Consider the following 112,988-nt stretch of genomic DNA (forward strand, 5'->3'; position numbering starts at 1 on the left):
AGATTTTTTTTCAGACTTTTGCATTTCTGACAACCAGCTGAGCTGCAACTGCCCACCCAGACCCGCAACTCATGACTCAACTGGTCCTGTGGCCCCTACCCAGAGGTGAACTCAGCGCAGGGGGGCCATTTTTCACGCCCTATAATTTCATCCACAACCAGTCAACACTCCCCATTTCCTACCCCACTGCCTGCCAAATTATCATTGAAAAACCCTAACCTTTGAGTCTTCAGGGAGACTGATTTCAGTGATAACTCTGTCTTCTGCGTGGCTAGCCTTACATTAATTCAACTCTTTATTTACTGAAATACCATGTCTTAGTGAACTGAGTTCTCAGTTAACTGTTTTTTGTTTGTTTTTTGTTTTTTGTTTTTTGAGACGGAGTCTCGTTCTGTCGCCCAGGTTGCAGTGCAGTGACGCGATCTCAGCTCACTGCAAGCTCCGCCTCCCGGGTTCACGCCATTCTCCTGCCTCAGCTTCCCGAGTAGCTGGGACTACAGGCGCCCGCCACTACGCCCGGCTAATTTTTTGTATTTTTAGTAGAGACGGGGTTTCACCCTGTTAGCCAGGATGGTCTCCATCTCCTGACCTCGTGATCCGCCCGCCTCGGCCTCCGATAAGTGCTGGGATTACAGGCGTGAGCCACCGCGTTCAGCCAGTTAACTGTTTTTAATCTGTGCAGTCGGCAAGAAGAACCTGTTGAGCAATTACTCTATTTTTACTGGTGCTGTTAACTTATCACACCATATTTAACTATGATATAATATTATTTAAAACCCTTTATCAATGTTAAAAAGATAAGAATTCTTCTTCATAACTGTCAATGGCTCTATATCATATTAGATTTAATATATCAGCCCTTTCCCTGATAAATTAAATCTAATATAAATCAAATAAATCTAAAATAAATCTAATATCTTTACTAATCCAAAATTGCCCTCATAGTTATTTGCAAGGTTTCTTTCAGCAATAAAATTCAAATATTTCATAAGTACATCCTTACTTAATAGAATTTGCATGGTGACAACTATACCATGGTGTTTTGTTTTGTTTTAGAGATAGGGTCTAGCTCTGTCACCCAGGCTAGAGTACAATGGCACAACCTTGCCTCAATCACTAATTTTGGTTGTCGAACCATAGTTTCAATTTGACAAAAAAAGAATTAGAAACCTTGAATTTAAAAATATGTACAGGCTAGGAGCTATTGCTTATGCCTATAATCGCAGCACTTTGGGAGGCCAAGGAGGAGGGATCACTTGAACCCAGAAGTTGGAAACCAGCCTGGGCATCATAGGGAGACCTTGTCTCTAAAAAAATTTAAAAAATTAGCCAGATGTGGTGAAACCACCTTTGCAAAATTATAACTGAGACAATGAAAGAGATCTGACCTAACCAACTCCATCTTGCTTCTAACCTGTTGACTGTAGTCACCCTGTTGTACTGTCAAATACTAGATCTTATATATTCTTTCTAACTATATTTTCGTACCCATTAACCATCCTCACATCCTCTACTCTCCCACTACACTTCCCAGCCACTGATAGCCATAATTCTACTCTCTATCTCTGTGAGTTCAGTTGTTTTAATTTTTGTAGCTTCCACAAATAAGTGTGAACATGTGAAGTTTATATTTCTGTGCCTGGCTTATTTCACTAAATGACCTCAAGTTCCATCCATGTTGTTGCATATGACAGGATTTCGTTCTTTTGATGGCTGAATAGTACTCCATTGTGTATATGTACCATATTTTCTTTATCCATTCATCTGTTGATGTACACTTAGGTTGCTTCCAAATCTTGGTGATTATGAGTAGTACTGCAACAAACACGGTAATGCAGATATCTCTTCGGTGTACTGATTTCCTATCTTTTGGGTATATACATAGCACTGGGATTGCTGGGTCAGGGGTAGCTGTATTTTTAGTTTACTGAGCAAACTCCAACCTGTTCTCCATGGTGGTTGTACTAATTTACATTCCCATAAACAGTGTATGAGTGTTCCCTTTTCTGCATTATCTTTGCCGGCATTTGTTATTGCCTGTCTTTTGGATAAAAGCCATTTTAACTGGGATGAGATGATATCTCATTGTAGTTTTGATTTGCATCTCTTGGACGATCAATGATGTTGAGCACCCTTTCCTATACCTCTTTGCATTCAATGTTATTATTGATAAGTAAGGACTACTCCTGCCATTTTGTTATTTGTGTCTGCTTGTTTTGAGGTCTTCTTTTCCTTCTTGTATTCATTTTAGTGAAGGTGATTTTCTCTGTTAATATGTTTTAATTTCTTTCTTTTTACTTTTTGTGTATCTGTTGTATGTTTTTTGATTTGAGTTTACCATGAGGCTTGCAAATAATACCTTATAACTCATTATTTTAAACTGATGACAACTTAACATAAACAAACAAACCAACAAGCAAAGAGAAAACTAATAAAAACTCTGCACTTTAACTTCACATTAAGGAGTAATAAGAAATTATATGAAGGTACGAAACTCTTTTGTCTACTCTGACTGTATTTTCAAATAGCTTGTCTTCAAGCTCACTAATTCTTTCTTCTGTTTGATCAATTCTGCTGTTAAGAGACTGATTTATTTTCACTATGTCAATAGCACTTTTCAGCTCCAGATTTTCTGCTTGTTTCTTTTTATTTCAATATCTTTGTTAAATTTATCTCACAGGATTCTGAATTCCTTCTCTGTGTGTTTTCTTGGATTTTACTGAGCTTCCTCAAAACAGTTATCTTGAATTCTCTGTCTGAAAGATCACATATCTTGGCCTCTCCAGGACTGGTCTCCGGTGCCTTATTTAGTTTGTTTGGTGAGGTCATGTTTTCCTGGATGGTCTGGATGCTTGTGGATGTTTGTTGATGTCTGGGCATTAAAGAGTTGCATATTTATTATAGTCGTTGCAGTTTGTGCTTATTTGTATTTGTACCCAACCTTCTTGGGAAGGCTTTCCAGGTATTCAAAGAAACTTTGGTGTTGTAATCTGAGTCTTTGGTCACTGCAGCCATAGCTTCTTTAGGGGTAGCCCCAAGCCCAGTAATGCTGTGGCTCTTTCAGACTTGTGAGGTATCATCTTGCTTCCAACCTATTGTGTTTCAATATGTCCCCAGTAAGCCCCTGAACTAATTCTGTCTTTTTTGGAGGCCTTCTCTGACTGTTTCTCTTCTCTCCATGCTACTAACAAGGTTAAAAACTGGGTCATGCCTAAAGTCCCTTCAACTGAGCCTCTATGAATATTATTCATGCTTGGTTAGTAACTGCCCACAAATTATTAAAGCTTCCATTAGTGCAAGATTTGTGTTGTAATATGTTCAGTCTTCAAGGAAATACATTTTTAAGCAACAATTCAGTCTGCTTTTTAGTTTCCAAATGATTTCTAGGAATCAGAAGCATCATGAGGCTGCTCTAGTAGTTGAAGCTTCAATTACATTATATTCTTTGACTTTATTTCAATGGCTTCCAATCAACCAATAAGTATTTACTAAGTGATGCCATGTTGGGTAGCAAAGGACATGCATTACCCAGCCCTAAAAATAATTGCCTTCTGGTCATGAAAATCAAATTAACAGTGAGAGGCAAAAAAAAAAAAAAATGCAATTTGAGTGATACTGATGAGTTGTGCAGAGCAGCTCAGAAAAGGGACAGATAATGTGATCTGCATGAATCAGCAAGACCTCGTGAAAAGAGCATAGGGTCTTAAGTTAAATCAAAGGGTGAATAGGATTAGGAAGGATAGGGTAGGAGGGAGAGCACTGTAGTCAGTAGGAACAGCATAAGCAAAAGCATGGACATTTTCCTGAGGAATTCTATTCAGAGGACAAAATTCTCCAGCCTTCAGCCTTTTCCTCCTTTCCTCCAAAATGCATGGTTGCCTGGCCCTCATGGGGATCTAAAAGTACCCTAAACCTGAAATTTGAGATAATATGTGGAAGTCTACCCCTGAAATAGTAATGAGCAATCTCTTGGTTTCTCTACTATATTTTGAAGAAAATAAATGAACAAATGTCAGATTCAAATAGATCCCTCAAGAAGGATAATTTTAGTTGACTGGAAGCCTGTCTGGGCACGTACAAGCACACAGATATCAGTTACCTTTGGTTACTGAAGAAGAGCAGGTGTCTAAACAAAGCTGCTGCTAGTCAAACTAAATTAAAATGACATTGCGCTCCTCCACAGCCCTCGGGATTAGTGAGCGTGCAGCAAGCCCAAGAGCGCCTTCCTTACAGATGGCTTTTGAGGACACCTGTACTTAATTAACTGCCACAGTCAATGGCTACATCTGAGCCTGACATTTTGTCTCAAAAGGATCACAAAGCTGTAATGGTACAATACTGTTGAGCTTAGAACCTGTGAAAAGTGACTCCAGGTCATTTGTCCCAGGTTCTGTCGACTTCTGGCACATTGTTAGGTCTCTCTTATCTCCAACTTAATTCTTAGTAAGTTAAATAAAGGTACAACTTACTATTTCTTTGAAATTACTTTTCCAATTTGTCAAAACATGTCTAGTGAGCGCTCACTCTGGGAAAGGCTCTCCGCCAAATGTTTGAGGGAAGAAGGAAAACAAAGAGGAATGAGGCAATTGATGCCCTTAAAGAGTATAAAATCTCTTGTGGCTACATACAAGAAATACAAGCTACATAGGGCAGAGTAAGGCTAAGACTATAAGAGATACAGAATATGCTAAGGGAGACGGGCTGGAAGGATTAACTTTGAGAGGTCTCTAGGATGATTCCTCATAGGTATCTTTTGGCAATATTCTTCTGGATTGGCTGGGAAAAGAAATGTTCTAAGACAACAGAAGACAATAGATAAAAGGAGGCACACGAATATACTGGCCAGGCACAGTGGCTCACACCTGTAATCCCAGCACTTTGGGAGGCTGAGGCGGGCAGATCACTTGAGGTCATGAGTTGGAGACCAGCCTAGCCAACATGGCAAAACCCCATCTCTACTAAAAATACAAAAATTAGCCAGGCATGGTGGTGCACAGTTGTAGTCCCAGCTACTCAGGAGGCTGAGGCAAGAGAATTGTTTGAACCTGAGAAGCAAAAGTTGCAGTGAGTCAAGATCGTGCCACTGCACTCCAGCCTGGTTGACAGGGCAAGACTTCATCTCAAAAAAAAAAAAGAATACACAAATGCATGACGTATTTGGAAAATAAGGAGAAGCCTTGTGTACCTGGGGAGAATATAATGAAAAAAGACATTTAAAATGTAGTTTGAAGCTAGATGATAAGGAAATTAAAAGCCAAACTAAGGAAATATAATTTTTTCTATGCATAAATAATGAGTTATTCAAAGTTTTGAGCCGGAGACTGTAGTATAATCATATGTGGGCATCAGTTTGCTAGCAAGAATGTGAATAATGAAATGGAGACTTTTTAAAAGGCTAGTTAAAACCAGACACCATATTCCTAGAGTAAGATGATAGAGGTCTGACCTCATCCAGAAACATCAAGAATGACCAAAAAGAAGCAGACGCAATCTGTCCGCCAAGGTGCAGAGAGGAGCAGAGGATGGCTCCAACTTTATGGTTTGAGTTGGTGTTTGCATGCCATGCTTCACAACACTTTTCATCTGCATGCCATCCTATGGAATAGGTCTGCAACCTATTTCCATTCACAAATAAAGAAATTTATACTTGCAGACCTTCTGAATCTGCCCAGACCAGAATTAACTATTAATAGATGAAGACCAGTAAAGAATCTGACTTCTTATCCAGTAACTGGGAGGTTAGAGATACTTTCAGGTGAGGAAGAGGAAACAAGCAGGAACAATTCCTAGAAGAAAACACTGGAGGACACATTGGATCTTTTTTTTAATATATATATACTTTAAGTTCTAGGGTACCTGTGCACAATGTGCAGGTTTGTTACATATGTATACATGTGCCATGTTGGTGTGCTGCACCTATTAACTTGTCATTTGCATTAGGTATATCTCCTAATGTTATCACTCCCCCCTCCCCCCACCCCACGACAGGCCCCAGTGTGTGATGTTCCCCTTCCTGTGTCCAAGTGTTCTCATTGTTCGATTCCCACCTATGAGTGAGAACATGCAGTGTTTGGTTTTTTGTCCTTGCAATAGTTTGCTGAGAATGATGGTTTCCAGCTTCATCCATGTCCCTACAAAGGACATAAACTCATCATTTTTTATGGCTGCATAGTATTCCATGGTGTATATGTGCCACATTTTCTTAATCCAGTCTATCATTGATGGACATTTGGGTTGGTTCCAAGTCTTTGCTATTGTGAATAGTGCCACAATAAACATACGTGTGCATGTGTCTTTATAGCAGCATGATTTATATTCCTTTGGGTATATACCCAGTAATGGGATGACTAATGGGATGACTGGGTCAAACGGTATTTCTAGTTCCAGATCCTTGAGGAATCGCCATACTGTCTTCCCCGATGGTTGAACTAGTTTACAGTCCCACCAACAGTGTAAAAGTGCTCCTATTTCTCCACACCCTTTCCAGCACCTGTTCTTTCCTGACTTTTTAATGATTGCCATTCTAACTGGTGTGAGATGGTATTTCATTGTGGTTTTGATTTGCATTTCTCTGATGGCCAGTGATGATGAGCATTTTTTCATGTGTCTTTTGGCTGCATAAATGTCTTCTTTTGAGAAGTGTCTATTCATATCCTTCGCCCACTTTGTGATGGGGTTGTTTTTTTCTTGTAAATTTCTTTGAGTTCTTTGTAGATTCTGGTTATTAGCCCTTTGTCAGATGAGTAGATTGCAAAAATTTTCTCCCATTCTATAGGTTGCCTGTTCACTCTGATGGTAATTTCTTTTTTTTTTTTCTTTTATTATTATTATTATTATTATTATTATTATACTTTAGGTTTTATGGTACATGTGCGCAATGTGCAGGTAAGTTATATATGTATACATGTGCCATGCTGGTGCGCTGCACCCACCAACTTGTCATCTAGCATTAGGTATATCTCCCAATGCTATCCCTCCCCCCTCCCCCCACCCCACAACAGTCCCTGAAGTGTGATGTTCCCCTTCCTGTGTCCATGTGTTCTCATTGTTCAATTCCCACCTATGAGTGAGAATATGCGGTGTTTGGTTTTTTGTTCTTGCGATAGTTTACTGAGAATGATGATTTCTAATTTCATCCATGTCCCTACAAAGGACATGAACTCATCATTTTTTATGGCTGCATAGTATTCCATGGTGTATATGTGCCACATTTTCTTAATCCAGTCTATCATTGTTGGACATTTGGGTTGGTTCCAAGTCTTTGCTATTGTGGATAGTGCCACAATAAATATACGTGTGCATGTGTCTTTATAGCAGCATGATTTATATTCCTTTGGGTATATACCCAGTAATGGGATGGCTGGGTCAAATGGTATTTCTAGTTCTAGATCCCTAAGGGATCGCCACACTGTCTTCCACAACAGTTGAACTAGTTTACAGTCCTACCAACAGTGTGAAAGTGTTCCTATTTCTCCACATCCTCTCCAGCACGTGTTGTTTCCTGACTTTTTAATGATCGCCATTCTAACTGGTGTGAGATGATATCTCATTGTGGTTTTGATTTGCATTTCTCTGATGGCCAGTGATGATGAGCATTTTTTCATGTGTCTGTTGGCTGCATAAATGTCTTCTTTTGAGAAGTGGCTGTTCATATCCTTCACCCACTTTTTGATGGGGTTGTTTGTTTTTTTCCTGTAAATTTGTTTGAGTTCATTGTAGATTCTGGATATTAGCCCTTTGTCAGATGAGTAGATTGCAAAAATTTTCTCCCATTCTGTAGATTGCCTGTTCACTCTGATGGTAGTTTCTTTTGCTGGGAAGAAGCTCTTTAGTTTAATTAGATCCCATTTGTCAATTTTGGCTTTTGTTGCCATTGCTTTTGGTGTTTTAGACATAAAGTCCTTGCCCATGCCTATGTCCTGAACGGTATTGCCTAGGTTTTCTTCTAGGGTTTTTATGGATTTCGTCTAAAATTTAAGTCTTTAATCCATATTGAATTAATTTTTGCATAAGGTGTAAGGAAGGGGTCCAGTTTCAGCTTTCTACATATGGCTAGCCAGTTTTCCCAGCACCATTTGTTAAATAGGGAGTCCTTTCCCCATTGCTTGTTTTTGTCAGGTTTGTCAAAGATCAGATAGTTTTAATGTGTGGTATTATTTCTGAGGGCTCTGTTCTGCTCCATTGGTCTATATCTCTGTTTTGGTACCAGTACCATGCTGTTTTGGTTACTGTAGCTTTGTAGTATAGTTTGAAGTCAGGTAGCATGATGCCTCCAGCTTTGTTCTTTTGGCTTAGGATTGACTTGGCAATGTGGGCCCTTTTCTGGTTCCATATGAACTTTAAAGTAATTTTTTCCAATTCTGTGAAGAAAGTCATTGGTAGCTTGATGGGGATGGCATTGAATCTATAAATTACCTTGGGCAGTATGGCCATTTTCACGATATTGATTCTTCCTATCCATGAACATGGAATATTCTTCCATTTGTTTGTGTCCTCTTTTATTTCGTTGAGCAGTGGTTTGTAGTTCTCCTTGAAGAGGTCTTTCACATCCCTTCTAAGTTGGATTCCTAGGTATTTTATTTTCTTTGAAGCAATTGTGAATGGGAGTTCACTCATGATTTGGCTCTCTGTCTGTTACTGGTGTATAAGAATGCTTGTGATTTTTGCACATTGATTTTGTATCCTGAGACTTTGCTGAAGTTGTTTATCAGCTTAAGGAGATTTGGGGCTGAAATGATGGGGTTTTCTAGATATACAAGCCTGTCATCTGCAAACAGGGACAATTTGACTTCCTTTTTTCCTAATTGAATACCCTTTATTTCTTTCTCCTGCCTGATTGCCGTGGCCAGAACTTCCAACACTATGTTGAATAGGAGTCGTGAGAGAGGGCATCCTGTCTTGTGCCAGTTTTCAAAGGGAATGCTTCCAGTTTTTGCCCATTCAATATGATATTGGCTGTGGGTTTGTCATAGATAGCTCTTATTATTTTGAGATACATCCCATCAATACCTAATTTATTGAGAGTTTTTAGCATGAAGACTTGTTAAATTTTGTCAAAGGCCTTTTCTGCATCTATTGAGATAATCATGTGTTTTTTGTCTTTGGTTCTGTCTATATGCTGGATTCCATTTATTGATTTGCATATGTTAAACCAGCCTTGCATCCCAGGGATGAAGCCCACTTGATCATGGTGGATCAGCTTTTTGATGTGCTGCTGGATTCAGTTTGCCAGTATTTTATTGAGGATTTTTGCACTGATGTTCATCAGGGATATTGGTCTAAAATTCTCTTTTATTGTTGTGTCTCTGCCAGGCTTTGGTATCAGGATGATGCTGGCCTCATAAAATGAGTTAGGGAGGATTCCCTCTTTTTCTATTGATTGGAATAGTTTCAGAAGGAATGGTACCAGCTCCTCCTTGTACCTCTGGTAGAATTCAGCTGTGAATCTGTCTGGTCCTGGACTTTTTTTGGTTGGTAAGCTATTAATTATTGTCTCAATTTCAGAGCCTGTTTTTGGTCTACTCAGAGATTCAACTTCTTCCTGGTTTAGTCTTGGGAGGGTGTATGTGTCAAGGAATTTATCCATTTCTTCTAGATTTTCTAGTTTATTTGCGTAGAGGTGTTTATAGTATTCTCTGATGGTAGTTTGTATTTCTGTGGGATCGGTGGTGATATCCCCATTGTCATTTTTCATTGCGTCTATTTGATTCTTCTCTCTTTTATTCTTTATTAGTCTTGCTAGCGGTCTATCAATTTTGTTGATCTTTTCAAAAAACCAACTCCTGGATTCATTGATTTTTTGAAGGTTTTTTTGTGTCTCTATTTCCTTCAGTTCTGCTCTGATCTTAGTGATTCCTTGCCTTCTGCTAGCTTTTGAATGTGTTTGCTCTTGCTTTTCTAGTTCTTTTCATTGTGATGTTAGGGTGTCAATTTTAGACCTTTCCTGCTTTCTCTTGTGGGCATTTCATGCTATAAATTTCCCTCTACATACTGTTTTGAATGTGTCCCAGCGATTCTGGTATGTTGTGTCTTTGTTCTCATTGGTTTCAAAGAATATCTTTATTTCTGCCTTCATTTTGTTATGTGCCCAGTAGTCATTCAGGAGCAGGTTGTTCAGTTTCCATGTAGTTGAGCGGTTTTGAGTGAGTTTCTTAATCCTGAGTTCTAGTTTGATTGCACTGTGGTCTGAGAGACAGTTTGTTATAATTTCTGTTCTTTTACATTTGCTGAGGAGTGCTTTACTACCAACTATGTGGTCCATTTTTGAATAGGTGTGGTGTGGTGCTGAGAAGAATGTATATTCTATTGATTTGGGGTGGAGAGTTCTCTAGATGTCTATTAGGTTCACTTGGTGCAGAGCTGGATTCAATTCCTGGAAATCTTTGTTAACTTTCTGTCTCATTGATCTGTCTAATGTTCACAGTGGGTTGTTAAAGTCTCTCATTATTATTGTGTGGGAGTCTAAGTCTCTTTGTAGGTCTCTAAGGACTTGCTTTATGAATCTGGGTGCCCCTGTATTGGATGCATATATATTTAGGATAGTTAGCTCTTCTTGTTGAATTGATCCCTTTACCATTAGGTAATGGCCTTCTTTGGCTCTTTTGATTTTTTTTGCTTTAAAGTCTGTTTTATCAGAAACTAGGATTGCAACCCCTTTTTTGTTTTCCATTTGCTTGGTAGATCTTCCTCCATCCCTTTATTTTGAGCCTATGTGTGTCTCTGCATGTGAGATGGGTTTCCTGAATACAGCACACTGATGGATCTTGACTCTTTATCCATTTTGCCAGTCTGTGTCTTTTAACTGGAGGGTTTAGCCCATTTACATTTAAGGTTAATATTATTATGTGTGAATTTGATCCTGTCATTATGATGTTAGCTGGTTGTTTTGCTTGTTAGTTGATGCAGTTTCTTCCTAGCCTCAATTGTCTTTACAATTTGGCATGTTTTTGCAGTGGCTGGTACCAGTTGTTCTTTTCCATGTTTATTGCTTCCTTCAGGAGCTCTTGTAGGGCAAGCCTGGTGGTGACAAAATCTCTCAGCATTTGCTTGTGTGTAAAGGATTTTATTTCTCCTTCACTTATGAAGCTTAGTTTGGCTGGATATGAAATTCTGGGTTGAAAATTCTTTTCTTTAAGAATGTTGAATATTGGCCCCCACTCTCTTCTGGCTTGTGGAGTTTCTGCCGAGAGATCAGCTGTTAGTCTGATGGGCTTCCCTTTGAGGGTAACCCGACCTTTCTCTCTGGCTGCCCTTAACATTTTTTCCTTCATTTCAACTTTGGTGAATCTGACAATTACGTGTCTTGGAGTTGCTCTTCTCAAGGAGTATGTTTGTGGCAATTCTCTGTATTTCCTGAATTTGAATGTTGGCCTGCCTTGCTAGATTGGGGAAGTTCTCCTGGATAATATCCTGCAGAGTGTTTTCCAACTTAGGTCCATTCTCCCCCTCACTTTCAGGTACACCAATCAGATGTAGGTTTGGTCTTTTCACATAGTCCCATATTTCTTGGAGGCTCTGTTCATTTCTTTTTATTCTTTTTCCTCTAAACTTCTCTTCTCACTTCATTTCATTCATTTGATCTTCAATCACTGATACCCTTTCTTCCAGTTGATTGAATCAGCTACTGAAGCTTGTGCATTCGTCATGTAGTTCTCGTGCCATGGTTTTCAGCTCCATCAGGTCCTTTAAAGACTTCTCTGCATTGGTTATTCTAGTTAGCCATTCATGTAATCTTTTTTCAAGGTTTTTAACTTCTTTGTGATGGGTTCAAACTTCCTCCTTTAGCTCAGAGAAGTTTGATCGTCTGAAGCCTTCTTCTCTCAACTCATCAGAGTCATTCTCTGTCCAACTTTGTTCCATTGCTAGTGAGGAGCTGCATTCCTTTGGAGGAGGAGAGGCGCTCTGATTTTTAGAATTTTCAGTTTTTCTGCTCTGTTTTTTCCCCACCTTTGGTCTTTGATGATGGTGACGTACAGATGGGGTTTTGGTGTGGATGTCCTTTCTGTTTGTTAGTTTTCCTTTTAACAGTCAGGACCCTCAGCTGCAGGTCTATTGGAGATTGCTGGAGGTCCACTCCAGACCGTGTTTGCCTGGGTTTCAGCAGCGGAGGCTGCAGGACAGCAAATATTGCTGAACAGCAAATGTTGCTGTCTGATCGTTCCTCTGGAGGTTTCATCTCAGAGGGGTACCCAGCCATGTGAGGTGTCAGTCTGCCCCTACTGGGGGGTGCCTCCCATATAGGCTACTCTGGAGTCAGGGACCCACTTGAGGAGGCAGTCTATCCGTTCTCAGGTCTCAAACTCTGTGCTGGGAGAACCACTACTCTCTTCAAAGCTGTCAGACAGGGACATTTAAGTCTGCAGAGGTTTCTGTTGCCTTTTGTTCAGCTATGCCCTGCCCCCAGAGGTGGAGTCTACAGAGGCAGGCAGGCCTCCTTGCGCTGCGGTGGGCTCCACCCAGTTCGAGCTTCCCAGTGGCTTTGTTTACCTACTCAAGCCTCAGCAATGGCAGGCGCCCTTCCCCCAGGCTTGCTACAGCCTTGCAGTTCGATCTCAGACTGCTGTGCTAGCAATGAGCGAGGCTCCATGGGCGTGGGACCCTCCGAGCCAGGTGCAGTATATAATCTCCTGGTGTGCCGTTTGCTAAGACCATTGGAAAAGCACAGTATTAGGGTGGGAGTGACCCAATTTTCCAGGTGCCGTCTGTCACAGCTTTGCTTGGCTATGAAAGGGAATTCCCTGACCCCTTGCACTTCCTGGGTGAGGTGATGCCTCACCCTGCTTTGGCTCACACTCGGTGTGCCACACCTACTGTCCTGCACCTACTATCCGACAAGCCGCAGTGAGATGAACCCGGTACCTCATTTGGAAATGCAGAAATCACCCATCTTCTGTGTCGCTCATGCTGGGAGCTGTAGACTGGAGCTGTTCCTATTCGGCCATCTTGGAACCACCCCCCTGTTTTACTAAGATCATTGGATCTTAAACTGCATCATGGTCATCAATATAGAGGCCACCCAATAATAATTAGAAATGCTCAGCTGATGTTCACTTATAGCACATGAAAGAAGTTACTGCTGTGTTTCAGAGACTTGCAAACATTGAGTTTTGGGTCATTTGTTTGTTTGGAAAATTAACCACTGGAGAGACCTAAGACTATTTGGTTCTGGTGAATCTTCCAAATTGGAGACAGGACAATAGAAAATATTCTCAGGTATCAGTTATTTTTCTAGAAAACTTCAGCAGCGTATTGAGCCAAATGTTATGTGAAGTCTTGTAACACAGCTATGATGTCCACAATCTTTTGCCTTGTTAGAGGGAAACCAGGAATGGTCTCCTGATGGCACAAAATGAAGTTCACTTATTTTAATTTCAGCTACTAAGGTCCTTATTTATATAAGCAATTGCCTTTGGTATATTATAACAAGTTATGCCTTACCTATATCTAATCTTAAAAATATCCTTTATCCCAAAGATTCTAAGGAGGCAAGGCTTCACCTGTGACCTTGGGGAGCTCCAAACAGGTGGCACACCTCTGCAATGGGCAGCCTGTAAGACCTGCCTTAGGAGCAAAGGCACAGCCAGCCCTCTGACCAAACAGCTTGCTCAAGGGTAACTGGAAGCAAACAGCTAAATGGAAAAATGTAGTGAAGAGTTTTAATCCCTTTTAAAGTAAAGCTAATGCCCTCATGTATTTCCAGAATAATCATTAAAGTATTTATGGGGTGAAAATTTTTAAAGACTCAGATCGTAGGAATTAATATCTTTAAGTGATCTTGCATAGCATCTAATCACCTTAAACAAATTAGGTAATAGCTTTTATTGCTTCCAAAACACTTTTATAACCATCTTTGAATGACAAAAATGAAAGTATAAAGCAGATTTGATACCCCAGATGTGGAGTTTTGATGGTTTCATAGTTATATTTTGGCAGTGTGTTGAACCAATTGACATTTTATAGTGATACTCCTTACCTGCAAAGGAGTATGCATAGCCTATGATTCCCAAGCAATTGTGAGTTTGTGTAAGCATGTGTGTGGATGTGTGTGTGTGTGTTTGATGCTTTCCCCTATTTAAGGCAGAAAACTTGCGTAAGTTTGTCATTTTGAAGATGAACTTTATCCAAAAGAGTTCTTGATTCCTGTGCTATTTCATCATCTCATAGTTTTAGGAAGGTGAAAAAGTCATCTGAAAAGAAAAATACACTTAGAAAATTCACTACTTTCTTTAAGTTTTAGGTAGTTTCCACAAAGCTGACATCAATTTTTATGGTTGTTTCTTTTACAAAATAAATGAGCAAATATATAACAAAGGCAGTATTTTAACAAGACTAAGACGGACCAATGTGTCTTGTCCTAGAACCAAACAATCAGAAGATACAAACTTTCCAAGAAAGGGGAAACCAACAACAGCATTCTTTGTAAAAATCCAATATTCACCTTCTAATCACTAATTTGAATGATTTTAGGTAATTATACCTTCCCATGATGCATGTATCCATGAGGCAGGGTCAATGTGGCATTAGAGAGGGGTGGAAAGAACAGACCCTTTCTGGGAGCCTTGGACACTGTCTCAAATTAAGTCCTTTCTGCCCCAGGCCCTGTCTGGCTCATTCCCAAACCATGGCCTTTTCTGCTGAACCTTGTCTATGTCTGACAGCTCCTCCAAGTCCCACACTTGGTGGAAAAATACCATCTGCACATGTTGCTCCCTTCCTTCTGAGGCTGGAAGACATACATATATTCCAGATTTCCACAGTCATTTCCAGTAATTAGCTATTTTTCATGGCAGTTGTTCATAAATCATTCCATTCTTATAGATGGTCAGGGTGAGTCCCAGGGATTTAATGACTTGGCCTCTGCAAATCTTTGACAGAGCAATGACAGAGCCAGGTTCAGAAGGTAGGGCCCCTCAAGAAATGGGTCACCCCACATGAAAACTCAGGAAATGAAAATGTGGCCATGAGCTCAATTGCATGGGAGAACTTTTAGCTAGGCTAAATATAGTACCCCAATGTGGAAGATAGCCAACGCTCAGGGTGCCAGTTCCCAGGACTCACGCAACAGCACTCTAGGATCCTTAATTGCCACAGGTGGGTCACATAGTTCTTGTAAACCTCTCCTAAAAATAAAACTTCAATGAGTCTAACTCCAAGTGTTGATTGTATTATCATTTTAAAATTCAGGATGAAAAGAGGTAGTGGTGAGGAGGAGGAAGAGGTAGTTATTCTTAGGAAATCAGAGGTACATTCCATGAGTTGCTGGGAAGTGCTTTTGAAAATTGTGGATGAAAAGAGTCAAACCCTGTAAAATATTTGAAGAAATTTATTCTGATTCAAATATGAGTGACTAATGACCTGTGACACAGCTCCAGGAGATCCTGAGAACATGTGACAAGGTGGTTTGGCTGCAGCTTTGTTTTATACATTTTAGGGAGAGAAGACCTCAATCAATACATGTAAGATGTACATTGGTTCTGTCTGGAACAATGTGGGGGCCAAGGGGCTTCCAAGTCATAATCTGTTTGGCAATTAGTTGAAAGATTTATTTTCTAAAAACCTGGAATCAATAGAAAGGAATGTCTGGGTCAAGATAAGGAAGTGTGGAGAACAAGGTCCTTATACTGATGAAGCTTCCAGGTAGCAGGCTTCAGAGAGAGCAGATTGTAAATATTCTTGTTGAACTTGAAGAGTCTGTTCTATCAGTCTTAAGGTCTCTGTTTTAATGTTAGTGCTGGTCAGCTGTGCCTGAATTCCAAAAGGTGGAGGGTATAATGAGGCATGTCCGACCCCCACTTCCCACATGGCCTAAACTAGTTTTTCAAGTTAACTTTGGAATGCCCTTGGCCGAGGGGAAGGTCCATCAGTTGGTCAGTTGGGGGCTTAGAATTTTATTTTTGGTTTTAAAAAAAATTGATTTTCTTTATTCTTTTTATAAATTTCTTACAGACACCTATTTGATTTTGATTTTCTTTTACAGTATTTGCTTTGTTTTATTAAAACCTGAGAAATGTACTTGACGTTCTGTGATCCCTCTTTCCCCCAGGGATGAGGGATGAGGCTACTGTGTCTATCTCAAAATCACAGTTTCCTTCTTGCACCCTGGAGGCACCAGTTCCAGTCAGGGGGAAGTGATTCCACCATGTAGGCCAGCAAGGTCCTTCTCCAATCCCCGGGGAGCTCCTGACCTCCTTGGGGGAATCATGGGTGGGCGAGCAGGTGGGAGTGAGCAAAGGCCATGAGCCAGATAGACCCAAGTTTGAATCAGAATTTCTCTCCTCACTGCCACTTCTGTGTGCAAGTCTCAGGTTATTTGTTTCTACCTCAGAAATAATGATACTGAGCCATCCTCATAAGATGCTGTGATAACCAGATGAGGGAATGGTTCAAAGAGGTTAACTGAGGGTTTGGCACAGGAGCCCCTCTCAGTATACCTGTAAGGAATTTTGGCATCTAAATAATCATCATGAACAGTTTAGGTAATAGCAGTTACTGTTATTGCATCTGAAACACTTCTGTAAAACATAATTTAGTACAGGGTATTAGTTACAGGCTAGCATTAGTTTTATAAATGACAGTAATTTAATGGTAAAACTCATAGAGAATAATTTACAACTATCAGAAACAGAGGGAAGACTCTATTCTTAACTGGCATTTCAAAAGTCCTCCAATTTTTGTTTGTTTGACTCCTAATTTAAAGTCAAATGAATGTTGTTCTTCACTAAAAGGTGAGTGAATTGAGGTGGCATTCCACTATGGGACCCCAGCTATAATGAACTGGCTCTTTGTTTATGTGTTCACTGTAAACAGTGTTCCATATTTTCCTGTGCATTTTTTCCTTTCCTCAAAGCAGAGGCCATATATGCACCTCTCTCATCCCCTGTGTAGGGAAAGGAAAATTTTCCTCCAGGCTTCCAGCATCTCCACCTGGGACTGACATAAAAGAGATTAAAAAAGAGAAAAGCATAAGAATTGCAATCATTTTTTGCATATATATGGAAGACTTTACCAAAAAACTGAAGACCCAAAGAAGCAGTTAGAACCAAAGGCTTATCTACTAGGCTTGACAAAGAGCAGCAAATTAAGGAAATGCAGCAAAGCAAAGGGGCTTGAGCTCGGGCAGTTAACTGTGGAAAAGCATCAAGGAAGATAAGGGTTCCTTTAACAGTGTTTGTTTGCACAGATTTCTCTTAGCCCCAACTCCTCATCTCTAGTGATAAGAATATCTTTCTTTTCTTTCTTTTTCCTGGTACAAGGAGGGTATCTTTCACATGGGAGATTTATTTCCTGCTTTCAGGAAAAAAAAGGAAGATCAGGGATCAGAGTGCCCTTCTGGCATCTGCTGTTTTTCAAACGCCTTTAACTGAAAACAATCAATATCCCAGAGTAGCCTCTTTTGAGGTGGAGTAGCTGAACTCCACCTGCTTCCCAAATCTAGCAACTGACTAGTGTTCAGTGAGCTCTTAGTCAATGAACTGTCAGATCTATATACAACCATTTACTACTAAGGGATTTCTCCAAAGACACACCCTACAAGCTGAGTTTTCCAGCTCATCAAAGTCCTTAAATGAGCTTTTCCAGTCACAAGTTAAAAGAGGTCACAGGAACCAGATAGTTCCCCAGGTTTCAATTCACTCTCTCCAGCTAAATTCCTACCTTTAAACATAATCCTCAATAAACAAATAGCTTTTTTTTTTTTTGCCACTATTTTGCCCTATTTTTGTTTGACCTTTTTGTTTCAATCTAATTCTACTCTTTTGTATTTTTGTCCTAAAAACTTTTAAACAAAGATTTTTCTCTGACACTTTCAAATTTCCTGAAGCTTGGCAGGCAGCCTCATGTGGCTTGTAGTTTGTTTATGTGCTTTTACAATTCTAATTATAACCCTTTGGGGAGCCGTTCTGCAAAGGGCTGTCTCTGTATAAAGGAAGAGCTGGATGTGTGGCCCTCATGTTGGCAAGAATTGATCATACATGTCACTTGGGGCTGGATGCAGCTGCCACAGCTAATGCTCAAATAACCCCGGGACAAAGACTCACACCAGTACATTGTTACATTTTATTGAGTGCTTAGGAGAAGGTCTGATTAAAGCAAGGTGAATGTAGTGCTGTTAGAAATTAGCTGTCTCTCCAAGTTGATTTAGGGACACCAAAGTGTCCCTCAAAATAATCCCCTATCTTGTTCTCTGAAAATGGTCCAAGTCTTTTATTCTATAATTAAAATGTCAAGTTTGGAATCTAAAAATCCCCGCTAACATCATACTGAGCCACCTTTTAAGAAGAGTGTTACTGATGGGTCAGGGAACTGCAATCAGGAGATGGCAAACCGTCAAGCCCCTCAGAAGGAACAGCTTTGCAGTAGGGAATTTATTTGCACATTTTGTTACTGGGCTAGTCCAATGAAGATAAAATGAATTTTCTCATTAAGAGAGCCATGAAGGAGCCTCAGGAATGCTTCTCCTCTCCCATCCCACCACCCCCATTTCACTATAGAGCCTGGAATCTACCATAAACTATCATCCTTTTAGATTACGAAGTACCTTTTGTCCCTCGGTGCCTATTTTTTGTCATTGTTTGCAAATATAGGTGGTGGGGAGAGGGCAAGGAGCACGTCAGGGGTGCTCCCATACCCTTGCTTCTTAAAGTGGCCCAAGCAGAATCAACATCACGTGGACACTTTTGTCAGCAACGCAGGCCTGAGGCCCCACCTCAGACCTATTGAATCAGAATCTGTTTTAACAACATCCCCAGATGATGTATATGCACATTAAAGTTTAAGAAGCACTGGCCACAGCTTTGAGTAGATTTATTTATTTTTTGGTTTGCATGTTGGGAAGACGATGTATCTTTTCTGGATATTGAAAGAGGATGTGAGAACACAAGAAACTGCAGTGGGCCAGGTGCAGTGGCTCATGCCTGCATTCCCAGCACTTTGGGAAGCTAAGGCAGGAGGATTGCTTGAATCCAGCAGTTCGAGACTGGCCTGGGCAGCATAGTGAGACCTTGTCTCTAAAAAATTTGTATGGTTTAATTTTATGAAACAATTAGCCAGGTATGGTGGTGTGCATCTGTATTCCCAGCTAATCAAGAGGCTGAGGTGGGAGGATGCTTGATCCTGGGAGGTTGCTTGATCCTGGGAGGTTGAGGCTGCAGTGAGCTGTGAATGTGCCACTTCACTGAGACCCTATCTCAAGAAGGCGAGGCAAGGCAAGGCACTGCATCCTATTCTACATCTTGGTAGATTTACTTGAATGTTCCCCAAGGCCCATCAGCTTGTCCATCCTAGGCAAAGTTATTATTTGTTCGTATAGTTGCTGGATTAATACCTTCCACCTGCTGGTGGCCGGGTCTCAGTCCTTCCCATTCTTGTGTCTGTCTAAAAGTCCCCAGAAAGAAAGGGGGAGTCTCTCACACACAGTCAGCCTCTGCCTGCAGCTCTGCTCACCTGCTGCTCTAGCTGTTGCTCTGTTCTTGGGGCAGCCTTTGCTTCAGGTCTCTGAGGCTTTAATGCTGCTGCATCACAGTCTCCAAACAACCACCCAAATAGTAAGAGGACACATCCCCGACCTTCATGACCCAGGGCAGTTGCATGGTAAACTGATGTCACCTAGAGTTCTTTGCCATCTGCTTAATGGTCTCCAATGTTCACCTCCCTTTCAGGTGACAGCATTTCTCTTCAAATGACCATCTCTATGCTGGGCAGGAGGCCAGGGAGTGAGAAATTTGAGAGAAGAAAAGGTGCAGATGGTGGGAAGTAGTGGCCAGAAGGCAAAGCTGGTCACCTAGTAGTGAGTGCTCTGTGGCGGAATTGAAGAAATTCAGCTCAGAGTCTGCCATTTATTTATTTATTTTTAGATTTTTTTAGAGACAAGATCTCACTCTGTCATTCAGGCTGGAGTGCAGTGGTGCAACCATAGCTCACTGCAGCCTCAAACTCCTGGCCAACATGATCCTACTGCCTCAGCCACTGAGCAGCAGGAACTATAGGCATGTGCCATCATACCTGGCTAATTTTTTAAAGCTTTTTCTAGAGACAGTCTGTCTTTGCTATTTTGCTCAGGCTGGTCTTGAATTCCTTGCTTCAAGCAATCCTCCCACCTTGGGTTCCCAAATTGCTAGGATTACAGGCATAAGCCACCATGCTTGGCTATGTCTGCTATTTAATGTTAAGTTTTTATGTAAGCTGTGTTATAATGCAAACTTTCCTCCATTTCTCTAAGCAAAACTTTAGTCAAGTCTGCTATCCTTGACTGTTTAACAAGTCAGCTACACTCAGAGGCACCATGTCTACTGTTTGGTCAGGTGGTACAGAGAGAAGAGAACAACCTCAGAAGGCACATTGGCTGACTGGCTCAGTGGCTTAGATGTCAATGGAAGCAGGAAGTAAGAGGAACAGAAACTATGATATTGTAAGCCCCCAGAATTCATGGAAATCTCACTGGATTGTCAGATCACTGGATTGGCCACAGCATGTGAGATAGGGAAGCCTGGAGGGGATATTCTTTTCATTAATTAAAGGAAAGGGTTAGGGGACTTGGATCCCCTCAACCCAACAGGCTGAGGTGACTTGGATCACTTAGGAAGCAATAACACTGCTGACCATCATCATGCCCTTTCCTTCCAGGACACAAAATCTTGCTAGAGAGTAGGTAAGATTAGGTTGAGTTAAGGCCAAGAACAACCACCAAGACCTGCCTGCCCTTGGCTCTGAAGCCATGAATCCTCACCTATAAGGATTCTTCCTCCCAGGGACTCCCTTTTTTACTCCCAGAAGTCAAGCTCCATCCCTTTCCTATTTGCCCTTGTCTGTCAGACTGGTTTGTATCCTAAGCCTGGATCAAGTTAAGTCCCCCACCATGGGACCTCTGGTCATCTGGATCATCAGTGTCATCGAGCAACCTATTCCCCTAAGAAGGCCTTGTCTGCTGAGAGCACTTGGAGGATCTCCACAGGCAGCCACCAACTCCTGATGCCAGCATAGCTGAGTCTCAGCTGAGCTGCAGCCAAGAGATACCGAGACAAAAGAGCTTGAGGTCACTTAGTTGATACCTCCAAGCCCGAAAATACCTCAACCTTTCTTGTTTTTGGAAGTCCTTCTTTCTATCCTTACACAGCCCATTGCTTGTGAGAGCACACAGATGGTCCAAGGAATGACAGGCTTCTTTTGTGACGGGTGTTGACTGACACAAACATGGATAGCTTATTAGGTCATGAGGTACCATCTTTTCTTGGCATAGGCTTATAGCACTCGTTATTGCCCTAGGAGCCCACAGACCCATCACCACATTACTTTTGGTCTGCAGGCTCTTCCACAGACTCGGGTGCTCTTCAACCTTTGCCGGACATCAGAATCGCCTGGGGCAACTGTCCAAGATGCAGGCCCCAGAGCCCTGTGTCATGGGGATTTTGAGGCTGGTGGTGCACAGCCTGTCCTGGGAGAAGCCCTGCTGGAGTCCTTGGCTTTCAGCTTCCAGTGTGTCACCTCCATGCTCCCCACCCTCCAGGGTCTTCTGAAGCCTTCATTTTTGCTCTGATGTGACACCCTTCAGGGCCAGGTTTATCCTTTTTGCTTCAGGTGTATTACTGGTTCAGTCACCTATCACACCATCCTGTCAGTACCCTCTTTTATAGTTTTCCTGCTCTCTTCACATTTTTTTTTAACCACTAATAGTTCCTCATAATTCTGCTCTTCCTCCTGCTTCCATCCCCCACCTAACCTTCTGGGTAAAATTCACTTTATGTCTGGGCACAATGACTGATGCCTGTAATCCCAGCACTTTGAGAGACTGAGGCAGGAGGATCACTTAAGGCCAGGAGTTCAACACCAGCCTGGACAACACAGTGAGACCCCCATCTCAAAAAAAATCATCTCTATAATGTCTCCTTTAGACAGACAAAACAAAAACATTTACATGTTAAGAGAAACTTATCTTTACCACCCTTAAAATATTTAAAATACCAAAGATCTCATATTTATATGATTAACAGAGAAAACTCAGACCCATGGGCCAGCCAGGAACAGTGACGAAATCTACTTCAAAGTTGTTGCTGTGGCTGAGTCATTGTCTCTGTAATCCGGGAGCTGTTCCCAAGCTGCCTTCACTGTAACACTGAGAACCCTGAAGAATTTTCACTATTTCCAGTCACTGTTACTGTGACAGGGCTCTATGTTAGCACTTTTAGAGTCACCTACTTTCCTTATTTTAAATGAAAATTGAAATGCTTTGAAGATTTATATTTACCAAATGAGCTGAGGAAAAAGTAAGTGCTTAAAATATATTGCAATTGCAGGAATGAAAACCATTTTTAGGTATAAAATTGAATTTTTAGATTTCAATCACTTCCTAGTCATTTAAATTCTTTCAGTAAAGGTCCCAAAGCTTTAAAGGGAAAAGAGAGCAGAACTAAGAATTGAACCATTTAAAACTTGGTGAGACAGGTAATAAATTATACCTGAATCATTTAATGGTTTAATAGTCTGGCGTTTAAGCAATCTTCTATAAATGTGGTGTTGGGTAGTATCACGTGAATTCAGCTACTTTAATAAAGAACTATACTTTCACAGGAAGGAAAAAGCGATGGGTCTAATCTTGACTTCAGATAAAACAGCTCCCCCGCGCCCACGAACGCGGTATTACTGCCACCTAGTGGTAGCATATCCTCATCACAGAGGTCCTGCCTGTGGAAGTGGAGGGGAAGAGGTGTAGTAAGCACAGCCCGCAGGGCGAATCCACAAATTAAATACACCCGGGGGTTGGCGGTGGCGAGGGGAGCGCTAGAGTAAGGCTATATTTTCCATAATGTCCATTCTCATTGCTTCCAGGGCTATTTTAAGAAATATTTATTTTGATGGGGTTTCAAAGTAAGTCATATGAGGACCTGTAAGCCACAGTTTTTACTCCCGCGGAGTTTGCTTTACGCAGGCTTCAAATAGACAAATAACATATATCTGAGGTTCAAGTTTTCTATTAATTTAATGCTGGCCTGGAAAACATTTTGTGATTTAAAAGAAAGCACTAAAGTTAGCTGTATTACTGGACTCAGCAAGGAAAGAATTGGGCTCAGTCAGAAGTGCCAGAACCCCTGTAACTAGGGGTGAAATCTCAGGCAAGTATCTTAATAGTTTCCAACCCCACTTGCCCAACCTGTTAAATAGGGGAACTGAAGTAGGTTCCCTCTAAGATGCTCTCCATGAAAAGCTCTAAGACTCCTTTTATTCATTTCTTAAGTCCTACCCCAAGGTAGACCAAACGTTCCGACATTTTGGCTGAGCTGCTCCATTCATGCACATTATCATGAACGATTTCAAATTTTACCCATTTTCAAAAGCTGAATCTACCCTGGTGCTTCGTGGAAGCTAAGAATCTGGGAGATATCTCAGCTGGCGATGATCTTTGTTGTTTGCGATTAGCTCCCGTTAGTTAACACAGCAGTCTTTTCAGATGAAGTGTGGCCAAGAAGACAAAAAGTATTTGGATAAGGCCCACAGGATCCAAAAGTGTGTAACCTTGTTTAATTTCATTTGGTTGAGTTAGCAGCTACTTTTGCAGACTTAAATGCAAAAGCTGGTGTGTTCGAAGTTTCATTTTTGTCCGGGCTTTCATTACTCAGAAATCAGTGCTGACACAATTAAGCATGACCTTTTCATGCAGATGGTGCCTTGCTTCACCAGCGCAAACAGCATCTGCCACACTCACCCGCAAGTGCACATGTTTGCATATTTTTAAGACACTGAGTCTAAAAATGGTAAAGTAAGTGCTGAAGTAAAGGCTTTGCAGAAGGGAGCATAATATCACTTAATCTGTTTGCATTACCTGTTAAGAAAGCCAGAGTGAAGTTCTAGGAAATTAGGAGACATGCAAAACACAGCACTCTTCTTAAACCACACATGTGCTCTCTTAACATTATTGGAATAATGTATTAACACTGCTGTATCTGAAGGCATGTTGATTTGCTCTGATAAGAGGTGTTCGGTTAAATATAAATCATCTCCAGCTTCAGCAAGAAAGCCTAATATATATTATATATGTGTGCAGGATAGCTTCAGCAACCCTGGGTATTTGTTTCTAAAAAGTCACATTATTTCAAAGTTAAAAGGGAACTTAAAAGTGACTTAGAATAACTTTCCTTCTAATATAAGAATCTTTTTTACCAGTGACATACAACGGTGAGGGGGTGCGTGGGAGCACTTTAATCCCTGGTATAGTCAATAAGAATAAAGAAACAGGCTGTGCATTGTGGCTCACGCCTGTAAACCTAACAGTTTGGGAGCCTGAGGCGGGAGGATTGCTTCAGCCCAGGAATTCAAGACCAGCCTGGGGAAAATGGCAAAACCGTGTCTCTACCAAAAAATACAAAAATAAGCCTGGTGTAGTGGCGCATGCTTGTAGTCCCAGCTTTTCAGGAGGCTGAGGTGGGAAGATGGCTTGAGCTGAGGAGGCAGGTGTTGCAGTGAGCTGAGATCATGCCACTGCACTCCAGCCTGGGTGACAGAGCCAGACACTGTCTAAAAAAGAAAGAAAGAAAGGGAATAAAGAAACAATGATAAAACCAATGAGAAGTCATTCTGCTCTTTATTATCACCAGAAACCAGCAATTCTAACCAATGTCAATGATAGAATATACTTCTCAGCAGAGGCAAACCATTCCTCACTCCCTACCAAAAACTGAACATTTGTGTCCCACAAAATTCCTATGTAAAAGCCTAATCCCCAATGTGATGGTATTTGGAGGTGGAGCTTTTGGGAGGTGATTAAGTCATAAGGTCATAATTCTCATTAATGGGATTTGTGTCTTATAAAAGAGGTCCCAGGGAACTTCCCAGCCCCTCCCACCGTGTGAAGACACAGCAAGAAGACAGCCAGCATCTATGAACCATGAATCAGGCATTATCAGACCCCACATCTGCTGGTGCCTTGATCTTGGCCTTCCTAGACTCCAGAAATGTGAGAAATAAATTTCTGTTGTGTGTAAGCTACCCAGTCTGTGGGATGGGGTGGGGAGAGTGACCCAGGACCCCTAGTGATGAAGGTGGGGAGAGTGACCCAGGACCCTTAGAAATGGGGTGAGGGAAGAGTAACCCAGGACCCCTAGGGATGGGGTGGGGAGAGTGACCCAGGACCCCTAGGGATGGGGTGGGGAGAGTGACCCAGGATCCCTAGGGATGGGGTGGGGAGAGTGACCCAGGACCCCTAGAATGGGATGAGGTGAGAGTGACCCAGGACCCCTAGGGATGGGGTGGGGAGAGTGACCCAAGACCCCTAGGGATGGGATGGGGAGAGTGACCCAGGACCCCTAGGGATGGGGTGGGGAGAGTGACCCAGGACCCCTAGGGATGGGGTGGGGAGAGTGACCCAGGACCCCTAGGGATGGGGTGGGGAGAGTGGCCCACGTTGTTCACAGTCATGTGAATAAGAAATTCACTTCTGTGTTGAAGTGTTAAATTTTGGGTCTTTCTGAAGTAGCAATTTAGCATACCCTGATGAACACAGGAGAGAATGAGGCAGAGTGAAAAGAACCTTTAGTGAAAATGTTATGTGCTAGTTATTCATCAATTGGCTTCAGCTCCACTTCTGACCTCCTCTCCTCCCCTGGTATCATAGGGGACTGGAAGCCCACAAACTACATTTCCCTAATTCCCTTGCCAGCTGTCTTCCAGAAAGAATTTGCTAACAGGAAGACTGGAGAAGGGTAGAAATCTGTTGTTGTTTTTTGTTTTTTTGTTTTTCTTCCTTAGGCAGTGCTTTCAGCAGCACGAGCAGCCTTCAGCAATGGTGGGCAGCTGCATGCTCCAAAAGCCTCAGTCCCAGTTTTCAGCTGCATCAACAGAGTTGTGTCCTTCTGGTCCCATAGACCAGCAGTGGCAGCTAAACGTCTACAGTGGCTTCTCTTTTCTTAACTGGATAGTGACTGATGCACATAAATTCTCTTCCTGGTGCTGCTAATTTCTGACAATTTTCTTAACATTTCTGAGCTCCAATTTTCTTATCTATTAAAAAATAACAAGAATAGCGATACCTGCTCTGTGTCAATAGCATAATGTTCATGATATACAAATGAAAATGATTATGAACACTCATAATCTAAAGAAATGTATTTTTATGGATCCTGGTTAAGTTTGCTGTTATTGGTCATGTCTTTCTCTTTCTAGACCTCCAGGAGCCCATTGAATGTTTCTAAATTGTGATCCAGTCAAATATGTTAGTTATTTTTTCATTTGAAAAGATGAATATAGCCTGCACCAACAGGGGGAGCTGTTCTTTTATAACCACTGAGAGTGGCTGTATTTCTTGTTTGAGGGCAAAGCTTTAATTGTTTCAACACTGGCTACTGGGAAATGTCACCAGTGAACCAATTAGCCTGGCTTCCTGAACCATGTAGAACTGATTATCCAAGTCAGGCCATTGATGGGCTTGGCCACAGAGTATATGGTAGATACATATGAAGAGTGACCTCAATGTCCCATTAATGTTACTTGACTTGTGCTCATTTGACCTCAGGTTGCTTGTAAAAAAGGTAGGGTCTTAGCCCTTTCTCCCTGAAATCCTTCCCAGTGATTTCTGGGAAGGGCTGACTTTTTATTTCACTTTAGCTTTCTCGTTAGGTAGGTGACTTTGCATAGTTACCTTCAGTGGATTTACTGTATTATGGTTTTTAGGATGCTCTTAAAGTGAGAAAAAAAATGTGCTTGAGGTAGACCAGGTAGCCCTTTTGATACTTTTAGCCAGGTAATTATTTACTGTGGGGGCTGTACTGCACACTAGGATATTCAGCATCACTGCACACTAGATGCCAGTAGGCTCCCCAAGTTGTGACAACTAACAATGAAATCCACCTCAAAAATGAGGACCCAATTGAGAACCACCGTATTAGGGGCTATGGATACTGTATCAGTGAAGGTTCTCCAGAGAAACAAAACCAATAGTATGTATATATGTGGAGTGTGAGAGTGTGTGTGTGTGTGTGAGAGAGAGAGAGAGTGTGTGTGTGTGTGTGTGTGTGTATAAAATAAGGAATTGCCTCACATAATTATGTAGGCTGGCAAGTCTAAGATCTGCAGGGTGGGCTCACAGGCTGGAGAACTAGTTCAAGTCCAAAGGCTGTCTACTATAGCACCAGGAAGAGTTGATGCTGCAAATGAAGACCAAATGCAGTCTACTGGAAAATTATGTTGCTCGGGGGAGGCTGGTCTTTTGTTTCTGTTCAAATTTTCAACTAGTTGGGTAAGGTCCACCCACATTATAGAGAGCAATCTGCTTTACTCAGAGCCTACCATTTAAATGTTAATTCACTCAAAAACACTCTTATAAAACACCCTGAATAACATCTGACCAACTATCTGGGCAACCTGTGGTCTGGCCGAGTTGATACATAAAAGTAACCATCAAAGATATAAAGTGATCAAGACTCTGGAAGTCCCTGCCTCTGGGAGCTCACATTCTAGGCATTGACCCAGATGATAGGCAAGTGTTTCAGTTATCTATCGCTGGCTGTATTAGTCCATTTTCATGCTGCTGATAAAGACATACCCGAGACTGGGCAATTTACAAAAGAAAGAGGTTTATTGGAATTACAGTTCCACATGGCTGGGGAGGCCTCACAATCATGGCAGAAGGCATGGAGGAGCAAGTCATCTTATGTGGATGGCAGCAGGCAAAGAGAGAGCTTGTGCAGGGAAACTCCCATTTTTAAAACCATCAGATCTCGTGAGACCTATTCACTATCACGAGAACAGCAGGGGAAAGACTCACCCCATGATTCAGTCATTTCCCACTGTGTCCTTCCCACAACATGTGGGAATTATGGGAGCTACAAGATGAGATTTGGGTGGGGACACAGAGCCAAACCATATCACTGCCTAACAAACCATCCCAAACTTCATGGCATCAAATAGCAAACATCTTATTAAGTGCATGTATTCTTTAGATCCAAAATTCAAACAGGGCATGGTTTGTCTCTCCTCTTTGATGTCTGGGGCCTCAGCTGGCAATGTGCAAACCACTAGGAGAGAGTGATTTGAATAGCTGGAGGCTGGAATCATCTGGAGGCTTCTTCAATCAAGTCTGGCAGCTGGACTAGGATGATTCAGGCTGGGCTTATCTGGGACTGTTGACTGGAGCACACACATGAAGCATTCTACATGGCTTGGGCTTCTAGGAATAACAATTATGTTCCTAAGGGGAACCCCTGAAAGTAACATCTGCAGAGTGAGCCTTGCAAGAGACCACGATAGAAACTGCAAGGCTTCTTCTGACCTAGCCTCAGAAGTGACCCAGTGTCACTTCCACCACATTCTATTGGTCACAAGTGAATCACAGAGGCCAGGCCAGATTCAAAGGAGGGGAGTTAGGTGCTGCCTCTTGACAGGGAGCAGCAAGGTCACATTGCAGAAGAGCATGTGGGTTGGGAGATGTATGTATGTATGTATGTATGTATGTATGTATGTATGTATATATGTATGTATGTATCTGTCTATCTATCACCTATCTACTATCTATCCATCAAGAGAATTTGCCACAAGTAAGCAAATATTCTATATAATTTCAGGTACAGCTAAAAACAGAAGTGGTATTTAGACTGTTATAGATACAAAGGATCTTCTGTGGGTGATAAAAAGCATTCTAAAATTGTATTGCAATGATGGTTGCATGACTCTGCAAATTTACTCAAAATTATTGTACACCTAAGGAAAACGAACATTATGATATACAAATTATACCTCAATATACCTGTTAAATATACAACTAGCATGCCACAGGCACTGAAGGATAAGAGCAGATATGATGCTGGCCTTGGTTCCAAAACAAGATTTTTTATTTTTTTTTGAGACGAAGTCTTGCTCTGCTGCCCAGGCTAGAGTGTATGGCATGATCTCGGCTCACTGCAAGCTCCGCCTTCCGGGTTCACGCCATTCTCCTGCCTCAGCCTCCCGAGTAGCTGGGACTATAGGCACCCACCACCATGCTTGGCTAATTTTTTGAATTTTTAGTAGAGACGGGGTTTCACTGTATTAGCCAGGATGGTCTCGATCTCCTGACCTCGTGATCCACCCGCCTCGGCCTCCTAAAGTGCTGGGGTTACAGGCGTGAGCCACCACGCCTGGCCCAGAACAAGATTCTAAATGCCCCTTTCAGTTACACAGCAATAGATGTCCCGGGAGGGATGGGGTGGCCAAGATGACTGAGGGACATTCAGGGTCTCAGGACTTCTACAACCACCACAGGATAGTGACTGTTTACGAATTGGTATGAAAGTATTTTCTACCAATATTAAGAGCTTTGAAAACCAATAAGGCAGGGTAAGGAAATAGAAATAATAGGCTTGAGGCAGAAGGAAAAGCATTTCAGACACGGTAGATAAGGAAGCTCTTTCTGAGAAGGTGACCTTACAACAAAACCCCTGAATGAAGTAAGGGAGCCACAGTGAGATCTGGAGGAAGAGAGACCCAGGAAGAGCGAAAAACAAACGTATAGCCCTGAGCCAAAAGTGAGCCACGCTCAGAGAGGAGAAGGAGGAGGGGAGGTTTGATTGAAGACAGTGAGGAGAACATTAAACATCTACTTGTTTTATCATGAAGACAGTTGTATCACTATTTAAATGGAAGAGTAGCTGGAATATTGGTAGAAACTGAGACAAAATCCACAGAAGCCATGAGCTTGATCCATTTCTGTGGCTCTTGTGCACTTTGATCTACTTTAGACATACAGTGGATGGGGGACACGTATTGCCGTCGGGAAGTCCTGGGAGAATGGAGCTTTTTCTTTGTGACACACTACAAGGAGATTCCCAGGACACTTAGGTGCAGGACAAGGATTCCTCTCTACCCCAGGGAACCCTGTTTTCCATCTTTCCTGAAGTGGGTTTTATGAACTACACAGCAATGCTACTTCTGGAGAACCTTCTCACACTTGAAGTGATATCAAGGGATGAAACCAAGTGACTGAACTGACAAATAGAGCAAATACTTCACATTAGAAAAAGAAAGGTGAGAATGGAGTTCAAGACTGAGTGTTGAAAGTGAAAGGTGGGAAAACAATAGAGAAGAGAAATAAAGAAGAAGAAAAGAGGAAGGTTGGGAAGATTTCCGCTTGGTTTTTTTCTGGCAGATGTCTTAACTGTGGTTGGGAAGATTTCTGCTGGTTTGTTTCTGGCAGATGTCTTTGGTGTGCCTGGAGATGGTGCTTTCTAGTTCTGCTGCCCACACTCCCACCAAAGCATTCCCTGGCTGCTCCCAGACATTGTCTGAGCACGATGGGGCTACTAGATATGGCTCTTTCTGCCCAATGCAAATGCTTGCTCTGGGGCAAATCCTTGCTCTGGGGCTCCCCAGGGGCCTGACTGAAGCTTTCTTAGAACTGCAGTCCAATGTTCTATCTACCCAATTCTTCCCTTCCCTCTCCCCCTTCACAGATGTCAGCTTATCCTGAATTGAATAATGGACCCCTAAAATTCTTGTCCACCTGGAACCTCAGAATGTGACCCTATTTGGAAATAGAGTCTTTGCAGATGGAATCAATTAATATGAGTTCATAATGGATTAGGGTGGGTCCTAAATCCAATGACTGCTGTCCTTATAAGAAATCCAGGTGAAGATGCAGAGAGGAGAAGGTGGTATGAAGATGGAGGCAGAGGTGAAAGTATTGTGTCTACAAGCCAAGGAATGCCAAGAATTGCCGGCGACCACAAGAAGCTGGGAGAGGGGCCTGGAACAGATTCTCCCTCAGAGTCTCCAAAAAAACCCATCCTACCAACACCTTGGTTTAGGACTTCTGACTCCAGAACTGGGAGGCAATACATTTCTGTTGGTTTTAGCCATCCAGTGTGTGGTCCCCTGTTGAGGCAGGCCTAGGACACTAACACACAGCTCCACATTGTGGTCTGAGACTCACTCTCTCTGCTCTTCTCCTTCTCGCCTCTGTCCTTCATAGGGCACATCCACCCGATAAATCCCCTGCACTTGTAATTCCTTGTTGGCGCCTACTTTCCAGAAAACCTACACAGCCATACACCTCAAAATTTAAAAAAAAAAAAATCCGAGTTTTAGGCTTTCAATCAAAAGCTTCAGAAAGAGACTCTACCATTGAGTCAACAAGAATACTGAGCTGCTAGTCCTCCCCACGTACTTTGCTCAGTGGAACGGGTATAAAGATGAACAAGACAGAAACTCTGCCATAAGTGCTCTCTCAGTCCAATTAGAGGAGAGTTTTGTATTGAGGGACACATAATAAATCAAAATAAAATAATCTCAATACAGTGGCAAAAATGTAATCAAGACGTGAAGTACTTTAAGGCAGTGCAGGTGCTTAGCAGCACGGAAGGTCACCTGACCCAGTATATAGAGGGGATAGCCAGGAGACACCTCCCAAGAAGAGATAACGCTTATGCTGAGACTGGAAAATGCACAGGAGTTGGCTGGACAGAACACGGAATAGAAAAGCATTCTAGGCAGACAAAGAGTGTGGACAAAAACATATGAACTCTTTAGGAGACTTAAAAAGTTGATCTTAAGTCTCATCGACTTTGGGAAAAAAGAAAGGAGATAACACGGCCAGATAGCTTTTCAGAAGTGGTCTTAGAATTGTGCTGGAGTTGAGCATACAATGTGGAGTTGCGGACATATTTCTTAAACCTCCCCCCACCCCTGACCCTTTGTCCAATTAGACTTACTCCTTGTTTTGCATGGGATTTTTGAGACTCTGTGTGAAGTTGGGTTTTAGACATAACAGACATGACTGAGGGTCTAAGGCATCCAGCAGAACTCTGCTTAAAATCACCACTGAGAGGAAACCTCCAATATCCATGTGGAAAAAATTCAGTGCTGTGAACCAGCAGCACTGAAAAGACATTGTTGAAATAATAAGTAAATTATGTGATTTTTAAAAACATACCTTGTACTTGCTTGGGAGCAAAAGTTGAGGTCCCTTTAATAAACATACTGGATGCAGTGGCTCACACCTCTAATCTCAATATTTTGGGAGGCCTAAATGGGAGGACGGCTTGAACCCAGGAGTTTGAGACCAGCCTGGGCATCTCTAAAATAAAAAATAAAATAAACAAGTATTTAAGAATTATATCATTTGAATAATCTAATGTAAAACATATATTACCAAATATTTTTATGAAGGTCCAGCATTTTGTTGAAACTATCTAGTAAGCCTCTTGCAGCTGTTACCACTGCAAAACTAAGTGTGTAGTTAGTGGAGCGGGCGAGGTGGTAGGGATACTGTGAAAAATTAAGTAAATGACAAAGTGGAACAATGACATCAAAGGAGAGGGCAACAGACAGGATAGCAACATGAGGAAGGGAGAAAAGCAGGAAGGTTCAGCCAGAAAAGCAGGACGATCTTAGAAAATTCTGCTACTCGTACTTCCAAAAAAGTTAAGAAAAAGAATAACCAGAATTTGCTAAAAATGGGAATGAAATAGATACTAAAACACCAAATAAAGGGCTCTAGAGAGGGAACAGGAACTCTAGTGCCCAGGCTGTTCCCCCGTCGCTGCTGTGTGCATATTCAGTATCTCCCTGGCCTGCACTGGCCTCTCTGTTCAAGTGGGCCCCGTCCTCCTCTGTGAACAAACTGTAGCCAAAAGAATTTTAAGTGCTCATTTAGTCAGTTACATATGTATTATCAGAGCTTAGTCTTCAGCAGACTGCCTGTAGACACTCAGGAACTCCTCACTGGCAACCAGTGTTACCCAGGGTCTCACCGATCCTGGGTGAACAGTGGTAATAGGGAGGAAGATGAAGGATAGAACCATTGCACAGCAGCCTCTTTCAATCATCTAGTCCTTTAGGAACAGCTCTGCTGTGCTGTTAGTCCTCAGGCCACACTGTGAGAACAAGTTACAGAGCACTGTGGTGAGTGCTGAGTGAGTCAGGGAGTAGAGATAGGAAGAGAGAGAGAGAAAGGGAGAGGGAGAGAGAGACCTGTAGGTACATAGAAAAGGCAGGAAGCAACATATGTCCTTGACTCATTTGATACTGCACTTTGTTCCACTTCCCAAGGATTCAGTCACTGCCATTTACCTTTAGCATTCCAGGCAGATAGACTCCTGCTCTACACATGAATCTGGGCACAAAGCCATGCAGGTGTGAGTAAGCCCATGAAGGAAGTGGCTCTCAAAGACTCCAGGAGTTCAGGCCAGGTGCAGTGGCTCATGCCTATAAGCCCAGCACTTTGGGAGGCCGAGGTGGGTGGATCACGTGAGGGTGAAACCCTGGCTCTACAAAAATACAAAAATTAGCCGAGCATGATGGCGGGTGCCTGTAATCCCAGTTACTTGGGAGGCTGAGGCAGAAGAATCACTTGAACCCTGGAAGGTGGAGGTTGCAGTGATCTCAGATCACGCCATTACACTCCAGACTGGGTGACAGAGCGAGACTCTGTCTCAAAAAAAAAAAAAAAGACTCCAGAAGTTCTAATATGCCCCATTAGGTGGGCACCAGAATGGCCCCTTGTAACTTTTTCCTACCTTCTTCTCTCCTAATTCTTTTTCTGTGGAGGAAACAATAATTGTCTCTGAATCATCCCTATTTGGAACATCGAGGATATATTAGAAGGTCTGTGTAAACAAGCAGAAATATTGCAAAAGTGCTAAAACATCCAACTTCAGGGTCGAATTTGTGGTTTGCTTCTGCTTTTTCTATCCACTCTAAAGGTGTTCCTGATATAGCAGCTTCCTCAGTGTTCCCTGTGTTGGTGTGTAAGACAGAAAGAAGATGGGGTAAAAGAGTGCACGCATCCTCCACTACAAACCAGAGGCTGATAGTGTTAGGGAGAAGCTAGGGTTTGGCCTCACACAAGCAGTTTGCGCTGTTGTCCAATCCTAGGTGGGGTGGTTGCCTCTTCATTTCCTTTGATAGCAACCGCCTGTTGCATGATGCACTGTGGGTGTCCTCAGAGGTAACTACCTAAGTTTGCATACTTCCTGACTGACAGAACACTCCTGCCAGTGCCTCCAGGCCTGGGTGGTGGTGTTGGTGGGAGGAGTAAGTAACCAAGTTTCACTTCCTTGCCTTGGAGACTCAGAGCCATAGCAGGCTGCTGTCTCACAGAGCGAGAGGGTGTTAGGAGCAGCCCAGTTGTTTCTCTCTCTCTACCTCTGTGAAGGGCGCGAATGGGCAGAGCAGAACTTCTAGAAGGGAAGATGGGCACCCAGGATCCCTCAGATCTGTGGAGCAGATCCGATGGAGAGGCTGAGCTGCTCCAGGACTTGGGGTAAGGCGGCAGATCTCCTTTCAAAGTACCTAATGGGTGGACATTGACTCCGCACTCCCACCTGCATGCTTTGATTAATGCTATCTTCAGTGCCTTATTGCCATCTGCCACCGCAAACATTTATTTTTTTCCACTTTATTCATTTGTATCTGTTAAGTATCTTCTTGTTTGGGGCTGATTCCATTGGAAACGCAGGCATTATTTTTCTAGATGTGGAAACAAGTAGGTTGAGAAAATAGGAAAAAAAAATCAAATGTTGGACATTCTTTGAGAAGAGGGACGGAATTGGGATATAGAGGTGATGTTGCCTGGTTTCCTTGATGTTGCTCTGGTTTATGAATAAATGTGCTGTTCAAGAGTTTCTAGCACTGACCCAGGGACAGTAAAAGGGCTGTGTTTCTGGTAAGATAAACAGAAAGCCTACTCTACTGTAAGGGAGAGGGACTTTTTCAAAAGACAGAGAATGAGGAAGTTTCTACAACAGTCTCGCTTGTGTGTTTCTTTCTCCTGATACTGCATTTGTGAGCTTTTATGCCGTATGTATGTCCAGAGAGCCAACTTTGAGCCTTTTAATACCAACAGTCCAGGAAGAGGATAAAATTTATGCTTCAAACAGGTAAGTATAGGTAGGTGGAGTCATTGGAGCTCTGTCTTTAAGAAGGGACCCAGATGAAAACTCATCTGGGTATTTAATAAGAAACAAGTATTACACAACAGAAGAATTGGGGAACTGCCTAATGCACTGGGAATATCCCAATGAAGATGGTTTTGACACCTGTGCATGAGGAAAGGCAAAACCTTTACCTTCTGCCTGGATAAATAGCTCTAAATCTTCATAGCAATCCAATGACATAGGAGCTGTTGTCATCTTCATCTTACAAAGGATGAAAACAAGCACCAAACAGGTTTGAATAACTTGCTTGCTAGTCACACATCAATTACATAGCAAAGCTGGGCATCCAACCTGCCACAGGCTATGTCCTAAACCAAAGAAAAACCAAAATAGAGTTGAAATCTCTCTGTGTTAAGGCTGCAGAGATTGTATCTTTTTATGTTGTATTACTGTAAAAGTTTATCAATAATTCCTGTCTTTAGATTATAAAACTGAGGTCTCTGAATTGAACTCTACTGTCATTTGGCAAATCAGATAAAACACCTGGAATTTTCATTAAAGAAAACTCCTCTTATTAGGAAACCAGAGCTCTAGAATCTCTCTATCCCTCTAGATTGAATCCCCAAACAGAAGAGATAAAGGCCCTTCTGTGAGCATCCAGCACAGGTGTCACCAAGTCCAAAAGCTAAAGCTGAACTGTGGCCCCAGTGCCTTATTGAACTATTAAGCTACAATGCTTTACATGTTCTGTTAACTGTATTCCCAGCCCACTGTAACAGAAAACCCCAAAGGAGGAGATAGAGCAATATATTCAATTCTGGCCCTTTAGTTAAACTAACAATCCTAGAACCCAGAGTCTATGGTTGAGTACTGTGGGAACACGCTTAGATGACAAAGATGAATTAGATGCTGTCTCTGTGCCCCACCATGATGTCAACAGCAAGAAGCAACTACAGGTGAACCCCACGGGTGGAATAGGACTGTGTCTTTCCTCCGTGTGCAAAGAATAGACATTGAACACAAAACTGAGTCACACCACTTCCCTGCAAAAAAAGGATACATTCATGTCAAGATTTCCCTATTTGAGAAGGCCTGAACAATTAATAAACATGATGATGATTTCTATAGCAATGGGCAACCTGCAGTTATCTGGGAAAACTGCTCTACAGTCCTGGTTCTTGACCTTGGCTGTGCTCTGGAACAACTTGACACCCAAACCACAGACTTAACAAATGATTTCATTATCTCTGGGGGGTGGGCGTTTTCTTGTCAAACTCTCCAAGTAATTCCAAAGTGAGACCCTAGGTTGATGATCACTGCATAGAATATGTATCTACCAAATGCATTAGGTAAATGTGGTCTTGTTTTTCATTTTAAGTCTGTTGGGTGTGTACTTGAATCTTAAAATTACTAATAAATGTTGATATTTTGTTTGTTGGTTTAGGGGCATTTCGATTAGCAACTTTATTGAGGTTATTTTACATATCATAAAATATACTTGTTCCAAGTGTACAATTCAATACTTTTGACTAACTTTACAGAGTGATACAACCATCACCATAAATCAGTTTTAGGACATTTCCGTTCTCCCAAAAAGAACCCTCAGATGTATGGCTTATTTAAGCATACGCAATAGTGTGCTGGAAAAACACCTGGGAAGAGTTGGGGTGTGGAGAAAGCCCTGATTTCAAGAATTTGCCTAATTCCCTGGTATAAATACTCCCACTATAGACAATTTCAAGCTGCCAACAATTTAACATCATCGAATTGAATGTTTAGTAATCAACTTGTGCCAGTACTTGCTCCTGCAGCACCTCACTGATACATTTTTTATAGATAACAATTTGAGAACTCTTGACAATGACTTGTTGCATCTGCCAGAATACTGAACATAACTCGAACATTATACTGACTTTTTCTTTGAACCTTTAACCACTGGTGAGACAGAATCTCTACCAAACCTTCTGATTAATTTAGTTTCCAAAGACCTCCTTAGAAACAAAATGATTTAATGTAATTGATAGATAAAAGGTGGCTGGTTTTAATGACTTAATTTTTCAATTATTTTTAAGAGGTTATTTGAGTAGTTAGATAAATCCTTACGTTTATATTTTTGATAGACATAAACAGATAAGTTAGTGGTTAAATTACAGAAATAGCAGAAGTCTTTGTTCTTGGGCCTCTGTTTTTTTCAGGCTCTGGAATATGTAAATCCTGTAAATTGAGCCCTGAACTGCAGCAAATCCATCACTTGCCTTTCTAGGACATATACAACTTGCTCAGAGTACAGGTTTATTATTTTCTAAAATACCTAAATCAAGCAACACAGTGCTTTTCCATGTCTCATTTATAGAATGTCAGCCTAAAATCATTAACTTTCTTTCATCTAAAATACATTAATGTGTCCAGAAGCAAAGGAGAAATAAAACCATCTTAAATTGTTGCTCAGCTTCGCTTACACTTCGCAGGGGAGGGTATGGGCTTAGTGGGAAGAGAGGTGTGGGGATGGCAAGAAGTGAGGGTGTGGAGAATCCGGGGAGAGGAAGGAGGTGGACCACGAACGAGGAGATGGGCCAGGCTGTTTGCTGCTTGCAAAATGAAAATATGGCAAAATAAAACAAGTAACAAATACTGGAGATATCACCTAAGTAATAAACTGGTAAAGAATAGCTAGTTAAATTACTGAAAATTCCAGCAATTCTTTGGCTTTAACAAAGGTTACTATACTATTTCTACATATAGCTATATATATGCATAAACACGAAATAACATAAAATGAAAGTGTTTTAGCATACTTTAAAATTAAATATTCAAATGATCTAGTCAGTCGTAACTCCAAGTGAGAAACATAATCAATGTTCTCTTTTTTATATACTTTCTCAAATCGAAAGTTGTATAAGAAAGTGCCAGTGTTTGGCTGGATTGGCCAGTGCCAAAGAACTAGATTCTAAGCTCTGAATATTTAAATAAATTGATAACTAATTCTTCACATATAAGAGGTTAGAGTAGATCATGGAGCAGCAAACCTTTTTTTATAAAGGGCTGGGTAATGAATGTTTTAGGCTTTGCAGGCCTTACAGTCTCTACCTCAACTACTCACATCTGCCGTTGTGCAAAAACTACCAGAGAACACAGAAACAAATGACCCTGATGGTGTTCAAACAAAACGTTATTTATATACTGAAATGTGAATTTCAGATAATTTTTATGAATATTCTTCTATTTCCCCCAAGCATTTCAAAATGTACAGCCATTCTTGGCTCCCAGTCCATACTAAAACAGGTGTCTGACAGGAATTAACCCTCAGCTGGTGGTTTGCTGACCCAAGGAATAAATGATAATAAACAAAATGAGTCCTTATTATAAGGCAGGCATTTTGTAGACACTAGCTCTGGTCTTCAAAAGGCACTGGTATTCCAGCTTTACAGAGGAAGAGACTCGAGCAGAAAAATCAGGTTGCCTACAGTCTCAGAGTGTCTGTGTTCAAAACCCATGCTAACTTCACAAACCAGGTTGTTTCCTTGCTGTGATAGTCCTAATTTACTGACCACCTACTATGCACCAGCACCATACCATTCACGTGCATAATGCCATTTAGCCTTCACAATAACACTTTCAATACGATATCACCATACTCATTTCATAGATGCAAAAGGTGACTTCAATAAGCTAAGTATACAATCCAGGTCACAGACTTTGTAAGTAGTGGAGCTGAGAGACACACCTAGGAACTTACCCCAGAGCTTTCCACTGCATGGTGCTGCTTTGTAGAGCCCACTGGTCAAAGGTATATATTCTAATAATGGCAATTAGTAATTATTGGATGCTTATCATGTGCCAAGCACTAGTTTAAGCCCTTTGCCCATGTGAACTTGTTTAATTTACACATTGCTGTGAGGCGGGTATTAGTACTAATGTTGTCCCCATTTATAGATGAGAAAAGTAAAGAACAGAGTTTTAATCACATGCTCAAGTTTCCATTCTAACATACCTTCAAATCCAAGAGTTTTGCTCCAGAGTCTTCATGCTTGACTGCTAATGTAACCTGGTTTTCATCAAATTTCTCTCATCTTATTATACTAGTACATGTTCATAGTGCTTAATATGAACTGAGAGAAGCAAAGGAAGTTCTGTGATTATAACAAAGTTTACTATAAAAGACATTATTCTTTCTATTCCTCACATAATATACACGCACATGTACACAAAGCCAGGCCAGCATTCTAGTTAATCAGAACGTTATTGAATTTTGTGTAGAATTCATTTTCAGGACTAGAAAAATTTATTCAGCTAAGAAACATAAAGTCAAAATTTCAGTGGAACCTGTTTACAGAGGTGTAACACCAGCTACAGCAATACAGCTTGTTCCTCTTCTGTGCACAACTCTGTAATCTTGGATTCTAAAAACGGAAGGTGGTTCTTCTGTGGTTGTATAATTAGTATGTAACTAGTGTACAGTTCCATCTCTTCTTAACTCAAGTGAATTTCCTCTTCAGTTGTGGTGTTTTTCTGTTCCTCCGAAGGGTGACTTCCTTCTACTTACAAGTGGAAATCTGTCCCACAGATTGTCCATGTTGGGGGGAGTCACTTTGTTTCATTCATTCACTCTTCTACTGGGTTATAGATCTAACTGTTGAATGATGATGCCAGGCAAGGCAGCATAGAGGAGACTACAATAAAGAAGGCATGGCTGTGCAGAGATGGAGGATTCATATTCATGTAGAATTAGAATGCAGTGTTGTGTGGGCTGAGGGCTGTGACAGTGTCTAGATAAAACAACCTCCTATGGAAGGCTATCTTCTCCACAGTGGAAGTGGAGAAGATGGCCTTGGAGCTGATATGATTTTTGTCAGTTGAAGTTAGAAAAGGTGAAATTTTCTACAGAGAAAATGGCATGAATAAAGGAGTGATGGTAGCAAAATATGCAAGGATTCAGAATTGAAAAACTCACATGAACTCAGACCCACCCAGTCCCCAGGACCCATCTGGTTTGTCAGCATTCCAGTGGTCTGGTTCTGGTCTCTACCTCTATCAGTCTTATCCTATGAGAAGCTTGAACTTGACTTTTCTCTTGTACTTCTGCTTTCATGACCATACTCTTTGACATTTTGTTAAAGCCAGCATTAATTTCTGGCTCCTACCAACTCCCGTAGAGGATAAATTCCTATTCTGAGCCCATAGACCTCTGTCTCCTACTCCCTGATAGAGGCCTGCCTCTACCAGGAGCACAGTGCACACTGCTAGGTGGTGTTCCTGGCTGACCACTTGCTTCTCTATGGTCATGCTCCCCCTGACCCTGCCCACTAGCACCTGCCCCCATTATCTGTTGTTAGACCTTCTTTGTTTAAAAAATATTTATAACTTTAAAAAGTGTAAGAGTAATCACTTGTTTTGATGACAGTATGATGATTATGTAAAAGAGTGTCACTTTTGAGAGATGCATGTTGAATTATTTAGGGTTAAAGTGTCAGGATATCTGTAATTTACTTTAAAACTGTTCATTGAAAGAGTCAAAATTAAACGTTGTATTAAAAATGTGGCAAAAGGTTAAAAATTATTCTACCTAAAATATGGGTATTATTTAAATGCAGTAACATTCATGCTATTTTTCTACTTTCCAGTATATCTGAATTTATTTATAATAAATAGTTGAAAATAATATTAATATATATTAATTATTAAAAATCAGAGAGATAAAGAGAAGCATCAAAATATAAAGAAAAGCACTAAAATGTCAGCCATGTACTACCACCTAAAATAACATTGTTCATCTTGATTCCAGTTTTTAAAAAATGTTTTTCTGTACACACACACATACATATATAGAGATTGAATTGTAATCATATTATATGTATAATTTCCCTTTTGCTGTTTGGTAGGCTATTTTTCCATCATCTCTTTCTTGATCTGTCTCAAAGTAGGCTCTTGTTTCCCTCTGAAAGCATGGATATTTAGGTTGATCTAGATTCCGGAGGTCCTAAAACAGATATGGTCAATGAACAACGTGGAGTCACTGAAGGTTCATGGGAATGTGGAATTACATAGTCATCATGTTTTGTTTTTAGGTAGATTAATCTGATAGTTCAGCATGATGGGTGGCAATGGGGCTAGAGCCAAGACAGTGGGTTAGTGAGGGAGTTTTCAGATTGGTGAGTAGGAAACTAGAGTGCTGACCTGGGAATAGTCAGGAAGGAACAAGGGCAGAATCCAGCAATTCCAATGAGCTAAGCAAAATAAGTGACTCATATCCAAACAAAACTAGTTCTACTGCTTTTGTGTACGTTTCCAAAATGGTATCAAAGAAATTTTGAAAACCTTAATGTCTCACAAATATATTATAACTCATTGTTTGCTTTATCACTATAAATTTCTAAATATTCCTGGGTTTCATGTTACTGCTCCTAGAGTTCTGACTTATACAAGTTGATTGCATGTTTGGGTTGATTCACCAGATAATCTTGAAACCATTTTGCAGATGTCAGTCCTGAGGTACTAAGAGGTTTAGCCACCTGCTTTAGGCTAGAGCACAGTAAACTCCTTTTAATGGTGAACTCCTTAGGAGCAGGACAGTGGGTTATTCATCTTTGCTTTCTCCATCTGAGCACACCACTTGATAAAGAGCAGATGTTTAAATGTTTGTTGAATTGCCCCAAGTTGAGTCAAGGCCAAGACCAGAACTCAAGCCTCCTGACTTAAGCCAGTGAGCTTTCCACTGCACCAACGCTGATGATGTACTTGCATTCATCACTTTCAGACTCACTCAGTCCCCTTATGCCCAGTGGTTTTTACTGGTGGAATAAACTGACGTTGGTTAGAGGTATCGCCTGAACCATGGAAGAGAGAAGAGATAACTAATGAAACGAGAATCTGCCTGTATTTTTTTTACAGACCCCAATGTTCTTGTAGCTCTTTCTTGTAGCTGAAGCTTCCTGAAAGTGACCCTCTCTGTCTCCTATACTAGCCCACAATGGTAGGTTGTCAATGGCAACCACAGTTCGAAGACAATTACCCTGAACCAGCACTTTGTGAGGGATAAGTTACAAGAGTAACCATAGTAAGCCCAGAGTCAAGCTTGATTTTACTTGAAGATGAGCCCTCTTAAGAGAACCTCTGATTTTCATTCCCTGCCTAGTCATTCTAGGCCTTTTCAAGGTTTCTTCCAATCCAAATAAAATGTTCCCTGAGCCTCAGTTACTGGAGAGCAGTGGTGCTCTTTTGGTCTCGCAGCCATTCCTGTACTGTGAAGGCTTCCCTGGGGACCGAACAGAAGGATCTCAGCACAGTGAGATGCAGTTTTCACCCCTCCCGCAAGTAGTGGCTGTCCCTCAGGTCTGCCCAAGTCTGACTTCCCTGGGTATGTTGGTCCATCTCTGAGTCAAGCTCTGTGGATTTTTCTTTATCTTTAAAGACACATCTTTATCTTTCATTGTTTTCTCTGCCCTTGTCTCCCGGATCACTCTTTGGGTCTGCATGTGCATTCCCTAAGTCTCTGTCCCCATGTGCTTCTGGCTATCTGTGTGAGCTGGTGAGTCTATCTTGGTCTCTTGAGTTTTGTGTCTCTATCTTTCTATCTGTCTGTCTGCAGCTGTTTGACTTTTGTGTCTCTGAGACTTTGTGCCACTCTGTCTCTGAATCTCTGAGTCTCCATCTCTGTCTGTCTCTGTGTTTTCATCTTCCAGAGCTTCTAGCCTCATTTCTCAGACTTCTTCAAGAACAGGTTCATCCTGATCTCAAACTCCTACAGAATTCTCTCCTCCCTTTCAGTTTTGATTTCCATTAGCTGAGCCTTGACTCCCACCAAAAAACTTGGGACCTGCCTTTAACTCACAGATCAATGAGATATTTGCATGCTCCACCTCTGTCATCACTCAGGTCTGTTTTCTAAAGCCTGGGGCAGCTGGTCTCACCATTTAGCTCTGCTCTTAGCTCATGTAAACATGGGCATTTAGAAAAGTAATTTTGAAAGATACAGCCCTGCTGGGTCCATCACAGAAACCTCTCTATTGGAGAGACTCTGGAGAATCTTCCTTTGGCCTCCCCTGTATATCACACTACAACTGTCTGAGACCATGTAAGAACTTCCAAAATCCTTTATAAGGCTTCAGCTTGATTCTCTCTATTTGAAAAGGGTCCATTGCTATTATCAATGGAAAAATAAGCCCACACTTGTGAACATGTGACTTAACGGGCTTGTGTGGGCAACACCATCTTTCTTAGATATGTCACAACCTGATTCTAATATAAATTACAGCACTGGTAGCTCTGGAGTTACATAAGACACCCTAAAGCCATGATTTCTAATGGCATAGAGGGCCAAACACTTTACCTTTCACAAAATCAAAGTATCTAGCACCGACCCTGTGAACAAATGAGCATGAATGAAATCAGCAGCCAAGCAATCCCATGGAATAGTTCAAGTGGTAAGAACAGATTAACCCTTAGAGTGTGAACGCCTAACAGATTCATCTTTGTTCTATCACCATTGTGTTCAGAAAGATTGTGAGGCTAAGTATAGGCTCAGCAAGAAAGACACATCAATTAGCTGTGCCATGTATGACCTTAGAGAAGGGGTGTGGCATATATGTTATGCATTTGTTATCTTTGGTCTAGATAGTTCAGAGGGGTGTCAGTGTCATATAAAAGTGAGAACAACTTTGAAAATGAAGAAATAAGAGAAAATTTTCTAAAGAAGAATGCTTTTGTTGGCTGTTCAACTCCAGGGCATTTTGGCTGTTTTAACACAATCAGGAATTTTTTTTCCCACTTTGCGTTGAAATATATGTCCTCTTTATAACTCTGATGAAACAGAATTGAGGTTCTATTTCATGTGTCTTTTCCAGGCAGAGAAAAATATATCATTAAATATGTGAATAATCTGTAGACATGAGTTACTAAGAAATTTTGTCATCAAGAAATATACTATCTAAATGTTTGTGTGGCATGTGTTTTAAAGTACAAGATTGCTTTCTGTGTCCACCAGTTCTTCCAGAGTTATTTTGCATCACCTCCCAACAGGGACCCTGTGCTACAGCTAGGCATTTGGTTGCCCATACACACCAAGCACATGTCCACTCCAGTGCCTTTGCTTATGTCTTTTCTCCTCTCAGAATGCCTCTCACTGCCTAATGAATCCTATATTCATTCTTCAAACTGCAGTTTATCATCTTCCCGCTCCATGAAGTTTTCCCTGATCATTCCAGCCCACTGTGAGCTCCCCTTCCTATGCTATAATATTTACTGTCCATATCACTAAGATAGCAGCTATTTGGTGATTCTTCTATGTTAACCTTCAGATCCTTCTCTTTTCCATTCTGTTGATACTGAAAAGTCACTTAGTACTTTGCTTTGCCCTTCTCTTCAGATGCCAAATTCTGTGAACTCAAACTGTTCACATTATTGAAGTGAATTAAAGTTTTCAGGCCCAAAAATCCTTCCCATGCATGCTCCTCAAACTCTAAACTGCATAACAATCACGTGAGACTTAGCAGGTTGAGGGAGGGGCCTGAGGTTGTATGTGGTCCATGTTGGCTGCTCATTAGCAACTCTTTTCACTTGGCGTTTCCCAGTAGTAAAAAGTTTCTTATTGCACTTGATTTTAAAACTATCACTCTTGGCCGGGCACGGTCTATAATCTCAGCACTTTGGGAGGCTGAGGTGGGCGGATCACGAGGTCAGGAGATCAAGACTACCCTGGCTAACAAGGTAAAACCCCATCTCTACTAAAAATACAAAAATTAGCCAGGCGTGGTGGCAGGCGCCTGTAGTCCCAGCTACTTGAGAGGCTGAGGCAGGAGAATGGCGTGAACCCAGGAGGCAGAGCTTGCAGTGAGCCGAGATTGAACCACTGCACTCCAGCCTGGGCAACAGAGTGAGACTCCATCTCAAAAAAAACAAAACAAAACAAAACTATCACTCTTATAAGTGCAGATGAAGGAAGTGACCTAATTGGAAGTTTTAATCATCAGTAAGTCCAATGTGAATCAGCTGTGTGATGCAATTGTGAAGAAACTAATGCATTCTCAGGCTGCCTTATGTGTGCCCAGCAGCCAGAATAAGGGAGCTCCTGTGCTGCTTTGTTTTGCAGGTCAGAGCTTAAAGTTAAGATAGATTTTTTAAGCTTGAAAGGTTTTCAGAGGAGATGAGTTCTCTGGGTGATAAGGTCCCTGGATGATAAAGGAACTGAAAGCCTGTCATAAAAGGAAAAGTTGAAGATGATGGAAAGAAAAGAAGGTGCGTTCTAAATGCTTTCAACTCTTTCTATAAGTATCATCTATGTAACTCCAAGAAGTAGCTCTGAAACCATCTGCTGAAAGCCATCTACACAGCAAAAAATGGCAATTCATTGTAGCCCAAGAGTTTTCTAACCATGAATCACGAACATATGGATTGAGCTTGCCTATACAAGTACTGAGTTCCCCATCATTAGCAATATGTAGGCAAAGATTGGATAAGAGTACTATAGAGTTTAGAAATTATTCAAACACTGCTATTGTGCATTTCTGACAATATCCCAGGTGATGCTGATGCTGTTGGTCCATACTTTGAATAGCAAAGCTTTGCACTTTGGTTTAAACACCAGGTACAACCCGTTAGTAGGCTTAAAGTGAATATAATGGGTCACATCCATATTCGTTCAAAATAAAGATTAAAGAATATATTCAAGTTAATAGCCTATAGAAAGATAGGTGTTATGTCCTGTAACTTTTTGTTTTTTGTGTGTGTTTGTGACATATGTATGTTTATATATACACAGAGTGATATAAAATGTATTTTGAACCTTGAGTCAATTCAAAAAATTTAAAAGCCTGTCCTTTAAAGAACAGAACAAATGAGGTATAAAGTTAGATTAGTAAATTAAAACAGTAAAACCCAATGGGATAAGAAACTATGAAGGTTCCACTATTCTGGAGCAATTTTCCAGAAGATTCTAGCTCAAAGAGGCCCCAGAATGAAAGGAAAGGAAGCTGAACTGAGGACCAGCTTTCTGGATCCAGCCTGTCTGCATTCTCTGTAGCTGAGTTTATTTTTTGTATCTTACTAAGAGGCAGCTATGAAAATTCTTTAGTGGGTGGGTGTTTCCTAGTTTTTTACTGTATCATGGAAAGGATAATATCACTGTTTCCTTCAAGTTGAATTGCTGGTTTTCATAATCTTATAAACCCAGTACAAATATTCTTTTGGAGCTTGATTAGTCTTTTCTCTGTTGACTCTATCAGACTTGAGACATAATTATGGCAATGTGTGGGCCTTGGGGAAAATGGAGGCTATTAACACTATTTCTAATAGGAATTTCTTGCTCTTTTTTGCTTCTTCAGGGAAAATGAGACTAGAAGAATTTTTTTTTTCAGTTTCAAAAAATGAACCTATTCCCAACTGCATAACAGTGTGTTCCTACCACTTTGCAAATGTCTAGCATATTCATAATACATTGTTTAATTTAGCAAATCTAATTTGTTTTTTTCTGTAAAAGTTAAAGAATTGCATAAAAAATTTATAAAAGAAGAAAATTTTTCTAATACATGAAAATAAGAAGGTTTTCTGGCCAGGCGCAGTGACTCATGCCTGCAGTCCCAGCACTTTGGGAGGCTGAGGTTGGCAGATCACCTGAGGTCAGGAGTTTGAGACCAGCCTGGCCAATATGGTGAAACCTTGTCTCTATTAAAAATACAAAAAATTGCCAGGTGTAGTGGTGCACACCTGTAGTCCCACCTACTCAGAAGGCTGAGGCAGGAGAATTGCTTGAACCTGGGAGGTGGAGGTTGCAGTGAGCCAAGATCACACCATTGCACTCCAGCCTGGGTGACAAGAGCAAAACTCTGTCTCAAAAAAAAAAAAAAGAGAAAGTTTTTTTCCTAGGCATTCTTACTAGTCACCTTGATGGATGAGAAAACTGAGGTTGCTACTTGCCAGGGGGTCACATAGTGAATAAGGTAAAAATTGTTGGAGCAGATGGACTACCTGAGGGAACGACCAGAGACAAACGCATGGCCTTTCCTCACCGACAATTATAAAAACTTCATTACTAATCACATTGAGAAGCTGAAAATAGCTTTTCTATACTATCAAGAATTTTTTTTAAGTGTTCTAGATGAAAGACTGAATTATCATTCCATTCCTCCATAGAAAATTTTATTATCGAATTATTACATGAAGAGACAATCAAATACCAGACAGCAAAAATATAGAGAAATAAATTATAAGGTTTGATTCAACAATTAATTAATACAAATAAGTTATTTTCTCTGTGTTGTGATGTTTGTGATATTTTTCAGTTTTTAAAATTTGTAATTTGTGATTTCTCATTTTAAATAAATATTCCTTTCTTTTTTGTAATTTCGTATAATTTGTCTTAAAGAGACCTCCAGATTTTATAAGCTTCAAGACCATTGAAATCTGCCTCTTATCCCTAATAACTGGAATATTCAAATTTTTTAAAATTGAATATAGTCCTGGCCCAGCACAGTGGCTCACGCCTATAATCCTAGCACTTTGGGAGGCCAAGGCAGGGAGATGACCTGAGGTCGGGAGCTCAAGACCAGTCTGGTCAATATGGTGAAACCTCATCTCTACTAAAAATACAAAAATTACCCAGGCGTGGTGGCACATGCCTGTAGTCTCAGCTATTAGGAAGGCTGAGGCATGAGAATTGCTTGAACCCAGGAGGCAGAGGTTGCAGTGAGCTAAGATCATACCACTGCACTCCAGTCTGGGCGACAGAGCAAGTCTCCATCTAGGAAAAAAAAAAAAATTGAATATAGATCTAATTATAGAAACTGTAAGGTCCATGGAATTAGATTTTATGTAATGAGCTATTGGACATGCATATTAAGCCACAGGCAGCTCTATAAACATCAGACAAGGAACTGTCAGTATCCAGTGCCACATATACAGCCTCAATATCCTCTACCTTCATCTCTCACCATTTCCGACTGCTGTCCTTCATCACTCACTTTGAATTCTCACATGACTGCATGATATTCTGATTCTCATACACGCCTGGCTTTCTCTCACTTCTAGGCCTTTGCTGCTGCTATTCCTTCCCATGTTATATCTCCCTGAACAACTGCCGATCCAAACCCCACCAGACTTTTAATGGGAAAAAGCCAAACTCTCTCTTTCTCTCTCTCTCTCTTTCTCTTTCTCTCTCTCTCTCAATCTTCACCTAAGTGCCTAGGCCAGTCCAAGTACTCAATAAGCAGTAGTTGAATAAATGAAAGAATATGGCAAATTATTAATAAGTTTATCTCTGGAAGTTGGATTAAGGGAGAAATTAGCTATTTTCTTTTTTTCTAATTAAATTTGTAGTTAACTAATATAGAAATCTATTTTTTTCATTAGAATAAGCTAAATTAGAAAAATGTGATCAAGAAAGTATCCTTTGAACAAATTCTGGTTCCTTCTACAAAGAAAATCATACTTACGAATTTGGTATATATTTTTTTAAACTCTTATTTTATGTTTTTATATATCTTAATATGTAAGCGTATTTTTGCTGTTGATTTTTTATAGGGGAATGTGTTAAAACCAAGTGGTAACATTTGGTGCCTGCAACTAGTTCTTCTAACTTTACAATATATGTTGGGATCTATCAACTTTGATGTGTGTGTGTGTATACACACACATCTTCAGTGATTCTCAGTGGTGGAGTGTAATTGACATCATGAACAAGACAATTCTTGGTTCTTCAAGACTGTATCATTTGTAGGATGTTAAGCATGCCTGGCACCCTCTCACAAAATAACAATAGCATCCCACCTCCCTGCCCTCATTATCTGGCAACCAAAAATATGCTCACACCTTTTCAAACACTTTTGGTTAACTTTTTATATAATCTCATCCTTTTAGCACTCCGCTTTATTTATCATCTCCATGTCGGTGGACATTTAGGATGGCTCTAGATTTCTCACTCTTACAAACAATTCTGCGGTGAACACCCTTGTTCATATTTTCTTCTGCTCATGTATGGGTGTTTCACTAGGTGGAAACTAGAAGAGGAATCACTGGTCATATGTGCAGGTTCAGTTACACCCTATGTGCTAAATTCCCCTCCAACTTAGACCCTTCTCAACAATGGACAGTAATAGCCATTGCCCAAATTCTCCAATACTTAATACTATCCAACCCTTTCATTATAACCGATCTGGTGGATAAAGAAAAATATCACATTATTATTTTAATCTGCATTTCTCTGATTAATAGTGAGATTATTTATTTGAAACACATCTTTCCTCTTCTGAAAAACACATACTTTCTCTTCTTTACATGTATATATTTTAACTTTTAATATATATGCTTTATAATCAGAATAAAAGGTAACACACCCTTAAAAAAACAAACAAACAGCTTATCTTTCAAGGCCTATACAGATGTTGGCTCATTCATGGAACCTGATTTCAGTCTTTCTTTTTAGAACATCCCTTGGGTACTTTATTCTCTCTTAGATATAGTTTGCAATATGCTTGTCTTATTCTCCCGACTAGATTAATGGTTACTTGTCACCCAGTCTGAGGCTTTTCCATTTTTGTTCCCTTTGACCTGCCTAGCACAATGCCTTGCACAGATTTGAAGCAATGATTGAAGGCAGAAAAGGTTGATCATGGGAAAACTACCAACTTAACTCTATTTTTAACCTTTATGGACACAGTCTTGAATCATCCTTATCAAAGGTGGACATATTTCTACAAAGAATACAGAATGTCATTAGGATATATATTCACTCCCCTGGAAGAAATGCTCATCAGAATGTTCCAGGAAAGGAATGCTTAACTCAATTAAAAGGGGAAGTTTAGGTTTTTGCGGAAAAGCTATCTGGGGAATGAGGATCCTTATTGCACCACTGACTTCATGGAATGTAGGTGGCTGCCTGGAAAGCTCTATACTGGGCTTGCCCAGGCCCTGGAGTCTGTAAACTCCTGAAAAGGCAATATTGACTCAAGCAAAGCTGCCACCAAAGAATTGCAGTCTCCAAGAATTTTCCAGACTGCAGCATAGTGTGATTCTTCTTGCATTATACTCAAGTATTTCTTATGTATTTATGGTATATAGTTATTGTTTTTTAAATTATCATTAAAACGTTATTAGTAAAAACTGTTATCAGGCTATAATTAGATGTCAAAAGAATTCTATAAATGCTTTAAACACAAACTTCCAATTCTACTGAAAAGAATCCAAAGGAATGTCCAAATCCTTTAAACGTTTTGGAATTTTGCGAATCAAATATTGCTTTACGTAAACAACTGTTATCAGGCTATATAATTAGATGTCAGAAGAATTCTATAAATGCTTTAAACACAAACTTCCAATTCTATTGAAAAGAATCCAAAGGAATGTCCAAATCCTTTAAATGTTTTGGAATTTCGCGAATCAAGTATTGCTTTAAATAAACAATCTGCTGGCTCAAACTGAAACTTATGCTGAAATGTTTATTATAAAGTTAATTATTGGCAAAATATATCTAAGTTTTTATAACCTTGTGGAAATTTCACCTATCAAAAAGAATTAGAATTTTGGCTTCAGTTGAACTTGAAGTTTATTGTTGCTTCACTTATAATTCTTCCAATTATTCTTTGAAAGCATTTTGTAGTGAACAGATTTGAACTTGTCTGGGAATCAGTTCAGTGAATGGAGCTGCTTTGGGTAAATGGCTCTGTGATTATTCTTATAAAATGTGTTTTGTGCCATTGCTTTTCAGCTAGCAAATATATTTCTAATATAGGTTGAAAGCATCTCTGCCCCAAAGATAAAATATGCTAAGAAACATGCATTAGGAAATGCAGATTTAGACAATAGGTATCTTGGAGATCTATGTAAAAACTTCCTTGCACAAGTGCACTTACGTTTACTCTTTATTACTCAGGCTAAAATTTTATGCCACAGGGATGTCTCAGTGGATACCAGTGCGGTTCGTGACAACAAGATCCCTTAATGCCAGAACAGGGCTCTTCCTCAAAGCTTTTTTACACTATACACACCTCTTTAATAGCATTTAGTTCATCACACTGACATTATTTGTATAATTGCCTGTCTCTCTTTCATCTTCACTGACCTAAACTGTGGTCCCTAGCAGTCAGCAACTGCCTCTGCTATCTAGCTTTCTGTTATCTGATCTAAATAAAAAGTAACAAAAATTATATTTGAGCAATAAGAAAATCATGCCACAGAGGGTAAATTGAAAGTTACGGCTTTGTGGATCTCAATGGCTTTCTGGTAGCAATTAACGCATACTAAGCGCTGCTTTAGTTGCCAGGCTTTATGGAGCACATCGCACCCATGCTACTGTGTGCAGGACTCACAACTGGCCTATGCCGTATGCCTATTAGTCATACTATTTTAAATATGAGGATCCAAAGCTCAGATTGGTTAAGTAACATGTCTAAGGCCATGCAGCTAGTAAGAGGTACCACCTGGATTGGGACCCAGGCAAAGCAACCCCCAGGGCCACAATCCTAATCATCACATCCCATGCCTCTATGACATCGTGTAAAAGAATGTGAATGACCTGTTATTGGAGAAAAGAAAGATGGTGCAGAGCAATATGCCTAGAAAATAAAAATAATAAATAATGCTCGTATGTTTGTGGAATCAGTAGTGCAGGTACCCATCCAATGCCTCTAAATGTGTAGACTATCTCTTAAAAGGAAGCACAGGTAAATGGTTACCATGGTGTCCTCTAGGAAAGGAACAGGGAGCCTGAGGGCCAAGGGTGAAGAAAACATGTTTTGCTATGTCTCCTTTTGGACAATTTGAATTATTTTTTTTACCATAGATATATATTACCTTTTCTAAAACACAAAGATCAGTTTGAATCTCCTTGAGCATTCCCTAGCTCTTCAGATACTTGTCAGGCTGAAACAGTACTTGGTGGCGTTTACTTCATACAATAATACCTTCCATCCAGCTTCGTTTCACTCATGACAATAGACTTTAGTATTATAGCTCAGAGGTTTCGCCGTGAAAAGGTACCACACTTGAAAAAGAGTGTGAGAGACCAAAAAAAGGAGAAGGAAATTGGTCAAAGCCTATTCTTATGGTATTTTGACTTGGACTTTAAAAACCAATTCTGATTACAAAGCAATACTGTATTAGTTTGCTAGGGCTGCTATAACAAAGAACCACAGCCTGGGCAATTTCTTATAGAAATTGATTGCCTCACAGTTCTGAAGGCTCAAAGTCAGAAATCAAGGTGTCAACAGGATTGGTTCCTTCCGAGGGCCGTGAGGGAGAATCTGTTCCAGGCCTCTTCCTGTGGCTTGGAAGTGACTGTCATGTTCATGTGCTGTTCTCCCTGTAAGCAACTCTATCTCCTGATTTTCCCTTTTTACAAGATGACACCAGTCATATTGAATTAGGGCCCACCGTAATGACCTCATTTTTTTTTTTTTTTTTTTGAGATGGAATTGCACTCTGTTACCCAGGCTGGAGTGCAATGGCAAGATCTTGGCTCACTGCAACCTCCGTCCCCCAGGTTCAAGTGATTCTCCTGCCTCAGCCTCCCGAGTAGCTGGGATTATAGGTGCCTGCCACCATGCCAAGCTAATTTTTGTGTTTTTAATGGAGACGGGGTGTCACCATGTTGGCCAGGCCGGTCTCGAACCCCTGACCTCAAGTGGTCCGCCTGTCTCCGCCTCCCAAAGTGCTGGGATTACAGGTGTGAGTCACCACACCCAGCCATGACCTCATTTTAACTTGGTAAAGACCCTGTCTCCAAACAAGTTCACATTTTGAGGTACTGGGAGGTTAGCACTTCAACATAAGAACTTTCAGGACACAATTCAACCCATGTCACACTACTATTAGTCAACTCTGTGCTCTCCTTTCAGCCCCACCCAGGGATTTCCTTGTCCTGATGTTGGGGCTGAGAGCTGGGTCTCTGGGCTACTTATCTTGAAGAATGTTGCTAGGTAATCTTTGCAAGGAAAAGCCAGTTCAGGGGGAGTCATGCCATGGTTTGGCCTGAGTGAAAGCACTGTTCCCTCCTTTCTAGGTGGTATCACGGCAACCTCACGCGCCATGCTGCCGAAGCTCTTCTTCTCTCAAATGGGTGTGACGGCAGCTACCTTCTGAGGGACAGCAATGAGACCACTGGGCTGTACTCTCTCTCTGTGAGGTAAGGTGCTTCAGGGCTCTATGGCTTCAGCGTGGGCTCCTCTGTCACTTACTGACTTTATCATCACTCAAATTGCCAGAGAGCAAAACCCGATTCCTGTTGGATCACCAGGTTAAAAGATTCCAAACTCTAAATGATGAGGGTGTAAAAAACATTCCTGCTCCATTCATTAGCAGGAAAAAAATTGTTAGAGCTGGAGGAGACATGAGGAATTATTTGATAGAAACCTTTCATGGAGCTGTTGAAGAATCTGAAACCCAAAGCGGTGGAATGTCTGGTACCTCAAAAATCAACAATAGAAACAGTGCCAGAATCCAAATTGCTGACACTTGGCTCAGTGGCCTCTTCACTATTCTTTGATTTCTCTGTAAATGCAGAATGATTTATGACTATACGGCTTTCATAGTCACAACCTCAAGGAGGCAATATACAACTTTAAAATTTTTCCTATAGTGGGCTAGCTTTTCTTATTGAGTCTCCATTTCTCCCAAATGGTAAGAAAGTTAATCCAGTCCCCACCAGGTTCATACAGCCAAATGCAGTCATTGTCCAGATCTTTCAGGTCCTCCCCACCTCACACCGCCTTCTTTCTGGCTGGTGCCCCAGATCAGAGAGGCTGACCAAGCTTCTGGTAGTCAGGGGAGGCAGCTGGTTCTCAGTCAGGATCTGACACTCTGGCTTCCACTGACATGTAGCAAGTATTCTTGGGTTTTTTGGCACTTCTCCATGGATTAGGCAGGGGATGTAAGGACTCCATGAAATTTCCCTCAGCCACCCACCCATTAAGCTCAAACTGTTATTGTGTTACTGTTCTGATGGCACCTCCATATACCCTGGAGAGTCACTCTTCCCTTCATAGTGCAGTCCCTCAAGCTAATCTGGCCTCAGAGGCTCTCTCACTTATTTCCCAGTCTACACGGTCACTACTGGTCACTAACTCAGTAGCAGCATTCACACTGTCTCTTTGGGCTCTGGGCCTTGCTTCTATATTCATTTTCTATGCTACATAACAAATTATCAAAAACTTAGGGACTTAAAGCAACACAACTTGATTATCTCACAGTTTCTGGATGGATTCTCTGTCCAGGGTCCTACCAGGCTGAAATAAAGGTGTTGGAGAAGCTTGTGGCTCTGATCTGGCATTTAGTGTCTTCCTCCTTCATTTTCTCCTTTCCTCTTCATTCTTTTTCATCCATTCCCTTGCTGCTGTAGAACTGAGGTCCTCCTTTTCCTTTTAGCTGTCAGCCAGGGGCCATTCTCAACTCCTAGAGGCCACCCACAGTTCTTTGCCACATGGCACCCATGGCTGTTTACCACATGGGTGTTTGCTTTCTTGCATGCCAGCCAGAACACATCTCCCTGACTTTTTCTTCTGTGAGCAGCCAGAGAAAACTCTCTGTTTTACAGGGCTCACGTGATTAGCTCAGGCCCACTCAGATAATGTCCATATCTTAACATCAACTGACTTGGGACTTTACGACCTGCAAAATCCCTTCCCAGTAGCATGTAGACTAGTTTTTGATTGAATAATTGGGATAAAGTGTGTATACTCCAGGGGCTGGGATTTGGGATCATCTTAGAATGCTGCCTGCCACAGCTCCCATTCCTGGAACAGTGAAAATCTACAGGCCTACTTGAAGTGGGTGTGCGAAACAGGTAGAGGGTGATGGGGTAAGCAGGGGTCACAGAGGAAAAAAAAGCATATTCATTAACATTTCTCATGTCACCCTGTTATATTTTATTTATAAATTTTCTGAATAACATAGATGAAAAAATTATTAATCCAAGATGGAATTCTGTTTGAGTGGCAACAAGAATTGTGCATTCTCTGCTCAACAGCAAATGTTAAAAGTTCATCTAATGGTTAAGTTGTAGATGATTTATTGCACACATCAGAGGTCCTCAACCTTTTTGGCACCAGGGACAATTTTGCCACAGACTGGAGCAGCGGCAGATGGTTTTGGGATGATTCAAGTGCATTACATTTATTGTGTGTTTTATTTTTGTTATTATTACACTGTAATGTATAATGAAATAATTATACAACTCACGATCATTCAGAATCAGTGGGAGCCCTGAACTTGTTTTCCTGCAACTAGATGGTCCCATCTGGGGGTGACGGGAGACAGTGACAGTTCGTCAGGCATTAGATTAACATCAGAGGCACACAGCCTAGATCCCTTGCATGTGCAGTTCACAATAGGATTTGCGCTCCTATGAGAATCTATTGCCTCTACTGATCTGATAGGAGGTGGAGCTCATTGAGAATGCAAACAATGGGGAGCAACTATAAATAAAAATGAGCTTCGCTAGCTCACCCATCACTCATTTTCTTGCTACGTGGCTGGCAGGGGGGATGGATGGGGACCCCTGGCATGAATCTTCCAAAAATGAAAAGTTAATTAACTTTTCACCTATGTATGTTTCATCTGAGCAATTAGATCATAAGCTTTTTATAAATCAATGACATATATATTTCATATACATAAAAAATAAAGAATAAATTATTGATTTTCATTGCAAGCACTAGAGAATGCTTATTAAAAAAATGACCAGCAGAGGTGACAAAAACCACAGACTAATTCAGGAGAATGACTATTTTTGTTTTATGAACAAATATTCACTTATTTGTTCATTCTTTTAATGATGAATATTTGAAAGCATTTATTCTGCACCAGCCACTTTGGTAAGTGCTGTAGAACAGTGGTCCCCAAACTTTTTGGCACCAGGGGCTGGTTTTGTGGAAAATGGGGGTTCAGGATGAAACTGTTCCACCTCAGATCATCAGGCATTAGATTCTCGTGAGGAGTGTGCAACCTAGATCCTTCACATGTGCAGTTCCCAACAGGGTTCAGGCTCCTGAGACTCTAATGCCGTCACTGATCTGACAGGAGGCAGAACTCAGGCAGTAATGCTTGCTCACCCACTGCTCACCTCCTGCTGTGCAGCCTGGTTCCTAACAGGTACCCAGTCTGCAGCCCCAGGATAGGGGACCCCTGCTGTAGAAGATTGAAATACCTTATTTGGGGGAATTACAGCCTCACAGAGCCAAAAAGACCACATACAAGTAACATACTACAAAGTAGAGGCTGATAAATAACATAAAAGAAAGCAAGATAAGTGTTTAGGTGGTTCAGAAGGGAAAAAGCAATTAACTTAAGCTGGAATTATCATGTAATACTTGACAAAGGAGGTGATACTTGAACTGCAACTTAATGAGTGGCTGGGATTTCTACCAGCAGAGACAAAGAGAAAGACCGTTTCAGGAAAAAGGAACAGTATGAACTAAGGGACAGAAGTGGAAACTCCTTGAAGAGCAGTAGGTCCAGTTGGACTAGGGCAGCTGTTCTAAAGGTGTGGTCCCCAGACCAGGTGTGTCACCTAAGAACATGCTAGGAATGCACAGTCTCAGGCCCCACCTTGGATAGACCGAATCTGAATCTGCAGGGGTGGAGGTGGAGGTGGCCGCAAGCTGAGTTCTCACGAGCCTGTCAGATGATTCTGATGCATGCTAACATGGTAGCATGGGCTGCACTGAGAGGAATAGCAGGAAGTGGGGCTAGAAAAATAGAATGGGGTCAAATAAAGTGGAGAGGCAGATATATATGTATATATTGTTTAATACTCTGCCTCATTTCAAAAATGAAGTGGAAAATGACAATGTAGGAAATTTGATATTTTATTCAGTAGGCAGTGGAACGTGCACGGGAGGAAAAGGGCTGGGCTCACACAGCTAATCAAGCGACAGAGCTGAATTCTGACTGACTCCCAAACAAGCAAGGGAGAAAAGCCCAAGGCAGAGGAGAGAGTGTGGTGAGGGTGTCATATGTCATTTCTATCATTCCTATTCTCTGCCCTTCTTAAACTCATGTCCCTTAGCAGCGTAACGTTCAAGGATTCTTTTGGTAAGTCTAGGAGTAGATAGGGAGAACAGTCTCTTGTCTTCCATTAGAGTGAAAAGTTGAGGCTGGGCGTGGTGGTTAACGCCTGTAATCTCAGCACTTTGGGAAGCCGAGGCGGGAGGATCACCTGAGGTCAGGAGTTCAAGACAAGCCTGGCCAACATGGCAAAACCTAGTCTTTACCAAATATACAAAAATTAGCCAGGCATCGTGGCAGACACCTATAATCCCAGCTACTCAGGAGGCTGAAGCCAGAGAATCACTTGAATCCAGGAGGCGGAGGTTGCAGTGAGCCGAGATCGTGCCACTGCATTCCAGCCTGGGCGACAGAGCAAGACTCTGTCTCAAAATAATAAATAAATAAATAAATTAATTAATTAATAAAAGTTGAAAAGAGCACACTCTGCCAAAAGAAACTAGTGATGCTCTTTAAAATTGTCAGTGGTTTCAATGATTGCCTAATTCTCAGCTCTTAGAAAGGGTTAATAGTGATGCTAACATCTAAGATCATATTTCCCTTCAAGAAGATATTTATTTGTTAAATAATATTAAATACTTCTTTTTCCCTTTTAGGGCCAAAGATTCTGTTAAACACTTTCATGTTGAATATACTGGATATTCATTTAAATTTGGCTTTAATGAATTCTCATCTTTGAAGGATTTTGTCAAGCATTTTGCAAATCAGCCTTTGATTGGAAGCGAGACAGGTAAGCTATGAGCAGACACTTGACTTATGAAATATTGTTTCAGGATGGAGGAGAGACAAGGCAGATTTCAATTAAAGAATGTCATAGTTGTCATTTATATTTCAGCATTATCTTGAGGAGAAAACAATGTACTTTGTATAAAGTAGATATTTTCTCAGAATGTGTTACTTAATGGATTGATTAAAAGCACACAATTTCTTTAAAATGGGCTCACCATTTTGAAATAACATATACAATACACACAAAAAGAACAAAGGTAAAAATGACTTTTTGATTACTCATAATTTCAGATACAGGCAGTTTGCATATGAGTGAGACCCACAGAAGTAAATTTTGAGCATTTTAAAAACTAAAATTCCATGTGTTTTTTGGCTGCATAAATGGCACATGTACCATAAAACCTAAAGTATAATAATAATAATAATAATAAAAACTAAATGATATAGCCAAAAAAAAAAAACTAAAATTCCCACTTAAATATTCACAGAAATCACTGAATATTGAAAATATTAACTAGGAAGTACTCTCCTAAGTTATAAAATTCTGTTTCTATTGTCATGGTTTTTTAAATAAGATTTTAAGCTAGACTTAACTATGGCTGGAAAAGTTTGAATTTTCCTGTTTGAATGGTTAGAGAATTAAACCAGAAAAAAATTCATGTGTAAAGAAAAAAAAACACAAAGAACAGTCTATCTTGGCACTTGAATTATCTAAGATTGAACATCTTGTTTATTTACATTATTTTAATGAAGTAAAATATCATCCCTGTATTTGTGATATAGAATCACAACACTTTTGTCCTAAATAATGATAAATCTTAGTTAATCAAAGACCAGGAAATTCCAAGAACCTGTGGCACAAGAGGAACCCAAGACTTAATAACACAACCAGTTACCATGAGTTTGTACATACGTGTTTTCTTGGCAAACTTGCCAGTGGGCTTTCTGTTAACTTCAGTGTGGTGGGAAGAGATGGCATCATTGGCTTCTGTCTTTTCTGCTATTTATGTGGCGTGGATAGTCCCTGATGTGACTCATAAAGTGTCTAGTATACATGAAGTGCACAGCGGAAACTAGAAAATAGTTGCTCTGCTTTATACTGACCACACCAAGCCCAAGATAGAATAATCCAAACTACAAAATGAAGCTATAACCTTTCTTTCCTTCTTTCTCCTGGTATCAATTCTCCCAATCAACCCTGAAAATTACTTCACCATTTAACAAGCAGTTGTTCTCATGAACAAATGGCCAGTGGAGGTGTTTTTATTTCCACTGCCACCTTGGCCTTGGCAAGCATTTCAGTTTCTCAAATCCCTTCACTTCAGTCTTCTTTCCTGCTTGCATCCAGTTCCACACTTGATTTTGTTCAGTTATTGGTCACTGGCCATGGAGAGGAGATTTTTAAAGCCAGGGTTTTGTTTTGTGTACCTCTAATTTTGTCTTTCATATCCACCAGGTCCTGGCCCACTGCAGGGCATTTTGGGTGAATAAATAAATGAATAAATGGATAACTATGAGTAAGAATTCTTTGTAGTTTTCAAAGCCACTAGAGTTGTCATTTTTCTACTTTCTCTTTTTCCTCCAACCAAAGACAGCTCCCTTCTTTTAAACTCTTCTCCTAGACTCTATTTTCAACTTCTTTGATAATTCCCTGTGCTCCTTCCTGGGCCTTCTCCAAGTTAGGGAAAAGATACATATTCTGCCTACTGGCAGATTTCAAAACATTTAAGATCAAAGTGAAGGCAGTGCTTTCTGGTTGAACTTTTCTGGCACTGATCCAATCATCAGGCAAGAGGATCACCTAAGGATGCTCCAAAATAAAGATGTTTTGATACTGCATTTGGGACAATGATAAGCTTCCTTGTAAATACACTGTTCTGAGTAAAGAAGCCTTACGATTAATGAATTAGGGATTGTAAGGATTTGTAATCCAGACTTCTACAGTAGTTTCTCTAAAACTCAAACTTGCTGTATTATTATCTTGACTACAATTACCATTTTATTTATTACAATATAACTCAAGAACCTAATATTTTTATCCTCTCCACTGCCTCTCCTCTGTTCTATTCATTACCCAATGAAGAATTTGCTGCTGTTTGAATTCCTGCTTCCGGGCCCTCATGCTGATGGATATGCACTTGACTTGCTGGCTTCCAGCCCTTGAGTTAGAGTCCACTAGCTTTATTCCTCTTATCTATCCCAGCCAGATGAAGGGAAAGCCATCAGGGCTAGGAACAACAGGCAAAACCCATGACAGATGAGGGTTCAAATCTTGCCCCTCTGGGAGTAATAGGCTTTGGGAAACAAGATAACATGCTCAAGTCATGATGACTTGTAAGCCCAGAAAGTCCTCAAGGTTATGGAGTCAGCACTTCAGACTATGAAGAATGGTGAATGGAAACTGACACACCACCTTCTAAAAATAGGCCTTTTCTTCTTGTTCATTTAAGCATGGGCTCCTAGTATTGGCTCCCAGTGATCAGAAGATCTTCAGGCTAACGATTTCATGTTCACCAGCAGATAAAGTACAGATATTTCTTACAGTTTATGTTTGATTAACATCACCAGGAAAAGCATTTGTCCACACAATGGACAAGCCCCTCCCAGGGCTCTCAACTTCAGATTACAAGAATGACAAGGACTAGAATTGGATATTTCAGGCCACTGCTGTCAGCTAGACCCCACCCAGGCCCAGCCTCACCCTGCAGGGTCTAGAGCATAAGTTTATTAAAGAGTGACTTTCTTATAATACATTTATCTACTGGCACAAGTGGCATTACCTTTGAGGGCAACAGAAATGATATCCAAATAACCAAAACTTTACACTTTTGCCTTGCAGTTATTTATAATGCCTTCAGTAGAGTGAAACCCAGAATATTTGATTTTGGGTCATAAGAACATTTTTGCCCTCAAAATAGATAAAAGTGTCGACCTAAGGGGATTAAGGCTATTTTAAGATATCTTTTTTTTCCTATTCCCTACTCTTTACACTTTTAGGATTTCTGTTTGCTAATCTGAAAAGCAAGGATTTCCTAAGCAACATCTAAGCCTCTTGCCAACTTTAAGAGTATGTTATGATAATTTCCCTTTCCCTTGCCATAATCTCTATTTCACCTCTCTAATCTCCATTAAAGTTTCTGTTCACTCTGATTTCCTTTTATCAATACCTATAAACACTCTTAAGATACTTCCAATTCTCAAAACCTAATACTTTCCCGAGTACATGATAGAGATATACAATGTACTCTCTTGCTTTATTTTTCTCAATGGCCCTTTTACCTTCTGACATATATAATTCACTTTAAAAAAAAAAAATACCTTTTTTTTACACACTAGTGTGTAAACTCCATGAAGAAAGGGACTTTTGTCAGCTTTGCTTCCTGCTATGTCCCAGGACCTGAAAAAATAAGTACTAATCATTTCCACAATATGTCATGTTGGATGCCCCATTTCCAATGCCTGCATTGCAGTTTTTTGCATGGCAACATCAAAACTAGCAAACTTGTGACAATTTTAACTTTCAAAGTTTATAAAAACATAATTTGAAATGATGTTTTGTGTTGCATATGTGCTCAGTGATGATTAAATTCAGAATTTGCCTTTCATTTGTGATAGTGTTGCAGGACTTTTCCTTAGTTCAGCTAAAGATTGGGTCCCTCTCCACTCCACGGCCACAAAAATTTAGGCTCGCAGACGGTTTGAAGGGTGAGTGAAGCAGAGTTTTATTGGATGAAAAGAAAGAAAAGAGGGAAACAGGGAAGCTAGAGCGCTTCCTGCCCAGCAGTTTGAATTCTATGTTCCTCACAGGAAAAGGAGGGGCCAGGCTCCTCCCCACTGCAAAGGACACGAACTTCCTAAGGCTTCACCTCAGTGGGCAGGCCGGTTGGAGTTTTTCTGTCTCAATAGTAGGATATCGAATAAAACATATTCATGTCTGTGCATGAACTCTAAACTAAACTCAAATAGACTTGAAAATTTGAGAAACTTTTTTATCAGTATAAATATGTTTGGTCCATTATTAATTTTGTCGTAGCCTCTTGTAATTAGCTAAGTTTCACATATATAGTCTTGAAAATGTAGATGGCATTTATCTTTATGCTTAAATGTCTAAATATGATTAGAACAAAAAAATTACTTTTACCATTACCTTTTGTTTATGTTTCAATAATTCTTAACATGAAATTGCCATGTATAATTTATTACATTGTATTGTGACTGTAATCACCTAACTGGCATGAAAAAATATAATACAAGTCAAGTTCTATGTTTGTGCTTACCCTTTATAATAATTGGTTCCCAATTTTAAAGATCTCATCTGGTTTTTTTGTAAATGTCAGATCTCCATTTCTCTTTTTGTTTTGATATGGGGATTCCCAGTCTTTTGACGACAGCTACCGCTATTATTATTTTATTTTGTGACACCACCCAGGTGGTATTTTTAAATAATGTGGTTAAAATTAATTTTAATTTGAGAATTGGGTGGTTCTTCAGAAAACAACTAGTGACAACTTAGAATTTTGCCAAACTTCCTTAGTTTATGTTTGCCAAAAATACAAAATGTTCTCAGTTTATAGATGAGTTTTGTTCGAAAAAGGAAAAAGCAGCTGAGGAATGGAATTAAGCCAACATTTTTAGAGTGCTTGCTGGGTTCCAGGCATTCACCTACATCAACTTATTTCATCTCAACCACCCACAATGATGCATACAACAGTCCTATTTTCAGATGAGGAAATGAAAACTCAGAGGTTTTAAGTCCCTTGCCCAAGTTTTCACTGCTGGTAAACATCAGGGCTGAGATTGGAATCTGGGCTAATCTGGTTCTAAAGCATAGATACTTTCCATGCACGTTGCTATCTTTTGAAACTGGTCCCACAATAACAGTACATTGTTGCCATGGTACAGTGTAGCCTTAAATGGATTTGGAAGAATTCAGAGCTGAGATTGGAATCTGGGCTAACCTGGTCCTGAAGCGTAGATGCTTTCCATGCATCTTGTTATCTCTTGAAACTGGTCCCACAGCGACACTGCAATACATCGCTGCCATGGCACGGCGTGGCCTTTAATAAATTTGGAAGAATTCCTGCCACAATAATGTAGTAGAATGATTGTAGGATATGGCAGGGCTATAACACATGTCTTAGTCCTATCCCTCAGTCTTTTCTTTATCTCTTCTTTAAAGTCTATAATAATGTGTTTGGTACATGAAGTAAACCTATTGTTCTAAAGAGTGTGAATCAACTTTAACTTCTGCCTTTGTATTTATTGTTATTCCCATTTTATTTACATGAATTGCTATTTCAGAAATTATACCAGCGGAAACTTTAAAACATAAAAAGGCTAATAAGAAAACATCCCCCCAAATATGCAGGCTCATCTTAGTCATGTGTCTTCAGCAAGGATATCAAACAGCCTGTCTAAGTATAACGAAGTAAAATAAAATTTAAAGCTTGAGAGAGAAACTGAGAGAAAGGGAAAATGAGAGGTAAGATCAAATGACAGCAGCAACAAAGTATTTCAAATGAATATTGTACATTTACAGGAAGCAGTACAAGCATTTGGTAATGAAACTTCTCGATGTTTTTTTCCCCTTATTTGGGCCTGTATGCTTAATTAGATTTACAGGATGTTAGATTTGAAAGGGAGCTCAGGGACTATTGCATTTTTCCTTTGTACATGAAGAAACTGAGGCCTGGTTAGAAATGGGAAAGCAAAAACTCACATCTCCTTTCTCAAGCTGCCTCCTAAAGAATCAATTTCTTCCAACTTCGATTTATACATGTCAACTCTTGCCCACAATACAGCACAATATTTCACATGCCCTAGAAGTTTCCATGGTGACTAGATCGAGGCTGAGAATAATTATGGTATAATGAGTAAGCACACGAATTCTAAGTTTCAACTCCAGCCTCTGCCATTTGCCGGCTCTGTGTGTCTCCTCAGGTAAGCTATATAATCTCTCTGAGCTTCAGTTTCATCATCTTATGAAACTGATTAGATGGTAGTAGCTCATACTTTAATGACTTATTGTGAAGATTGAATGAAATTAGGCACATAGGACGTTTGGAATAATTCTTAGCATAGTATAAGTATTCAATAATTATTTATATTTAATAAAACCCTTTTATGGTTATTAATTCCATCAGATTCTATGCAAAAGCTGTACGTTCTATTCTCTATAAATAATAAAGGGTTAGTTTAGGGACAATTGAATTTGCATTTATCAAAGGTTTGTGATGTCCTCTTCAAACTTTAATCTAATTCCATAGTGGAATCAAAAAGTGGTAGAATCAAGTGAGCACTCCAAAAAGAGTGACTTGACTTGGATATTTGAACAGAATTTTCTCCTGCACTGACTAACTGGTATGTCTCTCCTAGTTCAGTGCACTTCACCCTATGAGACTGGAAATTGAATAGTAAAACCCCTTCACATGTAAATGAACAGGGCTTAAAGTCCATTTGCAGAGCAGGCGGCAAAGAAGGAAGGAAAAAGATCTTGAATAACCCTATTCTCTCCCACCAATCCCAAGAAATCTACTTCTCATTGGACGGAGGGGAGAGAGGAACTCATTATGCCAGTTGCAGAGCTTATTTTCTGAACCTGAGGGCAGTAATGAAACACGGATGGACATGATCTGATTGTAATTTAATTCAACAAAATGTTTTGAGTGAAATGGCACTGTGAGCCACTGATAACATAGAAAGATAAATCAGATATTATTCTTGCCTTCAAACACCTTACAGGATCACTGGGGTACCTGGTGAGTAAGCACTGACCTCACTGCATAAAATAAATACTCTAAACAAAAGTTTTTCTTTACGAGTTTTGTGTACCCTGTGCTACACTCTATTTCAGATACCAAACCAATGCCTAAGAATTGAGACTGTTCTTACTCTCTTTCTGAGTTCCTGCTGTAATACAAGATAAAGGGTCCTTCAATGCAATTTCATATTATTGCATACAGTTATATATATAACTGTTACACATAACTGTAAGTTACCACTCAGTCAAAGTAAATGGAAATGCCTGCCTCGGTCCAGCTCTGATCACCTCAAAAACGTACCTCCACTAAGCATGGCTGAAACCAGGTTTCATGTCAAAGGGAGGAAATAATAGTCACCTTTACGTAGTTCAGAAACTGAAGTGAAACTTACCATCAAGTTTCCAAGGCCTGTGGTTACTGGTCTTCCTCCCTCTTCTTGCTCTGCTACCCCTGCCTCCTGTTGCCTTTTTCTAAATCTCCCAGCTAAGTCCTGGAGTTCATTTGGTCTGAATCTCAGTAACCCAGAGTCCCTTTCTTCCCGAGCTGAGGCACTGTCTTGGACCTTGGATGCAAAGTATGAAGAGTCTGTGGTAGCCACAGTAGATAAGTTTATTTGTTTGTTTGTATGTTTGTTTGTTTGTTTGTTTTGAGACAGAGTCTCACTCTGTTGCCAGGCTGGAATACAGTGGCGCCATCTCGGCTCACTGCAACCTCTGACTCCCTGGTTCAAGCGATTCTCCTGCCTCAGCCTCCCGAGTAGCTGGGATTACAGGCATGCGCCACCATGCCCAGCTAATTTTTGTATTTGTAGTAGAGACGGGGTTTCATCATGTTGGCCAGGATGGTCTTGATCTCCTGACCTCATGATCCGCCCCCTCGGCCTCCAAAAGTGCTGGGATTACAGGCATGAGCCACCGCGCCAGGCTGATAAGTTTCTTTTGATTGTAAATGACAGAAACCAACTCTGCCTAGCTGGGGTTTTTTTAATCTTGTTTTTGATTTTGTTTTTAAGTGAGTAGGGTAAAAGAACAGGAGAACAGGAGCAGAATTTTTTTTTTTTTTTTTTTGTGATGGGGTCTCACTCTGTTGCCCAGGCTGGAGTGCAGTGGCACAATCTCGGCTCAGTGCAACCTCCGCCTCCCGGGTTCAACGGATTCTCCTGCCTCAGCCTCCCAAGTAGCTGGGACTACAGATGCGTACCACCACGCCTGGCTAATTTTTTGTTTTTTTTTAAGTAAAGACGGGATTTCACCGTGTTAGCCAGGATGGTCTCCATCTCCTGACCTCGTGATCCGCCTGCCTCAGCCTCCCAAAGTGCTGGGATTACAGGCATGGGCCACCGTGCCCGGCCCAGGAGCAGAATTTTTTAAAAGGATATTAACAATATACCCTCCCAGAATTTAAGGGCAAGTTGAACAATCAAGAGACAAGAAGGAATCTGCTTAGTAATCATGGCAACTCTGAGGCTTTCAGTCAATTGATGTGTCTGTCTTAATTCAGCTCTGATCGTCTCAGAAGTGTACCTCCACTCAGCCTTTCTGAAACCAGGTTTCATGTCAAAGGCAGGAAACAATATTCTACTTCATGTAGTTCAGAAATTGAAGCTGGTGGACCTTCTCTCTAAAGAAGCAATTAAGTGGATCCCCAAGAAGTGAATCCAATTAGTGTGACCAGGTCAGGTGTTCGAAGACCAGGCCAGGTCTGGAGGTATTACATGGTTGTAGGGAACCTATCTCTGTATACTGGGAGGTACAATCTCTGCAGAAGGGGAAATCATTAAGCCTCACAGCCATGCCAAGAAGTCTGTGTATTGGCTCTTCCTTGGGCAAGAATAGTCAGCTAAGGAAAACTGTCCTTTAGGACACCAGATTTTTATCAGTATAAGTTGCCGTTTTATAAGTACTTTGTCATCTTCTTCATCTCAATTTAGTTTAGCCTCATTTGTGGGGTTACTAGTTAAAATCAATCTACAGTTTTACTCTCTTGGTTGACTCAATACCATTTTCCTTTGTTTTACTTTTGTTGAATTAAACTTTAGAGGAGGTTTTCAAAATAGAATTTGGGTTCCTCCAATAGAGATTTGAAAAACTATGCCTGCGGTTGTTGTCCTTTCTTGCCTCAGGCCTGGAGAATTGTGGACCTGGAAGGCTGGTTCATCCCAGGCTCTTTCTTGGTTCAAGCCTGCATTACTGTAGCATTCATTCATTAATTCATTCACTCATCTGCCTTCATTATGTCAGAAACCCTATCAGGTGGTAGGCATACAAAGATAAATTTAACCGATATGTGCGCTGAAGAGGCTCACAGAGGTTGGAGATGCACACATTGGAAAGGCGGTGGCTGTCTAATACCAAGAGGTGACAGCACTGCAGGCTCAGGCAGCAGCCCAGCGCAGAGATCCTTACCCTGCAGCACAACTGGCCCCGGTGGCTATTTCTCCTCCAGGGACTGATACTGTGGTAGCAGGATAATGCCCCCACAAGACGTCTACATGTCTCCCTGGACCTGTGAATATATTGTTACATGGCAAGAGGGAATTCAGTTTGCAGATGGAATTAAGGCAGCTGATCAGATAACTTTGGGGTGGGGAGATTATCCTAGATTGTCTAAGTAAGACCACTGTAATTGACAGAGTCCTCATAAGTAGTAGGGAGCCAGAAGGGGGAGAACCAGAAAGATGGCAGCAGGAGAAGGATCTGACTGGCCGTTACTGGCTTTGAAGACACAGGAAAATGGCCACAAGTCAAGACATGAGGGCACCTCTCAAAGCTGGAAAATGCAAAGGAATGAATCCTCCCTAGAGCCTCCACTAGGAAAGCAGCCTTGCCAGTTTTAGACTAGTGAGACCCATTTCAAACTTCTGACTTCCAGAACTGTAAGATGATAAATCTGAGTTGTTTTAAGCTGTTATATTTGTGGCAATTTGCTACAATAGCAATAAAAAATTAGGCCAGGCACAGTGGCTCACGCCTGTAATACCAACACTTTGGGAGGCCGAGGCAGGTGGATCACCTGATGTCAGGAGTTCGAGACCAGTCTGGCCAACATGACGAAACCCCGTCCCTACCAAAAATATGAAAATTGGCCCGGTGTGGTGGTGGATGCCTGTAATCCCAGCTACTCGGGAGGCAGAGGCAGGAGAATCGCTTGAACCTGGGAGGGAGACGTTGCAGTGAGCTGAGATCATAACATTGCACTCCAGCCTGGGTGACAGAGCAAGACTCCGCCTCAAAAAAAAAAAAAAATTAACACAGGTATTATTATGTGAAGCGTGTGCCTGGTCGTATCAACTAAGTACATCTTTCTGGAGTGTCATTTAAAGCATTGTTTTCATATTAAGTATTAAATATATGAAGTAGAGTGAAAATTAAGCATCAACTTTGAAGATAAAGCATAAGAGTTCAAAATGTATCTAATCTGGGAGCTGCTTTGATCCCTAGGCTTCAGTTCCCCTCTCCTCTTCCATAAGGTGAAAGTGTTTAAGAGGCACCGATTTAACTATAGTTAATCGCAAGTAGTGATTACTAGACTACCACCATTTTTATTCCTAGCAGAATGTTGCATCTAGGTCTTTTTTAAGATTTCAAAATCCATGTCCCCAAAGATGCAATCATTCAAATTTTATTTAAGGATTTAAAAATATTCTGTCAAAGAATAGTAATATCTAATATGTTGTTGTTTTCCCACAAACATTTATTTGGTGCCTTCTGAAGGAAGCATAATTATTCTCACTAGTCAGGAAAGGAGCCGAAGCTTGTAACGGTTGTCCAAGGCCAATAAGTACTGAATGGCAGTAGTGACAATTGAACCCTGTTCCTCTGCCTGTGCATCCAGTGCTCTTTCCAAGGGTCCAGAGTGACTATGAGGCACATCACTGGGAGTGTTTCCTAGGGGTGGGAGCCAGCGCTGAATTTACCATGCATCTGCAATGTGAGCACTGTGTTCACAGAGCCCCTGAGCCTGCACAGCAGCTACTCTTGATATAGGTACTGCTGCTTTCATTCTGACTGTAAAACTGTAGCAGGCCCCTTCTCCTCATATGACTGGATCTGTTCTTATGGGAAGATCACATTGACAAAAGAGAGCACAGACAATGTGCAAGAATGGGACCATTCTGATAATGGCAAAATCCGTTTTTCATTGTGATCCCAATGCTGCAATGCCAATGAGAGGCAGAAAGAGGAAGGGCCAGAGGCTTTCATTCTTCTCTGAGGTTGAGATCAGACACCCTCTTCTGGCTTTTCTCAACAGCTTTTCATTTTACAGCAGCACCTTATCTGGGCCCAAGTATCAAAAGCCACAGTTCTGTTTTTGCAGTCAGACATTGTATGTATTCAAGTATCGTAGACGGGTTTTGCTTTGTGTAGATTTTTTTTTTTTTTTTTTTTTTTTTGAGACAGAGTCTCGCTCTGTCACCCAGGCTGGAGTGCAGTGGTGCGATCTTGGCTCACTGCAACCCCCGCCTCCCGGGTTCAAGCAATTTCCCTGCCTCAGCCTCCCGAGTAGCTGAGACTACAGGTGCCTGCCACCACGCTTGGCTAATTTATTTTTATTTTTATTTTGTATTTTAGTACAGCTGGGGTTTCACTATGTTGACCAGGATGCTCTCGATCTCCTGACCTCATGATCCACCCACCTCGGCCTTCTAAAGCGCTGGGATTACAGGTGTGAGCCACCGCGCCCGGCCTGTTTTGTGTAGATTTATTGTTAACATTAGGGTGTTTTTTAACCACAGAGGAGATATTTTTCTTTTTCATTTTCTCTCTCTTACTCTAATTCAGGTTCTATACTTTCCAGAATCTTTCAAATCTTTTCAAAGACACCCTTCCTGATGACCCTTGTAAAATATCACCCTTTCCCAATCCCACCTTTTTTATTCTCTCTCCCTTTACCATGATGCCCCATTCATTTTTTCCATAACACTTCTCACACACAAAATATTTTTAAAATATTTTTCTGTCTCCTCTACCTAGAACATAAGCTCCATAAGAGCATTTAAACTCCTTGTGTGCTGTTGTATTCCCAGTACCTAGACAAGTGCCTGGCACAATGCGAAGCTCTGTAAATATTCGTTGAATGAATTGCTGAATTCTTTACATCTCTTCCATGCCTGCTACAATCTTAGGCTTGCTATAGAAAAGACCCTAGTAAAATTAAAAGCAGGAAACCATAGCAAGAAGAAAAAAAATCCCCTTAAGTTGCCTCTTTTTGTAGTTAGTTTTTAGTTTCTGATTGACTGATTGATTGAGGGAAGGATTTCAAGAAGGAAATGTCAGAAGCATAGACTCAGAACTGCTCTGAGCCCTTTGAACAAAGTTCCCCAGCCCCCCATGCCTGGGCCCCCTGGGCTGAGCGCTTTTTTCTGCCTGGAGGCTCCCCCCTCCAGATGGAAGGGAAAGGAGGCAATCACTTGTGAGCACCAGCTTGTTCAGGTCATGTTCACTTAGTAATGCAAAGACTTTGCTTGGTTACTTTCATTAATTGGGTAGTATCAGAGAGTAGGGAGAATGCTCACTTTTTTGAAATCCACTAATTTGTTACGCGTTTATTCTGAAACTGATAGGAAATAAGGGCAATGGAATGGATCTTCCTCTACCCCAGTGCATTTGTTTAGTCTTGTTCTCATGGCTTTCATAAAGCCTTCCTGGAAAACTTCCAGTTACTACTTAAGATCTAAATCAAATGTCACCTCCTTTACGAAAGATGTCCTGAATCCTTTCATGGAAAGGTTCTTCAGGCAGTCTGGAGACAATTATCATGTTTGCTCACACGGCTACCATTGGTCTCATCACCCTGTTCATTTAAAAGACCATATCTGTTACCAGTTCTGAGCACCAGGAGGCCAAGGAGCATCTCCATCATGCTTTATATCTCAGTGTCCAGCTTAAGTGCCTTATACCTAATTGGTATTTGATAACTGTTGAGATAATGAGTGAGGGAATACATGAAAAAAACAAAAGACTTTTCAATCCAGTCACAGTTATCCAGTTAGCATTTGGACCTTCCTTCTGGGAACACTGTTCGATTATATATTTTTCGTCTTTATTCAGGCACTCTGATGGTTCTAAAACATCCCTACCCAAGAAAAGTGGAAGAACCCTCCATTTATGAATCTGTCCGGGTTCACACAGCAATGCAGACAGGAAGAACGGAAGATGACCTTGTGCCCACAGCACCTTCTGTAAGTGAGCTTCAATGTGACCACAAGCTCTCTCACTGTCTAAAATCAATCAAGTTCAATAAAAGTTAATAAGAGTGTATTTGTTCACATAAAAATTCTAGCTTCGAATATAAAACTTGGAAAGGAACGTAAGATTTGAAGCCTATGACTCAGTTAGTCTGGTCCTGGGTAGATCATAAAAATTACAATGCAGCCGGACGTGGTGGTTCATGCCTGCAATCCCAACATTTTGGGAGGCCAACGTAAGAGAATTGCTTGAGCCCAGGAGTTGGAGACCAGCCTGGGAAACATAAACATCTCTACAACAAACTTTTAAAAATATTAGCTGGGCATGGTGGCATGCACCTGTAGTCCCAGCTACTCAGGAGGCTAAGGTGGAAGGATTACTTGAGTCAAGGAGGTCGAGGCTGCAGTGAGCTGTGATTGCGCCACTGCACTCCAGTCTGGGTTACAGGGTGAGACCTTGTCTCAAAACGAACAAATGAAAGCAATGCCAATAGTAATAGGATTTTAAACACTTAGAAAATGGAACTTAAATCTCTGTCCTTAGTTAACCAAAGAACTTCGTAGTAGAATGGAAAAGAGAAGTTTGCATTCACATAGTTTACTAAACTGTTTTCTCCTACAATTTTCTATATTAAGAAAATATATATATTTTTAATATTTCAACTATCTATGGAAGACAAATATTCTCCACCTTTACTATAAAAACTCAGGGTATTATTTTTTCTAGCTTTTTTTCCTTTACTGACTGAAGTTTACAGACAGAAAACACTTGTGCTTCTTTGCAATGTGAGCCATTGTTCAGTTTCAGTGCAATTGGAGCACTCATTGTTTGTCCAAGAGTCCATTTATGTTTGTTCTGTGAACTGTGACTCTGCAGAGGTTCATCTCCAACACCCTTTTCCCTTCATTATTCTGAAGGCTCTTCTATTTGTTGTCTCTTCCTTGTTTGCTGAATACTCCTGGTATAAGAAACCTCGATTTGGGCAGATGATAAACAAGATAATACCCAAATAAATATCAAGAACTAATTCTGGATAGTAATCATGACACTTGAAAAATAATCACTTGAAGATATTCAGCTACAAATTATATTAAAATAAGTGTAACTTTCTATATCTACAGTACTTTTCTCTACCCATGACCAGAGAGATCTTTCTTAAAAAGAAGCCTTGCCATGTGACCTCTGCTTTACATCCTTTGGTGATGCCTTTTGTCTTCATGGCCCACCTGGACCCTGCTTGCCTCTCTGTCTTCATCTCATGCTACTCCCACATTCACACTGTGAAACCTGTCTCTCCCAGCTTTGTGCTCCTTCTCCTCTCCCTACATCTGAAATGCTGCCGACACCATTGCTATCTACTCATCCCTCAAGACTGGTATCAGGTATCATTATCTTCCAGGAAGCCTTTCTTCACCCGCACTAGCTTCTTTTACAATGCTCCTCTTCTGTGCTCCAGAGCACCCTCTGTTTGCCTTTATTCTAAAATTACCATGCTGTGAGCTAATTACCTTCACATCTCTCTGCCCTCCCCACCAGCCAGAAACATCTAAGGACATGAATCATTGCTTGTCCTTGCAGCTTTACAGCCTAGCCTGGCTCATGGCACATCTTACATGTTCATTGCAGTGCTACATCTCCTCAGAAATAAAAATCCTGAAAATTGACTGAGAAAGTTATTTTGGCTTTGTTAGAAGTGGGGGAGAAGGCATCAGAACTCAGAACTTGAGAAATTTAGGAGTGCAAGACAATAAATAGTCCAAAGGCAGAAAAGACCAAAGAACAAATCAAGATCTACTCTGCAACCAATTCTTGTTTTCCAGCTGACCAGTCCCTTCATAATTTCCTCTTTACCCACCCTTACCCTTAATATAGATCACCAGTCACTTCAACATCTCTTTCATTTGCACTGTTAGTTTAACTTCACATTCTCCTCTGCCACACTTCCCCTAAAGATCTCCACTCAAGGTCAAACAAACCATGTCCTACTAAGTGTGTTTGTTCTTTATCAGCAATAAAATGCAGATAATACCTAATTTGTGAGATTGGTGTGAGCAGAAGATGTAGTATCCTTATGCAGAAATAAACTTCTTTAAAGCACATTCTGGAAACCTTGTTACTTACCTTCTTTGCTCACTCCAGCTATCAGATGGATTCACCTCTTTTAAAATGGAGTTTTCAAAATAGTGGTGAGTGATTGGTTGACAATGACTTGAACTCACACTATATAATGACAAACTTATGAAGTTGATTGTACATCACTATGGACAAAAAAACTGTAAAGGTTTCCTAGAGGATCTGAAATGTTTCTCTTTACTTCTCATTGGGGAATCACTGGTGACTGGACCAGTATAGCTGCTGGGGAAGGAGTTCTGGTCTGATCAGAATGCTCTTGTCCCTTATTGAACACAAGTTCTAAGCCTTCATTTGCTACCCTAAATGGCTACATGATGCTGCACCTCCATCTCCAGCCTGAGAGCCCTGAGGGTTTTCAAACTTCTGCATTTTCTTTTTGGGGTGTAGTTCTTGCTCAAGGTCTAGCAGTGGAGGAAGAGAATTAAAAGAACTTCTTGTTTAAAGTGAAAGTGAAAGATGCCCCACTGCCCAGAAATGCAGATGCCTGTGTAAAACTGTTTAACATCTTTTAGTAACTGCATTTGGGGAAATTGCTATTTATGTCTTATAAACAACATAGCATTGAGTTCCCATGATAGGATTAAATTTAATTAATTCATTTATTAAACAAACTTTTTTTTTTAAAAGTGCTTCCAATACACTCAGAACTGTTTTAAGCACTGGGAGTTTGGCAGTAATTTTGACAAAGGTCCTCCTCCCCTCACTGAGCTCACATTCTAGTGAAGATCACAGACAATAATCAATGCAGTAATCTAATACCAGACAGTAATACATCATGAAAAGAAAAAGTAAGATAAGGGGAGAAGAGGGAAGCAAGGGAGGCCTCTGTGAGGAGGAACCATTAGTAAGAGATTTCACTGAAGGGAAGAAATGACTCATGTCAAGATGTGGAAAGAGTGCTGCAGGCAGAGGAAACAGTACAAAAGCCCTGGAGTGGGAATGAAATTGAGGTGCTTCAAAGGCTAGAAAGGTCAGAATTGCGGGATGAGGTGAACTAGAGGAAAAGTTGTAGAAGGTGAGATAATTGAGGTAATGAGGGGTCAGATCACATAAGGCAATGGAGTTTTCAAAGAGCAGCACCTCCCAGCTGAGCATTTAGAAATATGAGTGTTTCTGTTGGTGCAATGCTTTGCAGCACTACCATCATGAATGAGTGTCAAGAGCCATGAAGAGTCTGACTTTACTCTGCTTGCAAGCTAACAAGTTAGCCTGCTGCAGTTTCATGGATGCTGATGGATGACACAAGACTTCTGGGTAAGAGTTGAAAAATAGTTTGCTATTCACAGGAAGAGCAACAGCCAGGATATCAGTATTTGTGCTAGTTCCCTGTGCTGAGCCGAAGTTCCCAAAGGGCAACATTGAAAGGGCCAGATGATATCCACAATGGGTTGCCCTACAGGAGAGGAACACTGAGCCTCGGGATCCCAAATCTTTTCTAATGATCGGTAGACATGTCTTTTGTTCTGAAGGGAAATATTTCTCTATTCCAAGGCTGCTTGTATAAGCATACTTTAAATATCAGTCTGCAACAAAGAACTGTTAATGCCTGGCTCATAAGACATTTGGAACCTTGACAAGAGACCCGTGGAGAATTATTTCCCAACAGTGATCAGGGGCTAACTATTCTTCAAAGAGTGGTAGAGAATTATTTTGCCCAAAATCTCAGTAGTAGCTTTTGTACATAACATGAAAATTCTTTACCTTCTGAGCTTATTTTAAAAAAATTATTGCAGATGGATTGAATGTGATACATGAAAGAAAGAGTAGCAGAGTCATGGCAGAGAAGTCCTGCTATTTACTGAGAAGGCTAACTCTGCAGGAGGGGTGGGTTGAGGGGATGAGAAAGAAGAGCTCTATTTTGGACATGTTAAATGAGAAATACCAATTAGTTGGCTTGGTAGAGATTGAGATTAATATAGTTCAAGTTCCTGACATAATAGGTCCTATCTAAAATGTTAGTTTCCTTAGCTTCCCTTTTGTGGTATTTGACATTTTTAACAACTCCCTCCTTCTAAAAATTCTGTTTCCTTAGCTTCAGCAACATCTTTCTCTCTTTATTCTGTAATCTTTGACACATTTTATAGTTCCTCTTCTTAGACACTTTCCTTGCATGTTGCCCTTTTCCAGTATTTTGTTTTTGAAACTCTTCTCAGGTTTAACATTTTGTTGTTTATCCTTTCAGTCTTTTACTTGAAAAAAAAATGTATATATATATATATATATACACATATATACACACATACATAAAATAATGAGCTCTTCATTGTAGAGTTGTAATATTCTTGTTTAATTAACTATATATTTAAAATTTTTTTCATGTAATTACTTAGTTTTCTAAAACATCATTAAACAAATTCCATAATATTCCATTATTTGAGTATATCAATTTATTCAGTTAATCTGCTATATGTTTTAACATGCTTTTTTATTTGAAATAATGTCAAAGTTACAGAATAATTGCTAGAATAGTATACAGAACTTGGCTTTCCCCAAGTCATTTGAGAGTAAATTGCCTACATGATGCCCCATCACCCTGAACACTTCAGTGTGTGTTTCCAAAAATAAGGGCATTTGCCTGCGTGACCAGATAGAGCCCTTCAAACTAGAAAATTAACATTGAGGCTGTGCCACTGTTTCATCCACAGATCTCATTCAAGCTTCACTAGTTTTCTCAGTAAGGTCCTTCAGAGTAAAAGATCCAGTCCTCAAGCACAAGTTGCACTTTATCTGTCCTGTCTCTGGAATATTCTTCACTTTGGAACACTTCCTCAGTTTTTCCTTAATTTCATGACTTTGACACATCTGAAACTTAAAGACCAGTTATTTTGTAAATAGTTTCCCAACTTTGGTTTATATGATATTGAATCATGATTAGATACAGGTTTTTTCATGTTGGGTACAAATACCACAAAAGTGATGCTTTGTTTGCACTTCTCACTGCGTCTTCTCAGTTGGAACACAATTGCAATCTGTCTCATTATGGTGTGTTTGATTACTTCAGTGGTGTCTGCCAGGTTTCTTCACTCTAAAGTCACCGTATTCCCTTTGTTATTAAAAAATATTTGAGGTGAGGTTATTTGAGACTATAAGAATATTGTGTTACTTATTAAATTTTTACTTGCCAATTTTAGCATTTACTGATGTGTCTTGGCGGTTTTAATCATTACTGTGATTGTTACCAAATGGTGACTCTCTGATTTTCTTATTCCTTTTTACATTCATTGGTTGTCATTCTACTGTAAGGAAAAGCTTTTTATTCTTCAAAATTTTCAATCATTTTTATATCAAATGGTTATAATCATGACTATCATTATTTATTTTGATCCTTCAAAATTTCCCTGATTTGGCCAGTCAGGGAAAGAGCCCTTTCAAGTGGTGTCTGTGTTCATATGACCTCAAAAAAAAAATTTTTTTTTTTGGAGACAGTGTGTCACTCTGTCACTCTGTCTCCCAGGCTGGAGTGCAGTGGTGTGATCATGGCTCATGAAGCCTCGACCTCCTGGGTTCAGGTGACTCTCCCTCCTCAGCCTCCTGAGTAGCAGGGACTACAGGTGTGCACCACCACTCCTGGCTAATATTTGTATTTTCATTTTTTTTTTTTTTTTTGTAGAGTCAAGGTTTCACCATTTTAACCAGGCTGGTATTGAACTCCTGGGCGCAAGCAGTCCTCATGCTTCAGCCTCCCAAAGTGCTGGGATTATAGTTGTGAGCCTCTGTGCTATTACTTTCTGAATAGCAAGATGATCCAGACTTATCTTGTTCTTTCTTTGTACCCAGCTCTAGAACCAGCTATTTCTCCAAGAAACTCTGCTCTTTTTCCACAGAATGGTACTTTAGAAATTGACATCTAGGTACTATGTGCTTATTGTTATCAGGATGTCACTCTCTCAGCCCACTCAGTGAGCAGAGCTGGGAAAATATGTATGTATATACATATGTACACATATATACTTTTACATCTGTATTTATCTATCGATTCATTCATCCATCCATGAGTTCACAACAATACTTCCAATACTACAAAGTTCCTTCTAGTGTTTTCCCTTCTCCCACAGTGAGAAAATATGGATCTTATCATCCTCAGTACACTTATGTGATGATCAATTAAATATAAGCAATCTCCCATTGCTGTTTCTACTACCCAACCCCTACCCCAACACTCCAACCACCCAGTCATGCTTCAATGCCCAGTTCCAGGCCACTGCTGCTCCCACCCTCACTACAGATGCCCACCTAGCCCAACTTGGCTCTGAAACTGTGCAGTAGCTGCCACCTCCACCCCTTCAGGCAGAAGCCCTCCACACCCTGCCAGGCTTCAATGCCTCGCACACAGCTGCTGCTGCCACCATCACTGCCATTGTCCACACAGAGGCTCCCTGTGCCCTACTTGGGCCCCACCACCCTGTACTAAGGTGCTTGAAAGCCCTCCACACACACATTGATGCCTGCCTTGCTTCACCTGACCTGTTGGCTTCTGACTTCATTTAAGGCTGGCAGGCAAGTAGGTAGTAGGGTGGCAGGAAGGACAGTCCTTTGTTTTTGAACATTTAGATGGTACCCCAATGGGGGCTTTTATAAACAGCTTTTCTGTTACAGATCATAGATTTTTAAAGATAAATGTGCTCTATAATTATTTACTTTCTTACATCTGGAGACCCTGAATAAAATTAATAGTCTCATTGCTTTCCCATGCAGCCTTTGGCTTACCTGTCAAAACCTTAGAAAAATACTACACTTATAGTATATTGTTTGGGTGGAGGTAAGATGGGATTATTCCCTAGCTTGATTTTAGTAAATAATTCTATCAGGATCTTTTATACAACAATTTACTCCTAGTTATTTTGCCTCTACAGATTTTAACCTGCAACAGCCCAGAATAATTACTTTTTGCCATTCCTATAACACCTGAACTCAATTGAGTCAATTCAATTTACTTAATGTCAAAATAAATCACACCAATTATGAGATATCAAATTCACTAATATTGATTAATATTATTTAAGTGAACATTTGGGTAGTTTATCCTTACTTTTATATCATAAGATTTTAAAAGAAGTGTTTGCTTATTTCCTGCTTTTTATTGTGGTAGAGATGGTTGTTCCTCTTTTTATTTGGTTGGGAAAATTCACCTCAGAAAAAAATATTCTGGAAATTACCATAGAAAGAACCTTGGTGTCAACCGAATCACTTCCCAATTTTTGTTAATTTTGTTTCTTACTAAGACATATGATGACATCACATTTGAACAAAATATTCTACCATGAATTGAATTTCTTGCGGAATTTATGAAATGATAAATTTCTTGATGTTAAGCTACTTGTCTTATGCAAATTTCTGTTCACACTATTCTCCACCCTTCCTTATATTTCATAGGTGTTAGCTAAGTGTGTGCTATTATTTTTACGTTTGAATTAATGACAACATGAGTTAAAAGAACTGGCTCATTCTTATTTCAGATTCATTTCAGATAAATCAGGTGTAAATAAATCTACACTCCTGACAGTCTGTTTCTTGGAACATGGATCTCAAGATAGTGTGGGGGTGGGGAGGAGGATTATGTGATAAAATAAATGGTAAAAATGCTATTTCTAAGCTTCCCTCTTAAAAATTTACAAAGTGTATTAGCATAATACAGACTCTGGGAAGCCCCGAAGTAAAAACATCCTTTTAGTTTTCTTAATCCAGTCTCCCAAAGGTATTGACAGTAGATGTGTGTGTGTTTATGTGCTAATAACCCTGTAACAATCCAAACAGCTGGATTTCACATGACACACTTTGACAAACACAGACTTTTATAAGTGAAACGATGTGGTTTATTGTTTGCAAATTGCTAACTGGAGTTAGGAACTACAGAATGACGCCAGTAGATCCAGTCTGAAAACAATCTCTCACAGCACATGGAAGCTTTTCAAGTGCCTAGGTGAAAAATGATAGACAGTAATTTAAAGATCAAAGGCAAATATTCTTCATTTAAAAATAGGACACGAAAGGAAGGACAAACGTCCTGTTGTGACAGTTCTGGGCTTCACTCAGTGCTTTTCTTTTTCAGCTGGGCACCAAAGAAGGTTACCTCACCAAACAGGGAGGCCTGGTCAAGGTAAGGAAGTGTGGTTTTGCTCATGCCAGCCACAGAGAAAGAGAACACGTCATGTAGACTCAATTCTCATCTTGATAGTTTTTCTTGGAAGCATAATTGCCTGCTCATTTTAACCCATTTGTAATACTCACCTGATTCAAGAGTTCATTTTTATGGCTTATTAGTCAAAATTCTGGAAAATGACTTGACTGTTCTTTGACAAAGCCCTGCATAGGTGTAGCCTGCAGTTAAAAGTCAATAAAACATAGTCCCCTGAATGGAATGATTGAGGATGAAGATAGCAAGTTTACTCTAGAACATCCTTCGTTCTTTTTCTAAAACAAGGAAGAAGTCAAAATTGTATAAAATGTTTCCTTAAGGATAGGCCGAAAACATCACTGATGCTACTGAAACTATGTTATAAAATCCAAAGAAAAACACAATTTAAGTTCTTAGAAGTTCAGAGTATCCAAATGTTCCCCATTTATGAGACTGTACCTTTAGAATTCCTTTGTTTCATCTCAATGTGCCAAGAAGACCTTCATCGAATGTGTCTGCTCCTTCTTGTTTTAAGAGTCATGGTATTTAACCTCTCACAGACACTGGCATGCTTGGAATTAGCCTAAATAATTTCATTATTTGTGTCCCTTCTAGATCGAATGCTCCCTGAGGACAGAGAGTATTCATATTCATAGCATACTTATGTTTAAATCCTCTGTTACTTCTTTTAACTGGGCACATTGCCACCCAGGATAGAGTAGGGTGCTGTTTGTATATAAGAAGGTAACAGCAGGCAATGATGGTTTTTACCACTGATACCTTGGAGTTCTTAGGCAAGGTTTAGAATATCATGTGAGTCAGGGTTCCTAAACCTCAGTTTTGTTATTTGTAAGACAAGAATAATAATACTGGCATTGTTGTGTGAGGATTGGATATAATATATAAAGCCTCCAATAATAGTATATCGTCCATATTAGGTACTCAAAGAACAATATTTATCTTTATTATAGAGTTAATAAAATGGAAATTGTAGTGGTTTGTTATAAGTCACATTGAATATTTATGATAGACTAATTCTTTTTGTATTTAAAAATATACTAATGATATATCTGCCTTCATTTTTGTTATAAATCACATTGAATATTTACGGTAGACTAATTCTTTTTGTATTTAAAAATATACTAATGATATATCTGCCTTCATTATGAGCTTAATGCATGAAATTATTTTAATTTTTATAGATATTTTGAAACTTTTTTCTCAGAAATGACACAAAAGAATTTTTTCAGGGTTATAGTATTTAATTTTTTAGATACTTTTAAAATGAAAGTAAATCATCTGGTTCAAATATTACATTCCTGTATTCAAAACTTTGTGTGTGTGTGTTTGTGTGTGTGTGTGTGTGTGTGTTTTTCTCAGACCTGGAAAACAAGGTGGTTTACTCTGCACAGGAATGAACTGAAATACTTCAAAGACCAGATGGTGAGAAATGTGATAATATATTTTTCCTTTAAAAATCAATTCTCTAGATGAAAGAAACTTAGGTCTTTAAAATCTCTGAAATTATTTTTATATCCACCTGAAACACCTAATAAATGATTGGAGATATGAATTCTTGATTCCTGAAATGAGCAGAGTTATTTTGCAAAGATGAGATGTATGTCCCAGAAATTGCTTTCTTGGATTGGCTAAACTATAGTTCCCCAGGGCACGTAATTCCCTCTGTTTAGGGCAATGTAATTATTCTCTTGCCACAATTTATTAACTGTCTCTCTGCAACAATTTGTCCCTTTATTAAAAATGCAGTTTCTCCATTTCCCATGCCCATTTCATTAAGCCAATTTAAAATTATTTTTTCTCACTTTTCTTATATAACATTTCTAAGAAAGTAGAAGTTTTAAAAAATGAGAGAAAAATATACCTCTCTTCCATGTGTTAAAATCCATCTTCATCAGTAAATTGATAAAGCTAGTATCTTAACGCCCAGTTTTATGAAAGGCTCATTCCAAAACCAAGGACTTCCCTTGGTAGGGCTTTTCTATTGTCAGTCCTGTTAGTGAAAGGAAATTTGACAATTGCCACATAGTGGAAGACTTGTGAGGGGAATAAGTGAGGGATAGATTTGTCTGTTTTTTTTTTTTAAATGATGACATGTGTTGCTTTTTATTTTATTTAGTCACCAGAACCAATTCGGATCCTAGACCTAACAGAATGTTCAGCTGTACAATTTGATTATTCACAAGAAAGGGTAAACTGTTTTTGGTAAGTTGTTTTATAAAGAAAACGTTTTTTAATGTCTTCTTGCCAGACACTTATTTTGGCTAAGGAATAGAAAGCTGTATATCTTAATGTCTACAAAGTTCAGATCTGAGGGGGCATGCCTGCATGTAACAGTATTTTCAGCTGAGTGTGACATAACACCTCATTTAAAGTAGCTTAAACAAACAGGCAGGTCAGCTCAGCTTATGTTGCGTACTGGAGAAGTATAACTCACATAGAGGATGCCATTCACATCTTAGACAATTTAATTTCTTTGAGGCTTTCTACCTCATTTTATTTATGACTTTGTTGACTCTAATAATAGGTGATTTGTATTGTTATGACAATTTCTGGCAGATAGCACAAAAATATTTTGTTCTAACATAATCAGCATGTTATAAAAATGTTCTAACTGGGAGAAGAGTCTTGAGAAAGGAATGTCTTATTTCCCACTACCTATTATTTTAAAGTTTTTCAAGCATACACAAGTTGAAAGACATACGTTTACATACCCTCCATAGCAGTTATTAATATATCTTACCATATTTACTTTATCCTAGTCTATCCACTTTTTTTTTTCCTGAACCAATTGAAAGTAAGTTAAAGACATCATGGCACTTTATTCCTAAAGACTTTAGTATGTGTCTCCTAAGAATAAAATATCACATATAGGACTACAATATCATTATTACACCTAAAGAAATTAATGTTAATTCTATAATATCAACTGAGAATGGGTGTCTTTTTAAAATTTGCATAGACATGCCCTGTGAGCTAGCAGAGCTTTATTTTTCTCATATATCCAAAAATCAGGAGGCAAGCAGCTATGGTGACAAGGTCAGGTCCAGGGTCTCTACTGTTCTCCTGGCCTTTTCTCATGCTGGCTACTTCAGGATTTGAGTGTCTACTACACCTGTAGGTCTCATATTTTCAACAAAGTACAAAGAAAGATGTAGGGATGATATCACTCAGGTCTGTCCCTTTTTATCAGGAAAACCAATGTTTCTCCAGAAACTCCCCTATGAGACCGGGTGCCATGGCCATCCCCAGCAGCTGATCATAATTGGCTTAAACAAATTAGGATTTGTTGCTTGGGGTTCTGTTAGCAAGAGAAAGGGATAATTATCTGTATTAATAGACAGTTAATAATGTCTCCCATAGGGAGTACCAAACAATGACAATGACAGAAACCAGTTTTCTAGTATATGCACTGTATCACTCCCTCACCACCACTCACTCTCCACTAGACCTCACATCAAGGTATTACCTTCTATGCACAGGGACTTACCTCTTACCTATTCAACTTTAATTGCTGGCATCAACAAAGTATACTGCTTAGGCTTTAAGATATAGAAACCCTTCTGAAGGCTTTTTCACAAAAAGAAAAAAGATTTTTGGTATTTTTGCATCTCAACTGTAAGTACAGGAAGTATGTTCAGTATGTAATTTAGGGCTGACCTTATTGCTTACGTGATTTTAACTAGGTAATCAGACACAGTCAAATAAAAAATTACTATACGCTTAGGAAAAGTATTTTGTGCCAGTAGGAAAGTTCTTATTCCCTGCAGCAGAGACTGACTCTTGGCCAAAGATGGGAGAAATAACTAATTGAGTTTTATTGTCTCTTTTTATTGTCCCAATAGTTGAAATTACCTACAACCACAGAAGGCAGAGTTATCCTCACTGAAGCAAGCTAACACAAATGAGTTCTTTTTAGCAAACTTCTCTGTCTTGCCTATTCTTTGGATCATAGCACAAATTTTTGAGAGATCTTTGAGAGATCAGCTGAATAAACACATAAGTATTAGAGTTAACCTAAGACATGAACCACAAAAGGATCTAGGGGTGTCCTGAACATGTTTCTTCTTCAAAGTCTTATTCGAGTATATACATCTGACTTGGAATAATAATATGAATCTACAACTTCCTTAACATTTCTGCAGTTTGCTGGCAGGAATAGGTGCATATATACCAGCACTTCAAGGTACTTACCTGGATCCTTTATCAATTCTTTTTTCCCTTGCAATACTCTAATTAGTGTTCAACTAATATATATATAATATATATAATATATATATAATATATATAATATATATAATATATATAATATATATATAATATATATAATATATATAATATATATAATATATATATTATATATATAATATATATATAATATATATAATATATATAATATATATATAAATATTATTATATATAATATATATAATAAATAAATATATTATATATATATATTTAATATATATATAGAGAGAGAGAGCTAATGATCTGCAATATCTTATGTTCTTTCTTTTGCCCTATTAGTTTGGTATTTCCATTCAGGACATTTTATCTCTGTGCAAAGACTGGAGTAGAAGCTGATGAGTGGATCAAGATATTACGCTGGAAATTGGTGAGATTTTTAAGCCTTCAGATGTCCAGTCTTGAGAAATAACATGTTGATGATTTCAAACATATTTCTATCAAAAGAGTCAGACTAGCTCCAAGAATCAAAGAGATGTCTGGGTGTCTACTTCCAGGCTTGCGGAACAGTCTGTTAATTCTTCTGGGACATGAGAAGAGGTGGAGACAAGGTTGTAAAAAAGAAAGAATTAAGCCGTATTTGGGTCTTAGACGTAGAGCCTTAGCCTAATAACCACCTATCAGACTTCCTTTAAGGTGTGTCAGTTAGTTCAGTTTTGTCTGGAGGGGGGACATTTAGAAGCAGAAGGTCTGACAGAGGAAAGCTGACATATTTCTCTAGTTGAAAAGCCTTTTAAATTGTTAGAGAAGAAAGTTTGCCAGAGGAACTTAGCTTAGTTTCCAGTGTAAGCATCACTTTGTGCAGGTCAAGGACAAAAGCTGGTTTATTTTGTCTGCTCTCTATATATCTCCCAAGGAGAAGACTGAGTGAGTACTTATAAAACTTCACCAATCTTCTACTTGTTTTTCATGTGCTTGCAAGTTAATGAGTTGTTAGTCAAGAACTTATCCTTAAAGCTGACTAAAATTTCCTATAAATACCACCTTGAAAGCTTTGATGATTTCTTTTTTTCTTTTTTTTTTTTTTGAGACAGAGTCTCATTCTGTTGCCCAGGCTGGAGTGCAGTGGTGTGATCTTGGCTCAGTGCAACTTCTGCCTTTCAGGTTCAAGTGACTTTCGTGTCTCAGCCTCCCAAATAGCTGAGATTATAGGAGCCTGCCACCACGCCCAGTTAATTTTTGTATTTTTAGTAGAGAAGGGGTTTCACCATTTTGGCCAGGGTGGTCTCGAACTTCTGACCTCAAGTGATCCACCAGCCTCAGCCTCCCAAAGTGCTGGGATTACAGGTGTGAGGCACCATGCCCGGCCAGATGATTTCAAACAAAATATTTTTCTGAATTATTTTTTGCAAAATTGTCTGATATATATGAAAATTCCTTCCTAGATACTGAGACTTTTGCTTTCAGTTATGTTTTCAGTTTGAAATTCAAATAAATATACCATTCATTTTTAAATTCTTCCAATGTATTTATTATTCAGTGAGGGATAATTTGTCTTGTGAAACCTTTGCTCAGATATGAATTAATTTCTTATTCTTTCTATTTTTAATTATCAGAGTAACACAGAATCATTATACAAGAATTATAGAAAAATATATCAAGTATACACACTTTTAGACTTCTCTCTTTACACATAAATATTTAAAAACAAAATTTAATCACTTGCTAGAAGTAAAAACCACAATGATGTACCACTACACACCCTTCAGAATGGATACAATGAAAACTGTCAATATCAAGTATTAGCATGAATGTGAAGGAACTAGAACGCTCCTACATTGCTAGAGGAATGAAAATGTGTACGGCTACTTTGAAAAATTGCTTGGCAGTTTCTTTTAAAACTATATATATACCTACACTATAATTCAGCATTTTCATGCTTAGGTGTATATCTAAGAGAAATGAGTGCATGCATCCACTAAAAAATGTTACAATAATGTTCATAGCATCTTTATTGATAATATACAAACTACAAACAAAACAAATCATTTGCTAGTGTTCTATATTTGCTCACTTCACTCAGCAATGTATTATGAACATTTTTCCATATTATTAATTTTAGATCTATATCCTTCTTTTAACTCATTGAATAGTATTGCATTTTATAGATTGCTATAAGTATTAGACCAATTCCCAATTTGTACATGTTTTAGCAATCACTTTACAATATGTGTCCTAAAAAAATACAGAAAATTTTTCTGGACACATGATAATTAGCTTATAGTTGGGGGTGAGCACATGATAATTAACTTAGAGTTCTATGACATCCTTACTAATCAACATGTCTTATTTAATATTTTTTAGAAGCCAGGGTTCATTACAATCACTCAATAATGGATACACGTGTGTGTACTTTATTACAGTCACAAATAAGAAAACAGCTCAACCAAGGGGAAGGCACGATCCGATCTCGGTCGTTCATCTTTAAATAGATCTTTCTTGCCAAGGAATGCTCTGGCCCAGGAGCAAGGTGGAATGTTCCCTGATGCTGTGATCTGCAGCAGGCTTCAAATGAAAACCGACTAAGGATTTTCTTTCAAAAACAAATCAGAAGCAGATGCTGATTGGGACCCATATACCACGTTGCTGACTCACGTTGCTGCCCTTCCATGATGTTGCCATCTCCTTGAGAATACTGAAGCAATCACCATTCTGATAGAAAGTGCTTAAACCACCACCCTTCGGTCTGCTCACTCTTAGAACACACAGTGGGAGAGGAAAGGTTTTTGTTTTCATTCATTGTGGTCCCCAAGCCTATTGACACTAGTTGCCTAGAGTCCCACTCTGAGTCATGGTCAGCCTGTCTGACATCCAGGTTGTGCTATTAACCAGGAAGGAAACAGATACTTGGAGGCTTAGATGACTTCTGCAGGATTTATATTCAGATAGAAAACATCAAATATTTTCAGGGGAGAGGTGTTTTTTTTTTAATTTTTCCCCCTTTATACTAAAAAACAAGAACATTTCCAAAACTAAAATGGAAAATGCTTGTGGCATTTATTTTCTCTTTTTAAAAGGTTCAGAAATTTGGCAGGTCCTTTGCTTCTAATGATAAAACTGTGAGAGCTAGATGTCCTATGGGCGATTAGGTAGTATAATAAAGGTAAATGAAGGTACAATTTTTAAACCATTATTTTCAGCCTTTTGGGGTAAATGTTTTAAAGAGTGAGAAAACAAATTGAGAAAGGGTGATAAAGTAGTAGATAACTTTTAGTTTAATAATAATTATTGTTATTATACTACTAATAATAGAGCTCTTGTAAGCACTAAGTTATCTTTATTCAACATTTCTCCAAATGGACTGAAAGAAACTTTTCAAGGACAGTGTATTATAACAATTCCTTTCCCAGAATTAGTTGTATAGGGTTGGCCCAAGAGATGTAAGAAAAATCTTGCATTGCTCCCTAAGCACCCCGGGCCTTATTAAAGAGCAACTTCTGGTTCCAGTTGGGGAAGTAACACTAAAGCTACAAGAAATATGTAATAATGAGAGGTAATAATGTGTTCCAAAGCTTTTTCAAGCTAGAATAAGGAGACAAATAGAAGAATGAGATACTGATGTCCACAGTTCGTTGGCAGAATCTAACTCTTTCTGTTATCTTTTTTAATACTATTTTTGTTTAGATAGAAGTTTCAAAGAAGATAAAAATGCTTGAAGAGCCTGAGAGTAAAAAGATTATGATGCAAAGCTATGATATAAACTGCTCTTGCAGTCCAAAGGGATACCTGGTTAAAGAAGTTTCTTATTTAAACATCTCAGAAGCAAAAATTACATTAAATTTTTGTATATTTCAACAACATTTTAAATGTATTTTGTTATGTTTGTATTATATAGGATAAAGCAAATGTCAAGTTAAAATGTATTGTGTCGTTTGTAAAGTAAATAGTTACTGGCCAGGCGCGGCGGCTCATGTCTGTAATCCCAGCACTTTGGGAGGCCAAGACAGGCAGATCACTTGAGGTCAGGAGTTCGACACCAGCCTGGCCAACATGATGAAACCTTGTCTTTACTAAAAATACAAAAATTAGCTGGGCATGGTGGCAGGTGCCTGTAATCCCAGCTACTCAGGAGGCTGAGGCAGGAGAATTGCTTGAACCTGGGAGGTGGAGGTTGCAGTGAACCAAGATCACGGTGCTGCACTCTAGCCTGGGTGACAGAGTCAGACTCCATCTCAAAAAAAAAACAAAAAAACAACAACAACCAAAAAAAAAAAACAGAAGTTACAAATGAATCCTCACGGATGCGTATAGTTTTGTGTTTGTTTTCTTAGAAACAAATGTGTTTCTTTGGGTGGGTAATATTGTGTTTTACTATGTTTACCTTTTATAAAACATAACCTGTTTATTTATATTCTTTGGCTTTGTTTATTAAAAAGCATGATTTTGCTGTGCATGTACTATTTTGCTATTAAAATTTATTTTTAATATTTGTAACTTGAAAGAAATATACAACTGATTAATATCATAAATAGCAATGAAGAATTCACTTCAGTTAGACTATTAACCACAAAGGATTGGAAGTTGAAGAAATAGTCCAAGGCCTCAAGGAGTTCTTAGTTGAATATGGAGAAAACAATAAACATATATATATATATATATATGTATATATATATACATATGACAATATATAGCAGTAAATAAGATCATTACTGTAAGAGAAGTACACAAAGCTATATGATGGAGCAGGTGCTTCAGCAGGGGATACAACAATTCATTGGAGGGTTTTGATGTGAAAAGGGTGAGCTAACATGTACCTGCTATGTAATTAGTACTAGACTAGGTGTTTTGCCTGCCCTCAGCAGTCCTGCAAAGAAATGATTCTAACTCCTAAGTGGAGCCTGTGAGGGTTCCTCAGCTATTTCTCCAAGTCCAGAAAGAGGGAGGATGTTTTGTGCCCACGACAGATCACAGCATGGGAATACGGAAGAAAAGAGAGTGGGCTATCTGCATTATATCCTGTCTGCTAACAGGTATGAGCTTATCATTAAGACACAGTATTCGCAGTTATTCTCAGAATTCCCTCTGGGAAAATCCTGGCCCACAGGAGCAGTTTTCTCTGGACAAATGGTGACACCAACATGGTGAGGGAAGGCTAATACAGGTGGTCCCTGACTTATGATGATTTGATTTAGGATTGTTCAACTTCACAATGGGTCTATTGGGGTATTAAATGCATTTTCTCCTTATGATATCTTTGACTTAAAATGAGCTTATTGGAATGGAACCCCATAATAAGTCAAGGAACATCTGTACTGTTTCTGGGGGAAACCTTCCCCCTATGCCAGGACACCTGGACATCAGAGAACTCGGTGGAGCAGGACGCTTCTTTTCCCAACCACATGGCATGCAAGAGAGTGGGTTCGTCTCTCCTTATTTCTCACAAGGGCTTGGCATGCAGGTCAGGGCATTATGCTGTGTCCCTGTTTCAGGCAGAAAGCAAGAGAACTACTATAAGGAGAAGTTCAGTTCTACTTCCTTCCCTCTCCACTACTTCAGATCCACTGCAGCAAATCCATGTTTCTACCAAACTCTTCCTAGCCAGGTATACTACATAGCAGAGCGCCAGGCTGAACCTATGGTCTGCTCTCTATGAATTCAGGCTGTCTGACCACGATGTCAAGCAGAGTTTCTTAAACCATCTGTGGCAAAGGATCTGATTTTCTTTCTTTTTTTTTTAATTTATAATCTATCACAGACTGAGATTTCATAAAATTCAATGAATTATTAGAAAAATCAAGCAAAAAATACAAATATCACAATCCCAGTTTATTATTATCAGATTCAACAGGCATAAAGTTACTATGTCAAATTGTTGTAAGTTTTTCAACACTTAAAACTGGCATGTCTGTATTTATCTTGCTAGCAAACAGTGTGCACAACAGCCCAGTCTGTGGACCACGTTGTGAGTAGTACAGGTCTAGCTGACTGGCAGGTAAAAGGAAACAGCCTTCTTGAGAAAGAATTCACCTGAAGACAGGAAGGGTTGAGGTGCACATGCTTTGTTGATGGAATATAGGCATCATTAGAGGGGAAAGGTGATTCAGAGCACATTCTTGACTGTTACTCAGCCCCTCCTCAGTAAAATCTAAAAGAGCTATTTCACCAGAGTCTCCAGTACCCAGACAATGAGATTGTAAGTTGTGTCACATTTTCAGCTGTGAACAAAGATGGCACCCTTGGCCTCAAGCAAGGGTTGTGTGCCCTTGTAGACAACAGCAGCCACAACCTGACTTAGCAGTAGCAACAATGGCCAGGGTTGTGGGGCATAACCATCCCAGAGAGCAAGAACGAAGAAAAAAACAATGGCAGATGCCATATAGTTTCAGAGTACATGTGAAGGGTCTGTGAGGACTTCCAGAAATATCTGGCAGGCATTTGAGAATGACCATATTTTCCACAGAAAAAGCAAGATGGGAGCCAGAGAAGTTAGACCAGCAGGTCCCTGATCCCATGCTACAGTTATTTCCCCAGTTCCAGATGCATCATTGGTATAGCCATCCAGGCATACCTTGAAGATATTGCAGGTTTGGGTCCACACCACCACAATAAAGCAAATATTGCAATAAAGTAAGTCACATCATTTTTTTGTTTCCCAATTCATACGGAAGTTATTGCTAAAAAAAATTATAATGATCATCTGAGCTTTCAGCAAGTTGCAATCGCTTTGCTGGGGGAGAGTCTTGCCTGGATGGTGATGGCTGTTGACTGATCAGGGTGATGCTTGTTAAGGGTTGGGGTGGCTGCAGCAATTTCTGAAAATAAGACAAAAATGAAGTTTGCTGCATCAATTGATTCTTCCTTTCCTGAAAGCTTTCACTGTAGCATAAGATGCTGGTTGACAGCATTTTACTAACAGTAGAATTTCTTTCAAAATTGCAGTCAATCCTCTCAAACCCTGCAACTGCTTTATCAACTAAGTTTATGTAACATTCTAAATCTTTTGTTGTCATTTCAAAAGTTCACAGCATCTTCACCAGAAGTAGATTTCATCTCAAGAAACCACTTTACTTGCTCATCCATAAGAAACAACTCATCATCCATTGAAGTTTAATCATGAGATTGCAGAAATTCAGTCCCATCTTCAGGCTTCACTCCTAATTCTAGTTCTCTTACTATTTCCATCACATCTGCTGTTACTTCCTCCACTAAGTCTTGAACCCCTCATAGTCATTCATAAGGGCTGAAATCAAGTTCTTCTCCACTCCTGTTAATGTTGATATTTTGACCTCCTCCTGTAAATCACAAATGTTCTTATTTTTGTTTGTTCTTTGGGTTTTGTGTGTGTGTGTGTGTGTGTGTGTGTGTGTGTGTGTGTTCTGTTTGTTTGTTTGTTTTTGAGATGAAGTCTCACTCTGTCACTCAGGCTGGAGTGCAGTGGTGTGATCTCACCTCACTGCAACCTCTGCCTCCCGGGTTCAAGAGATTCTCCTGCCTCAGCCTTCCAAGAAGCTGGGACTACAGGTGTGTACCACCACACCCTGCTAATTTTTGTATTTTTAGTAAAGACAGAATTTCATCATGTTAGCCAGGCTGGTCTTGAACTCCTGACCTCCTCTTGGGAGGCCTTGGCCTCCCAAAGTGTTGTAATTATAGGTGTAAGCCACTGTACCTGGCCACAAATGTTCTTAATGGCATTTAGAAGGTGAATCCTTCCTGGAAGGTTTTCAGTTCACTTTGCCTGGATACATCAAAGGAATCACTATCTATGGCAGTGATATCCTTATTAAATGTATTCCTTAAATAATAAGCTTTGAAAGTTGAAAGTCAAAATTACTCCTTCATCTATGGGCTGCAGGATGGATCCTGTTACTAGGTACGAAAACAACATTAATCTTATTGTACATATCAGAACTCTTGTGTGACCAGGTGCGTTTTCAATGAGCAGTAATATTTTGAAAGAATTCTTGTTTCTGAGCAGTAGGTCTCAACAGCAGGTTTGAAATATCCAGTAAACCATCCTGTGAACAGACGTATTATTATCAGGCTTTGTCTCATTTATAGAGCAGGGGCAGGGTAGATTCAGCATAACTCTTAAGAGCCCTAGGATTTTCAAAATGGTAAGTAAGCACTGGCTTCAGGTTAAATACCAGCTGTATTAACCCCTAACAAGAGAGTCAGCCTATCCTTTGAAGCTCTGAAGGCAGGCATCAACTTCTCTTTAGCTATGAAAGTGCTAGAGAGGAGAAGTCAATGACTGGCTTCAAAGCTTCAAAGGATGGCATCTTCTTCCAATAGAAGGCTATTCAGCTACATTGAAAATGTGGTGTTTAGTGTAGGCACCTTCATCAATGATCTTAGCTAGATCCTTTGGATACCTTGCTGCAGCATCTACATCATCACTTGCTGTTTCACCTAGCGCTTTTGTTATGGAGATGGTTTCTTTCCTTAAATTTCATGAACCAACATCTGCTAGTTTGAACTTTTCTTCTGCAGCTTCTTTACCTCTCTCAGCCTTCCTAGAATTGAAGGGAGTTAGGGCTTTGCTCTGGATTAGGATTTGATTTAAGGGAATATTGTGGCTAGTTTGGTCTTCAGACCACTCACACTCAAACTTTCTCCATCTCAGCAATAAGGCTGTCTTGCTTCATATTCATGTGTTGATTATGAGTAGCACTTTTAATTTTCTTCAAAAATGTTTCCTTTGTGCTGGGCTTGGTGGCTCACGCCTGTAATCCCAACACTTTGGGAGGCCGAGGCGGGCGGATCAAGAGGTCAGGAGATCAAGACCATCCTAGCTAACACGGTGAAACCCCGTCTCTACTAAAAATACAAAAAATTAGCTGGGCATGGTGGCGGGCGCCTGTAGTCCCAGCTACTCGGGAGGCTGAGGCAGGAGAGTGGCGGGCGACTGTAATCCCAGCTACTCGGGAGGCTGAGGCAGGAGAATGGTGGGAACCCGGGAGGCGGAGCTTGCAGTGGGCCGAGATCGCGCCACTGCACTCTAGCCTGGGCAACAGAGTGAGACTCTGTCTCAAAATAAAAAAAAAGTTTTCTTTGCATTCACAATTTTTTGACACAAGAGGCCTAGTTTCTGGCCTATCTCAGCTTTCAACACGCCTTTTTCACTAAACTTAATAATTTCTAGCTTTTGATTCAAAATGAGAGATGTGAGACTTTTCCTTTCATGTGAACACTTAGAGGCCATTTTAGGATTATTAATTGGCCTAATTTCAATACTGCTCTGTCTCAGGGAAGCGGGTGCCCAAGGGTAGGGAGAGAGATGGAGGAACAGCAAGTCAATGAAGCAGCCAGAACACACACATTTATTAAGTTTGTTGCCTTATATGGATGTGGTTTATCACACCCCAAAATATTACAATAGTAACATCAAAGATCACTGATTACAGATCACCATAACAGATGTAATAATCATCAAACCAGTTTGAAATATTGCAAGAATTACCAAACTGTGACACAGAGACAAAAAGTGAATATATGCTGTTGAACAAATGGTGCCAATAGACTTGCTCAACTCAGAGTTGCCATAAATCTTTAATTTGTAAGAAACACATCTACAAAACACAATAAAGCAAAGAGCAATAAAACAAGGTATGCCTGGGTGGATGAACTCAGCTATTCAAGACAGCTAAGCATAGCCTCAGACAATAAGGTATCCTTCACGTGATGAAACCAGAGTAATGGACAAGTCCAGCCTAGTTTGTTTAAATCAGATACTGAAGTTGGCCTTTATTAAAAAAAAAAATAGGGGCAAACTATGATCCAAAAAGACAGGTCTCAAACAAGGGCAAACTGCGTGATCAAAAAACTTACAATTTTTTTGTCCTTCCCTACACAAAGATACCATCTGCAACAATTTCATCATTTTTTTTTTTTTTTTGCTTAACTTTTCCTGAAATTTTCAAAATATCATCAATATTTTGCCATATTGTTGAACTCTCCTACACTTAAAAATTTTTTTCTGTTTGGAACACTTTAAAGCAAATTCCAGACATAGTTAATAAATGAGATATGGCTGTACTCAGCAACTGACAGAACCCCAACATTGGCTCCCTGATCTATAGAGTGTGGGCTGTTATAATAGGAAAGGCCAAGTAGAAACCACTAGAACTGCCTCCATCTGGGAAGATAGTAAACCAAAAGCAATCCCACATTCCCAGAGGGACTTAGAGGTTAGTGCCATCATCAGGGACTTGACGGATGCAGTGGTGGTGATTCCACCACATCTCCATTCAGCCCACCTATTTGACCTATGCAGAAAAAGATAGGTCTTGGAGAATGAGTAGATTATCACAAACTTACTCATGTGGTGACTCCAGTTGCAGCTGCTTTTCCAGATGTGATTTCATTGCTTAAGCAAATTAACACCTGGCACCTGGTATGCAGCTACTGATCTGGCAAATGCCTTATTCTCCATATCTGTCCATAAGCCCCACCAACAGCAGTATGCTTTCAGCTGGTAAGGCCAACAACATATGTCCTACCCCAAGGGTATATCAGCTCTCTGACCCTATGTCATAATTTCTCCACAGGGTCTTTGATCACATTTCCCTTCCACAAGACATCACATTGGTCCATTACATTGATGACATTATGCTGATTGGACCTAGTCAACAAGAAGTAGCAAATACCCTAGACATATTGGTAAGACGTGGGAAATAAATATGACAAAAATTCAAGTGCCTTCCAATTTACCAAAATTTCTAGGGGTCCAGTGGTGTGGGGCATGTCAAGATATCTCTTCTAAGGTAAAGAATAACTTGATGCATCTGGCCCTCTGACAATAAAAAAACGGTACATACCTAACAAGCATCTTTGGATTTTGGAGGCAACATTGTTTTCTATAGTGCTCATGTAATTCATTGGTCTTACCATGTTCCCCATCATCTTGGAGCAGCTGGCTTGATAAAATGCTAGAATAGCCTTTTGAAAACTCAGTTACAGCACTAGGTAGGTGGTGATATCTTGCAGGGCTGGGAAAAGGTTCTCCAGGAGGCTATATATGCTGTAAAATCAGCATCCAATATATGGTGTTCTTCCTTCCATAGCCAGGATTCACAGATCCAACAATGAAGGGGTGGAAATGGGAGCCATGCCACTCACTATCACCCCTTGTCCACTACCACAATTTTTGTTTTCTGTCCCCAAGTTCCTATGCTCTTTAGGTCTAGAAGACTTTGTTCCAAAACCAGTAATACTTCAACCAGGAGACACAATGATTCTATTAAACTGGCCATTAAGATTGCCACTCTGCCACTTTGCCCTCCTCACACCTCTGAATCAACACATAAAGAAGATAATTACTGTACTGACTAGGGTAACTAGTCCTGATTGCCCGGGGAAACTGGGCTGCTACTGCACAAGGAAATAAAGAAGGGTATGTCTGGAATACAGGAGATCCACTAGATCTGTTTTACCAAGCCCTGATTAAAGTCAGTGGAAAACTTTAAAACCTATTACAGGCAGGACAACGAATGGCTCAGATTCTTCAGGAATGAAGGTTTGGAATACCTCACCAGGCAGAACCACAAATAGCCAAGTTGCTTGCTGAGTGCAAAGAAATATGGAATAAGCAATGAAAGGTAGTTAAAAATACCAGCTACAACCACGTCCAATTGCCAAAACAAGAACTGTGATTATGTCTGTGTATTTATGTATACAAATATATATATATTACACATACACACATATATACTGAACAAATATTTTCCCCCCTCCTTTATCCTCTTAGCTAATGTAAGATATATTAACAGTGGTATCCTTACATCACGGTATTAAGGTACAGGATAGCAAGGAAAAAAGTGATCACCAAAGGACTTTGCATCCTCCTTTGGGGAATGGATTGCATCCTCTTCTGAGGAAACCTCCTCCAGGGAATATTTGTGGTTGTACATGTTAGAAGTACAACCTAGTTAGTCTTTACTTGGAGACTAAAATATGGTTTAAGATGCATACAGGCCAGGTGCGGTGGCTCATGCCTGTAATCCCAGCACTTTGGGAGGCCAAGGCAGGCGGATCACCTGAGGTCGGGAGTTCGAGATCAGCCTGGCCAACATGGCAAAACCCCGTCTCTGCTAAAAATACAAAAATTAGCCAGGCGTGGTGGTGCACATCTGCAATCCCAGCTACTCAGGAGGCTGAGGCAGGAGACTCGCTTTAACCCAGGAGGCAGAGGTTGCAGTGAGCTGAGATCAGGCCATAGCACTCAAGCCTAAGTGACAGAGTGAGACTGTCTCATAAAACAAAAAACAAAACAAAAAACAACAAAAACAAAGATGCATACAGGTGCCAAGCTGACTAGGAATGGACTGTGAAGGTTAGCTGTATGCATCAACTTGGCTAGGACACATTGCCTAGTTATTAAAACATGAATCCAGATACTGCTGTGGATGTATTCTGGAGATGTACTTAACATTTATAATCCCTTAAACTTAAGTAAAAGAGATAATCCTCCATAATGTGGGTGAGACTCATCCAATCAACTGAAAGGCTTTAAGAGCAAAACTGAAGTTTCCAAGAGGAAGAACTTCTGCTCCGAAACCGCAGCCTCAGCTCCTACCTGAGACTTTTCAGTCTTCTGGCCCGTCCAACAGACAGATGTTAGACTTGCCAGTCCCCACAATCGCCTAAGCCATTTCCTTGAAATAAATACACATATGTCCAACCGGTTCTGCTTCTTTGGAGAGCCTTGAGACAACTTTCTTCCCCAAATATCCCATTTTATTGTTTGTTGAAATATTTTATTTCTAATTTTATTATTTTTGAACAGTTAAAAACTCAAAATACAATGAAGTTTACAATGAAAAGGTTCACTCCTGGGATCCTTATCCCCCAGGTATCTAGTTCCACTCCTTGGAGACTACCAATGTGATCAGGTTCTTCCATGTATGTCTTCAGAGACAGTCTACCATATGCAAACAAATAGGAATACACACACATTTTTTCTTCTTACACATCAATTGTAGCATGCCATACAGTTTGACACCATGCTTTTCTCAATAAACTTTATTATGCCTTAGAGATCCTTTCATCTCAGTACCTAAAGCACTTATTCATTCCTTTTTCCACTGGGCAAATTAAATTTGTTTCACCAATCCTCTATAATTTATTATCTAAAGTGAGACACTGAGAGTGAAAACACTATTAATAATTATCCAAGAACAGCAGGTATAAACTGGTAGTGTTCACACAGCATATGGTTATCCTACCTATGGCAGATATTTAGGTTGCTTCCAATTCTTTGATATTACAAAGTTGCAAAGAATATACTTGTAAATACATACTTTTGCACATCTATGTGCTTTGTTTGGTAGGACAAATTTCTAGAAGTGGAATTGCAGAGCAAAAGGTTATGTATATGAATTTAAAAGTTTCACAGATGGCCAATTGCTGTACATAAAGAGTATAACAAGTTACACTTCCCTAGCAGGCATAGAGAATGCCTGCCCTACTTATTGAATAATCCTTTTCCCATAGTGATCCCATCTTTATAACAATGTTTTAAGCCCTCACATGTATGTACTGAAGTCTTTTTTCTGGGTGAGTACATACCATTGATATCTAGTTGTGCATTCAGTTCTGTACTACCTTTCAAAAATAGTTAATCTAGGTTTATACTACCCTTTCAAAAATTTCTTAGCAATTTTCACCACCTTATTTTTCCAGATGAACTATGGGATAGTTTATCTATTATACCCCCTCAGAAATTTTAACAGTAGCAGCATTCAACACGTAAAGGTTAAGTAGCTCCATTTATTATCATTTCTTTTTCTAGGATTTTTAGATATACAATTATTACCTGCAAATAGAAATCTGGCCACCTCATTTCTAAAAGACATTGTTTCATGCACCATTGCACTGGCAAAAATTTCCTGAATGATATTAAATAATCCAGATAATGGGAATTCTGGATTTCAGTAAGTACATTTAGTATTTCAATTGTAACAATTAACTACAGTCATGTGTTACTTAACAATGTGGATACATTTCGAGACATGCTTTGTTAGGTGATTTCATCATTATGTGAACATCATACTGTACTGACAGGAACCCCAGATGGTATAGCCTACTACTGCATACCTAGGCTATATGGTATATAGCCTACTACTACACACCTAGGCTATATGGTATAGCCTGCTGTTCTGACCACCCTCGTATGTGGTCCTTCACTAACTGAAACATCATTATATGGTACATGGCTGTATTTATAGCTCTTTGCAGGTAAAGCATTATATCTCTTGCCTCTATTTTATTTGTAAAGGCTATTTTCTTGCCCATTTTTGGTGCCCCTAGTCTGTGGTTCTATACCATCCTATGTATAGCTTTATCATAGCACTTTCTATACCTGCTTCCTTTACTGAACTCTAAGTTCTTTAAAGGAAGGTATCACAAATTAATCTCATATTTACACTGGAAGGAGGGAGGAAGGATGGAAGGAAGAAAAAGTAGCACATGGCCCGGTGCAGTGGCTCACACCTATAATCCTAGCATTTTGGGAGGCCAAAGCAGGTGGATCACTTTAAGTCAGGAGTTCAAGACCAGCCTGGCCAACATGGTGAATTCCTGTCTCTACTAAAAATACACAAATTTGCCAAGCGCGATGGTGTAAGCCTGTAATCCCAGCTACAAGGGAGAATGAGGCATGAGAACAGCTTGAACCCAGGAGGCAGAGGTTACAGTGAGGCAAGATCATGCCACCACTGCACTCCAGACTGGGCAACACAGCAAGACTCTGTCTCTTTAAAAAAAAAAAAGAAAGAAAGAAAAAGCAGCACAGCACCTAGCCAATTGCCTCACTGCACAATTCTAGGGATAACAATCACACATATTCTATGTGAAAGGCAACTCCCAGAGCATAGAAATATGATGCGACGTGAATGGTGCTTCTTAGAATTGTGCAATGTGATAGCTCTGCTGACTGGCACACAGGTGCTCAATGCATATGTACTGAACTGTTCCAGGGAAAAATTGATTGTCAAAGAGCCTAGAAAGAAATTAACTCTGAATGACAGACTGCATTCCTGAACATAAAGGGTATATTCTAGAACTGTAGTACCTCTTTCATGGAGATTAAATTAGGTTCATGCCTGAGGTTTCTTGGTTTCTTTTCTTTTTTGTTTTTGAGATGGAGTCTCTGTTGCCCAGGCTGGGGTGCAGTGGCAAAATCTTGGCTGACTGCAACCTCAGGTTTCTTTTCCAATTAACAGTTCATACTACCGTAAAACAATCTCCAAACCAATACCTACAACAAACACTCATTATTTATTCATGTGGCTGGAAGAGTAAATTAATTATGTTTAGATTTTTGGAAAAAGTCTGAACAAAAAAAGGACCTATACAGTGCTCAAACTATATTTTTAAAAATACTATTTTATTTTTACTCACATATGAAAAAAATGGCTGTACTATCATGTTTACATACATACTAACATTGGAAACAGAATAACGAATTGTATTTAAATTTTATAAAGAACACACAAACATTAAAACACTGATTGGTTACAGAAAGCAGAGTTTGAGGAAAAAACATTAGCTATAATTTTCATTTTCATTAAAGAGCAGCACCCTCTGAGAATAATCAAACTGATTAGTAATATTCATCTATACTGCAAAATAATATGTACAAAGGAAAGTTAGTGATTGTACTGATTTTATTACTTTTACCAAGCCATTTTATGTTCCTCACTCAATGCAAAGAAATAAAACATAATCTGAAGAAAAATATGTCCTTATTATTATTCACAATAAAAAGTTGGCTTCATTCTGCAAGCCTGGGCATATTGTACAACTGGGAGCACTTAACGGCTCAAGTGGATCGATGTACCAGTTTGATTCTGATCCACTGAATAGAATCTCTCATCCATATCTGGCAACCAGACTAACTCCATGGGAGCTGTGATAGACTGAACCATTTCTGTGGTATCCCTAGATCTCACTAAATAAGAAAGACCCTACACCAGAAAATATAGCAACTGATCTATCTATAAATTACATCTATATGCTAGCTCTTTAGTGTAAGTTGGAAAAAGGGGCCTTTCTTGAGCACATGGATAAAAGTATTATTGTAGTCTAAAGATTGCTGGATTGATATTGTGTTGTTATAATGAAGATAAGGTACACACTGAAACCACTGTCAGATTAAGAAACTTCCACAACTTGTCTCAATTCTTCAAACAATGGAGCAAGTTCCTTTTCTAGGCTGACAATTAGTCCTAAAATAAAGAGATTAAGAAACTTACATGTTAGAAAAATGTTCCTCAAAGTCTGAAACTCAAATTTCCTTATGTCCAAAATACATAGTTACCAAAAGTAAATCAGAACATAGTTTATTTCCCATGACTGAAACAAAATACAGGTTGAATATCCCTTATCCAAAATGCCGGGTATCAGAAGTGTTTTGAATTTTGGAATATTTGTACAATACTTACTAGTTCAGCATCCCTAACCCAAAAATCTCATATATGAAATGCTCCAGTGAGCATTTTCTTTGAATGCCATTATTAGTGCTCAGAAAGTTTCAGACTTTAGAATGTTTTGGATTTCAGATTTTTGGATTAGGGATGTTCAACCCGTACTATAACCCTAAATAAAGCAACCAAAAACTCCGTAGTCATTAATAAGTTTATTTTCAGCATCTATTACTAAAGTGAATGAGTGAAAAATACTTATATATTAGGAAATACAGAATAAATTATATGCACTATAATTTGTTAGAGTTTTGAAAGGAAAATCTTAATTTATACCTTACTGCTTCAAAATTTGCATTGAATCAGAAATAATACATATAATTTTTACTAAATAAAGCATACTTTTGTCTCTAAGCAAATTTTAACAGATCAGATCAAAAGATAGGTAGATAGGGTGCTTCTATATTGAACAAAGGAAATCAGAAATTTATTTTTATAAATTCAACAAACCTAAGACATAAATATTTCAAATGAAAAAATATTTTAAAAATAAATGGTAGAGTACAAAACACACTGGAGTTCAATGATGAACCTGGGAGATAAACATCTAGAAATAAGCATATCTTGCTTCTCCTTAGTTTACTAGAGTGAAAGGTTATCTACCTCAAACAGAGCCTGTTTTATGTTCAAACAAATAAAGATCTTTCTCTGTCTTATAGAATATAAAAAGCATCTGGACTCTCAAAGAAAGGGTCCAAGTACTAAAATATTGTTCTGTACATTATCATAATATATTAACAACTGGTGACTTAGTATGTGATGACAGGTGATTTATCAAAACTGAGATTTAGTATATTTCATAAATATACTTAAAATCTTAACACCATTACTATCCTATATAATTCAGAAAGTGTTTTTACATACAGTATTTTACAGATTCCTAAAATGTTTCGAAATGGAAGAGATCTAATAGATCATCAAATCTAAACCTCTCATTCTAAAGATGAGGTATCTAAGAACAGGCTTCAGTGACATGGCTAGAAGAACTTGCTCAGTTTGGAAGAAAAAACAAATAGAAAAAAATATTACAATTCTCAACAGCAATCAGATCTAAAGGAGACAGACCTTTTAATAAAAATCCTACTTTATATAAAATGAAGTAAAAAAATTACAACCAAGTGAATAGTCATTATTTTACACATAAATATCCAGTGAAGGTATTGGATACAATGGAATTTTACTGTTCTCTATAAAGGGTACGGCTTCCTAGCATTTGTTCTCAAATTCTTTGGTTCTCAAGAAGAGTGAGACTATGTTCATCCTATTCATGCTCTTTAAATTCTCAATCACATTCATCTTCCTCATTAGGTAAAATTTTAAGAATTCTAATTTAATAGATTGGTCTATAACTCATCGATCATTTTAATGCGTTTTGTTGGGTTATCTTCACCTTGTTTTCTTAAACTGCTGTAATGGGAGCAAGATGTAGCACTTAAGATAACATTTAATTTTCCTGTCTCCAAAAAAAAAAAAAAAAAACACTTACCCATACACTGTCTCATTTGAACTAGAAAATAACATTGTAAGATGGAGAAAGCATATATTATCTCCATTATACAGATATGGAAACCAGGATTAAGAGAAATCACTTTTCCCAAGACATAGAAAAAAGACAGTGAAACTGGGCCACAAGTTCAAGATTTTTGGCTCTAAATCTACTATTCCTCTTAAATTAAGGTATGGTAATTACATTAATTTTTTAAAATTAAGGATTAAAGTGATATTTAAGGTAATTAAACACACCTGTATTGGCACTGCTGCTGGCTATGAAACTCACCACCAAAGGTAAACGATTAAATTGAACCACCTAAAAAGAAAATAAGAGCCAAATAATATGTTGCATTATGAAAAGGTAGTAACTAAACTGAAACGTCTTAATCTTTCAAAAACTTTAAAATCATCAATGTTTTAGCCCAACATCATGGTATTATATTATGAAATAGAAAGAAACTTTATATTTCAGTGAATATTTTCATAAAACAGAATTAGTGATGATCTCTTAGAGACATTAATACAAGTTAGCCTGGAAAGTTTTTAAGGTGAAACCATATCTTCATCTTTTTATCTCTAAAGCCCAACAGAATGTCAATTACATCGTAAGGACTTAATAAATAGTTGATAATTAAATGGATAAATGCAGTATTTCTCAGTTATTCAAGTAGTTTTATCTTCACAATATTTTCTGGCTCTTGTGTATTACTGTAATTTAAATTAAATTTACAGTAACTTTAAATCAACTACCTTCAAAAAAAAAGAAAACTTAGTTTCAACCTAATCCTTATTGATGAAATTGAAGGTCAGATGGTTTGGTTATCTTTTACCTAATACACATTAAAATACATAACTTTTAAAATAAAAGATGAGCCTGGCATGGTAGCTCACGTCTGTAATCCTAGCACTCTGGGAGGCTGAGGCGGATGGATCACTTGAGGCCAAGAGTTCAAGACCAGCCTGGCCAACATGGTGAAAGCCCGTCTCTACCAAAAATACAAAAATTAGCCAGGCCTGGCGGCACACGCCTGTAATCCCAGCTACTTGGGAGGCTGAGGCGTGAGAATCACTTGAACCTGAGAGGCGGAGGTTGCAGTGAGCTGAGATCATGTCACTGCACTCCAGCATGGGGCGACAGAGCCAGACTCTGTCTTGGAAGAAAAAAAAAAAAGAGTAACTTAACATCAGTTGATTAGGAAACATCGCTCTAAAGCACAAGGAATTAATTTAGTCTTAAGAAAATGTAGCCTGAGATCAAGAGACATGCAAAAACTAAAAACTAACTTCTTTCCCACAAATAATAACCTCATTTATTACATATATATATTTCAAAAAAATGAAGGAATTAACAGCAAGAGCAAATTTAATAAACTTTCAAGGAAAGTTTTTTTTAACTGTTACTACAACAAAAAATGTGTGTCATCTGAGAAATCACAGTTGTTTAGCTAACGGCACCATCTACTGGAGGTAACAGTGACCTGACATACTCTTTTTAGGATAACACGTACTTTATTAAATCACTTAATTATTTTTCCATAGTAATTATTTCCTGGTATAAAATGTGAAGAAAATTACATTTTAATACAACCAATTTGAAGGCTAAAATTTTACAATTTCATCCCCTTCAAAACTAAAACTGAGAACTATAACACAAACTATTTTATATATATAAAAGGCACAAAAATGACAACTGAAATCAGCAAATCATTTGATAATTATGAACTTACCTGGTAGGTGTTATAGTAACAGATGATACTTTTATTTTTGGAAAGTCCAAGTTTGCTCCCTTGGTCTGTTGCAAGGGCAAAAGTGGATAAGAAACCAGGTCGCAAAGCATGCTCTGGAGCATTGTCATTGGCCACTAGAAAAATAAGTGATTTAAATAAAAATTATGCAGAGGATATGGTAGAGAGATTTACAGCCCTTTTTTTTTCATAAACCTCTTTTTAAAATTGAGCACAATGTTTCACAATATTGAAAATCATATCACTAATGGGGTCTCATCACTAATCAGGAAAAACTGCTCAATCAAAAGTTCACTGATGACAAGTAAGAGAAGAAATGCTGACTCTCACAATTTTTTTAAATTTTAAAAAGAAAACTAAATGTTTATATTTTATTGATATCTAACTTAAAACATAGATTAATCAAGTACATTTAACTGGTTATCTGAGGACTAGGCTAGAATAAACTAATGAAAAAAGTTACAAAACTTCTGCTCTTATAAAACCCACAGCAGCAGTATCTCTCATAGATATTAACAATCTGCAGCTGGTTACCTGTTTCATGTTTCTCTCACTCATTAAAAGGTTTGCATGGAGTTTGTTATATTAATGAGCGCAGGGCTCAAGGCTCTAACACAGAGATCTTCATGAAGAACATTAGAGCTGGAAAATCTGAGATTATTTTGTTCAAATCCCTCATTACAGAATTAAGAGAAGGCAAGCAATCTGTCCACAGACAATCAACAGCTATTTTATAGTGGGTTAGAAAGCACACTGGACCACACATCAGGAGATGATGGGTTCTATTACTGTTTTGTTACTGACTCATGTCCGACTTTGGATGGCAATGTCCGAAGATTATAAACCACAGGACCTCCTTTGTTATTATAATGTGTTTGCCAAAATTCTCCCAGAAATGGAATCAATGTGTATTATAGAAATGCTTATAATCTTTACAAATTCATGCAGTTTATTAATAAGAATCTAAGACACAGCTAACTCTCCATTAAAACTGCTAAGAAGTCCAAGTGTCTTTGCACTTTATCATCTTCACTTATAAAATGAAAGAACTACATTAGTTGACTTCTAAACCTCCTTTCATTTCTAAAGTCTAAAATTACCTGATATATATGACAACTCCAGGTGGAAAATTGTAAACAAAATATACAGAACATTATCCAATCTTTAATCTTTGATAAAGCCATTATAGTGTCCCAATAAAACCAGGAACATCCATTCTCATAATACCATAAAATAGAAATAGTAAAAATTGTCTGAATCCATACTGACTCTCTGTGACATCATGTTTACTTATGATCCAAATACATGGGTATTATCCTAAAACAACTAGCAATTTGATAAAATGTGTGTGTGTATGTATGTATGTACATATGTGTGTGTGTATATATATACACATATATATATACATATACATATATATGTAGGGGTGTCTGTGTGTATATCTAGCTGAATACATGCTCACTCTCATCACTTAGATTTACTAATGGTTTACGTTACACTGTAAATGTCTTTAATGGGAAATGGGTCTCTGATAAATCCATGCTTAAACTCTAGACGTTAATATGATACATGTGATATATAATACATTGTAGATTCAAATTCAACCTTCAACATACAAAAGCAAACACTTTCCCCAATACTAAGACCATCTCCCAAATTTACTAAAATGAATTTTACATGTTTGCCTGCTGTACTACTCAGATGTAAATTACACACATTTTTAGTCAAAAGCAAAGAAGACATTTGCATTTAAATGTTCAGTTTTACCTTTAATAACAGGTACTCCATCTCTATCTGACACAACAATGGCATGGAGCCCTTCAACACTAGAAAAAGAAAATAGTTAAAATATAAAAAAAGTTAAAATATAAAATTTTAAAAAGTTAAAATATAAAATATTTCGTTTTCTCAAACTATGAACCTCAAAGACATAATAACTCTCATGTATTTTCTGAAAAACCACAGACCCCAAAATTCTCCCAGAAATGGAATCAATGTGTATTATAGAAATGTTTATAATATTTACAAGTTCATGCAGTTTATTAATAAGAATCTAAGACATAGATAACTCTCCATTAAAACTGCTAATGAATGATCAGTCCATGGTACACAAAAGCATGAAAGATCATCAGCAGTGGCTATAGTGACAAAAAAGAGCCTTTTTCCTGTTTCATTCATGCAAATATTAAGCAGCCAGTATTTGTGGCACTTAATACTTTGATACTATGAAAAACAGAAATAAGCACAATCATTGCCTTCACATGGCTTCCAATCTAAAAAGTGAGTGTGTTACCAATAAAATAATCTCACAATAACAAACGTAAAACTAAAACTTGTGGCAAGTATTGTTAAAAAGTTCATAGGGATATGAGAACCTAGAAAAGAGGAGGTTGATGCAGACAGACAGCGGGCCAGAGAAGGCTTTCCTGGAGGCGGTAATACATCAGCTGAGATGTTATGGCACTAAGTGAAAAGAAGTGGAAAAATTGTTCCTGGCTGAAGAAACAGGGCAAAAGGAATGAAGGCCATGCAGTAATCCTTTCAGCCATGCTTACGTAAGAAGTAGTAAGCAGAATGGTCAAGCTATAGCTCTAAAGTTAGAAAGATCTGAGTTCCAGTCCAGGCTCTGCCACTTATTATTTATGCTATCTTGGGCTAGTTATGAAATCTTTATAAGCCTCAGATTAACAATTTGAAAATGGGAATAACTGTACTTACTTAGATATTGTGAAATTTAATAATACAAGGCATGTAAAGTGTAGGCTGGCACATAATTCAAAAATATCACTTATTAACTAATACCAATGGTGTCAATTGTGCACACTGACAATGACATAATTTATCACTAAAGTTTAAGTACTAAATTATCAGTGAGAATACCTGGGAAATTAGCAATTAAGAAATACATACAGTAGAGCACAAATATACTGTGTTAAAAAATATAAGGTGACACTCCTCGACTTTCAACATTTACACAAAACCCTTTCATTGTAACATAAAACTTATAGTCCTGTAACTATCTTATGGTATCTATAAACTACAACTCAGAGATATGTTCAATGTCCCTAGAGCAACCCGGAATGATCTATTCTTTGTGTTAACTTTAATGTATTAACTAAGGAATAAGAAATACTTATATTAACCTAATGTTTAAATACTGACATTAAATTTTTAAAAATCCCATTGTCAAAAACTTTTAAGTCAGAGAAGTGTTATTAAATATGAGTGGAAAATGTTATAAACAAAATCATTTGTCTTCCTTACATTAAAAATAAGAATAAAATAACTTTATAAATGACTTTTATACTATTTTTATCCTATTATTGGCATGATTTCCTATTCATTCAATTCTAAACTTATTTATGGATTAAAATATATCTCTAAGATTAATACATAACATAGGCCGGGCACAGTGGCTGACACCTGTAATCCCAGCAATTTGGGAGGCCAAGGTGGGCAGATCACCTGAGGTCAGGAGTTTGAGACCAGCCTGGCCAACATGATGAAACCCCGTCTCAACTAAAAATACAAAAATTAGCTGGGTGTGGTGGTGCTTGTCTGTAATCCCAGCTACTTGAGAGACTGAGGCATGAGAATCACTTGAACCTGGGTTGCAGTGAGCCAAGATCACGCCACTGCACTCCCAGCCTAGGTGACAGAACCAGAGTCTGTCTCAAAATAAATAAATAAATAAAGATTAATACATAAAATAAATATATTCTTCTAAGTTAAAAACTAGATTATATAAAACATATACTACGGATATTTGTACATATGCCAGTTATTTTGTGCAGTTACCAAAAGCAACATCATTTGAAACAGTAAAGCATTACAAATCCAACTGTCCATCAAGAAGGACAAGGTAAGTTATGATATACACCTACAAAGGAATACTCTGGAATACTCTGCAGCCATGAGAAAGAGGACGTTCTCTATGTACCAGGAAAGATTACTCTCAAAGTTACATTCTTAAGTGAAAAAATACACAGTTCAGAACAGTGTATAGAAGAAGCAATAAATTATGTACCAAAATGTGCAGGCATATGTGTATGTTGTGTGTATAAATACGTGTATATACATGTCTGCTCACAGGTACATAAAATATCTCTGTAGGTAATGGTGGGTGCCTCTTTGAGGGGAAACTGTGCATGTGGCTGGAGAGGAAGGATGGGCAGCTTCTCACTCTATGTTCTTCAGTTAAGTCTTGAATCTGAACTTTGTGAATGTACTACCTACCCCCAAAATAAATTAAAAAGCAGGTAAAAAGAGGACCACAAAAATGTTTAGAAAAATTAGTGCCACCACAGGTAGCTTCTTTTTTTAAATTTCCATGGAAATTACTTTAAATACAACTAATGCTCCAAAGAAAATAAAAGGACTTTCTTTTTGATGGACTTCACAGAAAAATGAATCCAGAAAGTAGAAAAATTACTTACACTCTTAAGTATATAATTTTAGAAATCAGGTCACAAATATAAAAGCTGTTTTCAATTCTACATACAATGTGCAGAGTAATATGAATAGAATTTACTAATAATTAAAAATAACTGGCTCATTAAGAGATATTACACTTTTAGAAGAAATGAATTAAAATTTTGTGAAATATTCTGAAGAAATCTAAACCTTAAGCTTACTAAAACAATCATTTTTTCTAAAAAACAAATGTTTACCATTACTAATCAAAGACATTGGATTTAGTTTTATACACATAATTATGAAATATTTGGTTGTTTTAAAACATACAAAGTGGGATTATTAAAGCCTGAGACTGCTTTGGGTCACAACCAGATTTTAAATTGCAAATGCAAGAACGATATTTTGCAGAGAATTCAAAAAACGCACAAAAACACACATTCCATTAGTATCTGTAGCTGGCTGACTTTGTTACTGAGAAGCACTGAGGTACAACAGTTAAAAGCATGAATCCATGGCTCTGAAGCAGGATGCCTGCATCCAAACCCACACATCTAGCAACAAATCAAAGTGTATATTCTACTATTCTTCATAAATGTTCAAAACATTATTATTTCTTCATTATTATTGTTCTGGGATGCAGTAAGCCTATTTTCAATAAATAATATTATGAGTTGAACTGGCTTTTTTTCATTATTAAAAAAAAAAACTGACAGTACTATAATACCTTTCCTGCCATTATGAAAGATTTTCATAAAGCTTTTAACAAATATCCTTTAACTGAATTTATTTCTTGGATAAGCACAACAACCTGATATTTCCCCTTTTGTTAAAAGGTAAGAGACATCCGAATTCAAAGAAGCAAGCATTTACTTTCCAACTATTTTTGATCAACATTAGAACTACTCAGTAATATAATAAATACTTTTGGTATTATTCTCTAATTCCTTTATACAGACAGCTTCACCATACCCAGTGTCACATGCTATTATGATTTTGAGAGTACACTTAACAGTTAAAATGAGATCCCCATTGTCTGAAACATTTTTATTGCTTATAATCACAGATGATGTAATTAGAATCAATTATTGCTTTATTTATTAGATCTCCAGGTGAATAATGAGTATCTTTCTGGTGGGTTTATAACTTAAGAACATTGAATGCAATTTTGCTGTTTCTTCAATAAGAGATGCTAACACTCAAAAGAGGATTGTAAATCACTAAGACTTCTAAGTGAATTAACTATGCACTATTAACTATTTCATCATATCACCAGTGTAGTGGGGTATCTCTCCATCCCAATTTGAGCACCCTTTCATTATGCTAAGGTAACTACAGAAAAACACAGAAAGCCCTCATTTTGCATAGTTCCAATATGCACATTTTAGTTACTATGGTTAAGTAACACCACTCCCTGCAGAAGAGCACAGGTCAAATTTTAGTTAGCAAGGCATAATACCTCAATAACTATATAAAGTATAAACTTTTCTAACTCTTTAGTCCACAAATCACTACATAAATAATTATGTAATCAACAGATGCACACTGTCATCAGTAACCAGCCACATCATTTCTTTCAAAGTATGTTGATGGTTGGTCACTGTGCATTTGTTATGCAGCTCATGCAGAGACAGCAAAGCATGTAGTTTTGTACCTGCTTGTCTCTCAATGATAAAGTAAGTGACATTTAGAAAAAGAGATAATAAAAAGAGGAAACTGGCCAACAAAGACGAAATACAGCAAAGAAATGAAAAGTAATAATGCTGGAAATGAATTTCAAATAGAAAGTAAAGAGTTATAGAAGAAACAGATGACCAAGGGAATGCTGACACTATCGCTCTAGATACACAGAGAACTCAGTGAAGGCAAACTTATTGACATAAATGAGGAAAGCGGTTGTGATGAAAATTTTCCAGAGGACATGATGCTGGCAAAAAATATTCATATTAAAGGAAATCTCAGAGATACTTCACAACATTGAAAATACACAGACAAAATACTTCATAAAATTAACATATGGCATATAGAATTTATTCAATAACAAATTAAAAATTTCTTACCTTGGTAACTTTTTATACAAGAATCGCTTTAGGTCCTGAAAGAGAGCATTAAAAAATCATGTTATAATAATAGGCCTTCCACTGATTTCTAGATCCTGTCCTATCCAAATTTTAGGGAACTTCAGTTATCATTCATAACCTTTCTTGCTGTGTTTTATCTTTCTCTGTCTGATTTGGATGTTTACTAGTCACGCAACTTGGAGTAAGTTAACCAACCTTTTTTCTCTAAGCCTATTTCATTATTTGTTGAATAGGGCTAATATAGAACCTACATCATAAGAGTGCTGTAAAAGTTTATTGAGAAGATGCATGGATTTGCATACCTAGAAATGGGAAACACATTTTAGCCATAAAATTACATCATAATTTTCATACTAGTGTTTTACATCCTGTTGCTATTGTCACTTGAGAAGACATTATAAACATCTTTCCATGTTCAAAGATAGACTTTCCACCATCATTTTAATGGTCTTAGGTAAGGTGATATGACTTCTGTAAGACTGTTGTCTCACGTGACTATCACATTATAAAAATATGCTTTCCATTGTTTCATTATTTGTTGAACTCACCTACTCAACAAATAATGAAACAGTGTAAGGTATATTATTATAATGTAATTTTTAAAATATTTTGTTTAAGGACCTAAAATAAATTCTATGACTATGTGAGGCAACATTTTTTTTTTTTTTTGAGACGGAGTTTCGCTTTTGTTGTTCAGGCTGGAGTGCAATGGCGCGATCTCGGCTCACTGCAACCTCTGCCTCCCAGGTTCAAGCGATTCTCCTGCCTCAACCTCCCGAGTAACTGGGATTACAAGCACCCACCACCACGCCCAGCTAATTTTTTGTATTTTTAGTAGAGACAAGGTTTTACCATGTTGGCCAGGCTGGTCTCGAACTCCTGACCTCAGGTGATCCACCCGCCTTGGCCTCCCAAAGTGCTGGGATTACAGACATAAGTCACCACGCCCAGCCCAGTCTTACAGAATATAAGATAAATGACAATGTGTGTCAAGTGTTTAACACGAAACACAGTTAAGACTAAAGAAATAGAAGACTATTTTACTTTTCTAAGCTGGGGCTCACTGCAAATTCCAACTTCTGGGCTCAAGCAATCCTCTCGCCTCACTTCCAGCATAGCTGGGACTACAGGGGTATCAGTGCGCCTGGCTGATTTTTAAATTTCTTTTTGTAAAACGGGGTCTTGCTATGTTGCCCAGGCTGATCTTGAACTCCCAGCCTCAAGTGATCCTTCCATCTCGGCCTCCCAAAGTGCTGAGATTACAGACTAAGCAACTGCATTGGCCAGAAGACTATCATATTTTGTCTCATTACACTCTCTCTCATCCCAGGAATTTCACTGACAATTTAGGTATCAATTTTAACCTCACATGGATTAATCAGATATCTGTTGTTTTGAGCATCCAACACTTACTATTCTCCAAACCCGACTGATCATTTTATCCTCCTACACACACACACACACACACACACACACACGTTACCATGTTTCTAAAGAGGCATGGGTTAGAAATCATCGTAAATTGCTACAATAAACCTAATGAGATATTGTTACCACTTACTGGAAAAAAGTATTGTGGGTACATGTCCTACTGACCAAATTCTGACAGGAAAAGCAGCAAACCATCATTCAGAATTTCAAATGGTAAATATACAGAGCCTCTCTTATGCCCCAGCTGGATTGGGGAGTAGGGAAAATGTAATTTTCTCAGTCTCAAGCACCTTAGTGTCCTACACCCCCATTCGAGGCAGAAACTCAGGATCCTGCAAATTCATTCCTATTAGTCTCCCACTTCAGATATCAAAGAAAATAATTAACTGGGATGGGTGGGGCTGGGAGGATCAAAACAAATTTCTACTTGGGAAGCTCTACCTCTCCCCGCTCAGTATTGCCCTCAAAATTCCCCACTCTCCCCTTCCTTTTATGTAGGGGTGTCACTCACATCCGCCATGATGAACCCCCTTCTCTCGCAGGATCAATCTCCACGCCTGGAAGAGAAACTCCCGGTGACTCTTCCCTCTTTGGCTTCCTCGTTCTCCCCACCCACAACTTAATACGCGAGATCAGCCCTGGTCAGAACCAGGTAAAACCCCCACGGTTCTAGGGCTTGGCCCAGCCGGCCCAGTGGGAGTCGGAGTGCCCCAACACCCCCACGGGACTCAGCTGGCACCCCTTACCTCAGCCCACCCCATCCCCTGCCCCTCCACCCCAAAGAGCTAGGCCCAAAGAAAAGAAGAGGGGTTCCTCTCCTGTTTAATCTCACCACCCGCGCCACCTGCGGGACTAGGCCTCAAAACTAGGCAAAGTAGCGCCAGTTACCTCGGGTTTCTGGGCTGCCTGGTTCTCTCCGCTGTCACTTCAGGGACAGCTTTAAAGACAGGTTCTTCCTCAAGCCACCGTCACATGATTCATGACCTCTTCTGCGCTCCAGGAAGCACTTTCTACGCCGCCGTCCCCCCACGATACGGGATTTCCGGTGGGGCCCGGCGGAAGCTGCGAGGGCGCGGCCGCCGGAAGCGCCCCGCCCCTCCCCCGCCCACCGCGGGCCGCGTCTTGCGCCTGCGCCTTGTGTCAAGGGCCGAAGGAAGTCAGCTGTAGGGTAGAGGATTTGTATGAGATCGCTGGACCTTAAGGAACCCAGAAAATGCAAGCAAGGTTATGTGTTACAAGACATTCTTGTGCAGAGAGGGTGTATAAATGTCATTAGTTTTGCAGGGTCCGTTATCTTAAAACCTTTTCTTGTAGATGAAGAAATTTGAGGGGATGGTGTGATGAGCTGAAGAGCAAGCACCAGATTGCCTGTGATTGGAAGTACCAGGTCCACAGGTTTCTGACCTGTTTCCTAGGCTCTTGTGACTTCTCCATGGGTGCTCGGATGCTCTTTACTCAAGGCCGTATCTAGATTGAATGGGGAGGAGCCATGGGTTTTCTGGAGCACTTCAAGCGTCTACTTTTAACATGCAGACACTAATTACGGGCACCTTCTATGTTCCCTTTTACATCAGAATTTTTAAAAATTAGTAAGGTCTCATGTAATACATAATAATTAAAAAAAATAAAAGCCTTTCCGGGTGCGGTGGCTGACGTCTGTAATCCCAGCACTTTGGGAGTTCGAGGCGGGACGATCCTTTGAGTCCAGGAGTTCCACACCAGCCTGGCAAGATAGGACCCCATCTCCACTAATAATAATAATAATAATAATAATAATAATTAAGAATTATCAGAACGTGGCGTGCACCAGATACTCGGGAGGCTGAGGCAGGAGGATCCCTTGAGCCCAGGGTTTGAGGCTGCATTCAGTGGTGATCGCCCCACTGAACTCCAGCTTGAGTGACAGAGCGAGACCCTCAAAAGAAAAGCTTCTTTAGAAATCGCATCCTCTTTCAGCTACCACCCTGTTTTTCCTCTACTCCCTTTCACAGCCAAATTTTCAGAAAACTTTAGCCTGGTTTTTCGTTGTTGCTTCCATATGTCACAAATCTAATCAGAGTTCTGTTGATTCTACCTCCTATCTTTGAAAATTATTCACCTATCTGTATTCCTACCCTAGTCCAAGCCCTGATCATCTCTCTTTTGACAATAACCTCCTATTCTTACATTCTCTTTTGCCCTCCAGTCTCCACACAGCAACAAAAATGATGTTCTAAAAACCCAAATCAGATCATTTAAGTCCTTCCTTGAAAATCAAGTTTATTGACTTAGGATGAAGTTCAATATCAGCATCATGGTTTATATATCACTCTTACGGGGATCTGGCTCCTATCTTAATTCTCTCACCTACCCTGGATTCCTTATGCTATGATCATACAAGTTTGTTTCACTTCCATAAAGATTT

At 39.3% G+C, this 112,988-nt stretch overlaps 2 protein-coding genes across 2 annotated transcripts; one reads left to right on the top strand and one right to left on the bottom strand.

Moving 5' to 3' along the window:
• Positions 1-34,009: 34,009 nt before the first annotated feature.
• On the top strand, positions 34,010-87,394 carry DAPP1 (dual adaptor of phosphotyrosine and 3-phosphoinositides 1). Its single transcript, XM_002814999.4, has 9 exons — positions 34,010-34,213; positions 52,810-52,932; positions 57,407-57,540; positions 70,351-70,481; positions 78,671-78,718; positions 80,117-80,179; positions 80,874-80,959; positions 83,282-83,369; positions 85,363-87,394. Exons 1-9 carry the CDS (start codon positions 34,113-34,115, stop codon positions 85,429-85,431), a joined length of 843 nt encoding a protein of 280 aa, XP_002815045.1. The 5' UTR covers positions 34,010-34,112; the 3' UTR covers positions 85,432-87,394.
• Positions 87,395-95,625: 8,231 nt separating this feature from the next.
• LAMTOR3 (late endosomal/lysosomal adaptor, MAPK and MTOR activator 3) lies at positions 95,626-111,563 on the bottom strand. Its single transcript, NM_001134202.1, is given in 7 exon segments — positions 95,626-99,168; positions 101,167-101,230; positions 102,642-102,775; positions 104,427-104,485; positions 109,133-109,167; positions 111,096-111,141; positions 111,473-111,563. Coding segments are annotated over 6 exon segments (375 nt in total). The 5' UTR covers positions 111,105-111,141; positions 111,473-111,563; the 3' UTR covers positions 95,626-99,094.
• Positions 111,564-112,988: the final 1,425 nt, after the last annotated feature.

Source organism: Pongo abelii, chromosome 3, assembly GCF_028885655.2.
Source record: "Pongo abelii isolate AG06213 chromosome 3, NHGRI_mPonAbe1-v2.0_pri, whole genome shotgun sequence".
NCBI classification, from domain to species: domain Eukaryota; kingdom Metazoa; phylum Chordata; class Mammalia; order Primates; family Hominidae; genus Pongo; species Pongo abelii.

Bases quoted from the DNA above. Each gene is read 5' to 3' on its own strand.
- DAPP1 (XM_002814999.4), top strand. From the start codon at position 34,113: ATGGGCAGAGCAGAACTTCTAGAAGGGAAGATGGGCACCCAGGATCCC. The intron at 57,541-70,350 runs GTAAGCTATGAG...GTCTTTATTCAG, and splicing joins TTTGATTGGAAGCGAGACAG to GCACTCTGATGGTTCTAAAA. The intron at 70,482-78,670 runs GTAAGTGAGCTT...TTTCTTTTTCAG, and splicing joins TTGTGCCCACAGCACCTTCT to CTGGGCACCAAAGAAGGTTA.